Source organism: Diadema setosum, chromosome 1 (genome assembly GCF_964275005.1).
Source record: "Diadema setosum chromosome 1, eeDiaSeto1, whole genome shotgun sequence".
NCBI classification, from domain to species: Eukaryota; Metazoa; Echinodermata; class Echinoidea; order Diadematoida; family Diadematidae; genus Diadema; species Diadema setosum.
Genome location: NC_092685.1, coordinates 21,748,396 through 21,892,574, shown reverse-complemented (window position 1 = coordinate 21,892,574; position 144,179 = coordinate 21,748,396). Strand labels below are relative to the sequence as shown.

General features: G+C 40.2%; 2 protein-coding genes across 2 annotated transcripts; one reads left to right on the top strand and one right to left on the bottom strand.

Annotated features, from left to right (window-relative positions):
• Positions 1 to 9,831: 9,831 nt before the first annotated feature.
• LOC140228281 (centriole, cilia and spindle-associated protein-like) lies at positions 9,832 to 16,698 on the bottom strand. The gene is made up of 4 exons (XM_072308509.1): positions 16,630 to 16,698; positions 13,016 to 13,384; positions 12,225 to 12,409; positions 9,832 to 10,574 (listed from the first exon to the last, which is right to left on the bottom strand). Exons 2-4 carry the CDS (start codon positions 13,365 to 13,367, stop codon positions 10,374 to 10,376), a joined length of 738 nt encoding a protein of 245 aa, XP_072164610.1. The 5' UTR covers positions 13,368 to 13,384; positions 16,630 to 16,698; the 3' UTR covers positions 9,832 to 10,373.
• A 10,835-nt stretch (positions 16,699 to 27,533) lies between these two features.
• On the top strand, positions 27,534 to 135,863 carry LOC140234924 (RNA-binding protein Nova-1-like). The gene is made up of 4 exons (XM_072314967.1): positions 27,534 to 28,191; positions 52,667 to 52,807; positions 113,356 to 113,504; positions 129,067 to 135,863. The coding sequence occupies exons 1-4, from the start codon at positions 27,987 to 27,989 to the stop codon at positions 130,246 to 130,248; spliced, it is 1,677 nt and encodes a 558-aa protein (XP_072171068.1). The 5' UTR covers positions 27,534 to 27,986; the 3' UTR covers positions 130,249 to 135,863.
• Positions 135,864 to 144,179: the final 8,316 nt, after the last annotated feature.

Sequence of the window (144,179 nt, the reverse complement as noted above, 5' to 3'; positions counted from 1 at the left end):
CGGAGATATTGTAGCAGAAATGGGCAGCCATAGCAGTCAAGTCAGTAAGTATGAACTATTGCAATCATTCTTCTGAAGATATGTATTCGGTGCAGAAAACTGCATAGATATGAATCTATGATTTTACGACGATATGAAATCACACCATCGTCATTAAAGATTGTATGCAGAGGCTAAGAGTGTAGATTTCTTGTGAGAGGTACGCTACAGCATTGAAGTGATATGAACTTCAACAGAAATGATGTTTTTAAAAGACACAAAATCCAACACTCTTGCATTTACCCCAGTGATATGCATTACCTTCTCTTTAGTTCAGTATCTCGTCCTGGCCATATAATTCTCGACTGGTGGCCCCAATGTATGTGAGTGACTATGTTCGTAGACCAAGTAGTGAAGGCATATCAGAATGGTGGATATGAAAGAACGGTTGTGTCACATTAAAATGTGATAAAAACTTGCTCATTTTGCATGTGCTGTAGGTTAAGAGGCACCTCCTCGCTAAAAACTGAGAATATCTTACATGTGCAGTACTCAAACTGCAACTTACGAAGGGTGTTAATTTAACAAGGCCCTCGAGTATATGCCTTTTCTGCTTCCTCTATGACAATACATGTCATTTTTAGTGTATTAAAATGATGCTTGTCTTCTTTTAAAGAATTGTTATTCATTTGATTGGGTTGACTTGCTTATATCATTTCAATGCTGTAACGTACCTGAAATGTTCATGATTATAAAGATGAAAAATTAATTTATGTGCATGCTATTGTAAATAATATTTAGTAGATCATGTACATATATGTGTATAAACTCCATCATGCAAATATCTTTAAGTAAAATTGTAAAAGAAAAATGTGTATGTGATCAGTTGTTATGAGCTCGTATAGCAGTATGTTTTGTTAGCTTTCCAAACAAAGTTATGTGTATTATCCTTACCATAGCTGATATTATCATACATGTATGCAGTAACTAAATGCTTTTAAATAGCCAGCAGTACCTATATGTGTCATTGTCCCATTTTTTATACTTGTATTTTGAATAAATTAGTCGTAGAAATACCTGATTTGTACTAGAGTCCATGCTAGAACCAATAAGTTTGATTTACACTATTTGACCATGGCATTCAAAGAAAGACTTACAAGGTAACAATAGGAAGAACAAGCAAGAGAGAGAAAGATCATCCAGTTATTCTGATTTATATTCCACATACTTGGTATTAAGAATCTTGTTATAGGATTGGTCAAGAGCTGATCACGTGATAAAGCGTAGTTTAGCCCATCACATCACCTGAGAAGAAAAGTTTGTTACACTCTATGATGATAGTCATTTTGTTTCGCTGATCTCTTAGTCCACACAGTCCTAGCGCGTGATATAACTTACAATTTTGAGTGTGCGCAAAATAAAAGTGTGTTGCATTGTGTGGTCTATCATTTGACCTGGGTCAAGTGATAGACCACAGTGCAACGCAATTTTACTTCGGTGCCACGCGCGGGGCGCGGAGCAAATTCATTGTTTTGTCATCTACGCGCATACATCTAAAGTAAACTACGTACGTAACCTAAGCCCTGAGGATACCTAAAGACAGCTAAAACGGTTTCAGATGTGGAATAAAATGGGAATATATAGGACCCTAGATGTGGAATATAAAGCAAATAATCAACTTTTAGTTTCAGGCAACGAGACAAACTATCACTTCCTCAGCGAGGAAAGATAGCTACATCCAGATCGCCTTGGAAGTGATAGTTTGTCCCATCACCTTCACCAACGTTGATTATTTGCTTACCAACATGAGTGAAATGCCAGGTATGGGAGTGTGCATTAAGCCCATGTACTGTATATCTGAACCGACTTTAATTAAGCAGATGACAGAATCAACATCACATTGATTTCAACGAACCCTGTTCAACGTACACAAAGCCACACGCCTGTGATGAATGCAGCTCAGTGTGTTTGTACTTGAATCGTGAGTCTCTTTAAGAGTCACAAAATGGTTACATGGGCTTTAATTCTGAGATGTTTGTGAAATTTTCTAAACAGAGTTTGTCAACTTGAAAATGCTAATTTGCAATAAATCTGGTAAACTGACATACTAGAGAGAAGAATCATTTACATGTATTCAGATATGATATTTGAGTTGATGCATTTCCCCATATCTATTTCTTTCCATCTTGCAATACGTACTTCTGTTCTCTTTGTCTTTATTTCTGTGTATGGGACCATTTCTTTCAAAAGAAATTGAGCCCATTCAATCACCTAGTGTTCACGAGTACAAATACGTCGTCCCTTTCCTGGATTCCACTCATGCAATTTAGCATACGAGAGAGGTGCGTACCGAGTATTACATGTATTTAAAAAAAAAAAAAAAATGATATAAGAGTACTGACTAGAAGAACTGTCTGGTCTATGATGTAGAAAAACAAATGATTGCACTGGAATAGTACAATGCAGATGGTATTGATTTTGTCTTCCTTGAGCATATAGATCACATGAATTGTTGCCTAGGGGAGATATCTGTATTTTCTATTTCATTTTCTTCTTTAATCTCTCTTACTGCAGTCCTACAACAGTTTATTCATTTGACATTACAGCGAAATAGGTCCCCACTCCATTCACCGCCATTCATTTCGTCATAGCCGGGGACTTCTTTCAATCTCCATAGACTTTGCACATAGTGGAGACGCACACACAGAACAAGAGGGAACCGATATCATGATTTGGCCATTTATTTTCCTTTTCTCTTTTCTGATCAGATGAATATGCTGATCCCATTGTATCTTGATGAGGCGAACAAGCAAAAGTTCCTATTACAGGGCACAAAATGATTCCTGCGTCACATACACACATATACCCATATCAGCTCAATTCAAACAGACAATCTTTATTATTAGGGACATTGGTGAGTAAGACATGTATTTTTGTTTCAAAAAGTTACACAAGTCAGTATAAGGTTTGTAAAGATGTTAGTCTTCAAGGACTCTTGTCACAACCATACTGGTGAACATTCTATTGTATTTTCTTTTATGTAATCATGAAAAGAAAAGTCTAGAAAGTTATCTTGATTTTGAAGTGGTCTCCCAAACCTAATTAAGGCTTTGAACATTTGGACTAACAAGATCCTTAGTTGTGTTTTGTATAAAGAATTCTATTTTTCTATTTGCATGTAAGCCTAGGTGATTGTGATGCCTATTTCACCATTCATTTTGTCTAAAGGTTTTGTGGAGGCAGTTTGCACCTTCAAGAAGTGTCATATCCATGATGCTAGACATTGATTTTAGATGATAACCCCATACAGCTGTATTTGCCTGAGAGTTGGAATAGGGCATCCTGTTAGATCATTTATCCTTTTGACTTCTGTTCTATTTTTTTTTTTTCAAATGCTCACATTTATAGCACATGATTCATACAGCCAATCCCTCCTCTTGGAGTGTTGTAGCACAGAGTGTTCAAGCAGCAGATTAACCTATTCAGTCTGTGGGGGAATTTTGCTCCAGGAATTATTTTGTCACCACCAAAATAACATCTCTTCATTTTACTGCTGTACTTTAGAAAGACGACAGTATGTGGAACTGCTTAAATTTGTTACATCTGCCCAAAATCAAATGGAAATCTTCAAGAAATTTCCCAATATAAGATACATGTAGTAAATTAATATTATGTACAGGTAGTAACTTTAATCCTGTGAAAAGCATGGCCTATTTAAGAGTCAAGAATTAATTGATAGTTAAGATGCTTTTGAGAACTACTGTAACCATAACGAACACAAAAAACAAAGGACTCAACCTGGAAGAATGTCTTACACTACCTTTGAAGCATTATCAATGGAATAGTACAATAGTACAAAAAAACACAAAGTACCAAACTACAGAAAGTTGGTGTCTGGGCTTTGATGGGTTAAAGCACAAACACAGCAGTCTTAGGCCTAGACATCATTTCAAGAGTCTTCAGAAAAGTATCACTCTGGAGTCATTCAGTTGTGTGTAATACACAATAACGTATTTCCCCATTGCCAGTTTTGATGGATTGTGGTGTAGAGTGGTTTGCAGTATTGAATGTAAAAAAATTAATGCATTATCTTGTGCTGACTGGTGTCGCACAAAGGGGCCAATTTCTCATCAAATCCAGCCACTAGAATGTTTGTGGTCCTGGTCGCATTGGTAATGACACACAACGAGCATTCATCATCCTTGCACAACCCAATAACATTGTGTCTCGACAGTTCATTTCCATCAAGGACTGTTGGGAATGGTATATTATTATGTACTACAGGTATACATGTAAATGTCCACCCATGACCCTTTCTCTGCAAGGAGCTTTTTACAGTGTGTGCTATGGGGTTTTTTGTGCTACATGTAATTGGCACTCAATGCATATAAGAGATTTTAATGGATTGGTCCATCATACAGCACCAGTTCCTCGGCCCTAATACGTTGTACATGGTATATTACCAATGGCTGTTAAACAGTGTGAAGTCAAATTTTGGGGTAGTATGAAGCAGGGCTTTTAAACATTGTGAAAACAGGCACTGTATTCATTTTTTTTTTCTGTGGAAAATATGGAATTGGATGTGTTATTTGACATGTCGACACACAAGACTGCTTCTGATTTCTGACTGTAGTTCTTTCAAATCTTCCTGTCTCATTTAGCCTTGAATTATAGCTGTATCTCTATATTTTGTCACTTGTGTTCCCCCAAGATGATAATACATATTCATGTGTGCATGCATACAATGGAATTAACCTTACTGGCATATGATATACAAGTGTTTTTTGGTATTACAGTATATAACTTTCAGTTTGTATTGCAGCTTAAAGCAACACATGAATCGTGTGTCGTGTGTGTCATGGATTCATGCTATGCACCAAGATTTGTCTGGTTTTGTAAGTTATTGACTCAATACTTGGAGCTCACACAAGTGTCAGAATGTGTAATTGAAGCTTGGTACCTGTCCAGCAAATACGACATATGTTATGGATTTCACTGCTGTGTATAAAGTATTTCTATGTTTTGTTTCGTGGAGAAAGAGATGTGTCAAGTTGGAAACTGATGAGATTGGATGGAAATAAATATCATTTAGAGATATAAAAGATAAATGTGTGAAGATGTGCTCTTTGCATTTGAAGGATGAAAGTTCTACATTGTATCTTACATACCTTGGTAAGAACTAACATCATTATGGAAAAATACAACAAAGAAAATACATTTGACCTAAATGTACTATCACTTCGGCCCACAACATTTCGGATCAGAAGTGTACCTATCCAAATATGTGTACGGGGAAAGACCTGTTGGTAACAAGCTCTCTCAAAATGAGGCAGCACTTTTACAAGGACCCGATAAAATTGCCGGTCCTGATTTTCCATTAGAGCCATGCTGCATTTGACTGGTCTCTTTTTTTTAGTATGTTTACGATGAGATTAGGGTTATAATGAGGTAAGATTGGCATTCCTGGCAACTTCATTATAACAGGGTTTCCCTGTACATTTTATTGCCATTGCTTGGTGAAACAATTAGGCTAGCTTCTCTATTTCAATGATTGCCCAATTTAACCTTTAATCCTTGGGACGTTCATGTACATTCACTATAGATCATATACTGTATACGCCATATATTTCGCGAGTCTGAATTTTCGCGAATCGGGAAACCCCAACGATTTCGCGAGTGGTTAAATTCGCGACCGTGGAGTCCTGTACTGAACAGGGAAGTGTACACGCGTACATCACATTCACATTAGGATCAGCGTCAATATTTTCGCGCGTCTTTAATTTCGCAAATAGCACCTGACTCGTGAAATTCGCGAAAATGAAAACCTCACGAAATATTTGGCGTATACAGTAGATGTTAAACAGAAACAAAACATTGGAGAGCTAGATGGATAGATAGGACGGAAAGATGGAGAGGGAGCAGTTATGTTTTTTTATCTAATATGCATCTTATTCTTTATGTTGCCAAATTCTGCGTGTGAAGTAACAAATGTAGTTAAATGACAAGTTCGCTTTCATATACATGTGAATTGAATGAATGCAACAATATCAATAGAACACATCACTGAAAGTTTGAGAAAAATTGGACAATCCATTCAAAAGCTATGTAATTTTAAAGTTTCAGCAATCGCTATGAAAATGAGAAGACTTCTACAGCTTGTGATATCACATGTGTAGAATGATATAAAGAAATATAAAGAAAATGCAACATATTTTCACTTTCTTTCTTCTTTTTTTCATAATAAAAGAGCTCTTGACTTGCCTCTTTCAGAGGGCACAGAGAATTATATTACCCATAGCATACATCAGTGACGGTTCCATGACATTTGTTCCTGCGACAATTGCTCCCATGAAATATCTGCACGCTAAGGCAAAAATAACCCTAACCCTAGTCCTTATCCTCACACCAAACTAAACCTAAAACCCTATAACCATCCTAACCCCAAGTTAAAATGGATGAAATAAGACCAGAGCACTTGTCCCAGGAGCAAACGTTGGGTCACCATCAGTGACATATTGAGGGAATGTGTACTTTAAAAAAAAAAAATGAAATTTTGTGAAATTCTCTTTACACTTTATTTATATCGTTTCGAGCATGTGACATCATAAACTATAGGATTCTCATCCAGTAGTGACCGCATAGAAACTTTAAAACTTCACAACTTTCGAAGATTGCTTGATTTTCTTGTAACTTTTACCGATGTGTCCCACTAGTAATAATGCTGCATTCACTCAACCGCATGTACATAAGGTGAAATTGTCCTTTAACCATGTCATTCCTTCAAACTTTTAAGGGAAGTCCAATACACATGTACACAATTATAAAAGCAAAGACAAAAATCTGGACTTTGTCAAAGGAAACCCAGTCACAGATTTCACTTGCTCACTTGTCAGCTGAGGCCTGATTGACTGTAACAACAAATAAATGAATTTCTCATACAGGATATTGTTGATGGCCATAGTGATTGTATTTTAAACCAGTGGGTAGCACCATGAAATACCAGTGAATTTTTTTCTTTTCTAATACAAGAGTTGCAAAATTTGGGCAAGGGTTACCCCTTATTTTGCCTCCAAATTGATATGCAGAGTTTATATGACATGATTAGTCTTGAAGTGAAACAATTCCACACCATGCTTAATATGACAGTAATAGAGTAAAAGCCAACAAAACAAAATAATTCATCCATGTTTCACGAAAATTAGACCCAATATCACCCACAACTCTCCTCACCAACAGAAAAAAAAAATATTAGAACTAGAATCATGTTTCTAGCTGATGATTTAATGACTGCACACTCTTCTCCCTGATTTAAAGTTTGTGTGTCACTTTTGCAACCCTGAAAATTGAATGATCTAATACAAATGGTACATCTTACTCTGGATGATTTCATGTCAATGAAAGAAATTTGGTTAAGATGTGGGACACTTGTGAGGTGATGACATTATCACTTCTGCCAATTTGAGTATGTGGCTTTAACTAAGATCTTTTTTTTTGGGGGGGGGGGGACAGGAAAAAACTAAATTCCACAAATGTCTTCTTTTAGATCCAATTTGGATGAATTTTCTACAATTCCATTCGTTTTACCCTATTCATTTACGATAGGCTAATTCTGCTATTACTTGCATTTCCCATAGACACTTGCCCGAGTACGCGTATTCAGGATTAGTCTCCAATGGGTTAAAGGGAAAGTAAACCCAAAGAGCAATGTGGATTGAGTGAAAGCAGTAATATTAGTAGAACACATCAGTGAAAGTTTGAGGAAAATCGGGCAATCGATGCAAAAGTTATGAATTTTTAAAGTTTTGGTGTTGCAACTGCTGGGTAAGGAGACTACTAGAGGTTATGACGTATGAGTGGACTACAATATAAAGAAAATAAAAAGGGAATTCAATAAAAATTCATTTGTCATGAAAATTACACATTCCGTCAGCTTGATACTGACATATGTTAGGGGTAGCACTTATTCCCCCTGCTTTCTGAAAGCGGTTAGTCAAGAACTCTTTCATTTTGCTAGAAAAGTGAATTTTTGTGGAATTCCTTTTATATTTTCTTTATATTGTGGTCCTCTCATACGTCATAACCTCTAGTAGTCTCCTCATCCAGCGGTTCCAACACCAAAACTTTAAAAATTCATAACTTTTGCATCGATTGTCCGATTTTCCTCAAACTTTCACTGATGTGTTCTACTAATGTTACTGCTTTTACTCAATCCACATTGCTCTTTGGGTTTGTGTTCCCTTTAAAGCTAACTTTAAAGGTAGGGAATCCCATTTGCATGCCTTAAATGAAGAGCTGTATAAATACAGTGGTATGTTGAAGAGAGTATCATTTTAGAAACTCCAATAAAGTATTGAAAGTGGAAGGTAACATTTAGTACATTTTTATTGACCGTTAGATTTTGAATTGAATTTTTTTCGGGGCTCACCGTAAATTCCAGTACATTACTAGGCTACCTTTGCCTGACCTTTGCAGACCCATGCAGCGCATGTGTGTCCATCATGTATATTTTGTGAAGAAATTTTATCAAAACTTACAAACATTTCTATATAAATTCTTGCCACACACTCTATATGTTATTACATCAGCTCTTATACTTTTAGATTTGTGTTTATAGATTAAAAAAAATACAGAAGACTGCAACAAAAATCTTAAGTGTGGCTGACACACAGAACTACTGAATAGTTGAGTTTTGTGCATTATTCAAATTGTAGATAACTGTTGACTTCCAAATTTCTCATCAGTGGCCTAAACAAGTCCCCTGAGGTTCATATTTAATGTTTTGCTGCATTTTGGGAGGTCTGTAAAAGGTATCTCCTACCTTTAACACAGTGTCAACTGCACTTCATATGCATACTGAAGTGTGGTGATTTGATGTAAACACATTTGATAAACTCACAGTAAAGTGTAAGCAATCATTACAAATGTAACCCACTGGCCTGTGGATTCCATTGTGGCAAAAACAGAAAGCATCGTATAAATGGAAAAAAAAATCATAATCTCCAAAGTTTTACATAATACTCAAAAGACAGATTCTGAAAGTAATCCATGACCTCAGAGTTCAGCTACTGGCTTGAGGTATGTAAACAGCGTTTGGGAAATCCCAAGTGCTTGGTCTGCATGTCATAAAGACTATGTTCCAATACCGCATTTTATTCCGCATCTATTCTAAAAAAAGCTCACCAAGAGATAAGTTTCACTTTACATATTGCACATAGTGGGCATCTGAGTGAGAGTAAAGTCAAACACAGTTTTGATACTGGGTTACATGCAGGCACTCTAGAAGTATGTTCATATCAATGACCTTGCCTATTTATGTTTGCTGAAAATTTTGCAGACTGATAATGTCACTTCTCACATATTTTTTTTTTTCCAGACCAGTCAAACATAGAATTTTTCACAGAGTAACGAGAGACCCTGTTATTTAAAAAAAAAAAAAAAAAAAAAAAAAATGGTGGATACTTCAGGTTACTAAATGATGTGGATTTCAAAATTGTTATTTTTTTTTTTCTTCACATTATTAAGTGAGCATGGTGCTTTGCTGATTCAAAAGTGCTTCGTTGCATTGTATCCATCAAAGACATATCAAGAGAAAACAAACTGTATGAACACATGAATACACATTGACAGGTCACATGAGAGTCTTAACCATGCAAGAAGCATTCAGTATACACACATCACAATTTTCCATTGATTGCATTTAGAACAAATGTGATAATTCAATTCTTCTGCTATAAATGTGTAAAATATGTTATTCATGGCTGAATAACTTCAAAATAATGATCAGTCTGACATCATTTGAGACTGGGGCATGATTGTGTCTGAACAAGAAAAAACTGACATAATGCATTCAAGATTTTATGTACAAATTATTTGGCAAGTTGTGAAGCAATGACCCTCATCAACTCATCATTATGAGCATATTCATGTTGACTGTTCCAGAAAGTTTGTGAAAGTTAACAATTTTTGAATTTGTATTGATTTTTAACAGTTTCGCCGTCGTGATTGTAAAATTTTACTCTTTCTTTTCAAATTAACTTATAACTGGTCTGGAATTGTCCTTCAAGGTGCTAGGAATCTGAGGTGTTAGTCTCAAGTATGGTACAGGTGCCGTGCAAGTCATTCAGTTAGCTGTGTAAGCTCTTCACAGCAGATGTATGGTCTGCATTAAGCTATCAGCACCTGTAGTGGCAGGTCTTTTGAGTCAGAAGCCTTCTTAAATTTGTCCTTATGGCAAGAAAGAGAGAACATGGAAGCATCTAATGTCAATCTGGGTACAACAAAAATATACAACAAAGTTGATTAAAGCAAATTTTGAATGGAAGCTGCTGCAAGTGTACTGTAGGTAGTCCTTCATTCTGATTAGATCAATTTGCACAGTTGGCCTTCTGATTCCGTCATCTCGATACAGGCCGTCCTGTGTAACTCCGCTGGTATTCTGTCACCCATATGTTCCCATCCTCGCGAGGAGGCACGTTGAAGGCTGCCCTCAAACGGCGCATCTTTAGGCTCTCCCGCTTGCGCTCCTCTTCACGGAACCTGATGGCGTACTCGTTTCTCCTCATGGCGCGCAGTGCTGCTGGGAACACTTGAGTGTGCTGTTTGAAACCACAAATATATAAAGAGTGAATATACCACATGAAGTAACAAATAAATACCAACTTTTTCCATGTAGTTGTTCAGTTCATATTAAATAAAAATGTATATGTATATATATATATATTTATTACAGCCAGCACCAATTAACAGACTGACATACACTGTATCAAGCTCTTCCCTCATGACCACATTTTTTTTTTTTTACACCATAAAATTACACACTATAATATGTCCCTGACTGATACTTCACTGGGTAATTACTCTGCATGAGACAAAACTTCTTCACATACAGGTGACTGGTCCTCCAAGTAATGTTCTCTCCAAAGAACTTTTTCCCCCCTTACTAGAGGGGAAGGCATGATTACACAACATTCAGCAAGACTCAGTGGCCTGTATTCACGAAGGTGGTTGAAATGTAGTCCATGGTTTGTATGCACATTTCTTCTGCATAAATGTGCGGGACAGATCACTTAGACCCCGTTTACAGTGCGGGGCCGGGCTCGGCCGCGGCTCGGCCACGGCTGAGTCCGGCCTCAATTGCGCGGCCGAGCCTTGCAATTTTGTCCGTTTACACTGCTGGGCTCGACCGCGCTTTTGATTCAAACCTTTCAATATTTTGTCGTAGTGGAGCTCTGCTTGTAAACAAACGCAATTTGGTATTGTCTGGTTTTCAAACCCTTTGCCAAATGAATTCCGTGGCGACGAAGTCGCCGTTCGGGCAAAGGCCTTTGCCGAAGGAAAAAATCCTTTGCAGGACAAAACCACCTTAAACTATACTAGTTTTCGACGTTGAGGGGGTTAATATCCTGAATAGCGAAAGATACAGGCAGAGGGTTTGGAAGCCAGACTAGAATTGGCCGCGCATTTGGCCCAGTTTGCGTTTACACCAAGAAGAGGCAGGGCTCGGCCGCGGCCAACGAGACCACCTCCAGAGCGAGGCCAAATGCGAGGCCAATTTTGGCCTCGCATTTGGCCTTTTGCGCGTTTACACTGAAGCGGGGCTGGGCTCGGCCGCGGCTCGGCCGCGGCCGAGCCTCGCACTGTAAACAGGGTCATAGATGCCAACAGACATTCAATGATATCTTTGTGTTGATACACGTGTTTGTAATATATACCTTTTTCACACTTTTTTTTTTCTTTTTTTGGGGGGTCTATGGACTAAATTTTGACTGATGATTTTGTTTTAAACCACCTTCATGAATATGGCCTAATGGGGCTCAAACCTGAACCATTTGACTGCAAGCTAGACACGCTACTGACCGAACCACCTCACTGCTCTGGCTTATGTCAAGATGACACAGTGGTAAACAGAAGTCACATCGTGCAAATAAAGTCTGATATAAATCAAGGAAAGTAAGAACACATTCTCCTCAATGAAGTCTCATCATCTACCGTAAAAGTGGATATTTTCGCGCGATTAATTTTTTTTTTTGCGCTCAGTAGGGTAAGAAGAGTTTCGCATGTTTTTGATTCCGCAGAATCAGGACATCAAATACTGGAACACATGACAAGCAAAAATGTTCGCATGCTTTTATTTTTGCTAGGTTCTGGTTGCGCGAAATGCGCAAAAATGTCAACACCGCAAAAATTTCCACTTTTACAGTAATTAACAAGCAGACAAATGAATCATGAACTGACTGACAACTCACATCTCCATGTGCTGATGCTCTGATGTTGAATGTCTTCTTGCCACCAACATCTCGCTTGGAATCTGCCCAACCATAAGCCAGCATTGGCGGCCTCCCAATCTCTGCCTTTTGACCTCTCTCTGGTGCTGATATAGGCCTGGGTTTTTGCCTGGTTGCTACTTCAGGATGGCCGACTATGATTCTACCTACAAATACAATGAAGGACAGTGGGAATTGGTTACAACTGCACAACTGTTATCAACTTCTTAGTTTGGTTGGCATAGATCATGCATTGGAACACTTAACTTAAAACTTTAATCATGATTACAATGACGGATGGCAGATGTCACATATATGATGATATTATACAGAAACTACAGGCAAATTGAGATAAATATAAAGAACCTGAGGATTGTGTGTCATTGGACATTTACAGCAGCTCTGTTTTGCAGTGAAGTTTTTGCTGCTCAAATAGCACTACTACTATATAATACTCAGACATTCATACTGTACAGAAGAACCAGCATTTTCTTGAAATTGTTTTCAGATTTGAATGAAGGAATTAATGTCTCCGTAAGACAGTGTGTAAGAACATCTTCTGTGGTTTTTTTCCCCCTGACATACATCTTGAATTAAGTCACATCATTGTCATATATGTAACAAACATGTAACTTGGGGATGCTAAAAGATGAAATTCTGCATTGTGCTTTATCGCTTTATCCTTTCTATATCTACAATGTCAGTCATTACATATATTACAAATCTTCAACTCAACAATTCCATCAATCATCAACAGGCAGGAGATTCTTTACCTTCCCCTCCCTGGTCACTCCCTTTCCCATTCTTGGCTGTCTCCAAGTCTGGCATCTGCACTGCGCGATCGGAGAGACCCCTGGCCGCAATCGCCCTCCCTCCGACATCCTCTCTGTCGTTATCGACGGTCCTTGTCCTCTCTTTCTTTGCAGCAGCATGGCGAGACCTGGCGATGCCCGCCTGCCTGCCTTCTTCGCTTTCCGTGTCCCAATCCCACTCCACAAAGTTGTGGTGGTGCTCCAACTGCCGACGGTAGGCCCTGTATAAGACATTTTCCCTGTAGCGTTCCAGATGGTCCTCCCATAACGGCTCTTTGAAGCGGCGCCGATATTCGCTCCTACGAAATCCCATCACAAGAGTGGTTGGGCCTGCACAATTAACATCATAATCACATGAACAGACACACAAGAACTCCAACGACCAAAAAATAAAAATAAAAAAATAAAAAATAAAAAAATAAACCCCAAAACAAAAACAAAATAAGCCTAACTAGGGAGCTTTAGATTTTCGCAATGCGGACATTAAGAGGGAAAAAAAACAACAACAAAAAACCTATTCTGCAGAAGCGCAAAACTGCTTATCAAAATTGATCTTGCATCGTCTGAATTTTCCTGGTCATTCTGGGCTATTTTTGCATCTACTCAATTCACTACACAGAGAACTACTTAATGCAATGATCATATCGGGACACCATTTTACTTTGTAGAGGTTTTGTCTCCATGTTATCTAAAGCTACTTTGAAACATGACACAGGGAGAGAGGAGAACAGCCAACATGAATCACTGTCTAAATGTCTGCATTGCAAATCTAAAGCTTCCTATCATGACAAAGAGTACACACTAGAAATGCAGTGCAACTCCAAGCTTACCTCAGCCTGAGCACCCTTCTTTCTCTCTCTCAAGTGTAAGAAAAAAAATGTAGTTAATCACATTTTTGTGGAAGACAGCAGTACCCAGAATATTTAAGACTGACAATCAAGTAGGGTTTCTATTTGTCGAGTGGGAAATAAACTTCATACACAAAATTAAGACAGTAGGCCTTATAGGCCTACCGGGCTTTAGTGCATGTATTGTTGGTGAAGTTGACTAAGTATGGGTTTTTAGCTAGCCCGACCAGACGCTGTCAGACAGACGGAGCCTCGCCATCAAAGTGGGGGAAAAAAAAAAATGATGTCAAGTATCAAAACTCAAAAGCGACCGTAAAGCGATCGCTGAGCTCTCTTTGTGTTGTGGGCCGTGCCGGTACAGCCCTGTCGCTATTTATACAGCGACTGGGCTGTGTATACTGTATACGCTGAATATTTCGCGAGGTTTTTATTTTCGCGAATTTTGCGAGTCGGGTGCTATTCACGAAATTAAAAACACACGAAAATATTGACTCTAATCCCGATGTGGATGTGACATACGTGTGTACATTTCTCCGATCAGTGCAGGACTCCACGATCGCGAATTTAATCACTAGCGAAATCATTGGGAATTCCCGATTCGCGAAAATTTAGACTCGCGAAATATATGGCGAATACAGTAGTTAGTTTGTACCATTTCTTGGATTTGTTAGGATAGGCAATTAAGATGTGTTTACAGATGACTTTAGATACAAGTGTTGTACATGTACACTGTATACTCTTACTGTCACCAAAGTGGGGGGGGGGGGTGCATATTAAGGAGGGGAAGTCTTTTCCTAAACCCATGGAATATACTTCAGTAAGTTCAAACCCAGTTGGTAACAAAGGAAACATGTGCGATACGGACGGACCTACAATTACATGACACCATTTGCAGAGACTCCAACTCTCCCGTTTTCGACGGGAGATCTCCCGCCGAAAACCCATTTTTGCAAAATCTCCCGTTCTCCCGCTTGAGATTTGATTTCTCCCGCCCTGGCTCTGTGTCTCCCGTTGGAAAGGATTTCTTACTTATTGCTATTGTATGTTGAAAAAATAAGCCTTAGATAGCACCAGAGAGCATCTAGAACCCTAGGAACTTCGCGCTTCGCACGCATCAACTTAGAGTCTCCCGTTTGCTAGGGGTTTCGGGCGGGAGAATCTCCAGATCAGAAGGTGCTTGGGGTTGGAGTCTCTGCATTTGAAGTGGGGGGGGGGGGGGGTAGAGATGCAAAATGTACATCTATTTCCCCATGTATACTGCGAGCAGGTTTCAGAGTCTCCTCAATGAGTTTCGAAAGCCCGCTCTGAAAAAGCAGCCTCTCGTCTGTTTATTCTGCTCACCAAAAGCAGACCCAAGCAGGCCCTCCCCCGCAGGCCCAACTGGCTCCTTCCCTCTGCTGATACATGTCGCGGGCTTTTGCACGAAAGTGTGCAAGTTGCGTGGCTTTCTTCAGTGGGGATTGGTCATGATGGCTGGGTTGTTTATGTTTTGTTTCGACAATGACCTTCAGTGAAGCGATAACTTCCAGGTCGGCTAAAAAGCGGCTTCTCGAACCCCCTAACTGCGACCAGCCTCAAACGCTATGCTCCCACAGTATAACTGTGTACGAGGAGTGCCCCGGGTTACGAAACCCCTAGCGTTTTTACTGCAGCAGAGGCTGCTATAGCAGGCTCTGAAACTACCCCCTGGTGGTTTCAGAACCTGACCTGATCTGGGGGCATTTCATGAAGCAGTTTGGTGGTCAGATATTTTTCTGACAAACAGTATACAAGCTGCTGAAATCCTTGCATCTGATTGGCTAAGAGCAAATTTGTCCGACAACTTTGTCGGACAAAGTGCTTCATGAAATGCCCCCCCCCCCCCCCCCCCATCTGATCTGATCTCCTTTTGTCTTTTTTTTTTATAGTTTCTATACCAGTTGGTACTGAGCTGAGCTGAAAGGCTGCTCGAGGTAGACAGAAAGATCCGTCTGTCCGGAGGAGTCTTTTATTTTTTTTTTTCTCCTCCGTATATAAGGAGGGGATCCGTGAAGCCAGACGCAGTCTCCGCGGAACATTTCCCCGACGACCAGATACAGACCGATCTTTCGGTCAAGCTCGAGGCTACTATAGGAGGCTTCAGAACCCCATTTTTGCTTGGTATAAACGGGGTATTTGACTACTAAATTTGATTTAATTTACTTTTATGTATCGGGAGATGCAAATCCAGAGTGATAATCATATCCACACAGCTCAGACAGGCACAGCACGCGACAGTGATCAATGCAAAGGTGGATAGGCTTCCTCAACAGTACTGCCCTCTGTTGAGCAGTTCAAGAGAGCCATCATGCCATAGAAGCCAATTAAGCATGGCAGAGATTTTAAAAACTTGCACAAGCACAAAGCACAAATGGCATCCACTGTCTGAAGCACCACACCACAAACCCTCATCCAGTTGCTGAACAGGCTTTGATGAGAATTACGCCCCATAGAAGTAGAAGTAGAAGTAGAAGATACCGCACATACCGGTCATAAAGTACTAGTATCGCATTCGGAACGCGTTCAACAACGCACGTCACGCAGCTACAGCAGTCAGTCGCAGGTATTTGCTGTAAGCGACGCACCAGTCACACACCATAAAATATTATCCCTACGGCTACGTGTATTTCATTAGACATTACTTACTATTTCTACGGTAGTTTACAAGTTATGCCACAAACACAACCTTCTGCTGCAACCATTACTCACCACAATAACAAGAACAAAAGTTCAACTCGTAAACGCTGTGTGAACTATAGAATATAACCGTGTTGGATCGATGGGATGACCGTCTCTGTCACAACTGCAGGCTAGGCTAGGCCATAGGGTGCACGGTAACTGCACGCACGGTAGAGTGTTGTGTTGTTGCGTGTTGTGTTCGTGTTTTGAACAAAACTTGTTTATATCACGTGACACGGTTAGACGTTTATTAAGCTGGTCTTATGTTTTGCAATGCTTGGAAGAAACATCGGTAAGAAAATTAAACCTGAACATCAACGATTTTCCTATATATTTCAAACCATTAAACAATTTGAAAAACAGTATTAATTTTGCAAATTCGAAACAGATGTTGATATAATGTTATACTCCTGACAAATTACAAGAAACGACTGGGCAAAGTTTATACATAAACACAGATCACTTATCTCATGAATATTATTACTGAACGTGCTCCACATTCACAGGTTTTATACTCACTGCCTTGTCTACACTGCGCACATTTATATCACTGTATATATGTTTAGTAGGTATAGACTATTTTATATACATCATTGCAATATATCACAAACATGTATTCTTTGATATTGTAATGACCATATCTTGTATTTATGTGTTGTACTCTCATACCCCGGAATGGGGTCGGAAGAGTCAATAGAATCTAAATCTAATCAAAATATAGTACAGTATATTCGCTAGAAAAACGGCATGACATATGAATACTTGTAATCTCCTTTACACCTTCGTCCCAGTATAGCTTCATGTAAGAGCTGTTTCAAGGGATTGCTGCATCAGGGCTTCAAGGTCACTGATTTACTCCGCCAGTACGACATAGATCTGGCGAGTAGGAAGGGCTAGTGGCGGATCCAGGAGGGAGCGCAACGGGCGCGTGCCCTCCTCTACTTTATGTTAAAACAAAAGAAATATAAAGAAAAAATGGAGGGGGGACTCTTGCAACCCTTTAATTCTGTAACGGCGCTCCCCCCCCCCCCCCCCTTGAAGGAATTCCTGGATCCGCCCCTGTACTGTCATATTGCCTATTAATACATGTATTATTATTACTTATAGACCGATTCTATGAGGCGATTTGTGTATTATCGGCATGGGCAGCGCCATTACTGCGGTGTTCACGCCTACCCCCCCCCCCCACCCCCTGATGCACGCGCACGGAATGAAAAACTGATGCATGGTTGTTTTAGCCAATAGGCGTCTCGTAATGAGTGCGCAAACGCTTTGTATCTTGACAGTAACTTCACAAAAAGGCCAAATACTTTCAAAATGGAAAACTTATTTAACACAACCACCTTAGGCACACTTTTAAATCTGGCTAAATATTGCAATACCATTATGCTTCGTTTTTAATCTTGTAATTAATCAAATTCGTTAGACTAACCATCAAGTTGTTTTTTGTTTTTTTTTTACTTTGTCATGTGTATAATGTACAAAATTTTACAATTACTGTTATTTTTTGTTTTTTGTTGCTGCTGGTGCCCTGTTACGCATAACTGTTTTACTGTTAAAGTTCACCTTTAGATGTATCAATATGCCAAATTGTTTCACATTATTTCTTATCTAAGGTTATACAAATTGATCTTTAATATACATATTTTTTCCTCTGTATGTAAATATGTTTTATACTTCAGTGTAAATATGTTTCATCATACTGTGTAAATAAGTTTCATACTGGATTAAGTGTAAATATGTGTAATAGTGTAAAAGTGTTTTAAAAAATCTGCATCAAAGTGTAAATATGTTTCATGTTGATATGTTGAAATTGCGTTCTCCAATACCCTAATGAGGTGACATGAGAATAAATTACTGTCATTACTGTAACAAGTGCTCGTACTCCTGATACAAGTGCGCGATAAACATGTCTTCCCGGGGGTGGGGGGGGGGGGGGGGGTAGGCGGGGAGCGGCTGCGCCCTGTAACCGCAACTTGTCTGCTGCCCTCAACGAACCCGAATCAGTCTATAGGAATGATGCGCGTGTCACAAGCAGTTTCCGTCTCAGACTCACAGTATTCCCTATATCTCCACGTTACTGCTTTTCTTTCATGTTGGAATGATGAGCTACATCCTTGGAACTCTGTTTGCATCAGTATCTCTGCAGAAACCCCAACAACACTTTGATGCAACTAAAGTGTTATATTGCAAACGTATCTCTCTTTTTTACGTTACACATTGACAAAGAATCCTATCACAGATTGAAGTTATGGGTTTTGTATTAAACAAAGAGAAGTGGATGATGTGGAATGTATGGATTTACACAAGCGATAAACGACGAGCGAAGACTAGTCAATCAAATATACACTTGTAGGCCCTACATGTAATTTGATGGTCCTGTTAATGGAAAATTGCTGTTTCGCTTTAAAGGAAACCCAAACCCACGAGAAATGTGGATTGAGTGAAAGCAGCAACATTAGTAGAACACATCAGTGAAAGTTTGGGGAAAATCGGACAATCGATGCAAAAGTTATCAATTTTTAAAGTTTTGGTGTTCAAACCACTGGATGAGGAGACTAGTAGAGGCTATGATGTCATATGTGTGGACAACAATATAGAGAAAATATAAAGGGAATTCCACAAAATTCACTTTTCTAGCATAACGAAAGAACACTTGACTAACCGCTTTCAGAAAGCGGGGTAATAATTGCTATACCCTTAAAGGTCCTGTTTACCTTTGGGAGCAGTGATTTCTATTTTTTTTTTTTATTAAAGATATCACATTGATGCAAATGGAATTTTGAAAATTTTAAATTATGAATTTTGAAATTATGAAATTTCCATAATGCCCTATAGTAACCAATGACCATATTCACCCATTTTGCCCTACCCGTCGTTCCCATGATTTTCATTTAAGTAATCCAAAGCTTTTACTTGCTTAAAAGTCGATTAGACATCACGGTGCGGATACATGGAACACTCTTCCTGAGGAGTTGAAACAGTGTGCCTCCTTGTTTTCATTCAAAGCAAACTTAAAGAAGCGTATTTTACTGCAGTATACTTCAAATACGAGTTAAGCACGAATAATTTATATGACTCATGTTGGTCTCCCGATAGCAACATCGTATGTCGTTCCCTCTTCCAGCAAACCAATTTTATTATTCTAAATTCCAGCCTATCTGCCCCTGTGCACTTTCAAGCACCTGCACGCACATTCACCACCATCACACATCAGAGTTTATTTTCCCCTGCTATCTTCGCAGCAGAATTTGTATTGTTACGAATTTAATACGTCCCTATACCTTTTCCTCGGGCCGGCCATCTTTTCAAGCAATGCTTACAATGGCGGCCCTCTGCATTATCGCTTCTTAAATGTAATATTGTTATTGTAATCCCTGCTGCATAGACATGCATACTGTAATATTATATCATTAATTTCCTTTTATATCGTTGTTTATGCAAGTCAAACGACTCTGTTTCAAACATACTTTGTATGTTTCCCATGTTCATGATTATGTAATTTATGTATATATTGATTTGCAGAAAATAAAGTATCTATCAAACAAATGTGTGGGTCTGTTTTTTCACAAAACATCCTACCATATAAAATTTTCGCATTAAAGCCTAAAATATAAGGAGATATCAGTATTTTTCGTTAAAAAACATAACTGTAGAGGGTTTAGTCTGGAAACATTTTTATTATAACTATTGTTCACATTTTGTGTATCTAACAATAATTAACATCTATTGTACAGATTCAAATTTTTACCTTGGTTGTTTCTATCCATAACTCACACTTAAGAACTATTCTAAAGCATTAAATCTGTTTTTTGTTTCATCTGCAAATGGTAAATTATGCCCCCTTAGCATATGTCAGTATCAAGTTGATGGAATGTGTAATTTTCATGAAAAAGGATTTTTTGTGGAATTCCCCTTATATTTTCATTATATTGTTGTCCACACATAGTCATAACCTCTAGTAATCTCCTCATCCAGCGGTTTCAACGTCAAAACCTTAAAAATTCATAACTTTTGCATCAATTGTCCGATTTTCCTAAAACGTTCACTGATTTGTTCTATTAACCCATTCCATACTAAATTCTAAAATCCCCATAGACTTCATACACAGGCCACCAGGTTCCCGTATTGAACGGGTTAATGTTGCTGCTTTCACTCAATCCACATTTCTGTTTGGGTTTGGGTTTGCTCTCAAGTGATTCTTGTCAGGGGCGGTAGGGTAAGACCCATTGGCCAGGAATTCAGTAAAGGGGGGGGGGGGGGGGGGGGAGAGAGAGAGAGAGAGAGACGCAGGCCAGTTTATATTTCTGTTGCCACTTCCATAACAGGAATTTTCTCATACCACTTCCGGGTTTCATCAGCTAAAAAAAAAAAGTGGTAATCGTGTGATAAAACACACACACACACACACACACACACAAACACAAATTTAAAGCGGTGCCGCCCAGTGTTCACTTTTTTCTTTTTAGTACAATACTTCTTTTATAAAAACAAACAAACAAACAAACAAGCACCCCAATGCTTGCTAAAGGTGAAAAATGCTTGTGTGAAATACAATATGTTACCATGATTCAAACATATTCAGTTATCATTGTCCCAATAAGTTACTCTTCATTAAGTAATCATTTCTCAATAGCAATTGCCCAGTGTCAATGAAATATGTAGGCATAATCCTTTGACACGTGCTATAACTTTAGTCAGTTTGGTATGGGAATATGCATGGTGAGAAGAAAATCATACAGAATATCAGAATAGCAATATAATGGAACATTTCACATTAGTTGAACACAGTGTAAGCTAACTTAAAAATATAGGCCTACTAATTATTGTGACTAAAAAACTGTGGTCAAACTGGTGCTGTCACATTTAGCACGTAGCACTTCCGCTTTCTGCACAACAATATAGAGAAAATATAAAGGGAATTCCACAAAATTCACTTTTCTAGCATAACGAAAGAACACTTGACTAACCGCTTTCAGAAAGCGGGGTAATAATTGCTATACCCTTAAAGGTCCCGTTTACCTTTGGGAGCAGTGATTTCTATTTTTTTTTTTATTAAAGATATCACATTGATGCAAATGGAATTTTGAAAATTTTAAATTATGAATTTTGAAATTATGAAATTTCCATAATGCCCTAGTAACCAATGACCATATTCACCCATTTTGCCCTACCCGTCGTTCCCATGATTTTCATTTAAGTAATCCAAAGCTTTTACTTGCTTAAAAATCGATTAGACATCACGGTGCGGATACATGGAACACTCTTCCTGAGGAGTTGAAACAGTGTGCCTCCTTGTTTTCATTCAAAGCAAACTTAAAGAAGCGTATTTTACTGCAGTATACTTCAAATACGAGTTAAGCACGAATAATTTATATGACTCATGTTGGTCTCCCGATAGCAACATCGTATGTCGTTCCCTCTTCCAGCAAACCAATTTTATTATTCTAAATTCCAGCCTATCTGCCCCTGTGCACTTTCAAGCACCTGCACGCACATTCACCACCATCACACATCAGAGTTTATTTTCCCCTGCTATCTTCGCAGCAGAATTTGTATTGTTACGAATTTAATACGTCCCTATACCTTTTCCTCGGGCCGGCCATCTTTTCAAGCAATGCTTACAATGGCGGCCCTCTGCATTATCGCTTCTTAAATGTAATATTGTTATTGTAATCCCTGCTGCATAGACATGCATACTGTAATATTATATCATTAATTTCCTTTTATATCGTTGTTTATGCAAGTCAAACGACTCTGTTTCAAACATACTTTGTATGTTTCCCATGTTCATGATTATGTAATTTATGTATATATTGATTTGCAGAAAATAAAGTATCTATCAAACAAATGTGTGGGTCTGTTTTTTCACAAAACATCCTACCATATAAAATTTTCGCATTAAAGCCTAAAATATAAGGAGATATCAGTATTTTTCGTTAAAAAACATAACTGTAGAGGGTTTAGTCTGGAAATATTTTTATTATAACTATTGTTCACATTTTGTGTATCTAACAATAATTAACATCTATTGTACAGATTCAAATTTTTACCTTGGTTGTTTCTATCCATAACTCACACTTCAGAACTATTCTAAAGCATTAAATCTGTTTTTGTTTCATCTGCAAATGGTAAATTATGCCCCCTTAGCATATGTCAGTATCAAGTTGATGGAATGTGAAATTTTCATGAAAAAGGATTTTTTGTGGAATTCCCCTTATATTTTCATTATATTGTTGTCCACACATAGTCATAACCTCTAGTAATCTCCTCATCCAGCGGTTTCAACGTCAAAACCTTAAAAATTCATAACTTTTGCATCGATTGTCCGATTTTCCTAAAACTTTCACTGATCTGTTCTATTAACCCATTCCATACTAAATTCTAAAATCCACATAGACTTAATACACAGGCCACCAGGTTCCCGTATTGAACGGGTTAATGTTGCTGCTTTCACTCAATCCACATTTCTGTTTGGGTTTGGGTTTGCTCTCAAGTGATTCTTGTCAGGGGCGGTAGGGTAAGACCCATTGGCCAGGAATTCAGTAAAGGGGGGGGGGAGAGAGAGACGCAGGCCAGTTTATATTTCTGTTGCCACTTCCATAACAGGAATTTTCTCATACCACTTCCGGGTTTCATCAGCTAAAAAAAAATGGTAATCGTGTGATAAAACACACACACACACACACACACACACACACACACAAAAAAAAACCCACAAATTTAAAGGGGTGCCGCCCAGTGTTCACTTTTTTCTTTTTAGTACAATACTTCTTTTATAAAAACAAACAAACAAACAAACAAACACCCCAATGCTTGCTAAAGGTGAAAAATGTTTGTGTGAAATACAATATGTTACCATGATTCAAACATATTCAGTTATCATTGTCCCAATAAGTTACTCTTCATTAAGTAATCATTTCTCGATAGCAATTGCCCAGTGTCAATGAAATATGTAGGCATAATCCTTTGACACGTGCTATAACTTTAGTCAGTTTGGTATGGGAATATGCATGGTGAGAAGAAAATCATACAGAATATCAGAATAGCAATATAATGGAACATTTCACATTAGTTGAACACAGTGTAAGCTAACTTAAAAATATAGGCCTACTAATTATTGTGACTAAAAAACTGTGGTCAAACTGGTGCTGTCACATTTAGCACGTAGCACTTCCGCTTTCTGCAAGCAATTAAGCTTAATAATTATTTTTAAAAAAGGTTACAAACAAAAGTGAAAAACCGTCGATCCACTGATAATGTAATGAGCATAATGATATACAAATATACTTCGCCTTGAGAGTTTCTGGTTAAAATTATGGGCAGAGATGACTCCCGAAAAAAAAAAAAAAAAATCATTCACTCAGGGGTGCAGCCCCTCATGGAATAGTTCTTTTGGAGGCACCAGGCTTATAATTTTAACAAGAAACTCGAAATTAGGCAAAGTATATTTGTTTTATATTTTGGGTCAAAGATTTAAGCAAAAGAAGGGGGAATGGGAAATATGCGAGGCGAGACGTCATGTGTTTGATGCGATATTGTGAAGGGACCCTACTCTGACCAGCGCACGACGTCAGAGCTGCTTTAAAAAAAAAATACATTTCACAGAGTGACAGTACGAAGCACTGCGCAATGTCAGAATTGCTTTATGACGTCACAATTGAAATATTGATACATTTCACAGAGTGACGGTATACGAACAGTGCGCAATGTCAAAATTGCTTTGTGGCGTCACAATTGTTTCGTTAGAAATTGTTACATTTCACAGAGTGACGATACGGCACACTGCGCGATATCAGAATTGCTGTGTGATGTCACAATTGTTTTGTTACCTCCGCCAAGGGGGGAGATTATGTTTTCATCGGCGTTGGTTTGTCTGTGTGCAAAATAACTCAAAAAGTCGAGAGCGGATTTGGATGAAACTTGTGGGAAAGATTGTGAATGACACAAGGAATAGATGATTAAAATTTGGTAGTGATCCGGATTTCTTTAATAGATTTTATGGAGGCTTTTCGATATTCTGGCAGGTAGGGTCAACGAACTTGGGAGTTCAAGCTGCGCATTTTTTAGGTTTTCATACGCGCACCAAAGTGCGTGCTCTAGTTTCTGCTAGGGCGAAGTGCGCCGCGCAGCTGAGGGTTGATGACGTAACAAAGGCTCTATATTGGAAAGTGGGCTATTTTCAGCATGCATGTATGAGTGGAAATCACTGATCTCTTTGGAAGAACAAGATCAGTGTATAACCTGTTTGGCGGAGGTCTGCGCTCTCAGAGTGCTTTTCTAGTTTAAAAACGTTACATTTCTCAGAGTGACGGTTCAAATGCGCACAATTTCAGAATTGCTTTGTGACATCATTTTGCGAAATACGAATAGTAAACTATTTGCAAAATGTCGTCATAGAAGTGACGTCAATTTGCAAATAGTACTTCACGGAGTGTCAAACATGCCAACATTCTGACGTGGCTAAAAATACCTATAGGCCCAACCACGTGGAGCTCTTTCAACCAGTCACAAGACGGTAATTTTTTTATCCAAAATATAAACTAATTATTATACACTGAACCGTAAGTTTTAGCGACAGGCATCGTGCTAACCCACAGAACTACAGTACACGTGTATATTTCTGTGTGCAATCCACAGAAACACGAGATTTCTCTTTGCCACTACATGGAAATAGAATAGCGCCCTCTCTGCGCCGGCACGCATTCGTTCGTTTTGCATCGAACCAACGCGAATTCCTTCCGCGGTGAGTCACAAATTGGTCACAAATTGGTCAGTTTAGAAGATTAGGCAAGGTTTAGCTATTATATCTATGGTTATTTCTGCCAGTCTGAATGTGGCTTTAATAACCGAACACAAGAGTTCCTGATATCCTATTTTGTATGTTGTTGTTGTTTTTCTTCCTTTTTTTTTCCATGCAATGTTGCAGGCCCAGCCACTTTCACGTTGTAATATAGCATATTATAAGTGAGATGATGATAAACAAAACGAAATGAAAGAATCCACTAAACAATCCACGGATTTCGTTGTTGTTGTTGTTTGTTACTGTTTGCTTTTTTTTTTACACTTTGTTTTAATTTCACTAAAAGGTGCACGTGCAGTCATGCGCTTCAGGTTTGTATTCGAAAGATTTCGAAAGGAGAGAATAATAAAGTTTGGAATATATCTGCTATGATCAGTAACGCTCCATCAACGGGGGTTACAAAAACTCAGCAAGAGTAAAAAAAAAAAAAAAAAAAAAAAAAAACTAAAAAAAAAGCAACAACAACATTATTATAAGAAGCCCGCACCAGATGAGCTACTATTTTCATTTCTTTCCTTAGTGAGTAAAGTAATGTTATTTGAGTGTGTAATATATGTCGTTGGAGTGTGTGCGTATTAAAGGTCCAGTTTACCTTTGGGAGTAGTGATTTCAAAAATTGTCAAGATATCACATTTGATGCATATGTGTGGGTCTGTTGTATCACAAAACATCCTACAGTATAAAATTTTTGCAATAAAGACTAAAATATGAGGAGAAATCAGTGTTTTTCTCAATAAACCGTAACTGTAGACGGTTTGATCCTGAAACATTTTTATTATAACTATTGTTCACAATTTGTGCATTTAACAACACTTAGCATCGATTATACGGATTCAAATTTTTACAGTGGTAGTTTCTTGCCCTTACTCACATTTTAGAACTATTTTGAAGCACTAATGCTGCATTTTTGTTTTATCTGCAAATGGTAAATTATTTAAGCAAATATTCTGCTACTTTGTACAGTAATACACGTACCAGTTTAGACTACTGCCCTTAATCGTTCGAATGGACAGTGCTGATACCGACTGAAATTTATTGTTTGACAGCATGCATGCTTACCACATTCGGCACCATAATCATTATGTTTTGATTTAATCAATTTCATTTGAAATCCCAAAATGCTTTGAAAACGACGATTTCTTTACAAAGCCTTTGATTTATGACAAAACTATTATCATGATGTCGCCTTGCAAACACACGCTGCTTGGTTTTGACAGACGTTTGGAAAAGTGCATTTCCGTGGAAGAAAAGGCACTTCTATGGCTTGTGGTATGGAGCCATGCATAATGTCATTTTGAAATGACCACGCGGGGAAGATTGCCACGCAGCGCATCCTCAACAATGAGAGCTAATATACTCATCACTATAATAGGTCCTAGCACTTCGAAATTCAAATGCTGAAAGAAGGAAAATTCATATTCATGATGTCGATCATGAGCAACACAGCAAGCATCAATATTCATTAGTTGTCCAATTGATTAACCTGAAACTGCATCAAAATATGCAATAAACATGGTAAAGCGGGAATATGACAATAGTGTATAGTGATTTAAAAAAAAGAAAAACATTACCCCACTTTCACCATAATGCCTAATGGTATCATCCTCTGTTTAAAGGTATTGAACGGAGAAGTTTGCAACATACATTCTCATATTTCCTTGAAATAAGATACATGTATTATCTTTTTTTTAATGACAACAAAAATCGCTCTAACAGACAAGTGCTAGAAATAAACTGCAATATCATTACAATGTTGAATTAATTAAAAATAATTCAGCGTGTTTTACCCCCATCCCCCCCCAAAAAAAAAAAAACCAAAACAACAACAACAAGCAAACAAACAAACAAACTACAACAACAACCAAGAACAACAAACTGAGTTCATCTTTCTATCTATCATGAGAGCATTTTTGCAACTTTCAAAGCAGCATCACAACAGCTTTAATAGCATTCAAATTGTGAAACTCCTGCGTGCACAGTTGAGTGCATAATCTCGCACTGACATACTTCATGTACTACACGTTGTGCGTTTACAACACACACGCTACTTGTACTAGTATGTGAATACCACGAAAGCTTGGAAGCATGCGCACGCCTTCTTTTGGCGAAAGGAGGAGAGCTTACAGTGCTTCGGGCTACTTTGCTCGTGAAGAACCAAGCCAAAGCCGTCGGCGAAGCTCTGGCTAGCTGGCTGACGCATGTAGTAGGGAGAAACAATTTCAGGTTCAGTGGCTTTTCGGTGCTAAGTCGCGGTGGAGGCCATCAATTCATTCCAAGTTCCTGAATGGTTCGGCGCACTCCAACTTCTGTCTACCGATTGAGCTTATTTGGACTTAGTGTCGCGTTGTATACATCTGAGGACGCACGGTGTTTAGTTTCTGTTTCACAGAGTCGGGCCAAAGTCAAGGCAGCTGTTTATGTGACTGACTTCTCCACTCCTCCAACCATCTGACTACGGTGCCACGGTACTGTCCGAGCTCGAGTTTCTTCGTTTGGCGCACCACAGAAGCGGATAACTACGGGGGTTCGTGGGGAAGGTGGTTAGTACCCGTGAAATCCCTTCAGCCTGTTGGGCCTAGCAAAAATGGCGACAGCCGAATTCGTGACGGGCCCAGGAACACAACCAGCTTCTCATTCAGTAGTTCCGTCTATCCATTCTCTCACGCCAATCCTCGATATTAACGGTCTAAACGGTGACGCTTGTGACTCTAGGAAGAGACCTTTGGAAGGAGAATCCGACACAGGCATGGCGACTAAGCGAACAAATCTCGGGCCGAACTCTATCGGTGGTAAGCACGCATTCCCTTCGCTCTCTGTTCTCACCTGAGATCCCTGACCTACGTTCTTTAGAACTGTACCTTTTTTTTTTCAGTGTTTGCCTCCACGTAACTGTGCTCATGATGCCGATCCCACTTCCAAAACTCGGTTGACAGTGCAGTGTCACAATTACGAATTATCTTGTGTTGCTTCATTCAGCTCATAAGTAGAAAGCCACAAAGGTCTTAAATTAAGGTTCCCTTTTTGGTATCTGACAAAACAAAACAAGCAGTAATTTAGAAGTCGAACTTTGATGACAGGTTTTGGGACAGCAACTCAAAGTGAAAACAAAATATTATATAGAACAAGAGGTATATCTTTCTATAATATCTATAGTTACGAATACGATTAGGGTTTGCTTGTATTCATGCACAATTATTATCAGTTAGTTTGAGGCTGTCTCAAAAAGGAAATTCCACCTTGTTGAATGTAGTCAAATCATACCAAATCTATCTGGCCATCACTTCCTTTGGCCTTTATAATATGTGATGAAAACAACAAAAGAACACACAGACCAATGTCAAATAAAGATTTGTGAAATATGACACACATGGAATAAGTGATGAATGTGCAGATATTAATAATCTGATGAGTGATATGTTTTAAATGGACCACTATGAACAAATTGTGATGTTCATGTGAGTGTGAGTATGAATGCCTTGTGTAATACCACTTACCAGTCAGTTCTGTATTCTTAGGACCATCTACTAAAGTCAGTAAATAGCAGCACATAATATTACAGCTGTACATCTCTCTTTCCCTGGAAGTTTTCAGTAAGTAGATCTAGTTTGAAGCATTTACATGTAGTTTCCTTTGTAATTCTAAATTGTGACAGATGCTGTGTTTATCATACAGCGGAAAATTTGTCAGGAATCTTACGAGCTGTAGCTTCTTCTTTATAAAGAGCTATGCAAGCCTATCACAAAGATAAGGTGATCTTGTGCGGGTACAGGTAGTGTGAACCACTGTTAGCAGTAACAACATGAATGAGTGAAGTTGGCTCTTTTACGTGCATGTTAAAGGGGAAGGCTAGTAACTGATCAGTGGAAATCAGTGGAAATGCTGGGAGATGATATCGGCAATCCTTATGGGATTCATTCAAGAGTTCATTGTATATCTATTGTTGTGTGAAAATGATTTGCTTCAGAACGGTCTCATATTCAAGTAATGTGCAGATTAATGCTCCGTCACTGACCAGGGACGCTAACCTGGAAGCATTAAACTGCACATTACTTGAATATGAGACCATTCTGAAGCAAATCATTTTCACACAACAATAGATATACAATGAACTCTTGAATGAATCCCATAAGGATTGCCACAATCATCTCCCGGCATTTCCACTGATTCCCACTGATCAGTTACTAGCCTTCCCCTTTAAGTTGTGTCTAAAGTGGCTCACACTCCTGACATCCATTTAAAAATGCCCAATCTGAGGGACAGAGTGGTTGCCTCATACCCTACCAGTGATAGGGGAGGGTACAATGCATGATAACACACAATATCGAGGTACTCAGCGGGACTCGGGAAATGAACTTGAGCCATATGGATTGGGAGGCAGAGGTACTAACACCTGAGCCAAATCACCACCCTTTGTATATTTGTTATCATTTCTCCAGTATGTCCGTTTGGCCCCTGCATAGTAAACTCTGAAGAAGAAGAAGATTTTTATCTTATAATGTGTTGTACATTTATCTTGCACAACAGAAGAAATTTGGTTTCTTTTTTATATTATTCATACAAGGAGAATGATTTCGTGGTCTTAGTAGTCATGCAGGGAATAATTTTCCTGGTATCGCATCGCAATTTGCTCTGCATTTTTACACCACTGCTACACAAACTAACTGCTACACAAACTAACTTTTGTGTAGCAGTTCTCTTCCGTGAAGTGTACAGGATACCATTTGAAATATTGTTCATCAGCTGAAATTGCTAATCAAATTTGAGTTGGAAAATTATTCCCTGTCATGGCAACTGAGAATGTACAGGAAAGTTTCACAGTCATGTGACCTAGCCCACTATTTTGAGAGCTCACATGATGCTGTATTAATGGTAGAGCATTCAAAGTGTTGTAACTTCCTGCATTTTTGTAACACTTTTCTCAAACTTTCACTTATTTTTTGCATTGCTTTGATGTCTTGAATGTCAGCCAATAAATGTCATGAGGTTCAAGAGCCCTTTCATTTTCGAGAGAAGTCCAAATTCTCATAATATCACCCAGTAATACATTGATTATGTTGCAAATGGAATGTACAATTGTAGAATCATTTGCAGGATTTATGATATCAAGAGGGAGTTATAAAATTGATACTGATACAAATTACAACAGTCTCATCCTCAAAGTCTGTGTGTTTGCACATAATGTGAACACTGTACAAAATTGTAAATGTGTACTTTTGTTTTATGTTTAATTTTACAACATGCCCACAATGAATGTCTTCAAGTACACTTCTAGTTTAATGGTGTTTGACATAGACCAACTTGCAATTTAAGCATTATGACCTGGTGGTTTCTTCGTAGTGCTGACTACTTGTAGATATTGTAGTTTCGAGAGAAATTTGCTTGAAATTGATGTCCATTGATTAAATTATATTGTACGTTAGTGGTATGTTGAAGATATTAGAATACCAAATTGATGCAGATGATATTCCAGCAGACTGAATATTTTAGCACGTACAGTGTACAATGTGTATGCAATCATATGTTGAGGCTTGTTGAGGTCATTGATTCAGTAAGATATTTTGTGTGTGTATGTGTGTGTGTGTGTGTGTGTGTGTGTGTGTTCACATGTCAGGTGTTGTATATTAGACAATGATGAATAAAATTTGTTGTTTACCCAATGTGAACTCCTGGTGAATTTCCTATACAAATCTGTCCTGACATGTACAACTGTAGACTGCACTGTATACCTGCACTACACTTATGTAGTTGACCGTGATATAATTTTACCACCACTAATCTCCCAGATGGTTACAAGATAAAAGTAAAAACTGCTGTATCATGAAATGCAAGTTTCCATTTAGTGTTTGTCTTGGAGGCTTTCAACCTACACAGTTTTATACAGTACAGTAGTACAGGTACTATTTTTTTGTTTTCCCATCTGAGTGGCATCATATTATAAAGGAGAACTTTGCAATAGACAGCTGACTTTTCAACCTTGGCTGATAAGGCAGTGAAATACATGTAGTGAAATACTGATAGAATTGATACATGTTCATTGTAAATTTGAAGCAGAGCAGTTCCAGCAGTGGCCACCTCAACATGATTGTGACAAGACAGTATACAACCCTCTGTTTAATCTCAGATTGTGCAGTTCTTTGACAACAATGATATTTTACCCAGTGCGTTTATCACCTAGTGTAGAGCCAGCAATCTTTGGTGTGAAAGCAGATATCATACAACGGACAAGCAACTAATTAAAAACATGGACTTATGTGTCAGTCTAGTGTTGCATTGCAACAGGAGTTCAGATTTTATTTCCTTTGTCTCAAGCTAGTCGATAGTTATTAGCAAATCTAGCCCTTGTAGATAGCGTACAGTGTACACTACTACAATTATAGTGTTCATACAAGCTGCATGGTGCATTGTACAGGGTACCGAGTGACAGCTTTTGTGTGAGAGTAATACCCTTTAATTATTGATGAATCGTGCCATTTGATATTAATTTGGTTCTAATCCTGACAGTAGGGAAGCAAAACCAGGATGTAATGTTGTACAACCTTGTATGTATGTACTTGTATGGTGATGTTGGGGAAGGGTTAATGTGGAAGGGGGGAGAGCCTAGGATTAGGGTAAGGGATTTGGATATTTGGCTGAGATCAAAAAGTTTGGTGAAATGGATTTTTTCATGCATGATTTGTTGAATAATTAGGGATTTACTCAGTTGATGGTAATACACCTTACTCCCCCCCCCCCCCCCTTGTTTTAGTTTTGCCTCAGTGTGGAATGGTAGGGCAGCCAGTATTCTCTATGCATTTTAGTGTCCTATCAATTGTCGCCAGGGAATCCTGATACAGAACATTTTAGTCGTGAGAAATCTGTGTGGAGGCTGGGGCATTATTTGGTGTTCTGAAAGAGCAGTGTGCATTGGAAACAGATTCAAAGCAGAAAATGCCAGTGCATTCATAAAGCTAAAATTTCCTCTTTTTTTTTATTTTTCCTTCCTTTCATTTTGCTGATTACACATTACATTTCAACTTTCAGTTTGTATACATAATGTACACTTGTAATGTGGGTCCAATTGTGTCAGCATTATTGTAGGCACTGCTTCTTGTTCAGTGATAACAGTTACTGACATGTGTGGAACTTCAGTCCAAATATGCATTAGACAATCAAGGAACTTTCCGTGAGGCTATGGTGAATCATGCAGTTGTTCTCCCAGGGTATTTTGGTTCTACTATAGTATATCGTTTCATAGCCATCATCAAGCCAAACATTGGCTCGGTTAGAGTCTAGATTCCTTGTACGATTGCCCTTCCGGCGCACTGCCCTTGCATGCAGCTAGCTAACATGTACCTGCTACTGCCGAAAGGGATTTAGGGTGATATTTTCTAGCATGTGTCTTTATGTCTGTCTCTTCTGGAGAGTGACTTCGGAAGGAGATCCCACACCTTGTTTGTGTATATTACTTTTCAACCTGTGATATATCCCCCAAATCTTTGATATTTATCTGTAATAGTCGTTTTATCGACTTCCACCTTCTCCTTACTGTAGGCTGTGAAAGGCAGGCTTGCCCTCGGAGCATTGATCTACCAGCTTTGCAATTGATTGGCTTCCCTCTTAACCTCGCTCTCACCGGAAGAAATTTTTGCCAAATCAGGTTTTGCAGAAATAGAATAGATTAATTTGGGGGAAGATTAATTACGTGGCCCAAAAGATGATAACCGTCTCGATGCGGTCCATAACCCCTGTGTGACACCAGAAATGCTTCACCCAGCCATTGGCTAGCAGCAGGTTGCCACACTGTTGCTTTTCGTGGAAAGTCACCAAGCGGCATTACCCCAGTAGCATCTCTTCAAGGCAAATCAATACGAGGTAGTCGTGGTCAGCGCAACAATATTGATGTTTTCACAAAGCCTGCTTATACCCTTTGACGGTGCACAATTGGAATCCATAATCTCTGTTGTCCAGCCACAAAAGCTGTGATTATGCTCGTGCGTGACATGGCCGGAGTGGAATGTCATTTATTTTCCATTGCGTGAGGATATCACCTACAATGTACTCACAAACACACACACGTTTACGCAAATCCTTCCCATTATGGTAAAGTTACACATACTGTATAACTGTGCAATTTGTAAGTGAAGATTGAGATTGAAGCAGCTATGCAGTAGTATTGTTCACCTGACAGTGTAAAGTATGCAACCAAGTTTGATGGTTTTGAGGATAATAATAGTACAGTGTGCAAATGTTCAATGTACAGTAAGATACATTCAGTATGAGGAATTGGTGATATTTTGATGTGTTAACACAAATCTTCTGAAAAAAAAGGAGTGAACAAAAAGTAGTTAAAAACTTACTTGGGAGTCATATTTATGAAATTCATCAATCTGTAAAATGTACATGTACATGTATGTGACATGACATTTTTGAAATACAGTGTTATTTGCCATAAATACTGTATGCTGTACACATTGTACAAGAACACTTGACAGATATTTGTAGCTAGTGAGTGACCCAGGGAGAAATTCTTTCAGAATAAAATGATGAAATTGAGGATCAAAAAATCATTGAAAATATGAAAGTTACAGCCTGTATACAGTAGCCATTTGTAAGATCAGCAAGTCATAGTATTCCAACATGGGACTGTGAAAAAGCCTTCATAATCATGTGACCTTACAATGTACATTGTACAGTTGTACATCCCTGGATGCAGTGACTTTGTGTACTTTGTATGCATGACACACTAATGTCTTGTTTTCTGCACACAAACATCATTATTACTGTATAAGCTGATATTTTCACGAGGGTTTACTTTTCACGAATTTTAGGAATCACAGTTGGACCGCGAATTTAACAACACGTGAAAATGTCACCATACGCTCAGGTAATAGTGTGCTTATGAAGGTCTCTTGTCAATTCGTGAAATCATCATCTCGCAAAAATGTCTGTGACCTCCTCATTCGCGAAAATATCTGTATGCGAAAATAACAGCGTATACAGTAGGCCTATATACACAACGTAGTAATTGTGCCTCTGTACAAGGTGTATCAAGATTTGTTCGAAGAAATAATGTCCCTGCACTCATATTGATACAGAATACAGGCATTGTACACATTTTAGCAGCCACTCCTAACACAAACATACACTCGAGTTTGGAACTTCATTGTGGTGATTTTGATGTTCAAATAGTCATAACAATTTTGTGTGTGTGTATGTGTATGTTTGTGTGTGTCAGTCATCTGTGCACAAGCCAAAATTTCACTTGTAATATATGTTTTTGTCCTGTGTTTTGTTTAAATAAAAAAAAAAAAAAATCTTTTGAGTAACTCTCTGCTGTACATTGTAAGTCAGGAAATACTCAGTTACAGAGAACTTCTAGTTTGCGTTATTGCAACAAACTTCTGGTGCTTTTGACTTTCTTGTGCGTTACTTACAGTAGTACCGTGTAGGTGGCTTCAAATCTACATTGTAAAACATACATACATGTATTGTATACATGTTGTACATGGCGTACATTAGTAACTCTGTGGTACAACCATGCCCAGTGCCAGGCCTGACTGATACCACTCAATAATGTGATCAACCACCACTCCTGCCTTTTTGTCATGAGTTGCACAGGTTGCATCTGGGAAATTTGGCAGCGAATTGCATTTCACGCCATTTCTGCTGGTCGTCAGAAGGCTTCTTCAGCACACCATCACCATGCAAGTAAATGAGATGTTGCTTTTACCCTCATTTGTAATGTAGTCTATCATTGGTCAAATGGTTTACTGCCCCTTTGGTGAATGTGTGTTGAGAAAATTCAACACTTGTACAACCTACAGTAGTACAGTATGCGGGGAAATGAAATTTAGTCCAGCTGACAGGGCAGTCTTGTTTCCTGACAAATTTTGCTTAGAAGATGCTCAGCAATTCAGCAATACACTATCACAGACATACATGTATGTACAAGTGTATGTAGTTTGAGGGTTTTTTTTTTTTGTAGGTTGTGGTTTTGGTTTGGTTCCTTGTGTTTGTTATAAAACATGTTAGAACACAGCTATTTTAGAACAGATAAAATCATAAGAAAGTAGTGTACGTTCCTGTGAGACTTGGCACAGTGGGGACACGTGACTCCCATATGTAATGTGAACAATTTATAGAGCACAAGTAACAACAAAACTTGAGGAAAGATTTGTGCACATTGTGTGATAATCTACGTGTACAGTTTTGTAATGACTCTGTAGCACAAGCCACAAATTAAGGGGCATGCATATGAAAAGTCATGAGGTGTATACCCATGATATTTGATGATTTAATAAGTTTTTTTTTTTTAATTATTCATAATCATAAATGTTTTAAGCGAACCATGATTTGAACCATCTATTCCCTTCCTTTTCTCTCGATGTGGTATGGCTAATATCAAGGTCTACTTGACAATCGTGAGACCCAAGGGGTTTAACCAGCAGTGTGAATGTGATTTAGTATGGGTACAATAGTTGTACAGTACAATTTGTGGACTGTGATTTCATGTCATGACCGATACACTGCACAAATTTGAGCTAGACAGACAAGTACCACTGCAACGACGTCTACACTGTGCACAACATACATGCATGCAGAGAGCTGCAGCGCAGTTGGTCAATATGATCAGTAGGAAATGATTTTTTTTTTTTCGGGGGGGGGGGGGGGGGCGGGTGGGGAGGGGTTGGGGGACAGAAACCACAGGAAGTGCAGGAGTTTGTAAGCTGTGATGATAGGCTGAAATTTGTGCATTAAGTTCAGGTTCCTTCCTTTTCCAGAATAAATGTTGTACACAATGTACTGACTGTCTTAAAAGATACAGTGTACACTCTTTGTGAAAAGTTGGCCATGAATGCTCTCGTTCAAATCACATACAACATGTACATGCATTTTCTTGGATGTTCATACAATGTGTAGGCCTAAGGGGTGAATACTCCAAGCAGCTAAAAGTCTGAATGTTGCTTTTGCAGAATTTGCATAAGGTTGTAGATCAATTTCATAGAGATTACATTGTTTTTGTATTCCATCTTCATTTACACACTGAACATGTTGCCTAAATTGTAGGGTACATGTAGGCCTACAATGTACATTCATAGTAGATGTAGGCCTATACTTCTTGTAGTACATACACATTGTACTAGTATATTTGTACACTACACAGAGATAACAAGTTGCCTTGCAACAGGACTTCATAGTATGTACTGGTATCAAAATTGTATGTTATTATGGACTTTGTAGACATGTGGTCTGTGCTTATAAATGGAAAAGAAAAAGAAATATGGCTGCTGCTGTAATGTACACTGTATACTACCCGTACTCGCTAGAGGAGAGTATGAGGGAGGCGAAGCTACACCAGATCTACATGGCAAGGCTCACATCATGTTTGTTTGTCTTTGATCAGCACGGAGCTTCATGCAAATGAATTATTATGCTGGTACATGTAGGTCTGTGTGGGCAGCGAGAATGACGGGGTGTAATAATCGCGGTAAATTGCCCCGTCTTCCACACAGAGCCCAGGCAGAGTGCTGGGCCATGATTAGAGGTGGATGCTGGGAAAACGAGGAACTGTTGGGAGACAAACTGGCTGTTTGCTCTCCAGATAAGGCACATCAGTGTTAGGTAATAACTGTGAGGCACTAAAGCTCTGAGTAATGACCACATGTTTGTCCAAGATAATAAAAGAAAGGGGGAAATCAAACTAGGCATACTTGCAGTGTGTGTAGTGCTTTATCTGGTGTAGGAAAAACAACCTTTGAGCCCCTGTCCAACTCTAGTACACTGTTTACTGAGCACCTCATGTTCAGTTAATCATTAAACGTTAGCCTCCTATTAACTGGGAATAATGAGATAAATTTTGGATTGTGTCCCTGCTGCTTTTGATATGTGGGATAAGGTTAGCATTGTTTGCTCAGTTCTGCCATTAAAATCCTTAGAGAGGGGCGTGTTTGTGGTTACAAAGTTCTTGAGGAATTGCCATGAAGTGCTGAGTATAATGTGTGTTTGTGTGTATGTTTGTGTGTGTGTGTTAGAGTTGTACGTGTATGCTTTTGTGTCCATTATTATGTGTGCAATGTAGATTGTGCAACGTAGTACAGTATTGTACAACCAAGTTTATAAATTTTATTGCTGATATATATAGTCATGACTATACGGTGAAGCAATGGTGTACTCGATAGTTCCATATTTACGGCTGTAGGCCTACACAGATTGGACATACCCAGCACATCACATACCCTTATCCACATACATGGAGAATCAGCTATTATTGATAATAAAGTTTTTAGACAGTTTATTAATGACCTAAAGATGTGTAAGCTTGATCAAGTTTTATGTGCAGTACTATAAACTGTTCCAGGAGGAAGGGGAGGGGGGTGGGGAGTTTGCAAAGAAAATTAGATTCATTTGTTTCTGTATTACGAGTAGGATATATTTATTAACAAATTACATTGTAACGTGAAGTGAACTGAGTTTGGATCAGACAAATGTGGTCTCATTGTTTTGTTGCCGTAAGGGTAATGGGTAATGGGTACAGTATATGTGTACAGTACATTGTACAATTTGTACTGTAGTGTGTTGAGTGGGTCACTGCACATATGGTGTCATACCCACAGAAATGCGCCACAACTAGCATCATAGATAAAATCAAATAAGTCCTGCTGGTTGTATCTCATTAAGCACCATACACGTTCCTGCCCACACCATACCAATTTCATGTTGCAGATACGTTTCCACATGGTTAGTTTTAATAAAGATTTTGCCTTAACCAGTTTCAATGTCCCTAGTGTTTTTCTTGCCGTAACTATTTTTTTGTTTGTTATGAATTTCTGACTTAATACACCCAAATTTGTGCAGCATTTGTTAATTTTGAGTGATTTTCTCCCTTCTTTTTGAGAAATGGAGGAGATTGCGTCCCTTTAAAAGAAACTCAGGACTGTCTCAACTGACTAAGTACATGTAATTTCAGATTTCTCAGATTCTCAGTTGTGTGACCCGAGACGGGAAAACGCAGTGACATGGCACTTGTCTCACACATACAGACTTACAGTATGACAAAGCGTTGTAATCATCGGGAGAAATTACTGTTTTTCCCCTCAAAGTTCTGCGATAAATTGCTGCGCTCGTTTGCGGGCGGAAGTTGCTCTCTTCCTCGCAGCTAAACTGTTCATTGCTGTCGCTAGTATTTATTTTTGCGATTCAGCCTCGTCTGTGAGGCTCTGATTCAATTTTCTGTGCCTTTGATTGGTGCTGCGGGTAACCGTGGCACAAGTTCTCCTTATACTTCACAGTGGGAGGAAATAATTAGATTCCTCTTTTTTTTTTCCCCATGTAACCACCCCACCCCGGCATTCCTCCATTTTTCTCAAGTTTCTGTCTTTGCCTCTAACTGTTTGTGTCAGTTTTCATTCTAATTCGGCACTCTTGTGCAGACAGTATTTTCAAATGTCTTCAGTTGATTGTTACTGTACGAGCTGAAATTTTCGCGTACAGATATTTTCGCAAATTGCTACTTGGAGGACATTTTCGCGTGTTGTTTGTTTCACGATTGCGAGGGTCTAACTGTACTTACTTATTTGTGCGTTGTTATTTTCGCGGTTCAAAGGCGATTCGTGAAATTCGCGAAAATAAAACCACCGCGAAAATTTCAGCTCGTACAGTATATTACTGAAGAATTCTTTATAAGACATTTTAAGCTGGAGAGATTTTGCCTGCTGATCAGCTTACCAATAATATTGCTGCTTTTTTGATGTAGTATCCATTGCATATTTCAACTTGACTCATTCCCCCTCCCCCCCCCCCCCATTCGTCCCATGTACATATTTAGGCCTTTCTGCATATTTTTAGGGCCCAATGCTTTCTTAATTTATTTGGAGCTAGAAATTTGTAGTCATAAATGTACACCCTGGTCCCATACCAAGCACTGACAACTTGTGTGATTAAGAACTCCTTGCCCTTCTTTGTAACTTCAGAAGCAATCGATTTGATCTTTGCTGGCTGCATTATGCATTGCGACCAAAAGTATATTACTGTAATTGAAATGGCCACCAGCACCAATATTTTCGCTTAGCACGTCCTCATTCTTCTGCCCATTGTCGGGGTCTAATGAAGCGCAGTCGCTCAGCTCAGTCAGTGGCGAAGCGGGTGAATAACCTGCGGAAAAAAACAACGTGAATGCCACGGAGAACTTGATTGTAAACATAATTTTCTGCTGCCTGCACTGTTACAGGCAGTACTGGGTACCACGGTAACCCTGTGAATACTTTATAAAAGGCAGTTATCTTCTGGCTGCTAACTGCTTGTGCCTGTGAGTTACAATAGCAGCTGCTTTAGAATTGCAGTTTTTGTGCACATGTGTCAGTTGGAGTACATGGTATTTTTTTTCAACTTTCCTAGTTTGTTTGTTTTCCTGTCTGTAGGCAACATATTGCCAAGTTACAGGTGTGAAGTACAATGTATGTCAACTGACACTTCTATGAGATTCTTGGTGGTGATTTGGAACGAGGATTTGTTTTTACTTTTTAACATGCCAAAGTTTGGGCATTTTCTTGGCATTGTTCTGGCTGATGGAACACCTGAAAGTTATCATTAGTGCAAATTGAACTGTGAATCTGCTCAATACTGCCACTTTAAGGTTCAGCAGCTTTGACTTAGAAAAAAAGGAAAGGTTTCAACTGAAAAGTTCAAGGGGAAAAATTTCTATTGAGAAAATACATTTTTTGTGAGTACAAAGTATATGATAAAAGAGGATAGCAGACTTACCAGAGTACCAACCCAAATTCTCGTGAAGGTTTATGCCTTGGTCCTTTGTTTTCATGCATTTTACATATGCAGGTTTCCATCTTCCTTTCTTGCCTTCATTTAGATTAGATTATATTTTAATTATATATAAAATAATCTTTTAATGTCTTGTGTAGGTTTTTCTTTTTTTATTTATTTACTGAGGTGATTATAAATGTCTGTCAGGATCGCAGTACATGGTTAGACACACAGGAACTCTCTGGTTTTGTAGAATCTGCACACCATCGCCTAATATTTTCAGTGTTGATTTTTTTTTTTTTTTTTAAACACAGATGCTGAAGACCTGCTAAATATGAAGAGATATCCATTGATATCTGTTGTTACATGCAGACTGATAGAAAGAGTGGCATTTGTTATAAAGGCTTCAGTAGTGCATCCAGTCTACTGTGGTGTTCTTGGTGATGTTCACTGCTTTCATGTGCCTCTTTGAAAGAAGGAACAAAATGAAAATACATAATGCCTCTGGCACCCTTTGAAACAGAGGCATAAAAAGATATATCTCTCTTCCCTTTATAGCCGAGACTCGCATTGTCATGAATACTCATTTTTTTTTTCTCTCTAACATTGTTACTGAATTGTGAATAGAAGCAGAATTCTTTTGTAAGTCTTTGTTTTGTTTCTGTTGTTTTTATATTCTGTATATTTATGTTTTCCCACTTTTAGTTCCTTTCTGTCATCCCTTTCCCTCAGAGAATCAATCATTAGTGCTATCGTGACTATTTTATCATTCAAAATTCTTCCCGAGCGTGACCCGAGCCATATGTCTTTTCCCCCTTTCCTACAACATCGCAATACACAGTCCACTCTGCAGGAGAAGCAGAAATGTTATGATTTGGCTGTTGTGTTGTTTGCTGTTTGTGGTCTTGCTTTCTTGTTGTGGTGGTGTTGTTGTTTTTTGTCAACTCCTTGGATTTGAAGTCATGACTGTCCACCACATGCACAGCCTACATTGTAAAGTCTGGTATGGAGAAGTTCAATGCTCATGCAAGAAGGAGGAAGAAGTTACTGGGGGATCTCCCTGCAGAACTTATTATTTTGTTATCATTTACATCTAATTGGCACTGCTGAAATTCATTCTATATCTTTATATATAAGGGAAAGCTTATAGAGAATACTGAATATATGCAATATGTGTGTTCATGATATCTGCACAAAACAAGGACAAAGACTCTTCTTTTTTTTAACATTTTTGTTTTTTGTTTTTAGGGGAACTACAATGTAATGTAGAGAAGTTTTGTCCTATTGCATATTGCATTGAAAGATTGCCAGTATTCTTGGTTTTTTGTTTTTTTTTTTTTGTTGTTTTTTTTTTTTTTGCCACTAGCTTTTGTTCATGAATGCAATTATCCCTTGTAAAGCTGTAATCAGTTGGTGCATACACTGATATATGTCACTGGCAGATGTGTGTGTATGGCATTCATCAGCAAGGGCTCCAGAGCATAGCGATCCAGTCCTCCCTCCGAGTGAGGGACGCACAGTGGATCAGCAGTGAGCTGAGTCCGAAGAGTCTCTAAAGAGCTAACGATGAAGACATGCATACTCCTGCTTGTTCAATTACTGAAATGTGACATCAAGTGTTTGTCTGCGTTTGCAGTTTGAGCTGCAAGTACCGCCACGGCGCCTGAACATGTGTCCCCTCCATACGATGGAGTGGGAGCCTGGCAAGCTCATCGCATCAGACGCTCGCATTTATGCGGTGTCTTTTCTCTGCAAATCATGGCCGTGCATATTTAATTATGAAACGGGGTTGGCATCTTGACGAGGATGGGATTTGGAACGGCGCGAGTTGCAAGATGGTGATTGGGGGATCACAGCTACAGCATACACGGTAGCCTTATTCCAAAGAGAGTACCCTCCACTGGAGTCAAACTTGTGCATTGCTAAGTAAATGCACATACATGTGTGCATTGCTGTATGAATCTAGCATAATTTTCACAATTTAGTTAGAGTTCAGAACAAAGGCATCAGCCAGGGTTCTGAAAACAAGATGTGAATGTATAGATTGGCAACGTAATCATCATCTGGAAGCGAGGCTGCTAGTGACTTTGAGCAGAGTTGAGTCACAAACTGCATCCTGCGCAAGCAGCGCAGCATCTGGGGGAATGTGACGGGCCTCATGTGTGATTTCTGCAATCGCAAAATTACGTTCAAATTGCCTCTCTTTGCCTCCTCATTGCCTCTCTGTCATTACCAGCACTCGACAATACTGCACTGTCACGACTGCACATGTGGAAAGATGGGAAATTGTTCAGCGGGGACGTAATCACATCATTTGTGGTTGGGTGAGGATGGAAACAATTATGAGCTCAATCAAGCAAATTGGCAAGTGATGTGATCTCCTCATAATATGAAAACTTATATGGCTTGCAAGATCATGTCTGCATTATGGTAATTTCAAACTTTAGAAGTTACCAGTCCTAGAGCGTTTACCTTTACAATAGATCAACTTTCAATCTTATAAATGTTGTTAGATCAATCAAAAGCAAGCTAATTTCACACAAGTAGTTCTTCATGGAGGTAATTCTTAAAATATGATGGCTTTATCCGTTATAACTCATAGGTGTTTACACCTATAGTATAACCACAAATACTAGTGAATCATATACTTACACAAGTCTGCAAGATTGTTAGCAAGTTCTTAATTTTTGACCAACTTACATACAGTAGTCATTGCTAGCTTTTCAATGTCAATTATGTACTCTACGGTAGGCCTGAAGGTCAGCATCATACAGTCTCATAAACATGTCTGCACCTGATCGCGATTGAGATAAGTCATGGCAAATAAGAGTGAGCTATATGAGAAGCTACAGTATAGATGGGAAGCTAGAATATTTTCCTTTTCTGTTTTTGTTATTGTTCGAGAAGCATTCTCTGCATTGCCCTCTGTAAAGATCAAGGCACATCAGTAATCATTATCTCACCCTCAGTCTCTCTCTCTTTCCTTTCCATCTCTCCCTTTTTTTTTCTCTCATTAATCCATATAATCCTTGCCCCATGATCCTCCAGCGACTGGCCCCCAGTGCTTCCTGCCTTCATAGATTCTCCACACTCTTCTTCGCCATTTGCGAGTTGCGTGTCTCTCGGGCAAGCCGGAAGCCTGGTGTCCGCCGTGCGACCACGCTGGGAGCGTGGCAAGCCTCCCCCAGGCCACGCTTGCACCCATACTGGGGGGCAGATTCTGCCAAATTGAATAAGTGCTCTCCCACGCCCGTGCCAGTCACCTCCCTGGGAGAGGTGCTTGAGGTGTACAGTGTAGTCGTAGAGAAGGTGTAGCGAGTGAGTGGGAGGGAATGGGGTTGAAACAAGTTACAATTGCTGTCTTCCTTTATCAATTCTGTTTCTCTTTGTAATTCGTTTTATCATTATTGGCTCTTTACAAAGGTCACTGTCTGGCAAGTGGTGACAATTGCCTGTGTGGAGGGGAGAATAAGGCAGATGTGTCAGTTGTTTTTATATCTACTGCATATATCTGAAACCCCAATTGCCACTGGTGTCCTGGATTCTTGGATGATTTTTTTTTCTTCCCGGTGCGAAGAAGCACTCATTCTTCGAGAGGGTTAATGAAAAGTTGCCCCCGTGTGTGCAATTAATATCCCTTCTACCCTCTTCGCCCTTCTGTACGAGCAGCCAGTCAGGCGTAGGAGCATTAGCCAGCGGTCCTTGGCCAGGGACTGTGAGCATCTCATAAAATAAAAGTCACTTGGGGAATGCAGAGTTGTGGAGAAACGAGGGCACTGCCATAAGATGCTGGCAGAGAATCTGTGACTACAGGAGGATGGGTGGTCATGATCTTACAATACCAATGTGTGGCAGCTCTCTCTCTCTCTCTCTTTTCATGTATATCCTGTTCTGCTTGCCATGCTTGATTGCCCTTGGCCTTGCGTTATTACCCAGACCTCCACAGTGGCGGTGCTTTCAGCCATATTAATGAAAAAAAAAAGTTTCGCAAATTAATCATACGAGGGAAGCGTTGCCCATGAAGATCGCAATAATTGATGTTCATTTTCTTGAAATATTGATTATGATTTAAAGGCAGTCCCCCAGATTTCCTCAATCTGTGGCAGTGATTTTAATTAGGAATGAAAGCGGAGTTATTTATGCAGACGATTGATGAACAATGGTGTTGACTCTGGGAGACGCCAGATGAGCTCCGTGCATGACTCATGAATAAGGAATACTTCGTGTCCGTCCCAGCCAGCGATGAGCTTGTATCATGGGGAGCTCCTGTATGGACGATGGATTGGACTATATGCTGTGTAAAGAGTCTGATAACAAAGATGTGTTAGTGATGTGGTAGGATTGCCATCTTGAAGGAGGCATCATTCACTAGAAAGTTTAAATAAGAAAAAAAAAGTTGCTATCATGTTCATATTGCATCACTCATCCAAATTTTCTGAAGGATCATTCATGTTTAATGAAGCCATGCAATGCTTCAAAAGGGCTTTTTCCTGTTTTTTTTTTAAATGAATAGAACATACATTGAATTCAAGAATGTGCTTATGTATACAAAAATAATACCCCCAATATACCCATTTTCACATGAGATTTGTAATGTGCTCACATTTCATGATTTGATTAGCAGCAAAGCAGGCACCAACTGTAAAAGCCTCTTCCAGATTGATGATTGAATATGTAAGATGATGCTGAGCGACTAAAGATCTGGCAAAAAGTTTCTTTCTAACTAGCGAATAAGCTCTCGGTGGAAATTCTTTCGTGCGCTTTTCTGCAGTGGAAGTCCATGCTATAGCACATGAGTGAAACAGCCTGCCAGACATTGGTAGAGTATACTGACCTTCACTTTTCAACCAGGAGTTTTTACCTGTGATGCCTTTCACACTATAGCATCACCCAGGAGTGTCCAGAGACACTCTGGAGTTTACCCAGAGTAAAGTTAGGACTGCTTCTGTAGTATGCAACTGTCTAGTACTACATACGATGCTAAGAGAGACAGTATGAACAGATACATATTATGGGAACTACAAAAACAGATTAACAGGTTGCGCTGCAACCAATCTGAGGCAGGACGATCATGAATATTCAATGCCACAAACATGATCAGATGACATCAAACTGTATTTTGTAAGCAAAACCACTCTGGTGTATGATCATGAATACTCCCGAAGCCTTGATAGTCCAGGCATAAATTAAAGCATGTGAAATCATTATCGATTTTTTTCAAGGCCCTCGTTGCATCAATAGTACTATGAATGCAAGTGTGAAAAGGGACGAAGGATAGTCTAAGGTTAAGGATAATATGGGACAAAGGAAACCAAGTGAGTGAGAAAAGTGCTTTAAAAATGTTTTGCAAAATTTTAGTCTCATGTGTGATGTTTGCATCTCTGGGTCAAGTGTAAGTCCATTGCTCTCCAGCTTCCTGGCCCCTTCCCCTCAACTGCAGGCTGATTCTGGCTCCATCTGGCATTCTAAGATGAGAATGATTGCCAGCAAGACTTTCTCCTTAGCTCCCATCTACAACATGGCCTTTTTTCCAGTCTGAAGGCCATTTTTTCTTTATCGTTTAATCCCTTTCTCTGTGCTGTCAAATCAGAATATAATGATACATTATACTGTATATCAAGCAATTGAATGCAAATGCCTGTCAGTCTTTTGTCTCATGGGAGTCCTAAAGAGCAGCTTTTGTGTGTGCATTTGAAAATAATATTCCCGTCCGCACATTCGCCATTGTTGCCTGCATAAATCCATCATATTCTAGGGCACAACTAATGTCTGGAACTCATCAAATTTCAGAAATACCGTCATGCTTGCTGCAAAATGAACCCCTTATTGCACAAACCTGATCAGTGAATGAGCCTCAGTGGAGGTAAACCTACACAAGCCTTGAGGTTGCTATGGTTACCCTCTAGGTGATGATCCTGCCCTTAGTACTGGTACATAAAATTTTAATACATTCTTATGAACAGTATAATAGGTGTACTCATTAAGAACACATACATAGGTATCTTCTCTGTGTAGGCTTTCAACTCTTGTGGGTAAATATGCTTGTGCAGAGACTCCAACTCTCCCGCTTTCGACGGGAGATCTCCCGTCCAAAGTCCATTTTTGCAAAATCTCCCGTTCTCCTGCTAGAGATTTAATTTCTCCCACCCTGGCTGTGTGTCTCCCGCTTAAAATAATTTTTTACTTATTGCCATCGTATGTTGCTAGGGGTTTCAGACGGGAGAATCTCCAGGGGCCCGTTGCATAAAAGTTACTATATGGTAACTTTGCCATCCAGTGGTAACTACCATGGCAACAATACTCAACAGCCAATCAAAATCAAGAATTCCATGGAAGTTACCATTGGATGGCAAAGTTACCATAATAGTAACTGTTACGGAACGGGCCCCAGATCAGAAGCTGCTTGGGGTTGGAGTCTCTGCTTGTATTAAGAGGTCATGAGGATGTACAAATGTAAGTGAGAGATACAGATATCAAGATTTATGCCTGTGTGGACATATTAATTGCTCTGAATAAGAATTAATTAAAAAGAAATAGTATCAATTGCAGGGCAGTGTTTCCCCTTTTCTATTTTTTTTCTTTTTTTATGATTTTGACAAACATTCTTGATAGTTCACTTCAATATGTGCATAGAGATTTGATGCATAGGAAAATGTAATTTTTTCAGTCTTTTTCAGTTAGGACCTTTGTCATAATGATTAATGGGATGGTCAGCAATTACAGGCTGTAATTACAGTCATCTTGTAATCATGTAGTGAATAGCTGCATGGTGATTGGTTCCTTTACCTTTAGCTAGAAGCAAGTTGGTACTGAACTCTTGCCCACAATATATAGTTATAAGATTTTGTGTGTTTTTGGGAGGGATGACATAACTTCAAGCTTAAAAAAAGAATTGTTGTGCTACAAATTAGATTGTAAGATAATTATATCACCTTTAGTGTCTCTATTGAGGTATAACTTACGGATTTATTTAATGCACTGTTCAGTAGTGCTGTTGGTACCTTTTGTAGAATTGATTTTTGCACCTGCTAGAAAATATCTCAATTTATTTATATTATAAACATTTTTGTGTTGGGGTTTTTACAGAAGAGGATCTGATTTTTTTTTTTTTAATTTGAATGGACTTACTTATGTGATTTTTTTTTTTTTTTATTTGAATGGATTTACTTATGTGTTGTTTTGTTGACTTTTCATGGTTTAGAATGTAACAATAGTGGCGTGTTGTGTACTAGCTAGTGTTAAGTGTTTTCCAAACTCTTGGGTGTGAAAAAAAGAGAAAGTTGGAGCTTATCTGGTACTAGCAGTGATATAATCAATACACCATGTTGAAGACATTCTAGAAGTAGAATTCTCCCTGTCAAAGCAAATCAATGCTGAAGTCAGCAGTGAATTGAGGAGTACACCCGCCACTCTATCTCTCTCTCTCTCTCTCTCTCTCTCTCTCTCTAACCACCCCCCCCCCCCCCACCATTCCACCAATGCCTGTCACTACTAAGCTGATGCCTTTAAACCCAGATACAGGAAAATGGTGACTAAATATTACCCTTATTAATTCTAAAGTTGGTCTATCCAGAGTATAATTGGGTCAAAGGTAATTCAGTCTTGGGGCTCCTCACCAAGGATATTTCAGAGACTCCGGTGAGACATGGCCATTGACACTGCTAAGTCCCTGTTTTAGCAACACTCCTTGAATACCAGCTCCCCAATCCTCTTACGTGGGGGACTGTTCCGCTCGGTGCCCATTGTGGTACTGGCAACGCAGGCATTGCATGGCGGGACCAGAGGGGGAGGAGGTGTATTGATTTGTTGGCTCGGTCCTATTGTTCTCCCATTCCAGTGGTTTACTGGACTCTGAATGGCTTGGGTCTTTGACTTCACAAAAGGATTATCAATACCAGTTAGAGTTCTGTCCACAGTGGTGAATGGGCTATAGATGCGGGTTTTTCTTGGCAGGGTCTGTTCAAAACTGGTGTGGAGGGCTTGCAGCACAATAGGTGCACATAGGTGTGGGTGACCGCTTATGTTTGAAGAGTGCAAGGATGAATGGGTAAATAGTGGCATTATGCAATAACTGCCCAGTTCCGGCTTTGTCCTATTGGGGAATCAGTGTTTCACAACACAAGATGATCCAGGCGGCTAGATGCCAGCAACTTATAGCAGAAGATTCAAGCAACACATAGGGTTTTTCTTTGTGGTTCTTTCTGTTGGAGGAGTGTACATTGTGTAGAATAGGTTAAACAAGCACTCACATTGTGTTTCATCAACTTTTAAACCTTATAATACACAAGGGTATATAAATTGCTTCCCAGAGTTACGGTATATCTCCTTACAAGGCATGATTGACCTGCATCATACAATGTAAGAAGTCCAGTGGTTCAATAAACCAGCCTTCAGTTTACAGATAATATTGTACATATTTGTGTGCTGGCATCATTCCTGTGTTTGTGCCACTCCACACTAATCAGGGGAAAACCTTCTCTATCTTGCAGGGAGCTTGCACATGTGCACTGAGCATGAAGATACTCTGCAATACATGGCACACAAGTCTTCCCCTTCATTTCGTAAACACACCTATGCACGGATTTCAGGCACAACACTATAAGGAGTGATGAGCGGTGTAGTGAGTTGGGGGGTTTTTGGTGTTAAGTAGCGCTCAAATACCAGCGTCTGCGGACGGAGATGCCAAATTTGTCAGCACATGGCATGGATCATGTTGCAAATTTACAGCGAGCGAAGACATCTGAAGACCTACAGAGGGAGTGAAATTCAGGGGGCGTGATGTAAGGATAAATAATCAAGGGCTCCAGTTACCCATTTCCCTACCAGCTTTCTTCAGGAGTGCCCCCCCCCCCCCCCCAAAAAAAAAAAAAAGAAGAAAAAGATGCTGTAGCTCTGCCCATGGAATGATCCCATCTTGCCAAGTATAAACAGCACACTGAAATAATCAGCTGCATTCCTATTTTCAAAGGTCACTTTAAAGAGGTACAGTTTAAGAAGAAAAAGAAGATGAGAAGGGAGGGGGAGAGAAACCCCATAGCCAGAGCCTAACCGCTCCATTAGATTCAATTGATGTTAAACAAAATCGAAAAAGAAATTCATGTGAAAGTGGAATAAAACTCCTCTTCTTTGCGATCCCTCTTCAGCAACTCTCCCCTTTTTTTTTCTCCGATATTTGCAATGACCTCAGCAGTCCTGCGCACAAAGGATAACTATATAAATATGAGTGAAATTCTTCAAGAATACCAGGGCCAGAGAGCGTGTGTTCACAACAAAGGGCACATGCCAGAGTCGTTCCAGAGTTACTTACAACATACGTGGTAGCAGAGGGTTGGTGTTCTCCATTTTCATAGGGAATCTCACCCCACTATCTGTGCCTAAAAGCACAGGGGAGCGGAGAAGGGCATTGCTCAGATTCCTCATGATACCTAATCTGTAAGCTTGCAACTGCTGCAGAGATGTGTGTGGTAGGGAAGTCGACACACTCGGTAAAAAAAAAGATGATGATGATGCATTATGTTGTGCCAGTGGATAAACTTATCTCTTGTATACAGTACAAACCTGTACCTGGTATCTGGTTTTATCAATGACAAAAAAAGAAAGACATATGATATTCATAAAATATCACTCCTGCTCACTACTATTATTACCTTGTTTTCAATAACATTTTCTGTACTAAATTATTGTTGTTGTTGCTGTCATTATTATTTGTAGTGCAAGTATATTGTATTATTGTTTTATCATTTTGATGATATCATATTAGCAAATTGGTTTTAAATGTTGGTAATAACTTTTCTCATCATTGTTAATCTCAGTATCTTTGTCCAAATTTGTTGACTATTTAAAGTCCAGCCAGTATTTTGTAATGAGGACTTAAAATAGAAATCATGTTGACATGAGACTGTTAAGATATGTAAACTGAATAAACTTCGTAAGGATAAGACCTAAGAAACCAGACATATTAAGAGAAGAAAACAAAGTTACCTTGTATCAAAATTCTGAGCATTTTTTTTTTTTGTTTTGGTCTGTGACCTCACCTTCTAGCTTCACACCAGTCAAATGATGTTCATATTTATTAACATTTTGCACCAAAATATTTTTTAGTATTGTTAGGGACAATGAATATTCAGACATGTGCAGTAGCCTACATAGTAATTGTGAGAGAAGATAAGAAATCAAGGTAAAGGTTGAAGGCTAGGATGTGCTCTGTTACTTTGCTAATTGTTGTTGTTTCATCCACTACAGTATGCAGTATTCCTTAAAGGCAAAACATAGTTCTCAGCAGGGCTCAAAATTCATCTTCTACAGTAGGCGTTTTCACTTCAGCCCGATGTTTCGAAAAAGCGCGCTATTTTCTGACTTGGGAAATTGTAACCCAATCACGAAATAGTGCGCTATTTGATAATGTGAAAACAAATTAGTGCGCTAATTGATCGAGAAAATTTTAATTGATCAAGAAAATTTCTCGAGTCCAACTCGGGAAATTTCTGAAATAGCAGGATAATTAATGTGAACTAGCGCGCTATTTGATAATGTTCGGGCTGATGTGAATAGGAATGAAATAGCGTGCTAATTTGCGATCATGAAAAATATCTTGAGCCTGGACTTTTATCGAGCTGATGTGAAAACGCCTAATTTGGGAATTCGCTTGCCATTCATCCAAAGGGTCTACCAAGAAACTAGGATCATGCCTGACACAAGTTGTCAGGATAATGAATTATTTTATAATATTTTGAGATGAAAAATGTAAAATGATTTAGATTTGCATACAGGTCTGACTTTTTATTATGGAAGAGCCCTCCCCCTTGAGTAGTGGGTAGGTAAATGGTAGTGTACGTGATGATCAGTCATGCCCTTGCAATCATATTTCCCAACAAGCTGCAAGCGATTTACTTTGGTACGGAAGATTGATGGATACTGCTATGGCCCAATTTGCTGATTATCATTAATCAATTATGAAACATCACACAGCAACCATGATCGGATATATTCTCAGACTGCAATACTGTCAGTGTACTATTTTTAACCAATATTTCACATTTTTGTCTTAACCCAACTGAAATCTCGTTAAATCACAGCACTATTTCACTCGTTTCTCATGCATACAATGCATGCGTCCATTTCAGAGTAAAAATTGACAGTTTCTGCAGGCATATGGGAACTAGATGTTTTACCTTAATTAGGCTTAAAATAGTAGAGACACGTGCTACCTTTTTGCTGCATTTTGAGAGTACCTGCTTTCAAAACTTTGTATCAGCCAAGCAGTTGTATCTACGCAGATAATTAGTTCTGACATTAAATCAACAGTTACATGTACTGGATATAATACTAGCCAGACTACCACACTGGCATTTCTTGTGCACAGAGCAATATACAGTACATTGTAAGCATAGACACCTCTGACATTCCGTAATGCTCAGAAAAGGCTTCCATGTAAATGGATGTCCAAGTGCTAGGTAAATGTAACTGCATTTTAGTATGATGCAAATGGACCAAGTGTATAAAAATAACGCCATTAGGGGTTGAAGTCAGCGAGAGTATCATGTGACACGTACTCTGCATTTTACAATAAGGCATCCGTCTTTTCAGTGCAACCCAGAGCAGTACAGTCACATGCTAGTAATACTGGCCACAACAGTTGCATTCACACACACCCAAAATTAGCGCTTTTAAAAGAGTTGATTTTGCAATGCAAGGCAAAAACCATTAATATGTAACATTGATTATACTGATTAACATTTTTACATCAGTTGTTTCTATCCCTAACTCACCTTTTAGAACTATTTTGAAGCACTAAAGCTAGGTTTTTGTTTCATCTGCAAATGGTAAATAATACCTTGAACCAAATTGTGCATGCCTGAAATCTGACAAAATCTCCCTTGTGTTTCTTGATGTTGTGATGTGTGTTTTGAATAATACGGGGTAGAAAATACTGAGATTATTTGCTCTACTGCTCAGACACCAGCAGTTCATATGATCTCCTTATTTTTCAAATAATTCTAAAATGGTTGCAAGCTTTTCTGCAATTTTGAGTGTGATTGAGCTGGCCACGCTTTTTACACTAGTGAGATTTTTGTGTCCACACTGGCAAAAATCTGAAGATATGGATCGCGACACAAATCTCATAAGTGTGAATGGCACTACCGTTCTCTCTCCTGCATTTTGTCCCTCCCCCATTCCCATGTTGGTGATGTTGATGATGCTAGCAACTGACAAGTTGTCTCCCAGGCAAGCGCAAAAATATCATAATATGATAACATGTTTACTTTATGAGTGTCAAGCCCTCCAACTCTCCCAGTGTTTGATGGAGCTGTCATGTTTTCTCTTCCTTCTCTCTGTCCATTCTTTCTTTCTGTCATTCATTTGTATTTAATGGATGTATGAGGCGGGGGGGGGGGGGACAACAAAGAGACTCCTCATGACAATTGTCTCAATTTTTGTTTTCCATCATTTTGTCTTTCTACTTTGATATTCAATAACATGCTCTCTATTACCTCTTCTCTTGTCTTCCAATCGATTCTTGTCTGGCAGAGGAAAAATACATCCTGAAGATGCTAGTTCCCAGCACAGCAGCAGGTTCCATTATCGGCAAAGGTGGTCAGACCATTGCCCAGTTGCAGCGAGACACAGGCACGAACGTGAAACTCTCAAAGGCCAACGACTTCTACCCAGGTTTGTCTCTTTTTTTTTTTCTTCATATTTTTCCCCCTTTTTTTACCTTCTTAAAGGGAAACAAAATGAAACTCCAGTACTCATTTTCCAACAACTTAGCTTCTAAATCTGAGTAGACCTACTAAAAAGAAGGAAAAACATCAGCCAAGACATAAGGATGGTGGTTGGACTGTGGTGTAATCTAACCTGTGATCCGTCATCAACAATGTGCCGAGGCAGGGAGGATATGTTTTGAACTGTTTCTGTTCAAATCAACTTCGGATGATGGAATTGCAGAGAGAACGAGGAAGATGATGGGGGGGGGGGGGGCAGTGGGAGCTGGTATGGAAGAGAATCTTGTCTTTCCTTCTATCCCCTGAAATGAGGCAGAAGAGGAAAGGGGTAGGATTTTTATGGATGCCCTGAGTGAAAGATTGTTTGTATTCGTCCCAAACAAAAACGGAGATAATTCATGAAAGTGTTTATCTTGTCAGTGCATTAGACTGCGCAGCATCAGCAGTCTAGATTCGCTCTCCTGCCCTCTTGTCTCCTTACTGCAACCTGGCAACTGGGGCTCTCACAGGCCGAGGAGGGAAGGGTGGCAGGGTGGCGCATCAGGCAAATGTAGAGCAGCGGAGCAGATCTTCCCTTTCAAAGTGGCTTGATTTCTCCGAGGGAGATGGGGCTCCCCAGTAACTTGGGGGAGGGGGAGGGAGTACAATATCTGAGTTTCTCTCAAGAGGAGTTTGAGTTGCCATGGAAACAGGATGGGAAGGTATCATAAATCATGGCCGAGCTGCTTTATTTCTGGAGTATCTAGTCATGGATGTGGGCTTTTTTTTTCAGGGGGGGGGGGGAGATATGAGGGGTACATGAGTGGGGATGTGTGTGCACTTACTGTCCAAAGGAACTGCGTGCTGCATCTGATACCTTATGCAGGGTTGTCTTTGGCAGTCTCTGTCAATGAATAATCTGTTTGCGTTTAAATTCCTGGTAGTTCTCTGCAATGTGAGAGCATTGTCATGCATCTCTGTAAATTGTCCCAGGCAAATATTGCATTCCTCATAACTGAAATTTTGCTTGCACACTGAGTGACAGTAATGGATACCTTAATAGAGGAACTCGTACAAGTGTTTTTCCGGTAATATTTTGTGCACTAGATAGTCATATTTTCTGTTTATGGCAGTATATTCAGGGCCTACCCACTATCTGCCACAAATAAAAGTGCCAGTGATGATCATTTACAATCACGACATGGATTTATCTGAAACAAAAAACATTGAGGGAGAGGGGGTAGACTGGCAGAAATCAACCCCAAACAGGTGAACTTTCATGCCGTCAGGATAAGTTTTAAAAGTATACACAAAAGGAATAGGCCTTTGATAATTGAGAATTTTCAGTCATGGATGGTGTTATTGGTATGCTGATGATTCATTTTGTTTTGTAGGTACATAGCTCCTTTTTTTTTTTTTGTTCTGCTGGTCTGTCCATACAAATGTCCACTTCAATTCAGTTTGTCTCCATTTAGTCTTTTCAGTGGAAATAAAAACCAAACAAACCCAAAACAAAACGAAACAAAACAGTACACAAAATGACCAGTTGAAATGAAAGAGTGGGTTGGGGCCATGTTAAAAGAATAAATTAGTTATAAATTTAACCAAATTAAAATTTGCAGTAGCCACAGGCTCGTGTTTGTCGTCAAGTTATTTCATTTGTGTTGTTGTTATTGCTGTTGAATGCTCATCACGATGAAAGTTATTGTCACCGCCCCTCCCTTCACCCTCCCCCCATCACTCGGAGTGACTGACAGGCCTGGCATAATCTCATTTCCAGCAGAACTCTCGCAACCTGGCTTGTCGTACGTCCCTATCAAACAGCACCCTGCCACTAGAACATGGGAGTATGTCATCAGTTACTCAGACCGTAACTAACGCAGCATCGGCAGACGTTAATATGGAGCTTCTCTGCGAGCTCACTGTGCTTTGAACCGCTTTTTCATGAGCTCTCGTACGCACCATCACACTCAAATGGATCATTTGTTAATAATGTCATCCCCAACATGTCAATTGAAAGTGCAGCTCTTTGCCATTCAAACTCATGATCAACAGCACGCACCCGTTGAAAATCACGAGCAACATGCATTAAGTTTGCCAAATTGAAAAGCAGGATGTTATAAATGTTGATGATGTCCTGACTTAACTTTTACCTGTGTTTCCATGTTAATCGTCCCAAAGCTCCAAACCATTTGCTTCTGAGGCATTTACATGTTTCTTTGGCTAAGTGCGCCTCCTTAAGAATCCGACTTGCCTATGGTATTCTAATAATTTCAACAGTATGTCAACCGAAATTTTTGATGTGGGTACCTCAGTAACATCATCTATGGGATGACACAACCTCATATGTTAATTTGCATTTCAAAAATCATCCTGACTCAAGTTTGGAAATCAAAAATACTGATTTGAATTCTAAGATATGATAATTATCAATGTAACCCAAACAATATTTCTGCATTATGTGACATCTACATTGATGTCGTTATGCAAACTGTTGTGAAAATGGCAAAAGTCTTTTTGCTCCCCTGAAGTTTAATGATTGTGAGATATAAGGTCTTGTCACCCAAGAGACAATAATATGTACAGTCAAACCTGCCTTAGCGGCCACCTCTCTATAGCGGCCACCTGTCTATAGCGGCCACTGAAAAATCCCCCCGAGAGAAAAGCAATGTTAAAGACCCTGTGTATAGCGGCCACCTGTCTAACGCGGCCAGCGGCCACAAATTTTGTTTCCCGTGGTAGATTTTAACCTGTCTATAGCGGCCATCAACCCGGTGGAGCCGTAGCCGAGCCGATAATTCAGCGTGTTTTTCTGCTTGTTAGCCGTGCCAGTCATTCCTGGGCAACGTTCAGTGATCGCCACCGTTGCATTCATCACTTATTCAGTCACAATGATGCACTAGTGTTAAGCTTTCTTCATGACTGTGCACATGCTACATGTACTGTGCAACAATTTCATGAACACCGGCATTGTTCTACACATGATACACACATGTGCATACGTACACACATACCCGTAAGTATATATAGATGTATACAACGACGATACATGTTACCTGCCTATAGCGGCCACCTGTCTATAACGGCCACTTTTCCTGTATCCCTTGGGTGGCCGCTATAGACAGGTTTGACTGTACTTTTGTTTGCTAGTACAACAACAGACTGCACACCTGAGTTAACCGTGATATGTCAGAGCTATGCAAAAGATAGATACCTCAGTTGGTAACACGTACGCTTTTCAGAGCCCTTGAGATGCTCAGGGAATTAGCTCTGTTCATACAAGATTGGAGATACAGGTTTCCGCCTCGAACCCGTAATGGCATTTAGCATAGTTTGCAAGCTTGAATAGCAATCAAGGCATCCGAGGATGCAACTCATTTAGAAACCCAGTCAGTTCCTGAATAGCCTTGTGCTTGTTGTGTGATTGACCTTTCTCACCATGCCTGTGTAGTGTGCTTAGGCAGAGGCAATGCTTTAAAGGGGAAGGAAATCCCCAAGCACACATTGTGTATTCAGCGAATGCAGCTCACTATTAGTAGAACACATCAGCAAAGTTTGACGGAAATCAGACGATCAGTTCAAAAGTTATAAATTTTGAAAATTTTGAAAATTGATGCAGCCATCACTGATGAGCAGACTACTACGGTTTGTGACATCACATATAGAAAACAAAATAGAGAAATAATTAAGAGACTTTTGCAAGATTTAATTTTTTATGAAACTGTACATTTCCTTGACTTGTTACTGACTTAGGGGTAATGTTATTCCCCTTGTCTTCTGAAAGAGGAAAGTCGAGTGCTCCTCCAGTTTTCTGTAAAAGTGAAAATATGTTGATTTTTAAAAAATATTTTCCCTGTATCATACATACACGATATCACAAAATGTGGTGATCTCATGCAATAATAGCGGCACCTAAATGTTAAGTATTCTTTCCTTTTGTCGTATTGTCGAACTGATCTTCCTCAGATTTTGCCGATGTGTTCTGCATTGTACTAATATTGCTGCATTTCCTCAGTCCTCGTGTATTTATATAAATGGGTTTCATTCTCCTTTAACTCTGTGCCACAGTGAACTCTTGGCCGTCCTCTCTCCTGGCTGGCCAAACCTCATGCAGAGCCTGATGCAAAGCCTGATGCAAATTCTCTTGTTTGCATTCATTGTTTAAACGGCAATTAGAATCAGAATGGTGATCTGCATGGAGATTACCTTTTATTAAGATGAGAGGAGCATAGATCTGCATATTGTTGAGGCCCCCCTGAGCAGAAACAAAGGAGGAAGGGAGAAGGGGGGGGGGAGGGGGGGGGGGAGGGGGGGGTAGATTGAGGTTTGCTGCATCAGGTAAAGGAAGAATATCTCTGTTGCTCTGGATGTGGGCCTGCAAATCATGGCTGGATGTGTACTTTGTACACACCTCGCCAGAGATGGCTTTTGTCATTTTCATTATGCCTCCCTGCTATTTGCTCAGTTAGGCAAACTGGTCAGCTCTGCTTATTAGATGGGGGAGTGTGTGCTAATGTCTTGGGATTGCAGGAGAAGGGGGGAAGGGGGGAAGGGGGAGTTGAATAGAAAAAAAAAAGAAGAGTTTTACACATGTGCGCTAACTGACGCACACAAACACATACACATACTACTATATGTGCATGCCCATATGATTTACATATAAACACAAGTATTTAGATTTATATAATGACCCTTTTTTGCAATTTGTCCGAGTCAGTAACTATAACCCCTGTCACTTCCTTTGTGTGTAGTGTGAGAAAGTTCTGTTCACTGCAATTGAAGCTATAAAGACATGTTGATATGAAAATGAAGGGTTTGTTGGATGAAGTTACACAGCTTTTTGAGAAGAGACACAGGGCAGTTACTAATATTGGTACAGATATCAGTGGCAGGATGACTGATAGTTATCTATCTATCTAGCTAGCTAGCATTACCCAAGGGGAGACAACAGCTGTTGTCCCAGTAGATCATATGAGCCTGAGTTCCCATGAGTGCCCACTCTCTAACAGTAATGTGGGGGTGGGGAACACTCCAGATTTGTAGAAATACCCCCCTCCCTTTACCCCGCGTTCACATTGGTTCCCGCGACGCGGGGAAAGTCCCGAGCTGTGGGACTTTCTCCTCAAAAACCATAATGTGAACGCTCGCTGGGACTTGTCCCCTCGTCCCCGCGAATCAAGTCGGGTACGGGGACAAGATTTGGAGGGGAGAGTGACCTTGGGGCGCAATTGATAGCGTCCAGCTGTGGTCATCAAATGTGCGCATGCGCTATGCCTGGATTCAAGTGGCAGAGCTCGCTCCAAGCCCCAAAATGCCCCCACAGCTCGGGGACAGATGAGATACCAATGTGAACGGTCAGTCATAAAAAAGATAAGATCTCTTGTGGCTGTCCCCGCGACGCGGGGACCAATGTGAACGCGCTGTTAGTCAGACATGACCCATTAGAACATATGCACACTTGACCATTATGATTGCCATTACTAGTGCCATTCACAGAGACAAAATAGCGGGATGTCGATTGCGATCCAATTTAGTACTGAGATTTTTTGCGCCCGTTCAGACGGAAGGAGATATCCCACTAATTGCTGATCGTGACAAGTCGTCCACCACACTACGCATGCACGAAATCTGCTGAAATGGTGACCCTTGCCCTTGTGTTCATGTGCTGTTGTAATGCGTGTGTTGAATGATGGGATTAAAAAATCTCAATAATAGTTCCTCCAGCATTACTATTGTGGTATTTTTCAAATAACCATGATCATTCTGAAATGATCTCAAGATTTCTGGGGATTTTGATCGTGATGCCGATCGCACTATTCAGTGACAGTTGTATTTCCACACTGGCAAAAATCTTAAGATTTGGATCGCGATCAAATCTGGAGATTTGTATCCTGCTAATTTGCATGTCTTAATACCACTAATGTTCACTTTATGTTATTTGTTATTTGGAAACTATTGGATTATTGACAGTGTTTGTTTCGTCATGTTTGGATATTAGCCATGTGTTTAGGAGTCTCCTAAACAGTGAGAAATTGTGAGAGGAGCAAGTATTAATCGGAATTTAGTATCAAAATTAGTGGGACTTGATGGTGCACATATTTGAGGCATATTAAAAATAGAATAACAAAAATAAGATAGAAAAAGCCCTGTGCTACTCTGCTCACTCTGATTGCATCACAGAGGCTTTCTACAGGAGGTGCACCTGCTGACAAGGACGTCTGACATGCCAGTTTAGTTGCGAATTTTGATTGCACTGCAGCAGCGGCTGATAGAGATCCGTAGAGTCGCTTTGTTAACGTTTGATAATCGCCTCTCCTTCCTGCAAGCAATATATCCCGAATATGAAAATCAGAATCCAGCATGTTGCCTCTTCTCTCTTTCTCTCTCTCTCTCTGTCTCTCCCTCTCTCACAGACACAAAGACAAACATCCACACAGAAATACGTACACACATGCACACATAGGAAACTTCCTGAAATACGCGAGTCCGTCTTTCATAAACCACAAACTGCAAGCAATGATGTGCCACAAATATGAAAAGGATTAGTTTTAATAGGACTTCATGAGCACATTTTGTTTTGTTTCGTGCATGCTGACACCACTCAGTCAGAACAAATAGCACTAGTTTTCCACTCCAGGGTGAGGGCCCCAGAGAACGAAGTAGAATTTTTCACGAGAGATGATGGAAAATGCATTACTTCAATGACTCCTGTTAGAATGAGGAACTGAGGCCTAAAAAAATCATGAGAGGTGTACTTCTACAATCGCTGTTGCTACATTGTGCAGCCATTAAACATGAAGTTGGCACGGAGTTCGGTTGATGAATGATGTCGCAGAACATGCTTAGAGTGCATTTTCAGTGTGATAAAAACAACAACAACAACCTATTCCGACTAGGAAGAGGGATAATGGCTCACTGGTTATCTTCAAAAACTCACATGTGCTCTGTCAGGGTGCTACAAAACCACAAATCAGCTTGCCCCAGGCAAGTAAAACTCTGTTTTGGGCAAGTGAATTGACTGTGCTTGTGCATGCCTACGCATATTAAATGCAGAAGAAAGTTGTCCACATTACCTGTACCCATCAGACCAAGTAGGGGAAAGTGTCTCTTGTTTGAATATGCACAGTCTGCTGTTCTCCCATGGCGTCAATTCACTACTACAAGAGCTCACTATGGGTGGAAAAAAAAATGAAACAAAATTCTGTGGTCATCAAATTCAATTTGTTGTCCATCACTTTGTGTCATTCTTTGTGTCAGCAATCACAAGATGTGATGTGTTGTAGTCTGCTGCATGAATTAAGATTCAAAATTAATTTGCATCAGGAGGTTAATAGACTATCATCACGTAACAATGAATGAGATCAACCCGAGAATAGCTTGTATTATGTTTAGAGCAGGTAGCCTTCAATGTGGTGCGGGAGACGCACATCCTGGCCTCACGACCTCTGTTTGTTAGCTGCAAAAGGAGGCTCTTTCGACCATGGTTCCTCTCAGGAGGAGGAGGAGAAGGGTTAAGCGATCACTTCTGAGAATTGACTGGTTTCTATACAGCGAGAGATGAGACACAATATCTAACCCTCACATCATCACAGGACACCCTGTCTTACCCCCACCTCCCCCACCCCTACTGCATATCCTGTCCTGGGGGAAGGTGTGACATTTGAGTTGTCTCCTAGATGCGATGCACTTTCCTAGACAACGCTGATCTGACCTGATGACGGAATCAGAGAGGGCTTGGGACCCTGCATAATTTGTGGGAGAATTGGACGTAGAATTTGGTAAGGGCACTGCCCCTCCCCACCCCCCTACCCTTTTTCCTTCCAAGCTCTTTGGAGGTGTTCTGAAACCATGCATTTTTGAAGATGCGTCCTGATTATTCTCTTCTGGTGCCTGTGTGCCACACTGATGGGTATTTTGTCAGGCAGATTTATGTGCTAGAGTCAGAGGAATTGCATGAATTAATGGGAGGGGACATACAAGTCATTTGGTCTTTGGGGTATGAAAAAATGAGGAAATACATTGTTTGTTTGTATCTTTACTATGAGACTTCGGAGAGAATTTTGTGGGCATCTAGCTTTAGATTCATGTCAGATCATAAATAATGATAGCCAGGGAAGGGGGTAGAGACTTGATATCAAGCGTTATAGTTGAAAGGCATAGAAACTGAGATAAAGAACTGGGGTGGGGGTGTGGGCAGGAGGGGGTCTTCAATGTAGATAGAATCGCCAACCGACAAACAACATAAGTGTTGCAGTGGAGATCTCCAGGAGATGACACCTTTTCTCAACCGATACCCATCATTATGCCCACCTCTTAGGCAGTTAGTAGAGCTGGTGTGCGTACCTTTCAATATGACTCTAAACTGCTTTCCAAAAGATGCGTTTGTCTGGACTCTTCATGCGGACATAAATTGCCCGTCATTAATTTATTGTCCCTTTGTTGGTAAGAAAGTGGCATTTATCACCTTCTGATTCGATATCCCAATTTATTTGAGAAAAGTGGGAAGACATCTGGCCAATTCATCACAGTTGTTCTGGGAGACACACTTTCACAACACTTCGTTGACTGTCTTATATTCTCTTACGAACGTTCGTGCAGGATGTGAGAGTAGAAAGTGCGTATCTGGATGTGCAGTCAAAAGAGTTAGACAGACGTGAAGCGAAAAGAAAGAAAAAACAGATAGTGAAGTAGGTAGGAACATGACAAATTGGAAGCTAAATCTGTGGGTAGGTGAATGGGTGAATGGTTGGATATGGACTGGGGCTACATCTTCACAGTCCAGAGCTGGTGCAAGAGTAATACTGTAATACTGTGTTTCTCTCTAGAGCTTTCATAATAGGAAAATGATCCCCAAAAAGAAAATATCCAACTGCCTCCTTTGGTGAAAAATTTGTCGTCATGTCGTTTGCTTGTAGACAGACGTGTGACACCTTAAAATCATCCAGAGCCTGTTTGCAAAATTGTGTGCTTATTTACATTATTGGGCTCTAGTCGTACCTCTTGTGTCTGTATCATACTTTCATTAGTGGTGCGTTGGACGTGGGTTTGCATCAGATGGAGCGGTGTAGTCTGTAGCTTGTCTTTGAATTATTTGTAGCTCATAGCTAATGGAGACAAAATTTGCATACATCGAGATTTATCTCTATACAACCTTCTTCTCAGCCTAGTGACATGCTGTGCCTTTCCATCTGGTGAGCACAAATATGTCCAGCTTGTCAGGAGAAAATGTTATACCATGAGATACATATACGCCATCTATTTAGCGAGTGTAATTTTTCGCAAATCGGGACTTCCCAACAAATTCTTGAGTGGTTAAATTCGCGATTGTGGTGTACTGTAATGAACAGAGAATTGTATGCCTGCACATCACATTCATGTGGGGATTAGAGTTCATAATTTTATACATTTTTAATATTCGGAAGTAGCACCTAACTCGCAAAATTTGTGAAATATTTGGCGTATACAGTATTCAAAGAGTGGTGCGTTGTATGAGGGGCTGTAGTGCAGTGAAAATGCATCCCTAAATGAAAAGAATTAAGTTATTAAGTGCCTATGGGCTGGAAGGGGGTGGGGAGATACAAGATGCAGGAGGATCCATGATTTTGCCAGTCTCGCTTACATGGTGTGTCACTGACAACGACAACGACCCTCGCGTGTTTCCTTCGCCCATAATCATGTGGGTGGTTGAATAAGAGGCGATGTACTTAAGCTGCCACGAATTGTTTCCTGCTGCTCTATTAGCAGAGCAAATTAATAACCCGTGTAGTCATCACCTGCGATTCTCGCGACGAGATAAGTCCCGCTCACACGAGATCATCACCTGTGAGGGCAATGTCACTGTCACATCAAGAGAGATGGGGGGGGGGGGGGGAGAGCCCCGGCGAGACATAGAAGACAGCTTCACGCTCATGCCAGCAAGCGAGCAGCAACAAGGTAGGTTTGCTGTACTAGTAGCAGCAGCGGTTTAGGAAACTCTTTGTTAGTACAGTGCAGATCATTTGTGTGTTGGGGGGGGGGGCGTTGACTGCCTGTGAATGTGCCCAAAGGAAAGATGCTCGTGACACAAACTTCAGAATGAAATTTGGAGCACGTCATCATATTAACAAATTTAGACAGGTGTTTCACAAAAGGGAGGTTATCAGGACCATTTGAATGTCAAGGAAAGTCGTCTACACGTAGATCTAGGTTTGCACAGAGTGTATGTGCCTTGAAAAAGGACTCTGAATGACTTGAAAATAATCCTCCAAAGATAAGAGTGTACACAATTTTGATTTCCCTGAAGTATGGAGGTATATTACCTTTTCTGTTCAATTGTGTATGATACTTTAAAAGAGGATATCACATTTTGGCTCTTGTGTGAACAAAGCAAAAGAGACCTCTCAGGAAAGAAAGTCTGATAACAATTAATATTGGAAATAAATCCAGTTCTAGCTCTCAGAGTTCACAAAGGATTTATGCCAATGAACTTTCTCTCATGCCCTCTCTCTCTCTCTTTCTCTATCTGAGTGTCTCTGTCTGTCTGTCTGTCTGTCTCTCTCTCTTTCCATCTCTGAGTTGAACATTGTGCAGCTGTGGTACTTCATCTCAGTATGACAGGAGTGTGCTAGATCAAAGCAGACCCACAAATGCTCGCGATCATGCTCGATTACTGGGCGGATGCGAAAAACCTGCGAGCCACCGAGTGGGTTCACAGGATGCCCGTGTCTGCCTCAGTATGTGAGTTTAGCGGGAGCATGTTTGCTTGTCTACGTGTTGGCTTGTGCTTGTACGTGGGAGCGGCTGCATACACGGTGAAGTGCAGTAGTAGGCTCCATCTCCTGATCCAGCTTTTGGCCCCGCTTCCATTTTGGCGGCTCGAGAGTACTCCAAGCAGGCAGGAACAGCTGTTGGCTTGCTGGCATGAAAGACCAGTGATTCTGTATACCGCCAGCCAGCCACCGTTGCTGAAACACTTTTCTCCTGCCTCCATATGTGATCATCATTTTTTCCATTGTTCTCTCCAAAAGTGTATGAGCTGGTATGAGCGTAGAGCTTGGAAGGAAATTCCTCTTGCTTTTGATTGATTTTTTTTTTTTTTTTTGCCATTTTGCTTAGATTGTCGGGGAATCACTCACATGTTACAGTGACATAATTTATATCCCAGGCGAAGTAGAACTTTCTGTGACTAATTATATCAATGACGATGTCACTGATGATGAAAAAAATGGCAGTATTGCCAATCGCTTTTGCATAGCCAGTGATGCCATATTTTGTCATATCTGAGTACGTAGAGGCTTTGATGTTACCCCAGCTTTTATTATTAGTCCAAAGATTGGATTCAGAAAAAGAAAATCATAATGACATTGGGAATGTGAGAAAATCTTTTCATTGGCATAATTCACGAATGAGATTTTCCATCAAATTCATTTTTTTCATAGTATATATTTTAAATGTCTGATTTTCCTTTGAAGCATGTAATCATAGTTTTTATTTAAATCCATCTTATTTCTTCAGCCAATAAAACATGAAATGGGGCATAAATATCAACATTTTCCAACACTTGACTTCAGTGACATTCATTCAAGGAGGCTGTAACATTGCATTGAATGTAATTACACAGAGGGAACAGATAAGTCAAAATTTTGGGAAAGTCTGACAAATCACAGAAATGAAGCAATTATCTGCTTTTGAAGTCTTTGGAATGTTGTATGATGTGCAGTAGGCACATTTAATGGATTTTCATATATGGTCACATGACCAAGGTAGCTTTCATGTGATCATATTCATCACAACCAGACAATCTCGGCATTCAATTCAGAAGAAAAAAACAAGGGGCCATATTTTATATGAATGACCTATTGATATCCAAGAATATGTTTTTTTGTTTTGTTTTGTTGTTTTTTTTTTTTTAGCTATGGTGTGGTTTTACACAAGCCCTCCATGATCTCATGCTTTGAATTAATCATAATTTTCCAAGAGCTTCCTCAGAAACACGTTTGCCCCATAACATCCAGTCTATTTGTGTTGACATTCTAGTCAGCATAATCCAGTTTGCCAGAACATCACAGATAGAACCCTGTTGTTGTTTTTTGTGTGTGCTGAGTAGCAGGGCACGCGCTGCAGGTGCATGACAACATGATGTGCAGATTATCACATTGGTAGCATTTTTTTTCCCCGGGCGAGATGGGTCGATAATGAGTAAAGCGCTCGCCCTGGACTTGTAATGAGAGTGTTGATCACACAGAGGGAGTTCACCGTGACAAAGCCCACAGCCCCGAAAATCAATACCATAGCACTTATTAGATCCGCTGGATGCATAGACTTGTGACTTGGCATGATTGCATGTATCTCATCTCCTTCTTATATCTGCATTTTTTTTTTTTTTTGGGGGGGGGGGGATGGGGAGAGATGATGTGGAAAGGATTGGGGTTATACCTGAGCTTGGGTTTTGTGGAAGACATATTCGACGGGGAGTCAGCTGCCATGTGCGGAGGTAACAAATGTGAGCCAGCGATTCAGATATTGTTTCTCGGCACCAGTGATGAATTAGTGCAGGCATGCCCCGGATGTTTCGGATGCCCGCAGAGTAGCCCCCCATTCTTGTGTTGATCCCACGTGTGAGTTGGGACTAGTTGAGGACATGTTAAGGGGTGGGGGATATTCATGTAACCTACTTGTGCAATTTGATGAAAGCTTATTTTTATACCTCGTAGTTGACTATGCAAGCAGCAGGAGTAGTGAGGTTGAATACCATCTGGGCAATTCCACGGTAACTGACGTTACACGTAAGGATTTTCATGAAATTGTTTACCTTGTAGTTTTGTGAATGAAAGCACCTTGGGCTTGCAATTAGCATTGATGAATAAGTTCATGAGAATGAAGAAATAGGTGGAAAGTTTTTCTCTCAAACTGCATTTCTTATCACATAGCAAGTGAAAATGTGTCGGTAACTGACGTTACGGAAAAAGGACATGGGAAATTATGGTGTCGATGAAAATGGAAATATCTCATGTCCCTGACTTTTAGCCTTTATGTGTTTAATATGGCAATACACCTAGGTTCTTAGGAACAGGTGTGCAAAATAATGTGCACTTTAGATACTTCCTTTTAGCACCACGCCAATTTCAGTGAAGGCATGACGGTAACTGACGTTACGTAACTGACGTTACGCTTACATTTGCCATAGGGTTTACACATGCAAAATCATGATTGGGAATAGCTATGTGATATTTCATAATTCTGACCATTCAGAATGATTTGGTTGATATGGAGTCATACCTTGGTTTATCAGTCATAAATACACAATGAAATGAAACAGTAGTCCATTTTCTTTGTGTTCTATGAAAACTTAAAGGTAAACATGTCAGTAACTGACGTTACACATACTTTGCTGTGGGGTTTACAGAGAACTAATTTATTTAACAGGTTTTTATATGCTGCAATGTACCAGTGACAATCCCAGGCAACTACAGCAACAAATTAAAACAAAATCTAAAGACACAAATAATATTGGGTGGGCCCTTAGGGGGCACCCCCCCCCCCCCCCCCATGCCATAGCACAGTTGGGCAAAAATAATGTAATATGCACAAGAGGATATTTCTTGACATTTGTCTGAAGATTTAATTTTTATTCAACATTGGTGATTACACAGAGCCATTAATAGATCAAGCAGTTCCAAGTATAAATATATTGACGTGGCTAAGGGCTTTTTTGTTTGTTTGTTTGTTTGTTTTTTAATGAACAGGAAAGTTTTTATCTACAAATTGTACATAGAGTGCTCCACCCATAATACCTTGTAGTACTACACAAAACATGAATATTTTTGTGCTTGAAAAAAATGTCAAAATATCTTCTAGGTCATGGGGAAAAAAACATGTATCAACTCATAAATATGCATAAATATGTATGAAATCTATTGTGATATATTTCTCCTTCTTTTCTTTATTTTACTCCTGATGATCTCCATCATCAATTGATTTAAATGAAAAGTGTTGCACTTTTAATATTTCTCTGTGAAGAAGAAAAATCAATGCTTTTTTGGTCAAAAGAGCATTATTGTTTTATTCCTAGCTTGAAGTAATTCACCTGTTTTTCTTTTCCTTTTCACTGATATATCACGGCTTGCAAATACATTCGAGATACCAAGAAATCGGACTTTGCAACGAAAGAATACTAAAATCAATATAAAAGACTCTTCCTGTTCATAATTATCATGTGTTGTATTACAAAATGTCCCTGCATGAATAGAATAAAGTAATCAACAAATACACACTGTATGAACAATATTTTTTAAACCCTATAGAATCCTCTCTCACTTTGAGCAACATTAGTGTTAAGTTTCAAACAATAATGAGTACATGCCTTATGTACGATAATACAAGATGAGCCATGTTAACTACACCACACATTTAAGTGCAAGAGAAGAAATATCTGTTTGTGCATTTGCCTTGAGGTAGAAACTTGACTAAGCTTCTTGAAAAAAAAGAAGAAAAATGCCAGCAAAAGCAAACATTGGTGAAGATTGTTAAATTGTTGGTATACAGCTGTGCAGAAGTTTGTTTGTTTTTATTTTGTAGAAAATGTGGTTAACATGCAATCATGTCACTGATTAGGCCTACAAACTTTGGTAGCTTTATCATCCTGTAGGACTGGGAATGTACTAATTTGAGTGCATATACTGCATGTGGCAAACTAAACTTCCAGATGATTTAACCTTAAACTTGTGCTGAATCAAAAATCGCAAGCTCAAGCCCCCCCCCCCCCCAAAAAAAAAGATAATCATGGTAAATGAATGAATAAATGAATTTAGAAATAAAATAACATTTTAAAAAAATATCCATGGACATACCATGGTAATGACATCATTTCCTATGAAAGGGATTGCTGCTCTTTGTTGTAAGTTGACTTCCCAGATGTATTGGAATGGCCAAAAGTCAAAAAATTTGCCTCAGTTATAATTACTGTCATGGTAACTGACGTTACATACTCGTGTATGACGTTTCGGTAACTGACGTTACACATTTTGTAGTGTTCATTTTGACTCTCCAGTATGCCAAGTATCCTTATTTCTGGTATTAAAATAAAGGCATATGGGCATACATTAGAAATCCCAAGTTACATCATACAGCTCACTTCCTTTGATGAATGAACTTAAAAATTCCTTGTTTTTGGTAACTGACGTTACATCCATCATTATCAAAGTAATTAACAGTTTTTATCAAATTCTTTAAAGCTACCATTTTTTTTTTCTATCGTGTGGTAAAAGACTTCTCTGGTAACTGCATACATATGAAAGATTGTTGTTTAGAGTACTAATAAAGTGGATATACAGAGAGTAAGTTATGCGACAATACACTCTTTTCACCATTGAGTTATAGGCATATTTTGGCAGCCATTTTGAAAATCAAAATGGCCGCTTTTATTGAAAAACATAATGATTCTTAAAACTTCAACTCAAGTACTGTCTGAAAATGTATGGTGTTTGAAACAAATATCATTTTGAATTTTTGGCACCTGTGTCCTAGTTACCGTGGAATTGCCCATCTTATGATATTCCTTATATTGTTTCTTTTTGTGTGGATGTGTTAATGATATACAATATAGGGCAGGTCACCCATTTTGAATGGATAGCTCTCTACCAGTGAGTATGAATGAAACTGTTGAGAAGGGTCTTTAATGTTGGCAACTAGGGCCCTGCTGCATTTGATCGTATCAGGATGAGGATGTGCATTTTACGCCCTGTCCTTGGCTTGGGTTTGCCAGTGTGGCAGGCGCCACACACACATATACACATACACGGGACTAAGCCTAATGTCCAGAGACATGATGGGCCATTAAATGCATCGGTGGATGATGTGGGCAGAGCAGGGAATGTGGAGCGATTCGCGTTGAATAAATACACACGCTTAGCCCTCCGCTAGTGATGAATGAGAGATTATGTTAGACATGGAATGAAGATGGCAGAAATGAGTGGGGGAGGTGAAGTGCAGGGAGATAGTAAGAGAGGAGAGCAATAAAGGAGGGAGCAAAAAAAAAAGGAGAAAGAGTAGTGAATAGATTGAAGAGCGAGCATGTTATAAGGGAACCTCATTATAACAAGCTGCTTGGGACTGCTGAAATTTCCTCGTTATATCAAATATCTTGTTATGTCAGTGACAAAGACAAAAAATACCAGAGGATTAGGACTTGCAAAATTACCTCATTATAATTATATCCAAAGGCATCTTGCAATATCTGACCTCGTTGTAAAGAGGTTCATCTGTACTTTATGATAATGAATATTGTTAGAAATGAAACATAATCTTGTAATAGAGGGAACAAGAGTGATGTTGATGGCAATACTTCCCCCTTTTTTTTTAAAGAACTGATTCACCTTCCACCTTGAAATTATTAATCGGCTCACTTGCTGCCTCTGCTATCATCATCATTGCAAGTGTAGCAGCAGCCAGGTAATCATGGGGTGGCCGTTAAAAAGAAAAAAAAATGCACACAATTTTGATAATGAAATGCTGTGCAAGGTAATCGTCACTCCAAAGAGGTGGTTCTGCTGCGTGCTACAGTAGCCTTGGCATCTCACTCCCATGGTTCATCAGGTCTGGAGAGTTGGTGGGGGGGGGGGGGGGGGGTGAACCTTGTTCCAGCCCACCGAATCGATGATTACCTCGTAAATTGTCTCATGCTTTAATTCGCAACTAATGCTTCAGTAAAACAAATTATATTGATTGGATCAGCGGCTGTTTTCCTGGAGCTTTGGAGCATTATGAGGGGGGGGGGGGCTGGTGGTGGGGGGGGGGGGGGGGAAATGGCTAAAAGAAGCCTGTTGCTGAGTGGAGATATTTTTCTTTGCGCTTTGGGAACATGTCTAATTGTCAGTTTTTTTGGCAGATCAAAATGAATCACAAAGTATGCCGCCAACAGGTACAATGAAGGTCCAGCAAGACCTTGACTCTGAGCCTGGCAGTGCATCCATTTAATCCCCCCCTCTCTCCTCCCTCACATGAGTGTGTGTGCATGCACACACACACACACACACACACACTTTGCAGAATGTGAATAGCTGTGTGTGTGTGTTTGTGAGTCTGCTATGTGTATGCATTATTGTGCTTCTGTTATTGCAGTGGAACAAGTGACGGTGTGATATCCATGCAAGGACTGCCTGCTTCAAATTATTCATGTCCGTTTTCCACTCAGTGAACCGTTTCTCCATGTAAAAGAATTAAATTTTTATACGGGAAGGGATTGCCAGAATTTTGTTTCCCACTTTTTATAATCGTATAAATCATTCGGATAGCTGATTAGAAAAATTCAGTTAAAAGAACCTTGGAATATAGGATTAGCATGCAAATATTGTAGGACATGTTAAATGTGTGTGGAGGCAAGTTTCCTCCTTTGGCACTCATATCTATTTTTTTTTTTTATGGTATTGTCTTGATAGAAAAAGCCAAAATTCTGGAAAATTCATGTCTTGAGTTTCCCTCAAAATTTTGCTCAGGCATTGAATGAGTGATATCAAACAAATCTCCTTGGTATGAACTGTGAATATTGCCTCACAAAGTGTCCCGTGTATTTTCCTCTCAGGGTGCGGGTTTATTGCCGAACAGAGGCTTCATGTGTAATGTGCGGAGATTACACCTCAAGCGTGATCATCGATTTTAATTGAAATTGAACTGAACAGAAACCGACAGGATTTTCTTTCCTTTGTGTTTACCTCTGTCGCCCAATACCTCCACCATATTTCGTTTCACTGGTTAGATTTTATTCAAGAAAAAAAAAATTGAAGGTGACCGGCTGTGTTTTCCACATATTCGATGCATAGAGTTAACCTCATTTTGGGGGGTTATATTTTTCAAAGCATCTTGTGCAGGTATGATATATCAGTTTCACTTCTTCATAGCTGTAAAGCATTTAGAGACACGACCCAGAGAGAGAGAGAGAAATGTGACCACATCAATGTGTGAAATCTTCTTAAGTGTTATTGACCCAGAAACAAGCAAAAGGTTTATACACACACACACACACACACACACACACTGATACAAACACACAAACGCACAACTAAAATGGGCATATCCTGAGGATATGGTTCAAGCCACCTTGATAGTATGATGTTGCAACTAAGAAAGACAACTTTTATTCTATGTTTAATCAATCAAAATGCGACCCCGTACAGATTCAGTTACAAAAGTTGCCATTCAGTTACTGCCCTAGAAACAGATCACATGTCTGTTCAATGTAAACACCTTTAAGTATTGTATGCAGTGTGATATAATACTTCATTGTCTTTTTATTTGTAGGAAATTTGTGAGTCAGCTGATGTTTGCGACATTAATAACTTAAAAATATTGTCCCCCATGCTGCCAATGTATTTTGCATTGTGTGAAATAACCCTTATTTTTCTCCAGAAAATGGATAGTACTGTAATGAAAAACAAAAATATTTGTAACATGTGTGTGTGTGTGTGTGTGTGTGTGTGTGTGTAACCTATTCTGCAGCAAGGAAATTTTGCAAATTTGCCACTGATATTCATTGCATAGTGTAGACAAGAACTTTCATGTGCATTTTGATTTTTCGAATCTTGGCTTCTCTTGAAATTCATGAAAATTTCATACGCACAAAAATTTCAGGTGTTACAGTGCTTATTTCTCATTCCAATTCCATCACTATGTGTTGTTATCAATCACGAATTCAACACTCTCAGAATTGCTATACCTATCCAAATTTGTTAAGCATTGTACCTGTGAAGAAAATGGTGTGTACACTGTTTAGAAGTATGAAGGGGGTTCAAAATGAAATGCTGCATGTGGAGATGTTGAACTTAGCGCTTGTAAATGTGGTACAACTATCACAGCATGTTCATGTCGACAATCTCTTGCAAAGTAGGCATCAAGTGTTGTGCCATTTTATCCGTTTAATAGCCTTGTTTTGCTAGACACATTCACGAAAAGCAAATAAAGATGCCATGAATATGTGGAGCTTTTTAGCTTCTATACCACGTACGGTTGCCTCACATAATATGCCATATATAATGTGGTATTTGTATTTGGATACACTTATCAATACTATCAACAAGATCATTGGATTCTGAAAGATGCTATGTATCTGTCAGATATTCGAAGGTTCAGGTTGGATTTTGTTTTTGCAGAGATCCGCTGTGCCACCTTTCAGTTCCTCTGTGATAGGTGTCGCTGAGGGTAGGAGAGTTCATACATCGTACTTTGTTTTCGGGGTGTCACAAGAACAATAGCTCCAAACAATGGTTTAATAAATTGCTGTTCTCTCCTCCTAGCCCCCCCCCCCCCCCCTCTTTTTTTTCCCCTTTTCTTTCGATAGTGATCATGACTGGTAAATTGATTATCTGGTTGGAATAAATCCTGTCTCTGTGTCAGAAGTACATTTTGTGTGTGAAGGACAGTAAAAGCATAATGAGAATGAGCGAAAGGATAAATCACTGTCAAGGCCCAGTGGTAAAATGTTTAGTTTTGTTAGTTCACCAAAGGTGCTCACTGGGTTCAGTGGCTGTATTTGTTTGTGATGTTATGGGCCATATAGGAAAGAAAGACAAGTGATGTGGTTGGACTGTAGGTAAACTAGAAGTGATGTATTGTATCGTGGTATAAATGTCTTGTTTTCTTGTCTCATTGTCATAATTATCCATAATATGTGCATGCCTGAATGTGCGGCTCTATTAAAGTTTGGGAGACTTAACAAACAAGTTTCCAGCCAAGATTCGGGAGAGCTGTTCGTTTTTTTGTTTTTTTGTTTTTTTTTCTTGTCCACCCACTGCTTTTCCAATGCAATCATTTTCCATGGTCGTATATGATATTTCAACGTGGCAACCTTTTGCTCTATTGATACTGCAGCGAAGGTTATTCTGGTAGTGGAGACATATCTGCTGATAGGCCCGCAAAACAGGAATAACCACAGGACAAACATAGCGGCCTCCAACTTCCCTCAGCAAATGTAGCTGGCTGGTTAGATAAGAAGGCCATTAGTGTAGGTATGTTTACATTATGATATGCACTATGTGTACTACCAGCATTGTTTCCCAGCATATACCATTTTTATGGGGGTGGGATGGGGTAAGTGGAAAGAGAGCAATATCAGCTGAAATTGAAAATACATTTTGTATTTGCTATTCTATTCGTTTGAAAAAATATGCAGCTTTCTGCTGTTAAGTTTCACACTTGTGTTTTGCACACTCGGCAGAAACAGAACTCCAGAAATACTCTCACAGTGATTATGTCAAAAGCAAGAACAGAACAGGTTTTTAGTGTTGTAAAAGATGTTTAAACATAGTTAAACAACAAAGAAGCACACACTGTGAATTAATGATGGTAGACAAGTACAGTGTCACAGAGTTTTTTAACGGTTTATATTTCCAAGAAGTATGGTTAGTTATTTTCAGGCAAGCAGGAAACCTGTATATACCAGTTTTCAAACATAATGAGCCAGACTGTGCTCTCTGGGTATTAATGCTTAACATTTTAGGGTCATGATTAGGCTTTCGAAACATGTTTAGTTCAAAACACTGTTGCACCACGACTCATTGTGATATAAAACGGCATTTCAAAACACACAAATAGGCGCATTTATGATCAGTTATTCTCTTTAATCGCATAAAATAGGGAGGCATACACACAAATCATGTTTACAATCAGGTGATTCTCCCTAAGTGCATTTTATGGGAGCATAAATGCAAAATTACGTATGAAGATGTTTATTCTGACGTCATCTCAACAGAATTGCAGTTCACTTGAAGTAGACGTGTATGCTGAATAGCTTGTTACAAGAGGGGTTTACAATGCTTTAACAATTTGCAGTGCATGTTGGCGAAATCAGCTCTTTCTGGAGCTCGAAATTTTTTTTAGCATTAACAGTACCCAAATGAATAGTTTTTTGGATCAGCATTTCAAAATGCTAAATTCTGTCTTTGCAAATTGAGCATAAATGCGCCCCCAGTCTGTTTTTAATGTGCAGTGAAGGCTCAACTTTGAGTTCAGGTTCAGACTCCAGGGAAGGTGACGGTGGTCTGGAATGTGACAGAAGGTGTGCAGTGCCACCGCTTTGATTTACGTTTCCGCTGTACAAGCTGGCAAATGAAAAATGGGGGCTGTCGCCGCTGGGTGTGCCCACAATCACGCGGCTCTCGGAACAGCATCAATCACGATGGAGACATTGTCACTAATCAAAGTGACAAGAATGAAGAAGTATCCATCTTCATTATGTGGATGGATGATACCACAGAAAATGATGCGCTCCTTTTTCTTTCCCCTCTCCATCATCTTACTCTCCCCCTTCCCCTTCTTCTCTTTCTCTCTCTCTCTCTCTCCTCTCTGTCTCTTCAAAATGAAGCATCTGTGAAAAAGATATGACATCGATGAAGCACTCAACAGCGACAAGAGTTGGATGTTGACTCTATGGGAGTTCTGCCAGATTCATTTACATAGATGATGGAAAAGGAATGATATATGAGGTGGAGTGAAGCATTTGTGCAGACCTCTTTTCTCTTCCCCCTCCCCCCCCCCCTTTCTCTCTCTCTCTCTCTCTCTCTGTGTCTTTCTCACACACTCCCTTTTGGTTTTTTCACACTTTAATTAGCAAGCAGGGCTTCGACATTAAAGGCATAGTTTACCATTTGCAGATGAAATAAAAACCCAGCATTAGTGCTTTAAACTAGTTCTAAAATGCGAGTTAGGGATAGAAACAACCACTGTAAAAAAAATGAATCTGTATAATCGATGTGAAGTATTGTTAAATACACAAATTGTGAACAATAGTTATAATAAGAATACTTCCAGATTAAACCGTCTACAGTTACGGTTTTTGAGAAAAATACTGATATTTCCTTATATTTTAGGCTTTATTGCCAAAATCTTATATGGTAGGTTGTTTTGTGATACAACAGACCTACACATATGCATCAAATGTGATATCTTGAACATTTTTAAAATCACTGTCCCCAAAGGTAAACTGGACCTTTAACCCATTGAGGACGAGTCCCGAGTATACTCGGGCAGGTGTCTATGGGAAATGCGTGTTGCAGCAAAATGAGCCCTCAACGTGTTGACAGTAGCCCAGTGGCCCAGGACCACTAAAAATTTGTGTGCGCCACCAAATTTATATTTTGGTGGCCCGATGGGGCAACAAAGATTTAAAAATGGATCATGACTTTTGCTTGTATTTCGGGCCACCTACATATCACTGTTGGCCCACCAAAATTTCACATTTTAAGATTTAAGGGCTTTTTACACTTGCGTTTCTTAACCCCAGACTTTCTCTGACCCAGGACTATCGTTAGTCCCGTACCAATTTTTTCAGCTTTTTACACTCGCCTAATAGTCCCGTACTATCTCTTGTCCGGGGCTAAGGAGAAAACTGACCTTTTTACACTCGTATTTCTTAGCCCGGACTTTCCAAACCACATGAATATCATAATTACGCTGTGTACTGACACGTACACCCACGCACCGGCAGCACTTGATTACCTCGTTCTGATTGGTCAGTGAGGGTCGGACGTCGTCTCCGTCGCTTAGCCCAGATATTTTTTCGTTCGTTTACACTCACTTGCTTGGCACCGCAATTGCGGTGCTAACCCCTGCTATTTTGCAGGGCCAGATAGTACCGTACTATCGGTGGGGCTAGCCCACTTTGGGCAAAAACGAGTGTAAACAGAAAGTGGGCTAAGGATAGTCCCGTACCAACGGTGGGGCTAAGGCCCCCCTTAGCCCCACCGTTGGTCCGGGGCTAAGCAAAAATTTACAAGTGTAAAAAGCCCTTTAGTGGCTCGAAGGGCCACCAGGCAAAGAATGTTGGTGTGCACCCTAGCAAGAACGCCCCTCCCCTCCCTTACATTTATTTCTGTCATGCCCTTTCTCTGAGAATAATCACTTATATGCCAAACCTTGAGACAATAGCAAGAGAATTGAACAAGCCACTCACACATTCTAGATAGTGTAAAGGGTCAGATATGTACCTATTTTCAAGGCATTGCCCCCCCCCCTCTTTAAAGAAACGAAAATGACTTTTTGAGTGATGATTGTGACAATGGTGAGTCCATCCCTTCAGATCTGTAAGGAGAATGAGAGAGAGGAGGGGGGAGTCAAAGAAAAAAATATATGTATCCTGGAGGAGGGGAGAACTTGAATGGGTTATTCATTTGTGGGTAATTTGATATAAAGTAGTGCATTATTACACACATTAGGGCATACTTGGCTGGACAAGTACAGTTGATTGATTGTGAATGGGACCGGGTTGATGGGGGAAATTGTATGGAAGTGCCTTGAAATTGATGTGGCATCATGGTATGGTCTGTTTGACGTACATTTGATTATTGGCCAGGGAAGGCACAGATAAATTTTCCTCAACATGCACTTTGACAGCTTGTCGTATAAGACCACACCGTTCGCGATTAGGCATTGTGACTCCCCCACAAGGTTTTACTTGTGTAATATTCAGGAAAACAAAATAACGGTAACTTGCGTTTAGCACCATCATCTAACGGCATCATGATGACGTGATGACATCTCCCTATTTTAAATTAATGAACAAACAAACATACAAGAACAAAGATATTTTTCAATTAGTAGGGATTATTACAGAATATTCAAGTTAGTCATTTAAACTCATTGAAGACGAGTCCCTAGAATATTTGGGCAGGTGTGTATGAGAAATGAGTGTTGTAGCAAAATCAGTCTGTCCTCAGCAGGTTAAGCTGCTATAAACAGCACTTTCCTTGAGGGCAGCAACTATTATCGTCGTCGCCAAATGGTGGCACACAAAGTCAGACAGATTTTGATGGATGCATATCTTCAATATAATGCTTACAGTGGTTGTGTTGTTATCACGAAGTGATTGCCGTTCTCTCATATCTGAACAAGTAGGGGCAACCACACACACACAAAAAGAGTGAAATTGTGAGAAAAACAGCTCTGGAGCTGGAGTCCATGTACTTGACCTTCTGTGATTGCTGCTAGGAAGCTTACTATATATCCCCTGTGAGATGAGGATGGGGGGGGGGGGGGGGAAGGGGTACCCCCTGATAGTGGACACTTGTAGCGTGCTCCACAACTGGAAAACAAGTGAAAATGAACTTTGAACCCCCAAATCATATGATTAGCAATTGTTTACACGATTGGAAATGCTGTGGATTGCCATGCTTGCGTGGGCAGGAATGCGTGGATGAGCCTAAAGCAAACTGTGCATGATGCCCATGCACGAGTTCCTGTGTGGCTCATTTTTGCAGTACATTCGGTGCATGAGCGTAGTGAGCATGCTGTGTGCAAATATCACCCATTCGTGTGTTCACAAGGTATTGTAGTGATGGAATGTCTTGTTGTGCGCACAATACAGTGCTTATAAATGGAATTTACTGACTCTGTTGATAGACACTAATGACAATTTTCCCCTTTGGTTGATTGTATCAAGAAAAAGCAATTGATCGGCAACAACAAATTGATGCACATTCTTCCAAAAATAAAAGAACAAAACAACCCAACAACAACAGATTAAGCTACAGCAGAGCAAAGAGTTTCTGGTACAGAGATTGGATACAAAGGAAACCCTGTTGTACCATGTGTGCATGTACCAGCATGCTCACCATTAACCTTATGCCTTCCTGCGTTTAATTAGATCAGTGTGCATTAAAAACAGACATGCAACTAATTGACAAAGTTTCGCACCAGGAATTGCATAAATGTTCTGTCGTTATTGCCCATTGCCTCAGTTTGCCAATCTTTCTACCGTTTTGAGAAGTCAATTATTGCTTCAAGTATGTGTAATAAAAAAACATTTGGAGGACACTTTTGAATATACAAACAACCACCACCCCAACCCCCCCCCCGGAGAAAAAAATGTAATATGATATATATTTTACTCTACTATAAACCAAAAATTAGATAGTTCCTATACTATAGGTGTAGTGAGCATGACAGTATGTTGCATTAGGGCATGAATTGCAAGGGTACATAAATTATCTTCTTCTGTATTAAAAGCTCAACACAGCGAAGCCGAACGAACAATGAAAGGAGATGGCATCACCATTTTATGCTAATGTAAAGTGGCAGGGACTGGAGAGGTGTGAATGTTCTTGGCTGTGTGGCATAAAGAATTCCCGATCCCCCTTCTTCAACCCCTCATTTGATTTCACATCCGGGGACAAGGGAATTAAGCCCCCCCTAAATCTGACACCTCCGTGAGTCAGGTCCGGCATTGAAAATCATTGTTCTCTCCGACGGACGCTGCTGCAAATGCGTGTGTGTAGTACGTACGGCATTTCGGCCTTCGGACAGTGTGTGGACGCGCACCTTGTGTGGCATGGCTAGCTGCAGCGGTAGTTATGGAAGGCGACAAATGACGTTCGGTGTCCGTACATTCCCCTCAGCTTTGTCAGGGCAGTCTGTTTGCTCTGCATGCAACTCCATGCCCTGAACTGTGGCTATCTTGCTTTTGCGAGGGTGAGGCGTAGGGATTTGGATGGTGCCTTGGGAATTACGCCATCCTCGCCGGTTTGTTTATTTGTTTGCATCAGGACGGGAGAGAAGAGAATGAGTTAGAAATTTAGAGGTTGTTTTCATGGAAAAAAAAACCAACAAACATGCAGAACAACTGATGAACAAATTGTTAATTCTCATCTTCATGAAAGAACACCATGTTCATAATGACTTCAGTGCATACAGTAAAGTAGTGCAGTCAAACAATAGGCAGAATCATCAGAACTTGATTAGAAAAAGATGAAAGTTGTGAGATCTTAAAATTTCACTTATGTTTTGTGCTACAGCAAACTGGTCCCCAATCACATACATAGAATTAGATGATAGAATGATGTATGCCTGAAATATTGTTATCTAATGATTAATACTCTAATTTGGAAAGTAATGACATGAACTCATTGCTGTAAGCAGACATCTAAATTCGTGGGAGTACACAGTGCACAAGTTTAGTCACAAGGTCTTACAATCAATACCGGCACAGAAATTTAATCTTATGTGTCTTTTGTTCTATATCATTCCTAATTTGGTTTTGATTTTTAGATTTTAGGTTTTTGTTTTGTTTTTGTCTTGCAAAATGATATAGTGGTGTATTTAACACCCTCCTCCCAGCATTCTTTGAATCATTACTTGTATGATCATAATCTTTTAGAGTGATTAGTATTGTTATTGTCCCTGTAATTTGTCACAATGTCAGAGTATTTAGATTCATATATCTACCATTGTTACATTTATCCTGCTATTTTTTTTTCTTGCAAGGGTAAGTGCATTGAGTGAACGGAATGAAAGTCCGAATGAATGAAATAATGAATGAATAATTGAGCGACTGAACAAGCCTGTTGCTGTTGAATAAGGGGTTGGGGTAAGGATGGTTGTAGGAGGTTTCTCCAAGCTGATGAATAACCTTGGCAGGAATACCTCATCATCTCTTAATGGCAGGCAAATGAAGGTAGTGTCATTTCGATTTGCAACGCATTCACAGGAAAACAACCTCTTCATTAATCAAGGGGGGAAAAAGCTGCAAGGAGAGAAAGTCATCACCGCAACATTTTCCTTTTTTTTTCTTTTAGTTGTGGCTGTAGAGTGGCATTTCCATTTCCATGATACTGTAAAACATGATATATTCACGGCATGAAAATTTCACGAATTGGAGCCGACAGCCTTTCTCGCAGCATAAGATTTTCGCGACTTGCCACTGGCATCCAATGCATATTGTGTAGGCAAGAACTTGCGCGTGCATTTTAATTTGGCGAATGTTGCCGCGCGCAAAATTCGCGAAATTAGAATGCACGCGAACATTCCTCGTTTTACAGTAGATAATTTATTTCACCAAACAAATGATGTCATACAAAAGAAGCATGGAAGGGCATTGCTTTTTTCTTTCTTTCTTTCTTTCTTTTTTTCGTATCCGGGTTGCGCAAGGATCGAAAGGCACATGTCATTTCAAGAAGTTGTATTGCTCCAACGGGAGTCATGAAGAAATTTCAAGACTTTATTTTCCCAGAAATTTCAAGACTAATTTCAATATTAATTATAAAGTGTACCTGTTGACTCACCTAAATGGGACAATTTGTAGTAGTGTGCAAGATCATCATTTTGTGTGACTTTTGTGTAGCATGAAGCTTAAAGGTCCAGTTTACCTTTGGGAGCAGTGATTTCAAAAATGTTCAAGATATCACATTTGATGCATATGTGTGGGTCTGTTGTATCATAAAACATCCTACCATATGAAATATTTGCAATAAAACCTAAAATATAAGGAGATATCAGGGTTTTTCTCAATAAACCGTAACTGTATACGGTTTAGTCTGGAAACATTTTTATTATAACTATTGTTCACATTTTGTGTATTTAACAACACTTCACATCGATTATACGAATTAAAATTTTGACAGTGGTTGTTTCTATCCCTAACTCACATTTTAGAACTATTTTAACGCACTAATGCTGGGTTTTTGTTTCGTCTGCAAATGGTAAATTATGCCTTTAAACAAAAAGGTTATATGATAAATAGTATATCAGTAGACATACAAAAGGTGCAAATAGGTATGCAATAGTATATCCATTTTCTTCCTAAATATGAAGAAATGTTGAAAATATGCTTGTCATGAATAATAGTCATTTTGGCAGCGTCTTGCCTTCATATTACTCTGCCTGTGACATTTTATGTTTTCTTCATTGCGATGAAGGTAGAAATGAAAGTATGAAATTTGTGCAGTGTTCTTATTTTTCTGTGGTTTGCCCCCAAATTATACCCAGGCTTGCCTTTGAATAAAGCATGCTGGAGTATCACTCATGAATTTTCTCTCGGAAACAGTGGACTGAAAGAGATAAGAATAAACTGAGAGATATGGATACAGCTACTGGTATTGATTATTGCATTTCTGTCTGCACGGGTTATCATTATTCTCACTGACATTATTATTGTTTTTTGTCTTTGGTTTACATTTTTTTTTCTGGGTTTCATCCATTAAACATGTATTACTTGTGACAGGCATGTACGTGCAATGGGCTAATTAATCACCTGCGATACTCGTAGACCTAAATCAGGGCGAGCGAACGTGGCTCCTCAAACACGGCAGGGACGTTTCTGGAGCTCTGGCCATTTAACGTTTTCCCCATCATCATGCATATCTGCAAAGTCTGGACTGTAGCGTATGTGCGGCCAAGGTTTTATGCTTTCTTCCCCCAATCTAAGCAGGGGTAGGAGTTACATGTCAACTGAGAAGTTCATGCATGGGAGGGCAACGGTGTGTGGAGGAAGATCATAGCCAAAATCCGTCCCCTGCTGGGTGAGGACACGAAGCGTGGTTTTCTCATCAAGGAGGACACTTTCAGTCATAATTTCTGCATCAGTCACGCAGGGAATCAGCCAATGGATTTGAGAAAGGGAGAGGAGGGGGGGAGAAAAATGATTTGGGCCACTGAAGCGGAGACATGATCTATGAAATCTGGTGCTCTCACGTGGGTCTTTCATGTTTTAAATGCTCTTCTTTTTTTTTTTTTTTTTTTTTTTACCCATGCTTGTTCACAGACAGTGTTCCTTTCCTCTCCTTCCCGCTACACTGTGATCATGTGATGTGCATAGAGGGGAATGCAACCACAACAAACCCCCTCCCCTCCCCCCCCCCCCTCCCCTCCTCCTCCTTACCCTCCTCCTTCTTCTCCCCTCCCCCATCAAGTCCAATGCTGTCTGCAGCAGACATGTCTCTTGTGTTTGACTGCCTTTGTCCGGAGCCAGTTGCAGAAGACAACAGCCCGCACTCCTGCTTATGATTTGTCCCGCTGGAATTTGGAGGGGACAATTTCTGGTCTCCCACAGTGACCTTTGGTAGTAGTTTGTATTAAAGGTTGCCTTGTTTCGGGTGAGAGGAGATCTCTACATTTAAAGGATCTGCCTCCAGGAGACCAACAGGCAAATAAGATTCCAAAAATTAAGGCATTTAAGAATGATGAAGTCAGATATTTGATATTTGTGAGATGTCATGTTCATTTCCATGTATGCATCACATCAAAGATCTCAGAGAATTCTAGGTAAATGATTTGGATGAATTATTCATGACGCTGTCATGCACAGGAGATGTTCAAAGAGTCACAGTTGTACAAAAATTATACTGATCTCAAGGCAATACTTACACAAGATGATGAATATGCTAATGCCTGAAAGTTTGCGAGTATTTTTGGCAGGGAGATTAAAATTAGTAATTTTTTGTGTACAGGCAACCCAAATGTACGGATACCTTTCTTGTGCGAAGTAGCATCGTTATCATACTCGGGCTTTATGATAACTAGCTCCATGTTCGCACTGGGTCCCTGCATCGCAGGAACAGTCATGAGAGATCTTATCTTTATTACGACTGACCACCCACGCTACTATTTCGACTGTCCCTTGGCTTAGGGGGAAATCAGGGTTCAGGGGAACCCCTCCCATTTGACACCAGGGTTCATGCGTACACACATTTGATGAATATAGCTGGGTGCTATTTCGAGCCCAAGGAAGTCCCGGTGATTGTCCACTGTATGGTTTTGGAAGAGATCGTCCTGCATTGCAGGTCTCTTCCCCACAATGCGAGACCCAGTGCAAAAGTGGGGACAGTTTTCATTTTTTTGAGAATTTGCACGTCAGCTGATCCTTGTGAAAATAACAAAACTATGGATGTATAATCCTGATGAAATACAAATACCTGAATTCAATGACTTGCCCAATCATCTAACTGTTCCCAATTTGCGAAATACATGGTGTATACTGTCTCTCAAGCCTGCAGTCACCTACAATTGTAGATTCATTGTGATCTTACATAAAGCTGTAACTTTCTTATTTCATGTGTAATTCCCAAAACATTGGCCAAGTACTGGGAAATAATTGCTTTGATGTTATGCGTCTAGGGAAGGGAAGACGAGTCTATCTATGAGTTTTTCGTAGCAGCACGAACAACAACACTGATTATCGGCTGATCTGTTAATTTTGAACAATCTGGGGGGGGGTGCTTTGGGTGATCATGTTGCATACAGAGCCTTGCCATGCTCCTGGACGATTACAGCGTTTCCTGTCGACTTGAGGGTCGGCGATTGCTTAGACCAATATCAGATTGACAAAGTACGTTGAGGGTAATAGAAGAACGGCACAGCGTCTAGTTTTGTGAGATCCCTATCTGTTTCCTTCCTCTCCCCCCCCCCAAAAAAAAAAAGAAAAGAAAAGAAAATAAATAAAATCTTTGTTTTGTTTATGTGGCTGCTGTTTGTAAGAGGCAGTTGGGTACAGTGGCTTCTGTCATTGCGCTCGAGGGTAGTATAAAACTTTGCCTGATAGTTCATGTCACAGAGTTCTGTAGCAAAACAAGTGCACACACAAACACATACAGACACGCACACACATGCACACACAGAAGCTCTCATGCTCATACATGTAGGCTTATACGTAAACATGCACAAATATAATCACATCACATAAAAGTCCCACAGATATTTCATTCAAAGATATTTCTCCTGTCTTTTTTTTCTTTATAAGAGAAGTACATTACTGAAGTTTGAGTGATGACCTTTGCAAAAAAAAGTAAATGATGTAAAAAAAAAAAAAAAAGAAAAACTGATAAGTAATACTTCACATAAAAATTTGGGTATTTGCTTCCTCATACCACACACAGTGATTCAAATAATGCCCTGTGAAGGCCGGTTATGACAGTGGGCTCGATGATTGATCACATAATATCCATTGTGCATTGTCAACAACTGGCAGATTGGTGAGTTAAGTAGGCACGTGTATGAGTTATCAACTTCCTCCTGGCTGTACAATAGATTAGAAGGCCATATTTCACAGGCTAAATGCAAGGTGTGTGTGAAAATCAACCACTCTCCCCCCCCCCCCCCTCGATAACGAGTTTGGTTTGAAACGCTCTATCTATCAGGGAATCTTCATAGACTTAGCTGTTGCATGGTCACAGCTTGTTATACAATCCTAATTTACCAGGTTGAATATGATTTTCATGACTTGGAGAAAACCAGTGACATGCAGAGCGATTGTGAGGTCATGATGCAAAAATGCGGATGCTCTTTTTTGAGTGTCTTTGATTCACAAACAATGTATTATAGAACCCAGAAATACATGCATGCAGCAAGCAGCCCCTGATACAAAGGTTTGTGTTACAGCTTAGCAGGTTTGCATGAAATGAGAATAATGTCAGAAATATATTGACAAGCCATCATGCTTCCTGTTAAGTTGCAGCCCAGAATGATGACAAACTCTTTTTTTCTTTTTTTCAACGCTTTTAAGTATCATGCAGTGTAGTTACGTGAGTGATGTGGCACACTTGTATGCTATTTCTGTTTTGCAGCAAGCCATTCGTTTGTTCCTTCATGTAGCGTCATTGTTTGGGCACACGTGAACAGTAGCAGTGTGGAGAGGAGAGGAAAAAACAAACCCAAGGAAGTATGGATTGGAAAACATAACATACTCTGACCGCTCATGTGAAAAAAAAAAAAAACAGACTGAAACAATACTTGCCCAGAAAATGTCTGGCAAAATCCGCAGAAGTGTTCCATCTTGTGATTTATGTGACTTCTTGCTTCACAGAACTTTTCTGTGGTTTTTATTTGCATATAGCTCTGGCGGTAACAAGTGGGTGTTTCCACTCCACTGCAAAGGTTGTGATTGTGCATATCATTAGCAGTCTGATTTACCTGCACTCATGTGGAGGGTTCATGAATAGAACTAACCAGAGTTGTGTTTCCCCTTTTACATTTTAGTTATAAACTTTATCAACCGTGAGTGATACCTCACCCCCTCCCCCCTCCCCACACACACACAAACACTCACAGACATGCCCTCTGCCAGATACAATAGGGAGCTTTAGATTTTAGACGCGCGGACGTTCAAAGGGAAAAAAACATGGTCTGAGCGTGCGCAGTAACTTGACGTGCGCTACTGCGCACGCTCAGTTCATGTTTTTTTCTCTTTGAACGTCCGCGCGTCTAAAATCTAAAGCTCCCTAATGTATGCTTCAGTGAAAAGGGACAATTTTGAACGCAGAAGGCAAAGTTGCTGGGATTCTAATTTCTAGAGGCATGGACTGCTAATAGGTCTCGACAAGTCCTTGGACGTTGCTAGTGAAGGTGAGGGGATTTGGATGATGACCCCTTTGTACATCAGTTGTCTGGGGGGGGGGGGGGGGGTTAACTGACCACTTAGTAATCCTGTATCATCCGAGTCACCTGTATCACCTATGGAAATATCTGAATCACTTGTGACAGCACTTGTGTCAATTCTGTGCCTTCTTATTTTCTGTAGAAAGGTGTAAAGACTCTGAAATTCTCTCCCTTTTTTTTTTTTTTGGAGGGGGGGGGGGGCTGATCCCCCTAAAAAAAATACAGGAAGAGAAATGGGTATTGCTATCACTTGCATTAGAGAAATACTAATGTCCCCGAATCAACTTAAATGCAAGATCGTTTGCGGCTCAAATAGACAGGTAAACACCTCCAGCCATTTGTGCAGTGACACATGAAATGGGCTGCCAGTGTGATGAGGCAGTTAGGATATAAAATGAGCGAAATTGATGAGCTCCTTCTCTCACGAGGCATGTTTTTGGAAGCAAGGTCACTTCCATCCCGCCAGAGCTATGCTAGCATGAACATGAAATCGCCATTAAGCGGCCAGGTAATCAGATTAAGCGGCCCGTAGCGGGCGAACTTCAGAAGTCCCATAGCGTGCCGCGCTGACCAATCGAGTCTCCACCAGAAAAAACGGAAAGAGTGATAAAAGGTCCTGTGCCATCTATGAGTAGTGCAGTACCTTTGCCATAGTCCCACGAAAGTGATACATTAGACCAGTTGTGTATGAACTATCCTTTGACTGCCCCTTTCCTCTGTCAGCTTTTGTGGTTGCTTCTTTCCCTTGCTCTTTCATTATTTTCACTCTTGCCTCCTTCTTTCATTCACTTTCAGACAAGTGAAAGTGCGTAGAAAGAGGCAGTGATGAAGTAGGCAAGTGCTGCCATTGTCCAGCTGGTCATGTCTGTCAATCGGTCCAGTTGGTCGCTTGAGCAGGGCACCCGGCAATGCGTCCACACGCTGGCATGCACATGCATGCGCGTGCACTCACACACACACACACACACACACACACACATAAACACACACGTGGGCTACCGAACACTTAGCCGGCTGGAAGCATACGTGTCAATTAAGAGTACCGCAGGAGATTGGTGTCCGTCCGAGTTCTGAATGCCTGGAAATTAACGAGCCGCTGTGATGGACGCTCCATCTGTGTTAGAGCTAGAGTCATCTCTCTCCTGCAGTGGTGTGTACCTGCTGCCCGCATCCCTGCCTTCCGCAGCCTGAGAATCTGCTTCCGGAATCTGTGGCAGATTTGTCTTCATTTGTGCCCCTTATTTCATTTGCGCCGAAGTCAATAACCTAAAAGCGAGACTGCATGAGCCGTGTGTCCCTCCCAACCACACATGCCTCTCGGCCGTCTCTTCCTGAGTGAAGAGCCAAATTTACGAGAAATGATGAGCGACAGGCAAATGTGTGAAGAAACCAAAGTGAAAGGGACATTGCAAGTGAGTACCAGCTATGGGCTGAAGACGGATGTGAAGAACTGAGATAATGGCTTCTTGATGTTTGAGAAAAAAAGAAAAGGATAGAAAGAAGAGGCAGCATAGAAATCATTATTGAATGATATTTGCATATTAGGAAGTAGTTTGAAGAGAATTCTGTACCACTGCATATGTGGTTTGAACTCTGACCCCTATTCTAGCAGTAGCTAATGAGGAAACCAGGACATTATACTCCTCGGCATGTCTCTTGTGGTCATGTTTTCATTCCCACAGCAAAGTTTGTTTTTGATCCTCACTTCAAGTTATTTTGTGCATGATTTTAAAGGTACACTCACAGCTTAAACAGTGGTTATATACAGCTATTTGTAGACTGTTTTTACCTAAATGGTGGGCCATTTCTTTTCCAAGGCAAAGTGTCTTGAAACAAGAAGCAAGCACTGACAAGGGGCAGAAATGTCATCTTCACGATGAATGATTTGCTACTGCACTGTGGTTAAATTCACTGAAATGCAGACCATCAAAAGATGAACCACTTCACAACTCCAGTTGTGATTGCAATTTCTGCCATACACATGAATGGGGGGGGGGGGTGGCAGGAACCTCAGCGCGGAGTACAGTTAAGGGTACCACTAAGAAACCATTGATGTTGAGCATCTGTGCTCTGCTGTATATGCCATTTAGCGAGTCTAAATTTTCTGGAATCATGACTTCCCAACAGTTTTATGAGTGCTTAAATTTCCAAGTGTGGAGTAAAGTAACGAACAGAGAAATATACACATAATACATGCACGTCCTCACATTAATGTGGGGATCAGAGTACATATTTTTGCATGTTGCTAAATTCGCAAATAGCACCCAATTGACTAACTTCGCAAAAATAAAAATCTTTCAAAATGTATGGCACAAACAGTATGTCATGTAATAGTGATATTTTTGCTTGGATGGGTTTTATAATACTGTTTCTTTAAAAGAAGAACAAATATTTATAGTTCCTGTGAAATCATATCCTCAGTACAGAACACAAACATACCCTCAAAAACAGAATGCAAACAAATCCTAAAAAGCAGAATCTTTACAAACATTCTTGTTTCAAGAAACCTTCGAGATGGGACAGTTGGTGAATGACTTGACAACCCATCTCCAGGGTAGGATGCCTTCCCCCTTGGCAAGGATCATCCTAGCCAGGGTCTTCTCACCACCCACCAAGCTGACAGGGCGTTCTGACGCAAAAAAAAAAAATAAAATAAAAATTGTACTAAAACGGCATTGCTATACCAAAACAGTATGCCCTGTAACTATATTAATGAATTTGTACGTCTGAACGCTGACTAACGAAATGAGGTATAACGAAACGACAAATTACGGAACGACGGTCAGAGCATCGTTTCAAACTAAAACTCGATAACAAATCAGCATTCCATCGTGTCCATTGTGTGTCTGAACGTATGGCGACAGTAAAACGGTATAAATGGGCGGGGCTTAACGTGAGGTGACCCTATTCCTCTCACTAGTGGGCACGTCATGACCAACAACAACATGCGCAGTTTATGCGCAGTGGTAAACTGCGCATCTATACGATGTTTTCCAGAATGGTCGCGATAAGCCTCTGTACCACGTCTAAACAGTCTGTCGGCTATACGATGATTCTTTATATGTCGTTTCTTTGTTGAGTTTTGGTATCTGGCTTGTGTATGAAGGGGGGGGGGGTGGGAAATAGTCTCCTGTTCTTCCCTTGTCCATCCCTCCAGACCCAACCATCTTCTTCAGATTTGACCTCGATTGCAATTAGGGAAACACGGGAGGCCATTTTGACCTGGATGGAGCCAAATCACCAGTGACTAGGAAATGGAGTGGTGTGAAGACGTAATTGATTTCTGAACTGAAAGCCCCAAGGCAGTGCCCTAGCCCAAGTATCCGTGAGGGAAATATGAATCCATTTGAGTCATTTTAGTAACAGTGGTCAAGTGCAATGAAACTAATTCAAATGCAATTTAATGAAGAGTATGCCATTATGCATTGTACATACAATGTATGCATTTGCATGTATGTATATCAATGTGTGGGTATAGATGTGGGTATGTATGATATGCAGGCATGTATATACACACAATGGGAATACATACATCCATAACAGAAAATGTATGAAGAAAAATTCATATTTGCACACATTACTTCTCTGTGTTTACATAAATATTTATACATACTAACATTTATGGAACATACACCAAACTGAAAAGCTTAGAACTGGCGCAGAATTTTATTTCTTTGGGACCCATTGTCATGATGTGTTGCAGTGAGTGATATATGTAGCACCATTCTTTCTGAGCATGGTGAGGCACTTGAAAGCAGTTGCCATTTCACATTGGTTGCCATGTGTTTTGATTGTATTTGCCAATGCTGTCATTTTATCCAACAAAAAATAAGTAAAGAAAGAGAAAGAAAAGAAAGAATGGAAGTATGCTACAAAATTGAAATATTTGTTGCATATTTCAGTTTTCATGAAGTGTGTGGAGCTAATATTTGCGCACAAATCGGTGCGCTTTTGAAGGCAGACCCTTAACTGCAAATATGGCATCTCAAAAAGAGGTTCTGATTCCAAATCGACATGGCATATCACGTTACAAGACTCCATTTGTACAAACCAAATGACAGACGTGTGTGTGTGTGTGTGTGTGTATATCCTTCCATGCCGATTTCCATTCCGACCCCCTTACATTCACTCCACCCATCCCACTCCCTACCCCCCCCCCCCCCCAAAAAAAGAGTAGATTAATTTTCAGCCGTGACATTTCTCATATGCACATCAATCATGACTTGACTGTTCAGCCTAAGTACAAACATACATCATATCTTGACTGAAACAATATGGTAGAGCTTCATTGGTAATCTCCATAGAAACAATCTAAAAGAATTGATGCTATTTTTGTCAGGGAGATACACGAACAAAAACAAAAACAAAAACAAAAATCCTGGCATTTTTCATGGTATGGAATACTGGTTGTACCCAAATGTTGGTATGGAATATACCCAAACGTTCTGGTATTTTTTCGACCCAAGATTTAAAAAAAAAAGAGAGAACAAAAAAAAAAAACAACAACAACAAAAAACTAAAGGCTGGGGGGGGGGAAGAAAATGTAACAGTTTGCTATTATTCCTAAAAGCACAGGTAACCCTGTTTGACCTGCACACATGTATGACATTCTAACCCTACATGCGTGTCAAGTTTAACACAGCGGCAGTGGTGGGACAAAGGGGGCTGACACATGCGAACACATTTCTGTCGCAGTGCGACAAGGAACATACGTGCAAGAGATACTCTCACACAAAATGTTCCATGCAGCATGCTGTGCACAGTCTAATTCTGTTCTCATGGTAATCTAAATGAAAAAAGGGAGAAAGTTAAAGATCTGTAACCCTCAAATATCATCCATCCATAAATTTGATGAATGTTACTTCTATTGAGGATATAAAAAAATACCCAGTTTGGACCACATGCTTGATATAGTGCAGGATATTCAAAGTCCAAATGTACAGCACTGCAGGGCATTTGAGTTTGCCATTTGTTGGCTGGATGATATATGAAGAAGTGATTAATAAATGTTTTATACGTTTTCTGATACTGACAACTGATGAGAACAGATATGACAGGGTAGACCTAGTCGTTAAAAAGATTGTATGTGGCACAGACATTTCATGTGGAACATTAACTCTATCATAGCCCTTTCCATCATGTGTATATAGAATATCAAAGGATTTTCTAGATGATGGTTTTTGTAAGGGTTAACACGGAAGTGTTTCAATTTTAAGTCTATTCACATCCTCACTGATGTCTCAGCGAGCGCCAGCATTTTTTTGGTACATATTGTATTCCATGCACGGAGTGCGGGGTCTTGTTAGCGTCATGCTTGCACAAATATCCTGCTCCTATTGGTAGACACAACAGAGCAATGATCATTATTTTAGTACGCACATGGGGAGGCATGTCGTACTATCAAAAAATGCAGTCAATGAAGCGTGGACGGATGCACTCTTTTTCCAAATGTATTGAATGAGGTAGTGCTTGTTTGTGCTTCAATTCCTGTGTTGCATGAACATGGCCAAAAGAAATGGGGAAAACAGGGGGGGGGGGGGCTGGGAGAAGGGACGAAGCTATTAAAAAGAGGTGGACACCGCCGTAATAATATTTCTAAGCATGGGGTTCTTGGTGCTATCTAAAACCTGGGAAGTCATTGAAAAAAAAAAATCACTAAAATCGTGCATCCAAAATCTTGAAAGATGAGTGTAAGGAAGACTTGCACATTTGTAACTCCTGCAAGTATTTCTGACTTCACCATTATTATGATGTTACAGTGTTGAGATGGTATTGATGCCAAATTCCAAAGTTGACATGATGTTGCTACAGAAGGGTCGTGAAATTCTCGAGTTTCCTCCATTAAAAAGTCATTGAGATGTCATGGAAAGTCCTGAAATTCTTGTTTGTAGCAGGTGCAGGTACTGTAAAACAAGGAATGTTCGAATGCATTTTAATTTCGCAAATTTTCAAAGATTAAAAACTACTGAAATTTTTCACTTCTTTTATAGTGTGCAAAATGGAGACCAGCAGTGAGAGATTCAAAGTACTATACTTCCTGGTTTCAAGCAAACCCAATTTGTTTTTTATTAATTACCAATCTTTCTCAGAAATAGTTAATGTGTACATAGCACATGTTTCAATTCATCATTTAAGATTATGGTTTCACTGGCTGTGTCACTTTTACGTTCAGCATATGTTACTGTTTGACAAATTGTTTTTCCTGTTTTTTATTTTCTTAACTATCTCACTATATATTTTTCAGCCTTTTCTTTTGCCCATTATTGGTCAGTCTGCCACATTCAGTTACTGCACCAGAGTTGACGAGGTAACTTTGGTTTCTGTCAAAACTCAGATGTCACCAAGTGGGAATCAGTGTGAAGATGATAAAAGTGATCCATTACACCACATTGTTTGCCAGCAGGTACATTTGTACCATGCTTCTTTTTTCCCCTTTGCTATGAAACTTGTTAATGATGATGTTTGTATGATTTAATGCCATGCAGTGAAAGCGACAGATGTGTTCCATTTTCCCCTTCTACTTCATGAAAAGGGCAGTTTCTGAGTCCATCCTCCACACTATCTTTCCCCAAGCTAACTTCTGTCATGACCATGTCTCTCTGAATTCATGATGTGAAAAAAACAAGATAAGGACAGCTGATTAAGATTTAGAATAAGAAATAGCATTGAACCTGTGCAGAAACACATCAATTGATGTTTAGATGATACTTAATTTTTCCCCTTATCTATCTGTTTGTGTATCCATATGTGACTTTGTACCATACTGAGGAAAAGGGAAGTCTATTGGCCTGATACCATGTTGAAGAAAATTGAGCAGTTTTTCATACACGTTACAAGCCAAACAAGTTGATGCAAAATGGACACGATTGTTCTAGAGTTGGCGCTAGTTGATTTCTTTCCCTTACTAAAAATATATTCACTGGGAGATCTAGTGGGGAAGTGGAGAGGGGTTCATATGCAGCATGAACACATGGAAAAGAACAACAACTTTACAAAACTACAGCCAACGGTGGCTGCTGAGATGACGACAATGCACAAATGGTGGCTCCATTCAGCAAATTACGCTATGCGTGAATCCACAATATATCTCCGCATCACAATGAATTTGGCCGCTCAATTTCACCTGGCCCTTGTGTGGTACTGCTGTGCACGGCATTGAAAAAAAAAAAATGAAGGCTCAATTACGAACCAATGTTGCATGCACTATCAATCCGTTTGACTCACTCACGGGAATGCTTTTCACCATGGTCACTCATCCTTGTCACTATTGTTTGATTATCACAAGTGCTTGTTGCCATTTGCCCTGGCTCCATGGCTAACAAACAGTCCTTGTTTTGACAGATTTGTGTGGCCGAACCATTGTGCATGCCTCAATTTTGTCACCGAATCCTCCCCTCTCCAAGTCACTTTGAGGATCTTTGGGCAAAGGAGAAGAATGTGGTGACTGTTGTGCCACTTTAAATGGATTCATAGAACTTGGTTTTTTATGACCAAGTTTCTTTTCCCTTTAGACTTTGCTGAGACAGACTCATTCAAAAGTCATTCTCTAGTTTCTGGAAGACATGCCCCCTCCTTCTCTGCCATTAACCCAATGCCTTTTAGAGAACTTGGTTGATCCTGTATAGCAGTTCTGTGGGATTTTAGAAGCATTGTGGAGAGAGACCTGTTATGATGGATTCGTTGTAGCATTGAATATCAACTTTCGCTTATTTATTAGGTCCTCTTTTACCTTTTTACCTACCATATACAATTCTCACAATAAAGCCTAAAATATAAGGAGATATCAGGGTATTTCTCAATAAACCGTAACTGTAGACAGTTTAGTTTGGAAACATTCTTGGTATAACTATTGTTCACATTTTGTGTATTTAACAACACTTAAATTAACATCGATTATACAGAATCAAATTTTAACAGTGGTTGTTTCTATCCCTGACTTACATTTTAGAACTATTTTAAAGCACTAATGCTGAGTTTTTGTTTCATCTGAAAATGGTAAAATATGCCTTTAAGCTTATTAACTTTTTAATTTATTTATGACACACCAGTCACATGACTATGCAGTAAGTATAGCAAAGGCAAGTACCATATATGGCACGAAATGGGGGGGGGGGGAGAAAATAAAATTTAGCTGGCTGTTGCATAGAGCTGAGTGTGTAATAAATGAGCGCTCATTACACTTTGTTTACTCCTGTGGGACTAAGGAAAGGGAAGTGGCAACATCCTGGTGCACTGAAGGGGGGAAGTGGTGAGGCAGCAGTGTGCCAGGATAGCTCGAGGTTAGATTAGGCTGGAGCGGAATTGAAAGGCTCTCCGGCCAGAATCTTGCTGATAATTCCCCATCGCGCCTGTCACATTCATTGCGAAAATAACGAGATCCGAAGCACTCTGCAGATTGTTTGAAACAGCCTATTTGCAGTGTACATTGGCAATGTACAGCCTAAAATTTGTTACATCTACAAATTACACAGGGAAAGCTGTACACTTAAGATATTTAATATTGGGTTGTTGTTGTTGTTTTTTTCCAGCCACATTGCTTTTAGTCATTGTAATATTTCTGACTGTCTTGTATTTGTTATGAGAACTTATGTACTTCACATACTTGGAAAATTTCATGTGAAAGATTAGTAATAGTTTTGTTTTAGGTTCACAAGACTGGGAATGTGAAGTAACATGTCTTGAAGAATGGGGTTTGTGAGGAAATCACTCTGAGACCTTGTGTTTGACCGCTGAATGATGACATTATTACTTTTTTTAAAAGAAAAGATGAAGAGTAAGTCCTCTATACCAGTGTTGGTGTTGGTACGTCATGGATTCAATGGGACCACCCATGTTTCTCGATGCTACTGGGTCTTTTTTATCAGAGAGCAAGAGCTGTTATGCTTTCCACTCAAGTTGATTCAATTGATACTCTTTCATATATGGGGGATTATCCAAAATTATTGTTCAAAGGAATAAAGGAATTTGTTCAGTCTTTAGTAGTGATATTGTTGGTTATGATAACATTTTGATGATTGATTGAACAGTTCAACATCACCAGGTTTATTACTGTTTTATCATTTTTTGATTTTTTCCTTTTAGTATTATTTTTTTTTTTCTGCAATACGCCAAAATAAAGCTCATGTGCTGCGAAATTCATCATCTCCTGGCTTCTGGGACTGGGGGTGATGAGAAGCTGATATCTTCCGTTTCTATCGTGCATCTCTTTCGTACCTTTTAATCAGACTGAGTCAGATCAGACGAGGATGATTCACGGCTGAAGACGTAAGCACCAGCCACCAGCTTTCCCAGAACATGGGAGGAAGAAAGAGGCAGTGCTGAAGTTATGCTCGGCTAGGCATAGAGAGGTTGAAAGTGATATTTGAGGGGTGGATGCATCTTCTGCTGCCCTGGGTCATTGTGACGTACTAACGAGTAACGTCGATTGACTGCTTACACTCTTTGTGGATCTCTTTGCTTCTGTGTTTGCGTCACAAGATGTGTTCATATTTATGGTACATTATGGCGGTTGCGGTAATTCGTGTTGGGAATGCATATTCACCGTGAAGTAAGTGGGCATTCAGGGTGGTCATTAAAACTTTGCACAAAGAGATTTGAGTGTGAATTGTGTCATGAAATGCCAGCGATCGTACAGCAGTGTATTTCTCACGTGATGTGACACACATCCTGTCTTCTTCCCATAGGAGATATGTACCTCAGAGAGGTGTACTTTAGGCAAGAAATACCATGGTATTTTGTGAATGAAAAGGGTACCGAGTGAATTACCATGGTATTTCGCTGATGAAGATGTTGCCAACCAGTGTGAATGCACTCAGTGTATATTCCCTAAATGGTAATCAGGGATACACCTATTTTTATAAGAGGAGATGAAGAAATTACTATCGGCCCTATTCAGATCCCATCAGGAAAAGTTCTGCCAACATTGTTGTGCCTGTGTAGGTCTTGTGTGGATGCAGTGGTCTGCATTTTAGCAATGTGCATGTGTGGTACTCAGTAATATATTCAAGCGTTCGGCATGCTGCCATAACAGAGGGTGCCCATAGCAACCTCAAAGATTGCTTGGTGGTTTTTGTGAGGTTTCTCCCAGTCGACCTAAGTCATGATTATGTATGCAGTCTGCGCTGTACAGTTAGAGATGCAATCGTAGGTAGCAAGTTCTAACTTCAGTTTCTGATTTCTGGGGCAGAATGCATCTGATAGGAATAGTACAGCAAAGGGTTGGTTGGTTGGTTGGTTGGTTGAAATGTATGCAAGTCCATGGATATTTTGTTTTTCCTCTGAGAACCTTGTAACAAGTTATTTAATCCACTTTACATCCTCAGTATTCATGCATTGGTTGCTGCATGTTGAGCAAGTTCTCAGGAATAACCTTTCTTTTTTGAGGTATGTGAATAATCTGAATGTTTTGTAAAATGGCCGATTAGAAGTACTGGTTCCATGTGCTAGAGTGTGGATGATTTTAACACCGTAACATGCTGAGTGTGATCTTGTTTTCTACTGCTAACATTTGTGATAGCAACATATCGTGGAAATTTCATCCCAGAATGGGCAGATACGTGTAATGTAGCATGGGCCAAGTTAGCGAGAGCAGTGTAGAGGAAGGAGGGGGCGTCGATTTATTGCTCCCGTCTCCTTCCCTAGCATCGTGCCATCCGAATGCTTTTTGCATCTCGTTGGTTGAGATTGAGTGGTACACGGAGTGGGCAGTCATCTGAGAGTCAGTGAGTGAATGGGGAAGCGGAATGGAGATGGTCGGTGCCTTTGCGTGGCATCCCGCTCAGTGACTGACTGCAGTTACACCGACGTCAAACTAGTTCATGCACTCAATCTCACTCGCTTGGCCTGCCACGCATCCAGAGAGTAAAGGGACATTTTCACTTGTCTAAGATGGAGATGTTCTCTCTCTGTCTCCCTCCCTCTCTTCTTCTCTCAGTCGATCTCTGCTACTGCCCTCATTGTTCATTGCTTTTAGCCTTTGGTAACTCCCAGACTCGAGGCGCACTGGCAGTAAATAAATCCCTGCTTTTCGTATAAGGAGGAGTGGGGCATTGGAGATAGTTCTTCTAGAGCGATTTGCGATCATGTCCCTATACTGTCAGACAAATGACACCCATGATGAGAAGAAGGGGGGGGGGGGAGGAGGAGGAGAGAGGTGGGGGGGGGGAGGGGCTATAGCTGTCTTGTCAGATTTTTAGTTAAAATATTTATAACAGTGCCCTGGAACTCGTAAAAGGCATTGTTTCACAGTTTTTCCAGGTCAAAAATGCCTTGAGGTGCTAGTCTTACACCAATGTCTCATCTTTTGTACAGGAAAAATGCATGAAAAAACAAACAAACATGAAGTATGATTGAAAATTATAATAAACTTGCTTCAAAATATGAACATCAGTGAGAGATTATGTTCTAGATTTATCAGCAAGGTATTAATTCCCCTCCCCTTACCTGGCTGGAAGTATTGCATAAACCATATCACTTATCAGACTGGTTTGTGAGCAGAGAGAGAATCACAGATGTTGTAGTAGTGACTGCACATAAATTGCCAATGAGCCACCACAATGTGAAACAATATCTTGAAATACTGTAAAAGTGGATATTTTCGCGCGACTAATTTTTCGCGCTAGGCCGGGTCAGAAGAGTTTCGCGTGTTTTTAATTCCGCGGAATCAAGACATCACGCACAGGAACGTATGGCAAGCAAAAATATTCGCGTGTTTTTATTTTCGCGCTAGTTTCTGGTTGCGCGAAATGCGCGAAAATTTCAACACCGCGAAAATTTCCACTTTTACAGTAAATGGACATGGAAAGCGACACATTGGAAAGGACTGACTCATGCCTTGTGTAATTAGATAAGATAAATCAGTGGGCAACATATGTATAGAATGTCTGCCCCCACCCACGAAAGAGCTTCCTATAGCTATAATTCTCTTGCCTTTTTACATTGCACACTGGCACGAGTAGTGTAATCAGGCTGTATTTTATGTGTCCCTGGGCTTTAATATTTGAGATGAACATATTGATATTTGTTCACAGGGTAGGTCTAAATGTCAGTCCAAAAAGTCAGAATAAGATAGTAAGGAAAACAGAAGGAATTCACTTTAGCACTGACGATACCTATCTCTTCAGACACAGCGTCAACAGCTAAATTTAGAATGAATTTCTAATGAGTAGTGGTGGTCAGACCTCAATGAGGCACAGGTACGGCTTGCATAATTACATTTAAATTCATGGCTGTAACCTTTTGCTGTTCATCACCCTTCGCGAGTGGTACACTAGCGTCTCTTCGATTGATCTTGAAAATGATTTCTGGCTCCCCACCTTTGCAGTAGCGATGCTACTATTGTTCAGTTGACATCTGTGCACAGACCTGGATGACAGGGGGAGCCACTGAGTGCTTCTAAACAAAATGGATCCCACTGGAGGTAAACGTAGACCTCCCCCATATTTCCTCAATCATTTGCCGGAAATGGCAAGTTGATTTCCTTTGTGTTTAGAAGCATTTTAGTGCATCCAAGTGCATTTCTGCACAGTTTGCATTAGCCAATTGATGTGACTCCTGGCTTTTGTTTTATTTCAATGTGTAGGAGAGCACAGAGTAATATCCTGAAGTGGTCTTCTTTGTAATTGAGGCCTGTTGACCTCAAACAAATTAAGCTGTCATTTCATGTTCCTTCCATGCATGTGCCTTGGCCACTTCTATTTCAGAACATTTAAAACAGAACACACTAAACGCAGTCCGCGGCATGTGCAAAATGCAGTCTGTGCCACCACTGGTAGTCATGACGATCGGTTGGACCGACTGCTGCAATAAGCTGCGACTGTAGACTCTGGTTACTCCGAGGACATGTTCTTGAGATGCAATTTCATTCTGACTCTTTTTTTCTTCTTCTTCTTCACCAAGCAGTGCTGTACAGGCAGGTATAGGGGGGATTATGGAATTGGGTTTCCATACATCAATTTGGTAGCCTTAATTGGGTCAGCTGATTGGGGAATTGTGGAGTCTCACTAAAATGTGCTCCTGCATAGATCAAGTGCCTACAATCAATTGCTTCCGTGGTGCACATTGCTGTGCAATGGAGTGGTGCGCAATTACACAGGAGATAGCTTGCATCCTACCATTCAGAGTAATGACAACATAATCATTTTTTTTTTCTGGGGGGAGGGGAATGAGGTGTCCAGAAGTATATCATAGTTCATCAGAGTACATTCACTGTATTCTTTTTTTTTTTTCAATTTCCATGTAATGCATGTCAGCTAGTTTAAAAGCTTTCGTTTTTCCTTTATTCAAGTTTATTTTAGAAATAATGACATCTATCAAATAGTTTTGTAATGATTCATCATTTTTGTACTCAAGCAGAAATATTCTTAGTCCTTTTGTGTATTATTTTCTTCAAGACTTTCCAATGGGTGTGAAGGTGAGAAAGGGGATGATCTGATAAATTCTAAAATAGAGATGAACACTGAACCATCTCATTGTGTTTTATTCTTCTTGGATTATTTTTGGCCCTTCTTCCACACCCAGGGGTCTGTGTATTTGTTTGGAAGAGACGATCCTGAGCGCCACTTGGATTGAAAAATCTTTCGTGGTCCTGTTGAGGCAGCTGGTGCATACACGGGAGCATCCTACATTTGTTGTGGATACGTATTTGACTTCGTTTGGGTGGTATCTGTGAAAGAAAAAAAAGCTGCGTACATGTGTGCCAGCGATGAGTGGGATTGGCTGGTGGCCAGGAGGGGTGGTAAATTGGATCTGTGAATTACAGCAATTATAGGGGTGGATACGCAAGGCCAAGGGGGTAGGGTGCATTGTCGCTCAGAACTGACTCTGAAGGGAGATAGGAAAGCCTGGTAATGCACTTATGTACACACTACCTCAAAAAAGTACACACCACGCTGAAAGTGAACTCTCTATAATGTTGAAGGTAGTAAATGACATGGTGCTAACTGTGCACCATTTGAGTTCAGAAAAATATTGGAAAAAATGCAGAGACTCCAACTCTCCCGTTTTCGACGGGAGATCTCCCGCCGAAAACCCATTTTTGCAAAATCTCCCGTTCTCCCGTTTGAGATTTAATTTCTCCCGCCCTGGCTCAATGTCTCCTGTTGGAAAGGATTTCTTACTTATTGCTATCGTATGTTGCAAAAATAAGCCTTAGATAGCACCAGAGAGCATCTATAACCCTAGGAACTTCGCGCTTCGCACACATAAACTTGGAGTCTCCCGTTTGCTAGGGGTTTCTGGCGGGAGAATCTCCAGATCAGAAGGTGCTTGGGGTTGGAGTCTCTGAAAATGTATGCAACTGGACTAGAGAGATTTTTGTGTGTAATTCTCCGTGTACTTATAACTTTTGATAATTCGTGAAACTTGATAGCAAAAGAGCGTAGATATATGAGTTGTCATTTTGTGTTGTTTGTTGTTGTTGGGGTTTTTTTTCCCACTTTTTATCTAGCAAAGCATTGTGCAATGCAGTAATGAGCAATCTTAAGTTTTATTGACTCTAATTTACCAGTGAAAAGAAGTGCCTTTGCTCTGATGTTGAGATGGGTGCAATTTCTGAATTCGGGTTTTAATTGTGCCTGCATACACTGCATACTCCTAGTCCTACAGGCAAGCACAGAAGTGAATTTTTGTGTTTTGTCACTTCCCAACTGAGTCATGGCTTCCACAGAATTGTTGGAGTTTTTCTGTCTCTCAAATTGCCATTGATATATGATGAGAAGTTACCAGATTACCCAGAGATTTGAGAAACTGCAGAATTACCCCCTGACAGATTTACCCCCGGCTTGATCGGTATAGTCATGGTATAGTGGTGTCAAATGACAATTTCTCCGTCAGTGGCTTGTTGAGGTTGGGGCATGGAGGGGATGCGGAAGAGAGGGGCAGGGGTGGGGAAGTAGAGATCCATGCAGCAAGCTGACATTTGGGGAATATGGTTGATCTTGTTGTAATCTGGTATGATCGATGTGTCAGGAGCAAAACCAAACAAAACAAAAAAAAAAAATGAAAGGGGAAGATGATCCCTTAAACATGAGGGCAGCCAGAGTTCAAACAATGTTTTGATGCCTGTAGCTTCTTGGTTGGGTTTTCTATCATCAGCACTAAATAATATGCATAAATGCTATAGCATTTACATATGTGCCTTCATGATTTTGTTTGAGTAAAAGTAAGTCTTCAGTCATTCTCTTCTACCTAGTGATGGAAATTATGCCAACATATGTTTCAGTAATCGTTACGAATATGATATAGCAAATGGTATTGAAATTATATATGAAAAAAAAAAATAGGAATAGATAACTGCTGTGAGCAAGGTCAGTAAGTGCCCTCAGAGGTCTAATTTCAAAGAAATATGAGACTGGCCCTAGAACAATCCACCCCCTTTGCAGGCAGTCAGCTGTATGAGATGCAATGGATAGTCCCCCAAACTACCAGCATCTCATTGCGGGGATCTACAAAAGGCCCGTTCACACAGAAGAGTTACAGTTTTCTTGGAGAAAGCTCCAAAACTCAAATTTCATTTGCTAGTGTCCACATATGGCCGAAAAAGGTTCATCTTCCTGCAAGAAAAGCACTGTAAAGGGCACGGTTCACACACTGCACAAGGAAAATGCGAGGACTCAAAAGAAAAAATCAGAGTTGAATGATTTTTGCATCACGATGCAGATCATAATAGTCAACAATTTTTTCCCCCCTGTCCACACACAAGACTTGACAGTTTTTGCATCATGCTGCAAAAATCAATGTTTGAAAACCATTTATTTTGGATGGGTGGGATCAGGGCTCTCATCACTGCCCTGCCCTTTCTTTTCTCCCACCCCCTCCTTTCCCTCTTCTCCCCCTCCTGCTACTTTATACATGTTCTCTTCCTTCATGCCTTGTGCAAGGTAACAACCATGATCTGTTTTCCATTCTTCTTCACTCCTAACAGATGCTCATACTGTAAAACGAGGAATGTTGGCGTGCATTTTAATTTCGCGAATTTCGCGAGCGCCAAGATTCGCGAAATTTAGATGCACGCGAAAGTTTTTGTCTACACTATGTGCATTGAATGCCAGTGGCAGTTCGCGGAAATTTCATGCCGCAAAAAAGGCTGTCGGCTCCAATTCTCGAAAAATTCATGCCGCAAATATATCATGTTTTACAGTAGCGGGAGAGATTATAACTTTTTAATGTAACACATGTAGCCATTAACAAAAGAGTGAGAATTCTCATGACATGATTAATGCAACCATTATTGCTCAAAGTTTTCATTCCGCAAATGAATGTGCTGACTTGTCAAGAATATCACAATCACTTTCCACGGACAGAAAGCACTTTTGGGTAGCGCAAGAGAGAAAACACATTCCATAAAAGCCGATTAAAGTGCGTAGGGATGACTATTTACCTTGCTTTAGTACAATTTCCCCGGATCAAGGTAGTAATGTACTAATGACCTTTCTCGATGATTAATTATTCAATTAATTAGCTGCCAGTTTAGGCTGGAGGGATAATTTGGCATCATTAACTTCTGAAGCATTTTCAGGGGTGTTTTTTTTTATGTTTGTCTTCAAGCATCATAGCACTTTCAACTGGCCTTATCATTTTGCAGATTGCCCCTAAATTGATATTTCACTTCTATGGCCAATTGATTGTGACAACTTGCTCTCGCTCAAAGCTCGCTGATTGTAATGCAAGTTTGTTGCATTTGCTTTCTATAGGCATGCAACACAGTATTTTGTTACCAAGATTTAGAAGGGGTATCATAACAGAGGCAAGCAGCCAAAGAAAACAACCATTTAATTCCTTTGTTATTTTTTTGTTTTTAGTACTAGCCATTTTCCTGTCTTTATGAGCCTCTTTCGTGTTTCATTGTTCTTTTTTCCTCTTGCAGTGCATCCTTCCCATTCTCTACCTCTATACTCCCCCCAATTTTGTGAGGGAAAGGTGACTTTGCCCCCCCCCCCCCACCCATTCTGTGAGGGAAGGTGCATGGCTTCTACCCTCTTTCTGCTCTATCATAGCTTTTCTAGCTGGCTGTGTTCAAGAGCAAGGGACATAGGCTGCGTTTATCTAAAATTTTTAAGAGGCAGAATCACGATCCTAAATGTGTTTGAGGCATTTTCAGAGGTTAGATAAACGCAACCGTGTTTTCAAACGCGTTTAGGAACGCCGTTTTAAAACGCCTTTCTAAGGGCGTTTTGAAACATGTTTGAGACCACGATCGCCGTTCTGTGAGTAGATAAATGCAATGCCGTTTTGAAACGCGTTTATATCTCAAGGTCAAATCCCAGCTGTTTCCGCTTGTGCTCTCTGCCCATTATTTTGTGTGTGACTGATGAGGCATGTTTGGTGGTATGCAGTTGACCTTTACTTCCCAGGTCAAATGGCACAAAGTAGCTACCCTGAGACACCACTCGAATCGCGATTGTAGGATGGTAAGATAAATGCGGCACCCCAAGAATCGCGTTTCAAACCATGTTTGCAAACACCGTTCCAAACGCGTTGGAAACGTGATTCTCTCTCTCGAGTTAGATAAACGCAGCCATAATCAGCCAAATATGAAGCACTATCATACTGTTTAGCCCGCAAGCGGCAACTTGCTTGCATACAAACTCAGTGCCATTTTGACATGGTGGGGCTGAAAGAGTTAATTTAAACCCATGCTGAATCATCACAGGAATCTCTCTTTTTGCTCTTGAATAATAACAAAAAAATAGTAATAATGATTTTCCTCACTTTGATATTTGGGCTTGTATGGCCCCAGCTAGCCCCGTATTATGGTATGTCCTCACCGCAATGCAAATAATAGCAGCAAGTTCTGGTCGTTCTATTTTGCTCATTTCGTGAGTAGAACTGAGCTCAGCTGCTCCGATTACAGGCGTTCACATACTGTATGTCAACAATTGTGTGAAATTTATTTCTATTTAATCATTGAGTGGCCAAGAGTATTTGCGGTAAGGCCATACGGGTATGTGCTTATTGTCAAACATTCCTCAGGAAGGGCCTACTTTCTTCCTCTAAGTCTTATGTACTAGCTCCCCTTTTGTGTGTGTGTGTGTGTGTGTGTGTGTGTGTGTGTGTGTGTGTGTGTGTATGTATGTGTCGCATTTGTGTATAGGTGTATGTTTGTGTGTGTGTCTGTGTATACATGCTAGTTTGATGCAGACGTTGGTGATTCAATTTCCCCTCCAAACATGTACGCACCCTCCATGGTATCGGGACAAGAAGCAAACGAGGTCCCAATTAGCGGGGAGGATGAGGGTTCAGTGCGGTCAGGAAGCCCCCTGTCAGATGCCATTTGAGTGTCGGCAGATAGAGGCGACAGATAGAGGGGGGCCCTCGGCCGCGTAGCCTGCTCTGCCCTTCGCACGGAGTCTCTTTAAAAATGGTGGCGTGTGTCTCTTGAAGCTCGCATCGATCTGACACGTTAATTGCAATCCTGAAAGAGATAGGGGTTGGGGCAAGTGCATCAGCAGGTATTAAGTCGGATCAATCTAAAAACCGCTCTACATCCTGCTTACCCTCCCCCCCCCCCTCTCAACTGCGCAAGTGTTGATCTTGGCAATCCTGTCAGTTTGCTTGTTAATTGATATTAGAGGCATGAGAAGTTGTAAAAACCAACAGCAGACTCTGCCCCATCATGACAATGCTGTAGAGGTCCTGTGACTGGGAGGCCGAGAAGATACTGCCTAAGGAGCTGGAGTTTTTCTCCACAAACACACAAGGACAATACCAGTTGTCATCTTCCAGGAAATTATGTATGCTATATCATAATCATTGCCTTCCATCACCATTAATCTTGGTCTTGATGCCTTACAAGATTTGTGTTAAATCGGACAAAGAGTTTTACTTGACTTTCAACCAATCAGAACTCAGTACTTCTTATTTTCGGGGAGGGGGGGGGGTTTGTGTGTGATTTGATTTCAAACATACCAGTTTGTGAAGTGAGATGCTGCCATCCTCCAAAAGCTGTGAAACGTGAGCTCCACTTCTGAGGTTGAGGAGAGTAGGTCTGTGAGATGACTGGATGGGGTCTTTGCATCCCAATATTACTTGGCTGATGACGTAAAAGTAGGGTGTACGCAAATGAATCATTAAATAGCTCTCATCATCGATGGGGAAACGGAGGGTCGCCAAACAAAAGATTTACTCTTGGTAAATCACCATCAAAGACTTGTGACCTGTTGGGATGCCCACACATCTTATTACAACCCGAAGGCACTACAGGCCTTCAGTGCCTTCAATGCCATTTTTTCAACCTTGTGACCAAAGTGTATGTCTCTCCTATGCAGTTAATATCTCAAACCATGTGCACATCATCGAAATCAGCTGCATTGATTTTATGGTTCTGTCGATTTTTGAGCAGGAGTCTAGATAGAAAATGAAAAATATTTCAGAGTCGATGTTATTGTCTGGTGTAAGGTCTTTGCTGATATATTTAGCTCCCCCTCCCAACCAACAATTTGTGCTGCGTTTGGTAGGAAATCTTAAGGGCTTTTTACACTTGTAAATTTTTGCTTAGTCCCGTACCAACGGTGGGGCTAGGGGGGGGGGGGCCTTAGCCCCACCGTTGGTACGGGACTATCCTTAGCCCACTTTCTGTTTACACTCGTTTTTGCCAAAGTGGGCTAGCCCCACCGATAATACAGTACTATCTGGCCCTGCAAAATAGCAGGGTTAGCACCGCAATTGCGGTGCCAAGCAAGTGAGTGTAAACAGAACGAAAAAATTATCCGGGGCTAAGCGACAGAGACGAAGTCCGACCCCCACTGACCAATCAGAAACGAGGTAATCAAGTGCTGCCGGTGCGTGCGTGTACGTGTACAGTGCACAGCGTAATCATGAATATTCATGTGGTTTGGAAAGTCCGGGGCTAAGAAATACGAGTGTAAAAAGGTCAGTTTTCTCCTTAGCCCCGGACAAGGGATAGTACGGACTAATTGGCCAGTGTAAAAAGCTGAAAAAATTGGTATGGGACTAACGATAGTCCTGGGTCAGAGAAAGTCCAGGGTTAAGAAACACAAGTGTAAAAAGGGCTTTACAGGTCATGTGCTCACTGATACCCTTTGTACAGTACGAATAGAAGGCCTTTCCTGCTGGACTTCTTAGAAGCGTGCTGGCAGTGTAATATGGAGGTTTGTAATCCTATGCCACCTGGCTTTAGGAGACTAGGACGGGGCTTGGCAAGTGTGCCATTGCACACTCACCCTGACTGACAGAGTTGTGTGTGTGGGGTGGGGGAGGATGGGACTTGGCAAATTCAGTGGTCATGAAGAAGGCTGGTCAATTTCCTCTCCAAAGGCCACGGTGTGTTCCTGTGGTCATCCACCGATGCTGGCCGTGAAAGTTGGCGAGTAAAATGGTTAATCGTTCTCCCTGACGGTGACATCCACTTTGTAAACTTGCCTAGGTCATGTTTGGTAAAGAAGAAGACTTTATTCATAAGGAGCTGTTTGTAGAGTGACCTGCCACCAAAGTTGATATTTGCCACTTTTGCCTTCAACACATTTCCATTTTTCTGGCATCATGATAGAGTAGTTGATTTATAACTCATTCAACCACAGTAACGAAGGGAAGGGTTGTGCATTTTTTTTAAAATCCCAAATAAGGAGACTTTGTGGAGTTGTCTTTCTGTGTTTTATGTAACCATTGTCCGACTGTGACATCACAGATGTTGAAGTATTCTTAACCAGCAATTACAGCAAATAGACTTACCCAAAACTGTAAAGATTCATAACTTTTGATCAAATTTGTCAAATTTCCTCATAACTTCACTAAAGCACTCAAATATTTCTGCATTTACTGAAGCCATCTATGTGTATTTGAGGTACAGTAAACATCCCATAAATACAGATTATGTGTATGTGGGAATGAGTTGACTGGTTTCCGTATCACAGCAGCATGCCCCTGTTGCCTGTGGTAATCTCTTACATCTCCTCATGTTTTGATGGACAGCATGTATTTTACAAATGATAGTTTGTGTACATTACTCAGCTGTGCCCAGAAACTGAAAGGTTGCATTCACAACCTTGTGTCTTGTGTCAGTATCTTTCAATTTTGTTTCAGGTACATTCCCATGATACTGATTTCATTTGTTTTGATTGATTGGTAAGATATTGTCATTCATTGCAATGGATACTGGTTCAGGCATGATGAATGCTTTTGCAGTGATGACATGGCCGCTGATTCACAGGTCTGCAAAATCACAGGATGCACAAACTGTGCAGATTTTATTTTCTTTTCCTTTATTCTTTCGTTGGATTTTTCTTTCTTTCTTTCTATCCTTCACTTTTTCCTTTATTCTCTATTTTCATGGTGTTTTGACTGGTAGATGGACAGTTAATATGACTTCAAATATGAAGAAGAATTATGCTGAACAGAGTGGGGAGATGATAATGCTCAAGATATTAGAGATGACAGAGGAGGCAAAGATTGGGGAAGATACTGCTGATCCTCACCTTAAGCTCAAAGAGTGCAAGCCTGATAGTGTTTTGTGAATAATTCAGTGGAGATGCCTTTAAACCAAAGACGGAAACCCCATACTCACAGTGTTTCCACTGTGGAAGCCGGTGAGCGGCGGTGGAAACAGATGCTGAGATCATGCATTCTTTATCGCGTCCCTTCCAATTTCGGGACCGTGATGGTAGCCTGCTAAAGTCGCATCCTCTCTTGACGCCTCACATGGTCAGTTTGATTTTGTTGTGAGATGTGTTCATTTATTACAGATTTGTTGACTTCAGCTAGGAGCCTCTCTTAACTTTAATTTCATGTACTTGTACTAGTTCTAAAGGCAAGCAAGGTATTAAGTATGATTTTTTTTATATATATCATAAAATTGTTTGTCAATATTGTGAATTTGGATCTGAATGGTTCGTTTTTGTTTGTTGGAGATGTGAGAGTAAACAAGCAATTTTGCAGTGTCCTGACCGGTTTAACAAGTGAACCTATGTAGAGTACCAAAGTGTGAAGTCATAGCCATTCATCGCCATGGAAACTAGTTTTGAAATAACCTCACCTGGCCAGAGTGGTGCGCGTACTGGGTGCCAACCATAAGCTATAACAAAAGACTGTGACATCATCACTTCAGTATTGTATTTTCTGACAGAGGAAAGATCAGTATTGCATTCTTTTGAATGTCCCTTTCATGCATTGCATTGATCACCCATATCGCATATCATATTTAGTTGGCTATCATTTTTCTATCATTTTCATACTAGATACACATAGACTTCTTAGTTTTGTTTTATATCATTCTCTTTAGGGATATATATATATATATATATGTATATTTTTTTTTTGGGGGGGGGGGGGGGTTGGGGGGAGGTTATGAACCTGGAATGGATTTACAGCTTCTCTAGAATGCCTGTAACTAGAACGGGAATAGACTAAAAATAGTTGAATGTGTATACATGCAATCAGTGCAAAGAATCTTTGGAGACCAGTGATGTGAGTGAGATAACACCACTTGCTGCTGACCTTTATTCCCAGACTGGATTGGATGAATTATTCATAATTTGTCGCGATATTCGGACTCGATAGTAATCCCGCGGCGTGACATTGCTGAATTGCCAGCGACAGCGCTCCCTCTCTCCTCTAACACTTAAACAGTGCAGGGGTCGTTGTTTCTTGCACGCACATTTGCTATCTCTGCGCTGACATCTCGTCACGAACGTTCTGTATTTGCATGATTTGTATTTGATGATCTCTCCTTGGCCTGTGTAGACAGTCACACCTGACCGAGGGAAGTCACATGATGTATCTTCTGGTTTAGCCAGATTTGTGATCATGAACAGTTGAGTGACTGTTTGTTTAACCTTTTCAGACCTCTATCTTTGGATGTCATTGACATTTAATACAAGCAGATCAGCTGACAATGTCATCTAAGTTAGATCAGAACAACCCTCAAGTGCATCAGAAACAATTTGTAAAGATCATGTTAAAAGAGAATTAACAATTCATTCTGCAAGTATTGGTTCTTGAGCAGAATAGAATTGGCTTATAACATAGATGGAGATAAGGGGTGAACGAGAAAACGGGATTTTGTAGTGTCCACAGCTCCATATTTAAAATTGTAACTCATGACAAGGGCATAGCAGTTCAGACAAGTACGTGCCTGGCTATTATGAGATAGAAAGGCAATTAAAATATTGAAAGTTTGTAGCATATATTGTTATAATTGTATTGGTCATATAATCAACTTGGATGCAAAAAAAAAAAAATGTCTAACGGCTTTGGGTTCAGTTGCAGTTGTGTCTAAGCTGGTGTTTGTAAATCTCAGTGCTGAGAATTATAGTGGAAATCCATGTACCAGTAGTCCATTTCGGAGGGCATCTCCATCTCTAGTCTGAAAGAATGTTTAATTGCCCAAGACTTAGTGGGGGGAAAAAGCCATTTATAGAGTTTGAACAGCTTCTATTGCAGATGGACTGACCGCCCACAAAAACCATTCTTTGTGTGCGCCCTTATCATCCATTGTGACTGCATGGATTCATTTCAGTATTTAGCAGCCATCAAGACCTGTTTTTCCAAATCTGGAAAGTCATTTTATACTCCAGGGAGAAAACAAGGCGCAGAGTGAAATGGAGGGAGACTTTCTCGTCCCCTTTCTGATCGTTCAATAGAGCGTGACGAGACCCTCGACTCCATCCCATTCTGCCGCAGCAGAGCTGTCGAAAAATTTCCCGACGTTTCATCCAATTTTGCAGCATACTGGCTGCCTGGTGCCACTTACTCAAATGGGGAGAGTAGGCATGGATGGAGGATTTAAATAGCATTGTATTTTATTTTGCGAGTGGAATTGGTGAGGGAATGTGTGAGCAGTAGAGACAGTTCTAGACTGTTTGTCTCTGTAAATTTCCACAAAGAGACGCTGTCAGTTTGAGGCAAGGAATGTCTGTGATATGAGATCATGGATCTATTATGACCTCATATAGCCGAGCTCACATGGTTCGTTGAAGTAATGGGAGTCTCAGTCAATCATGATGATATGCGAACCTGGGCATTTTCAAAAGATTCCATTGCTGCTGGAAATGAGTGTTGTCGAACGTCGGCCTCGTCTGCGATCAGCAGTTTGTATTGTGTGATTTCGGTGTGCGTGTTTCTTTATTCTGTGTAAATAATTTTTTGTTGAAGGAAAATTGGAAGAAATTGGTTTCTCAGTGTTTCCTTGTTGTGTTCATTTGTCTTCAGGGAGGGAAGTTTCCGGATACTCAATTATTCAATCTCAAAAATACTTCTCTTTTACGTAAAGCGGTATGCACAATGTCTGACTTACAGAAATACCAAGTTTTGATCATACGATTATGCACCTCAAGTTATTTTTAAGCATGATCACTCACTTGTGAACGTTTATAAAACATTTATTGCCTTTAAAAAAAAATGAGAAGTCCTATCCTATCTTCGCATTCCCTTGTAGGCAATTTAAGGGAAGTCGCCTTGTGCAGAAAAGAAAGAAATGTTACGCCACCATTCACGCTGCTGCATTCAATATTACGTTACAGCCCTCTGAGGCATAAATAGGATTAGATTCTGGGAGCGTGGCGAGAAGACTCTTCACGAGTCATTCTACCCAGACGATCTTTATTCATCACGTCCATTAGAGCAGTTTCTCATTCTTGTCTGTGCATGATGTATGCAGAAGAGGCATGACAGTGCTGTTGCCAATTTGAGTAGCTGATTTGGAACGGGACGGCATGCCAATGCAATGTAGGGTGAGCCCACTCCTGGCGTCCAGTGTGTTTACACGCACACACTGGCACAGAATTGACTGAAAATCCTGAGAGACATGTAAAGTTTCTTGCATTTTGAAAAGAAAAAAAAAATCAGGAAACAATTCTGAAGTGAATCCAAGAAATTAATGCAGGCTCAAGTTGATTTATAAGATGGGGTCTACTGTAGTGAATGTTTGCTTTCTTTACATAATACATGTATGCGGTACTCCTACTGGAATACAACATTTTGAGGAGTTTAAAGATTTAGATCATTTACATCTTGGAAACATGGATTGGATCAGTAATATCTTTCCCCTTGCTCTTATTGTAAGTTTGTTTACGAATGTAGGCCTACTGGTAATTATGCGATTGCATTTTTTCTTTTTCTTTTTTTTTTTTGAAAAAAGAATGTGCACAAAAGATGAGAGAACGCATGCATTTGCGCCCACACCAAACAAGTGAGGGAGAAAAAACAACGAGGAGAGTAGAAACTGAGAGAGATTGATAATCAGGATGTGATGAGAGACAGTCCCTAATTAAGATGCTGGATGTATGCTCAGCACATTGCAGCCCCAAGGGATGGAAGATGAAATGGTAGTTTGCTGCTGCTGCTGCTGCTGCTGCTGCTGCTGCTGCTGCTGCTGCTACTGGTTGTAGTGGTGATGGAGGATGGGGGGGGGGGGGGAGGAGGATAGGGTAGGGGAATAGGAAAACATCCTTTCTTGGAGGAAACAGCGGAGACCTGGAGAAAGACAGTCCTCTGTCTATGGCCGGTGTGTCACTGTCAGTCATTATCTTACCAATGAAGCATCTCAATCACCGATCACCGCCAAATCATCTCATCTCAGACATTCATTACATTGGACCCGCCATCAAACCTCACGTCAGATCTCATTGTTACTTCTTCCAAATTTTGTCGAATGTTCATTCGTCGTCTCTTCTGCATGCTGTCCAACTCTGATTTTTTTTTTTTTTTAATGAACAACAAGCTCTGGCTTGCAGGCAAATGGCCGAAGAGAACAGGCACACAAACATAGCGAATAGTCTGGCATGGTTTGTGCCGAAGCCAATTGTCTGCCAGGCCGTTATGAGCGCTGCGTATATGGAAGATTGAAGAATGAGCATAATAATAATAGTAATAGTACTTGGGACATCAGGCATATTAGCTCTGTAGTCTCTCCTCCTGAATGTCAACCTCTTGCCCTGTTAGCAACAAGGTAAACCTTTGGAAAAGAGAGAGACATAAATGATTATAATGATGATGATGATAGGGATGATGATAATGATAATGGTGATAAGATTATTCTTATTACTAATACTAATATTAATACAGATAATGACTGATGATGATGATGATGATGATGATGATGATGATGATGATGATGATGATGATGATGATGATGATGATGATAGTGATTGTGATGTAAAAATGAATGCAGGAGCTACATTGTGTTAGATTATTATGTAGTGCTGCATCTGGAAGTGAGTATTCTCGTCAGAGATAGTAATATTCGTTGGAATAGATGCATGAGACTATCTTTGCAGGTCAGATATATATCTACATTTATACATATGAAACCATCATATAAAAGAAAGATCAATGTTCGTATCACAGGAGACTGGTAGTGATTTAAATCCTGATGCAAGATTGTAAAGGACTCACCGTTGCTTGAGTTTTCATCTTATGTGAAAGGGGTCATAATAAAATGAAGCTAATGATATAGGGAGCATATTCCCATGTAGTCTCGTTGTGCTCATATGTTTATGGAGTGAGGCATCAGAAGCTTATAATGTCTTTGGGACAATCTCTTTTATGTAACTAAGTAAGTGGAATAAACTAATGCTAATTTCTCTGCATTAGTCCAATGTTTCTGAAAGAAGCAAAGATTGGTGAATGATAGGGCAAATATGCCCTAATGATGTGAAAGTATTAAAAGATGTAACAGCCTCCATTTGTAGCTTATTCTCTGTTACTGCGAGCAAATTGGGTTTGGGCATGTGACTGTAGTATCGCTCGCGAGTTACCTTTGAATGACTAACTAATTTGATTTGTTAGGATTATTTTCCCCCATCAATCTTCTGGAAAATGGATTCCACATCATCTGCCTGTTATGTGGTGCTGTCGCAGTGGAATAAGGTTCACGTGTGTGCCGGTGACCGGACTGAACGCTGCATTGTTTCGCAGCTGTAAATTGATTAAGTTCTTTGCGATAATACTAATGCATCTTGCCCGGAGTGTAGGTTAAATGTAAAGTACCGTCTAGAGAGTTTGGGGGGGGGGGAAGGGGGCATGATATAGAAGGAAGAGGAAGCATTTAGTGGCTTATACCCTGTAGGTAATGCGCCAGATGGGCTCATGTTCAGGCATTTAGGGGGGAAATATATGGGGGGGGGGGGTTGTTGGATAGAAGGTCGGGTGCAATGTCTTGAGTGCTAGTGTGGGTAATGTGCGGAGAGCGCACAAAAGGGGGGAACTCTCGGAGATGGGAAGGCGATGTTTTATTCACCGTTTCTGGCCGAGTCGTCTGTGATTATCGGCACGTGCCCTCACACACAGACTCAATGCACATTACATGCCTGAACACTCTCAAAGCTCTGATTGCTCGCAGTGGCTTCGTCTCATCTATGTGTGCGTGTGTGTTTTATTTCTCTCTTTTTTTTGGGGGGGGGGCGATCAAAGAAAGAGAGAATGTTTACCTTTCTCGCCATGAATTACACTCAAATTCAAAGGGAGGCTAGTGATGTATCAATGAATCTAAATGATTGGGCTCCACTCTGCTATATAGATCTAGGCATTGTCTGCCTCATGCCTACAGTCACTGAATTCTGGCAGTCAGTATGGTGCGTGGCCAGTTTTAATGCCTGCACTCAAGTGGTTTCTTTAGCCCGTTTGGCTCTCACCTTGGTTTCTTTAGCCCGTTTGGCTCTCACCTTGGTTTTGGTTTTCAATGAGAATGTCAGGCTGGGGATATAGTACATAATGAAAATGCAGATCTTGCATATATAATTTTGGATTCATGCACTTTTTCCTCAGATGCTCAACAGTTGTGAGAGAATGCCTATGCCAGCCCCTTACCTGCCGAAATTTCCTGTTTTCTTTTATGTATCCATAAACTTACATATGATGTGTGTGTGTGTGTGTGTTTGTGTGTATGCATGACATTGATATATAACTGAGATTTTGCCCTACAATGGAACTGACCCATTTTTCCACCATTTTTTCACCATTTTTTTTTTAAAGATACACTGAATTTTATTGAAGGGATATCCATTTGTTTGTATCAAGGTCTTTGGATTTAACCCCTGTCTCTATCTTTTTTTCTTTTTTCTTTTTTTTTTTTTGGGGGGGGGGGGAATTTGCGGAGCTTTAGCAACTCCAAAAATAGAAAACAAGTCACAGCAACAATAGGACGGAGTATGACAGCACCCAGCTTCTGCCAACTTTTGACCTCGTGCATTGAGTTTGGGGTTTGATTTGCATGAACCATGAATATGAATGCAGATGAGTGGCATATGGCAGAGACAATAGGTGTGACTACAAGCAACAGTGTGTACAGGGTCACTTACCATTTTCAAATGTTCTCTTGTATACTGTTTCCCAATGTGCATATCACAAATGTCTTTATTTCAGAATAAGTTTTTTGGGGGGTCTTTTGGTGAGATATTCATGTGTTTCTGTCAATGCGCAATTTCAAATTTGCCTTTCTCATTTTCTTCCGCTGTGCAGGTACACAAGAGAGAATAGCACTGATTACTGGTTCCGTCGAAGCACTGAACCTGGTGGCGGACTTTATCATCGAGAAGATCAAAGAATCCCCCCAGCTCACGCCTAAGGCTGGGATAGAGAACCTCACCTCACCGGAGAGGGCAAGACAGGTGAGGCCGTCCTTCAAATCAAAACGTGATGGTGTAGCCTTGCGAAAGAGCCTTGTCATTCTGCATGCTCATTTCCGGATAAGGTTTCCGCAAGATGGTGGAGGGAAGACATATCTCACCTACATGTGTAGCCTACCTGGTTTCGGCCAGGTCTGTCGCTTTTCGCTGCGGAATTCATGAATCCCTACAGACAGTCCTTTGTTGGTAGGGGTAGGGGAAGGGGATGGGGGGATAGGGAGGGGGGCCTTGACGGGATATGAAGTCATTTTTCAAATGATATTTGAGAAGCCAAACCAGCCTTTGGACAGATAACGAATAAGACTGAATAGTCTTGCTTCCAGGTGTTTACTTGCCCTTGATGAAGATGTGAAAATCGTTTTAGAATTTTAATAGCATATCCTCACAATCGCATAACTTCCCGCACTTTTATCCTATATATATTGATCCATTATTGTGCCTAGAAAACACTACCCTTTCTTTTCAGACTGACCTTTACAACTGGTCTGGGACTGCCCTTTAAGACACTTTAAGACACTGACTTTTAATGCACACGAACTTACAGTATTTTGCATCTTTATTGGTACCGCTGGGTGGGAAATGGGAGAGAGAGAGAGGGAGGTTTTAGCTGTGTTTGTCAACTTACGATGTTTGAAACACATTTTAAAAGCCACTATCAAAATGTTTAAAACTTGCAAATGCCTTTCAGAGTGCCCTACTCAAGTTGTTGCGTTTATCTACTCTGTGGTGAGTTGATGGGAGGCCTTGTCACTGCGCAGCTCCATTTCCCTGTTTGACCCCAGGAGTGGAGATGTGTAGCTGGCAGTGGTTGGCGTGGGCAGTTCCGAGCTATAAACGCCTTTCAGAACGACTTTGCATTAATCAACCCGCCAGAAACACGCTTCTGGCTCAAACGTGTTTGCAATCGCCCTTTTTTCGGTGATTCAGAAACTTATTTCTTGGCCCCATAATCAAAACAGCTTTGCATACATCAACTGCCCCAAATCTCCCTGAAATGTGTTTAGAAACCTTAATTCTGCGCCAGAAGTGAGTTGATAAACGCTACCTTTTGTTTAGCCAAACTCTTCACCCTTTATCCAGGCTGGAATTATGACCTTCCCCATTTATCGTCCACACCTGGACCATTGTGATATTACAAGTGTCACTTGAGGGCGAGAGAGATGGAGGGAGAGATGGAGAAAGATAAATTGATGAAGATTCTGCCTGACCAGGTGCAGTTCTGGGGCTGGTTTGGTGCGAGTGAATATTTCAGCGTATGTTAAGAAAGTTTGGATTTTCGTCTCCCTGCCCCAGTGCCCTGTTTTGTCCAAGATGCGGCTGCCGCGTGTGAAATCCTAGCAACCCTGAAATGCAGAGAGCAGATGGGTAGAATAGGAGAAGATTTTTAGTTCCAGTGATTGACAAGAGTGTTTCCCTTTATTCAAGCCTCTAGTTTGAATTGCCACAATGTAAGACAAAAATAAAAAGAAAGTAAGACAAACAAGGCGCAGTGTTTAATTTCCCAAGTATTTGTTTGTTATACTGAAAAGTCTGGAATGTTGTTTGAAGACTTGATAATAATAAGTTACATTTATATAACACATAATCTACGAGATTCTCTGTGTACATTTAGACTACTTCCATCTTTAAACAAAAGGATGTTTTTCAAGATTTTACAAATTGATCACTGATTTTACAAATAACCTTGATTCAATATCAAAGCAGCAGATGTCAATTTTTGTTGTTCAAACAGCCAATGGTTCAGAGTGAAACGAAGATATTTGCTTAATTAGTCGTATATTGCCATTGACTACTCTCAAGCTTTCATGCAATTGCTGCAGGATGGATAGGCCCACCTTCTGAAACAAAGGATGCTCTTTCAAATGTACTGACTGTTATGCATTGTTTACAGTGTGAGCTTATGCTGTCCTTTCATGCTTCCGTGAACCCTTTGTCCGTTCAATTTAGTGTGAACTCTTCACCTTGTTAGATAGGTATTATTTGCTGTTACGCGATCTTCTGCATATTGAGACTGAGTCTGCTTTGTTCTGTTTTATTTTTCAGACCCACCAATAAATCACATTTATAAATAATCATATTGGATATTGTAGAAATAACAGTTTTTGTGTGACATTAAACTAGCAAAAAAATAATGAATCACTTTTTTTTTGTTGTTGCATGTTTTATGTAGGGCCTAATACTACTTCATATTTTGAATGGCAGAATTATAAAGAAGTGAAATTGACCTTACCAGGATGAGTACGAAAAATTATTTGCGTGAAAATTTCCGCTCTTACAATAGTATAGGAAAGAAATGTAATGATATCTGTTATACTAGTGCTTTAACAAGTTTGGTTAGGATTACACTGCATGTAGTCAAACTAATGACAAGCACATATGGAGATAAAAGAGAATCATACACCATCAGTCAATTTGCATTTCATTAGCTCGTACACTTAACAGTGTAGTATGTGATTGTGAGCGATTCTGAATGTACACCATGCCACTTGTTCACCCTCATTTATAACGCATATCAGAACAGAGTAGCGTGTCTGCATGTTTTAGTACTGAGTGTAGCGTGGCCAAGAGTCCTCACGAAGTGGCAAGGACTCCCCCTAACCTCCCCCCCCCCCTTTTCTTTTACTCTCTCCCTCCATATGGCCGCAAGCAGGCAATGGAAAGCTCGTCTGTCTGTTAGCGTATCCCTTCGGAGCCCCGTTTGTGATAATGTGCAGGTACTGCTCCATTGCATGCAAACTAATGGAGTAATGTGAGGTGCATATTTTTTCCTATCCCTCCCCTCCCCCCTTTCTTTTCGTCGTCGTTGTTATGCTTGCCTAAATCATTGAACTGGGCAGTAAGTAGAATTGCCATGGCATCGCATTTCGGCCGAGCCGAAAATCCCTAAATATCCCTGTCCATGCACGCATGTGCATACCCCTTTCTACTTCCATTCCAAACCCCCCCCCCCCCACCCTTTCAGTCATATCAGTCTTGATAGCCTACTGGATCAGCATTTTGATAGAAGAGATATGTGGCTGAGAGAGGATTTTCAGGCAGTGGCCCTGCAGCCTTCGTTATTAGCAGGATTGAGTGCGCTGCAAATCAATTCTCCAGCATTCGCGGGGATCAGCTCAGGGGGATGAAGATCGACAGGTACACACCCCAGGTCTCAAGTAATACCGCGTCGAGACTGACCCCGCAGCCTCTATTGTTCTCTGCAAGAGGCACCAGAATGTTCAGATTATATACACAGTATTTGTACGTGTTCCAGCATCCCTCCCCCTCCCCAGCTCCTCTTGTTTTACCTGTGACTTCAAGAGATACGACTGATTGTGAATTGCCTTTCCATCGGAGTAGAGTGCATGTTTCCCCATTTCTCTACCCCTCTTCCTCCCCCCCCCCCCCCATCCCCCTCTCTCTCTTCCTCTATATATGTGTGATGAGTGAGATGAAGAGAATAGTCATCCTCGACCGGACTGAACCGATACGACGGGAATTGACCGGGTGTATCAGAGCGTTTCCCCAAAACTTCATTGTTCGTCACCAGCCATATAATATTTGCTGGTTATCCGTGCCATTGTACTGGGGCCATCGTTACTGGGGCGACGGACAGCCCACTGATCTCACTCGTTGTACCCGTTTTATTGAAATGAACATGGAATGGCATTTTCCCCTCAAGGGACAGTTCATATATGATAAGCATATCAATATGCGCAGTTCGTAATGAAAATCCAATACTTCACGATAAGAATGAGGAAACTAGGGCACCGGACTCTTTCAGTATGTGTAACAACACCCTTGGCATATATTTTATGCAGAGTTATGAAGAGAAGAATTTTTTTATGTTAGCTGCAAATATATTTCTAAATCAGTGATGTCTCACGCACTGGTAAATGTAAAATTAGGGGGCATGATTCTCTCATATTATGCAAATAATTATGTAGGCCTACACACACATACACACATGCACACATTCACCTACATGTGTGTAGGTCTAATATCTAGTGTCTGCATACATGTCCAAAGTAATTCCCAACGACTTTTACTTTACTGTCAGAGTAGCAGCAGAGTTGTAGTCAAAAGGATAGTTCAAGAGCCGTGATTTACGCTTGACCAACTGTACGACTGTGTGACATTGTGGTTGGTGATGAATGATTGTTTCAATGCTATGTAGAACCAAGAAATACTTTATCGTGTCAAGACCAGTGTCAGTTTCTGTGACATATGTGAAGTCCTCTATGAAAGTGAAATCGCCTCAGTTGAAGCTTTAAAATTGGGAGCTGTCAAAATCTTCTTATCTTGATATTGACTGTAGGACATAAGTTATGATGATGCTCATGTGCAAACTAATTTTATGAGCAGATTTAAAAGATGATGGATCTGTGGATGCATGGGGACGGGCTTAAACCGCGAAGGAGCGAAAGAGAAATGAGAAATTACAGATCCACTCATGTGTCCATGATAAGAAACAAAGTGCCAGGGTCGTGCAGATAGCATATTAAAATGCACGCAGTGCCCCTGAGGCTGCAATATCGCCTCGTGCACTCAAGACTCTCGACGCATTGCGTGACCTCCCTTCTCTTTCCATAGTGCAACTGGAGAGGGAGGTTTATCGTACGACAGATGTCTGCCCAATTCTGCTGTGTTAGGGTCCATGTATGTGGGGTTAGCGAAGAAACCTGGACATATATCTGTTTAATAGATAGGAACCCCTCCTGAAATTCTTGTTCTAGCATATTTGGCTGAGAATTTGAAAGATTTGTAAAACTCGGAGAGCAGTTCAGAGGTCGCTTGCACGGGCGGGGTCAGTAGCAGCAGCCCTCTCCCAATGTAATCGCACATCGCTACTGCACTCAAACCAGGCCCCTTTTGCTTGTCGTTGTCAGAGAGCAAGTTCATCGGGAGGTGCAGAATAAACACGAGATTACTGTTTGTGTTTACCTACACGGGTCAATGTGTGTAGATAGCTCCCTCTGGGCGCAGGACTTGGTGTCTAGCCCTTGGTCGTGGGGAAATAGAATCCAGAGAGTCATTTTCCTTAAAAGGAAACTCAACCCGCCTGCCTTTGTGCAGGGAGGAAGGTTAACTGAAATGTTACCTGGCCAACACTTCACTCCTTGCCACTGTGTGGGAGATTTCATGTATCAGTCCGCTATCCAATCTGCCATCCCCCCCCCCCCACCATTCTGTTGCATTGTTAGCATACAAGACATGCTTTTTAGCAGCTTTCTTTTTCCTGCCTGAAAAGAACACAAGTTGTATTCATTCTCTCCCTCCATCCTTTTTTTTTTCTTTTCTTTTGTCTCGTGACACAGAGAAGGCCTGTCTGGAGTCCCATTCTGAGTTTTTATTGGAACTGAAATAGGCCTAAACAAGGCCAATCATCATAGGATAATAAATAAAAGAAAAGTTTATCCCCCTCTTTGTTGGCTTGTTGGCTTGTGGGCTTAGAATATCATTACTCGGCCACTACAATGCCCGACAGACACTCATTGTCCAGTTTAATGCTGTAGACTTGACCTACGGGGGAAACTGTATAATCTATGCCTATGTAAGATTGCAAGTGTACCCAATATGTAGAGAGTTTACAAGATTTATAGGTATCATTTGATATGTTCTCTAAACTGATACTGATTTATAAACTTAAAAGTGATTTATTTCCATTGATATCCCCATATAAATTCTGTTCACTTCAAACAATTTATCAAATTCCCTACCACCTTCTGTATGCATATTTATATCTCACAGTGGTTCTGATATTCACAATCATCAGAATATGCCAAAATATTGCCTCCTATGATACAAATGCAGTGAATAGTGGGTCTCCCAGATGAGAAGTCACTAACTGTGCATCTTGTGAAGATATAATAAATCATTCTTCAATTATGAATGTATAACTGCATGCAAAAGTTTCTGACAAATTGTGATTCATAAAATATTATGCTCACGGAACAATTGTTAAATTGATGAAATTGCACAAACTTCATGAAATGTGCAGTGCACATTCATTTTGCAGTAGCCAGTGGCACCTCTGACAAATGCTTGCCTATCCCAGAGTAGATACTGAATTGATTTTTCTCAGATTTATTTTTTTTTTTAAAGGGGGGAAAGGAAAAGCAGGAAGGTGAAGAAAAGAAAATTTGAAGTTGAAGAAGTGGCCCAGATAATTGAGCAGTAGTGCCTTGGCAGCCCCGTCGCCGCCTGTGCTGGGCCTGAGCAAATATGCACAGGGCACTGCGCTCAGGGTTTTGGGGGGTAGAGCCCTGTTGGTGCACTGGACGATGGGTAGAATCACTTTTGTTTGACCAGGCCCCTCGTCACTGGCTACCATCATTGCATCTTGTCTGTCAAGTGACTCTGTATCCACTCCCCCCCCCCCCTCCTCCTCCTCCTCCTCCCAAGGTAGTATCATCTTTCTCCCCTTGGATCAACCTTTTCTTCTCCCCCCCCCCCCTCCACCCTCCTTCCTTCCCTTTCTCCTTCTGTCCCTCCTTCTTTCCTCCTATTAACCCATTAGAGGACGAGTCCCAAGTTTACTCGGGCAGGCGTCTATGGGAAATGTGTATTGTAGCAAAACCAAGCTGTCCTCAATGGGTTATGGCACGGTGTAGCTCCTGTAGAGACAGCAGTCCCATTCTTACACACACCCAAAAGATTTTTGAAAATTGATTTTATTTTAATGCAGTGTTAAACCATTCATTCTTTGCTGACCAAAAAAAAAAAGATAAAAAAATAAAAAATAAATAAATGGCAGCTCACAGGATACGCATCTCACTGTGTGAAAATTGGTCCGGCTTTAATAGTTTATGTGTAAGCTTAAGGCCCGGTCCCACTGCACTTACGGATGCAAAGAGGATGTAAAGCGTACAAAAAATCTTGCCATCCGTTGGAAAACGCTACGAATCCGCTGTGTACCCATTGTATACGTGTTTCATCCGCTCTATCCATCGAGCATCCGTCGACTGTGATTTCATCCGCGCAAAAAGTTTTAAGCTGCTTAAAACTTTAAGAACGGATGAACTTTCCGCTGTGTACGATGTAAATCCGCGACATACGAGCAACAAACGTTGTATGTCCGTGCGGCATCCCTTAAACGTCCGCTGCATCCTCTCTGCATCCTCTGGACATCCTCGCAACTCACATCCGCTGCAGCTAAAAACGGAAAGAGGGAGGAAAGATATGGTACGTGGAACGTCTTTACATCGTTAATAGCACGTTAATAGAAAGGATGTAAGCGTATGCATCTCGTATATAAAGCATTTCGAAAGCATCCCCTCTACATCCGCTCTGCATCCACTTTGCATCCGCTTTTTCTGCTATGCGTCCGTTTCGCAATTATCTCCGGTAACCCCTTTGGAGCTGTCATCCCCTTCCATTCGCTTTCATCCGCTAGGCTTCCGATGAACATCCGTTTAACATCCCCGCTACATACTACCCACGTCCGTTCTATTTCCGTTCTGTTACCGCCAATTTTCGCCAATTTTGTCAATTTCTGGAGCGGATGAAAGCGGATGAAGCCATCCCCGAAATTTTGCTCGTCCGCTGTGTCCTTTCTGCATACGCTTTGTGTCCGTCGGCCAGTGGGACCGGGCCTTTAATTGTGTGTCCTTGCACAAGAATTAGCACTTTTTACATCACGTTGCAAATATTGACTTTAAAAAAATAACAGTAATACTTTCAAGTGTGTGTACGATGGCCTTTTTGTTACTATTTCACTTAATTTAAACGCAGAATGTATGGGACATGGTAATCTTAGGTCTTACAACTGGAAGCATTTTTATGGGATGATAAACTATACTTCATAGTAACTAAACACATTTCTTATAGTGCCATTGTTTTTCTACCATGCCAGATGAAATTATAACCAAGTGAGAACACAGAGCAGTTTAACAGATTTTGCATAAATCTCTTTTTAAAGGTGCAAATCTTGTCCATTTTCATTTCCTTTACATTTTTGTATTCATATTTCATAATTCATTTACAGGGTATGTCACCTCATTCCACTATAAAGTGTCCGACAAAGCATTTCTTGGATATATCAGAACATATTTCTTTTAGCATATTTTATAATCAACAGGAATGTTTGATTTCATTCCTTGTAAATCTAAATGAAGCATTTCTGGTTGTTCCATGGAAGAAACAGGAGACAAAGTTTGACATTTAAAACTTAGAATCCTCCTGGCAGAAGGTTGAAAGCGATATCATTTGAGAATTGTATGATTCCTAAACCCAAGTAATCTCATGGCTGTCAGAACTAGAGGGGGAAAAAAAAAACCCTGGCTGCGATTCAATAGTCATCACAATGAACCCTGCCCGATGTAGTAGTAACTTGTAAGATTCATGTTTATGATGACTATACCTGTCCTGAGCTTTTGCAGTTTATATCAGAGCAAGTACTCTTAATCAAGTACCATTTCAAGCATTAAACAATAATTTTGCCAGGTGTTGGTTCTTGCACAGCTGGAGAAAAATGAAAGCTGTCGCAAAATTATGAAGCAAAAAATTGAGAAATGTTTTTGCTAGTGTAGATCCTGACAGGAATAATAAATGGAAGGGCCATGATATAGTGGCATACATCCTTGTCAGATTCAGTGGTCTGTTGCAAAACAGCTTTACAGGTAGTTTCACTCAATAGACAAGTTTCCTCACCTGAAGTTCTGTTCTCTGGCTTCTTAACAAAATGGCCAGAAGCATACGTACCATGAGCAAGTAAGAATTTGAGGCAGCGTATTTGAATTGGAATAGTGTGCGCAATTTGGTTCCAGACTCATTTAGGTGGGTTGGGGAGGGACGGTGGGGGGAGGTACCGAGACACACGTGCTTTATAAGGTTCATCAACACCTACGAAGTGAAAGAAGTCCTCGTTTAATCAGTAGATGAGTGGTATGTTTGCTGGGGCCTGGTAGCCTGGAAATTCGCTCAGCTTATGCACACATCACCGCACATCAGATCCCGAAGATGAAGGTGTAATTTGATTTAGGGGGCAGGGAGGATTTTTACGTGGCTGTTTAGCCGCCAGGAAACCATGGGCTCTTCACGCCGATTTGCCCACAAAGAAAACTGGTTTCCACTCCATGAGCATGACCTTTTCTCCCGATTTTACTCCTTTAAAAAAGTGAGGATGAGGGGTGTTACAGTGTGTATGTGGCTTTGGCCCACATCTTATGCATGTTAATCATGTGATGTCTCATGATGCTGCTTTTGTATACACTGTAATGTTGTTATAGAGCTTCCACACACAGCATGTTTTGTAAACAAATATGCTGTTTTGCTTTTCTTTTTTTTCTTTTTTTTTTTTTCTTTTTTTTGCCTAAGAATTAGCCAGGATAGTGATGTGAAAGAGCTCACCTCAAAGATTGTGTTCAAACTCTTCTTTCCAAAGACAGAACTTGCTTTCTCGAGACTGGAAATTAGTGATGCAATGATTTATGATGCCCAGAAAATTAGTGTTCTTCACCATATGGAGATTTATGAATGATGAATCCCTTTTATTACGGATCACTCTGATGAAAGTTTCTACTGCTTCTCGCAAAATTATGTTCTGATTATCATAACTCTTCTGAGCCTTCAGCTTGGTTTTTTTTTTTTTTTTTGAGGGGGGTGTGGGACAAAACAGGAAATTTTTGCCAATGCGAACTCTGTGATGCAGATACTGTATGATGGTACAATCAAATTTCATCTAATGCATGAACATAAAATTGTGTTTATGCGAACAATATGCAGATAGTTTTTTTGTGTTCAGGTACGTTGCAGCTACAAGGATAATGAAAGGGGGGGGGCCCCAAGACAAATTCATCTTTGCTAGATTTCAAGTTGACAACAGTATGGTGCAAACCTTCCTGTTCACATCAAACTAACTTGATTTTTAAATCATTGTCTTTTTATCTTCAACGAGTAAGAGAGAGCTGTATAATTTGCTGAGTGGGAACCTTGCAAGATTAGAATTGAAAATGGTGTGAATGACTGAGGACTTGCGATACTGTGTAACTTTGTTGTAACATTTTCTCCCTGTCCTCTCCTTTTCTTTGTATGCAAGTACTTATATGTCAACTTTTTTTTTTTTCATTTTTATGTTTCTGGTCTGGTTAGTCCGTTGTCAAGTTGTTGATTAATTAGTTTTAATTGCAAGGTTTATTGCATGTATATAAACTGAATGTAATGACAATCTGTAGGTGGTTCGTTTGAGACAAGTAAACATTGTAATTTGTGCATAATATCAGCAAAAACTGGAGATGTACCCATTCTCGTGGGATGGAGGCGAATGGGTAGCATTGGTTCTTGCGCCGTATGCGAGCAGATGGTGGTAACGTGACCCAGACTTTTTGGCAGCACCCTTCAAACAATCCTCCTTGATTTATGAGCAATTTTCCGCGAAAGCTCTCGCAGCCCTTTTCCGTGTAATCAACTCCAGGATGAAAGAAAGAAGAAGAAAAAAACAAAGATTTTTCAGGCATTAAACTGGCAAGGATGACTCTCGAATAATAATGGTCTCAGTGCCGCTCCACAATCACCCCCTACCCCTCCCCCTTTGCTGGTCATGCTCGCGTAAACAGGAGATAATGAATCCGTGCTGCGCACTTGGGAGTGTTTCTGAGATTTAATGTTTCATCCATCACTCAGATCCAGATTTATTGCGGTCCTTCTCTCATGTGTCCCTCTTGGATACACACACTCATTACCTTCGCCAATTTACGGGAAGGTGGGGCTTCTCGATTTATATAATCACATGCAGCTCCCCTTCAACATGTGCAGAAACTACAACGGGACGAAGTGGTTCATATGATATCCTGCACGCTGTTCACCTGAATGTGTCCCACATCGTAGATATCACCGTGAATTAAGCGAAATTGTGCCTTCCTAGACCTCTGTTAGAAATATTTTCCCACTTATCTGAATGAGTAATTAGCCGTCGTATTGCTAGCCCAACTGAACATAATTGTCCTGGCATTGGCAAATCAAATTTGCTGAGCGTTGCAGGAACCTCCTCCCAGTCAACCCCATAACCCCTGTCACTACAGGGCAACTTTACAGCACTTATCCTGAATAGAGTTATGTGAGCACAATTGTCTTTCAGAAAGACGAGAAAACATCAACATGTACAAAGTGAAAGGGGAGTACCACCAGTATGATTATCAGCAACATCACAACCTTCTTTCCTAGATTTCTCCTCTTGGGGGATACTGTACCAAGAAAGATGGACTTTTTGATGTAAAACAAAAACAAAAACAAAAACAAAACAAAGCAAGATATTCACACCACTTTCTTTTATCTGCTGTCACTCAAGCTTCTACCCATTTTTGATGCTTGTGTTTTTGTTTTGCTTTTTCTAGCAGTGATTATCTCTCTGTCTTGTTATTTTTGTAATGGGGGGGGGGGGTGTGGTTGTATGCGTATACTTTATGCCCTCCATTTGTCATCAAAAACTGCAATTTTAGAGCCATGTGTTTGATGGGCTCCAAAGAGACTTGGTGATGATAATAATGATGATGATGGTAGTGGGGGGGGGGGGGGTGGGAGATGATGGGGATATGTAATAGTTTTATTCTGATCTGATATCTAATGCTTGTACATCAGGGTCTCATGACCTGGAAGTTTATCAATGTCATCCAGAGCAGAAAAGCTGAAACGCTGAGCTGGCTACTTGAGATGTTAAGCATCTGAGGGTCTAGTGTATAACTCTTGAGTCAGACAAGCAGGGCTATCTAGGGTAGTACAAATGTAGCTTGCCTGAAAAAAAAAAAAACTGAATTACACTGTATTTGCCCTGTTGCAATTTAAGCGTCATACCAAAAGTACACTCTCCTTTCATTTTAGTACTGTCAGCGTAAACACACTAGGGGTGGGAGGCATATTTTTGGAGTATAATAGGAACTCTCACATACTCCAAATTCATTAGATCCACTTGACGAGCAGTGTATACACTTAACAGCAAATGTAAGATGCCTTGTCCACTCAGCGGCAAGTATGAATTCTGAGACTTGCCATAAAAAGACTATCATTCCCCTTGTATTCTCAGAAATACATTTTTGTTAAATTATTTTGTTAAAGCTCCTATTTCATTGCGGCAAGTGTCTATTGGTGATTAACTTTCTCTGTCACATGTTTTTGTTGATGTTTTTGTACTGTGTTTTGTGATGTACACAGCTCCATTGTTTTTTCCCAGCTCCATTTCCTTTCTGCCATCAGTCATGTAGGGCGGGAGTGCACCCTTCCATTTAGTTTCCCACATTGGCCAAACCGCGAGTTGTGCTGGCGCAAAGTGCATTGCCATCAGACACCCAGATTCCATTCCAAAATTAGTCAAATGCTGTGCCAAATGACCACGTTTCCACGGACAACACAAGGTGTTCTGCTTCCACACAAGTCATAATGGCTTCCGCTCTCTCTCCCTCTCTCACGCTCTCTCTCCCTCTTCTTCCTGCATGTAAGGCCAAATACTGCTAATCATCATCATTTTGTTTTTCGTTTTGTCTTTATGGCAGTGACGTTAATGATCATTCCAGATTAAATGAGTGACGTCCATAATGGATTCATTATGCAGTGCCACAGGGTACCTGTGGGATGGCAACTGCAAATTATACTTGATTGTCAGCAGCACAAAAGGGGTGATTCCTTTGACGTGAGGGAGAGAGAGAGGGATTTAAATGTTTCTGCTGCTTGTACCATAGTGGTCGTCATGTAGCAGAAAGTCTGTAGCCACTAAGGGGAAACGCATAGTACTGCACAGGGCATGCTATCTGTTTTTGCTAATGAATGTATATCTGTTTGATGACTTATTCGATTTGTAGTGCGGAATTATCCTTTCTGTCACCGACATCTTTTCTTCATGGGGCCTTCAGTGAAATGAATTCTTTATGGCTGTCACTTAATGAAATTGAGAAATTGAAAACAGAAAGAATTATCGTAGCTCTCTCATCTGAATGAAAGTTGGATGTTTTTTTATGTTTCCCTTCCACATGCATACTTCATGATTGATGCACAAAGCTGAAATGTATATATGTATATTAAATCAGTATCAAACACAATCATGATCAAATAAAAGAAGCAAGAAATTGGATCTTCATAGGTGAACTTCTGTATCATAATCAATCATGGTGTCATCGTGGTATTTCATCAGTTTTATCAATATTCAGTGAATTTAGTATCTAATTGTCGTGAGAATGATAAAAGAGCAGATAAATAATCAGCATTTTGAAAGGCAGTGAGCCACTTCAGTGTCCTGTTTCTCTTTCAATGCCAGTTGGGCACCTAATGACTCTCTGGGTGGAATCAGTTTGCGGACCCCTTTTGTGTAGCGGCTGAGTTCTTAATCCATCAATAGCAATATGATTTATTTCTCTGACAAATTGAGTTACAGCCCCTCAGTTTCATTGGGGGGCTATGAGATATACTTTCTGTATTTTCTTTATATGTGTATGTGTGTGTGTATGTGTTAAGTATTTTTTTTTAATGTAACCCTGGAAGACACTTTGTCCTAGATATAAAATTCTCTATCTTGACACCCACCCATCCCCAACCCCCCCCCCCTCCCCCATCAAGAACGAGGGAATCGTCAGACTGGTGCAAGTGAAAAATCAATAAAACACCACCATGACATGGCCAAGATCGGCAAGGAGAATGTACAGTTTCCACAGTCAAAGATATGTAGCAGATTAGTTGGGTTTGGGTTTGTTTGTTTGTTTGTTCTTTATTTTACTTTTTAATTTTTTTTTTTTGGGGGGGGGAGGGTTGCTCTGAAGCACTGCATGTATCAGCTCTTTGAAATTCTGCCTTTGGTATTCACTTTGGTTGTGACCACATCATTTCATTTTATATTTTCATCAGTATTCTATATTTCAACATCGTTCCTTTAGCCATGTTGGACAGAAGTAATTTTTGGATGTTGCGGTCAATTTCAAGCAGGGTTCAAAGTGAAAGCATTTATGTTAGCCCTCTAGCCAAGAACTGGAAGAAGAACTGAAGACTTATGTTTCATAATTTTATCTCAAGAGATAAGCTGCAGTTGATGTGTTACTGGTGCCAACTGAGCAATTTAGAACAAAGAAAATGTATCTTCCCGTGCATTGCTTCGTAGAAAATATGATTAACAAGGTGGTTTGTATGACCTTTTCATAGAATTAGGAACACTCGTAAATATGAAATTCCTTAACTTTCTATTCGTTTATTTCTAAGTGAAACTTTGGCGTTTCCTTATTTGATTTTATAGTATTGCAGCCAACTCGATTGTGGACTGAAATTTCCCTTCAGCAAAACTTGAATGAAATCCAGGGCCTCTTATTGATGACATGTCTCCATGCTTACTAGTGATCTTACTAGTGATCTGTAATTTAATACATGTACTGATTGTTACTGACTGCCAGTTTCAATCACCATTTGCTGGGGGGAAAATGGGGTGGGGGGAATCACCTGCAAAGGAAAGTCTTTGCCTTTCCATTTACTGTTAGTAGATATGTACGCGTGAGTATTTTTTAGCGCTCGGCCATGTAAGATGAATTTCGTGTGTTATGAATTTCGCAAAATCAAGACATTCATTAGTGGAACATAGGACATGCAAAAAAAAATAATTGACATCTTTTTATTTTTGTGCTGGTTTCTGGTCATGCAAAAATGTCCACTCTTGCAATATGCATTTTTGTTTGGCTGTTTGTGTTGCTGTTTGTGTGTGTGTTTATGTGTGTATAACTGCTTGAATATGGAAATCTGGAGGTAAAACGAGGTAAAACAAGAATTGTATTGGCATGCAAGCCAAATCGATTGAAGGTGCCATGTGGCAAGTTGATGAGACAAAGCCTTTTCTTTCTTCTTCTTCTTCTTTTCCTTCTCCTTCCCTCTATTTTTGTCTCTCTTCCCCTCTCACTGTCTGTCTGTCTGTCTCTTTTTTCTCTTTAATTTGGAAGCCATGAGCATTGCTGTTAAGCCAATTTTCCCCGCGACAAGAGGCGTGTAGGAATGTAATCAGAGAATCTACAAACACCGGATTCACGGTGGGGCAAAGTATGGGATTAGGTCACCAAAAGTACATGGGCGCAATCCTTGGAAGTCCAGTAGGCCCACGTAGTCATCGTCGAGGCAGAGATAGACAAAGATGGAGCCACAGATTGCATAGAGAGAGAGAGAGAGAGAGAGAGTGTGTGTGTGTGTGTGTGTGTAAATGTGATCAAAGAAGGAGAAGAATTATCCCAAGATATGGAAAAGAGAGAGGGAGGGAGGACATGGTGGAAAGAATATGCCTTATAGAAATGTATAGTCCTACATACACATGTCACCATCTTTAGGGTGCGTAGTCATCATTTTTCCTCCTTTTTTTTTTTTTTTTTTTTTGGAAGGGGGAGGGAAGGGCGTTGATGCATCGAGAGATGGTTTATGGCTGTTGATTGTATCAGTATTAACTTTTAAATGTGAGTTTGTCTAACAACATAGGTATTCATTTGGAGAAAGAAATGGTAATTCCGAGCAAATTTTGTGCAGTTTTAATGAGAAAGGCCTACTGCTCACCAAGATCAGCTGACTGCTGCTGTATACCTCATCGCAATGTTCCCTCTTTCTGCTTTCTCATCTGCAGGTGAAGGTGGTGGTGCCCAACAGCACAGCTGGTCTCATCATAGGTAAGGGTGGAACCATGATCAAGTCGATCATGGAGCAGAGTGGTTCCAGAGTCCAGATATCACAGAAGTCGGACGGCATCACTCTGTCGGAACGAGTCATCACGATATCCGGGGAGGGGGACAACAACAAGAAGGCAACGTCTTTCATCATCACCAAGATCCAGGAGGATCCACAGAGTGGTAGTTGTAATAACCTCAGCTATGCTACCATCACAGGTCCAGTGGCCAATGCCAATCCCACAGGTTCTCCTTTCGCTGAGGGAGTGTCCCCGGCAGTCGCTTCCAATCTGGCGGCCGCTGCCGCGGCGGCGGCGGCCATGGGCAAACCACAGGTGGCTACAACTGGCCAGGGACTGCCAACAGCAACAGCGCTCCAGCATCCCATGGTCGGGGGTGGACTCACCATACCTTCCATGATGGTGAGTCCCCGCGTCCCCACCAGCATATCTGCCCCCACGCACAGCACGGCCGATACCTCAGTAATTAACACTGCCATGACCAACCTGGCGGCATATGGCTATCAGGGCCTCTCCTCTATAGGCAGTCTCCCTGGCAGTCTTGGGGCCACGAGCCCGCTGCTCGGTGCAACAGCTCCAATCCAATCTGCTCCTCAAATGTTTTCCTCAGGGCTGCTCGGATCTTACCAAGTCGGCGGCACCACCATCAGTCCTTCCAGCAAAACAACTCTGTCCAGTCCCTCACCAACCAGTACCGCCGAGACGCCCTTCTCTACCAACGGAAGCTCTGCGGTGGGCACCCTCGCCATCCCCGGTGCTGCTCAAGAAGCCATTGTGCCTGGATTACCCATGATGCCACTCGGCGCCACCATCGCCGGCTTCCCCTCGATGGGCGGCTTTGCCATGACCGCTGACCCACAGAAGGAGTCCATCCTCGAGAGCGAGGTGCCGGAAACGCTAGTGGGGGCCATCCTAGGGAAGGGAGGCAAGACGCTGGTAGAATTCCAAAATTTAACAGGGGCCAAAATTCAGATCTCCAAAAAGAATGAGTACGTTCCGGGCACAAGGAACCGACGGGTAACGATAACAGGTCCGGTGACGGCAGCCCAGAATGCACACTTTCTCATCATGCAGCGAGTGGCCCAGGAGGAGCAGAATCGAGCCTTGAAAGGCACCACTTAAAGGAGGAGAAAGGAGAAGGACGAGTTGTGCCTCACTCATCATCACTCTAAATCTTTCTATTTCACCAAAGCATCTTGGGATTATCAAGATTTACAATTAAACAAAAAAAAGATAATGATTGTATGACAAGGAAGTGTGCCTTGTGAAGAGACATTTACATTTATCTTAGATAGGCATGTTTTTAGTCCATGATATCACAGTTGTTGTGACAGGGGAAAAAATAGGGGGAAAAAATGAGGTCTTTCTTTTAATTGTTCAAAGGTGATCAGCGAGGATTTGACTCTTTCGGACAAGGACAGAGACTCGCCGCTTTACGTGAGACCAAGAGGAACGAAAAATGATTACAAGAAATTCTCTCAGTCCCACATGTTTTGTTGCCTGTGTCTTGATTCCCTCTTTCCTCGTCAGACATTATGCACTGTGATTATATTTGTAATTATTTGAATACTTGTGCTGCTCGAAGATCCCGCCCAGAAGTATATTTTGGACGTGCAGTTGACTTGTGATGGGAAGAGTGCATAGACACAGTAGTAGTGTAAGTATTCACATGTTGTACATGTCACTTGTGTTTGATTGATGCTTCCTTCGACTATTGAGAGAAACAGATTATGATGTGATATTTGTACCTTTTGTTGATTCTTTCTCGATCAGAAATTCTTCCCAGAAATGTATTTGATTTTCTGTCTTGGTGGTGACATTTGATATGATGTTCTGAGGTCATCCACAGCTGGGACTGCGCAATATGGTGCTTTACTTTGATTATTGTAGTGATTAGTGACTAGGATGGGAAGGAACATATTGAAGATCCAAATCTATCACAAATTTTATGACACAGGTGTTGTCATCTGCCAATTAATTTATTGAAATTTTTTCATCACTCTTCATTGTAGAAATATATTATTATGGTACAACTCTTTCATGTAGCGGTAGATAACTTCAGCAGATAGATTTGATGCTTCTTAGAAGCGCAACGGTTGCCTCCGAGGTCCCCATCAGAGTGAGTTTGGACTCGAGATCCATGGTGAGGTTTGCTGTAATTAGCAGAAGACATGCAGGGGATAAAAGTAGGGAAGGCATGCAGGCAGCAGTGGATCCATACACCACACTTCGCTCACTGTCGCTCATTGGCTGTCAAAAACTCTGAGAGTCAACCACGGGTTGTATTAACATTGCATGCTGGCATCCCCTAACTGGACAGATATTCCCCCCAAACTCCACATCTGTGTCTTCACACTCCCACATATCCCCTCACAAGCCGCCGCAACAACTCGCAAATAACAAAACACACCCCAAAATGTAAAAAAAAAAAGAAAGGGGACCGCGTCTTCCTCCTCGATCTCACTCAGACATGCTTACCGACATTTCAGACATTATTTTATTCTCCGAGCACTTAATTTTTGTTCTCAGACCTATTCACGTATGTTTTGTTTTGTCCTCCCAAAAGGAGAGGTTTCATCCACACCCAACTTGAGGGGGCTCATTGTACCTTCTACACCACCTTCCAAGCTCTTTGTTCTTATTCAAATCATGTCGCTTCCTGAACTCAATGCAAGAATCTCTATTATTGTGTCCCCAAGTGCCAAGAAAAGCGGAATAGACACACCCTACTTTTTACCTGTATGTCTTCGCTGTGCTTGACAAATTGAACCCAGTATGGACAGTCAAGATACATGCTATCAATTTGGTTTTCGATTTTGATTTTTGTGTTTTTTTTTCACCCAGCTTTCATTACTGTCATGTGATTTTGATTAATCTGCATTTGTCTCTGTGTGTTAACAGCTCAGTATGCATATGCTGCATAAAGTGTAATCATCCAAGCCTATGTAGTACTACTACTTGGAACATTTTTTTCCCCACTGGGCTCATCAATGGTACATGTAATCTCGTCAGGGGCAACTGATTATTTAGCTTGTATTGTTTAGGTTAATACATTATATTCTTAACAGTCTGTCATACTTCCTATAAATGCTTTTTTTTTCATTGCTTTTTTTCTCTCCTTTCTCAATATGTCACTATTTCAGTATTTTCATAAATATCAAAGCATTTATTATACCATCAGGAGGCATTTATGACCAACAGAGAATTATATTGCATTTTGTTGCTCTGGGTTTTTTTCTCTCTCTCTCATGTATAGCGAGTATTTCTATGAATAAATTTTAGATGAAATGACAAAAACAATACATGCATGTTGTTGACTCTGTATATTCACTTTTGTTTTTATCATTAGATCATGATTTCCTCGTATAAGTGTTCTGGCTCACAGAAACAAAGCAGTTTCTTCTCTTTTTTTTCCCCCTCAGACATCTTGTGTTCCATTAGTATTTTATTTGTATGTCAGTCAGTTCTTTCTTTTGAATATCCTTCCAAACAGCATCAATGTAAGCTACATTAACTGTATACAGTCTTTCCCCTCACGTTTTTCACAAGTCATTGTCCTGCCTAACGAATTCTTCAGTACATTGATACGGTATATTATAGCACCTTGTAGTTGTCCATGATATGCACACACCTCTGCTTGATGACGGAAAACGCTGTTGTTATCCGGTGTCAAGAGAATGATCTACTGCTTGTGGCAATGGTACGCGTATGTGTTCATGCTTAATGCTTATTTCACGGTGCATGTACATGTCAATGTGTTGGATGCAAAGAGTTAACCACTGAGGATATACCTTGAGATAGATGCTCATGAAAAAACAAACGAACATGCCTGAAATGCCTCATTGAGTCTCATCTGTGTTTTGGCAAATTTGAGATTCGAATGAACCAAAAATGGAATGAAAAACAAGAAAGAAATACAGGAAAGGGAATCAGTGCAATTTCATCAAACATTACAGCCTCCAAGAATTGTTGCTATCTGTTCAGAGTTTTAAACAAGCATTATGCTTTGTTCTTCATCTTTCTTCACATATTTTAACATTTTCTCTAAATGTTGGCACAAGGCAGCATTTATGAGACTGTGATCACTTCACCAGTGAACTGTAGGTACCTGGTAAATCTCATGACCAGTCTATGAGGAGCTCAGAAACTGACAGAGAAGGGGTTAAAAGCTATCTCATCCAGCCCCCGTTCCCCTCCCCTCTAAAGCTTCAGTGTGTGTCCCGCGACAGAGTGGAATTCTTTGCATCCTTCACCGCCCAACTCTAGTTGCCGTATAGCGAGGATAGGCGGTTGATTTCCACGCACTTCATAAAGGATAATCGGTTACGTGGGCTTAATGAAAAAACCTGTAAATGATCCACAGGGAGTGTGGGGTGAATCATTGACAGGCATTTTTGCTGAGTGTTGATGCTGTCCAGACCTGGGGTGTGTTTTTTTTCCCCCATGCTTCATCCTCCACCTTCAGTTTGTCTGACGTTATTATGACCCTTTTATGATGTGTTATCATATTGTCTTGTGTGTCATGCACTTCCTTTACTTCTATTCTTCTTTTTTTTTTTTTTTGGATGCTTCCACATTACTAACCCATTTTCCCTTTCAATCTCATGTTGTATTGCTACGTTCTGCAAGAAAAAAAAAATTAGAACAGAACAAGAGGGAGAGGTCAAAAATCCTGCACCACCATGTATCGACTAATGAGAACACCTTTGATTTTTTGTTTGTACCACACGTATACCAAAGTGAACATTTTTCGAGATGTTGGCAATCTTCCAAGAGTTATTGTATGTCTAAAGAGAACCGTAGTCGTGAAAAACTTATAAGTATCTTCCAGGTGCCATCTTGTTTATTCTTTTGTGTGTTTTTTTGTTCCATAGATAAAAGTGACGGCAGGCAGTGTCATGTGCTTAGAGCAATTTGTTACCTGGCTGTAGTGTCGTAGATTGTACTTGAAATACGATAGACACTAACATCAGATTGTTGCTTTTTTTTTCCTCTCGACATGCTCCTTATCCAGTATGCTTAGGAAAACTACTCAGAGATGCAAAATCAAAGACGAGCATTTGTCAGTTACGGGAGAGAAAAAGGAACATTGTGTTTTCTAGGAATTTAGAATGCTGACGGGGCAAAGTTATCACATGTGTCCGGCAAGAATTGAATATGGACCAGATATGGAGCTGTTAATTACGTGCGAACAATGTAGAGAGTTAAAGGTACTAATATATGTCAGTGACGTGTTGAATCATTTCATATTGTCATGAATGGAGATGTGATTGGTGCATGATCATGATAATAACACTTCCTGAGGTTTCCATTCAGTTACACTGCCTCCTGATATGTTAAAAAAAAGAAATAGGGAGAAAAAAGGGGAGAAAAGGATACTAAATCAAGACTTGAAGGCGAGTGTAATATTTGATTCACACCTTGTTTTCAAAGAAAATGAATTTCTTTGCTTTTTCTTTTCATTTTATGAGCCATAAAGATACTGCAATTGTTTTGTTTTACAGCAGTGTAATTCAAGGGAGATCCGGTGTTGGGATTGTCGTGCTCTCTAAAATTATGCATCTTCATGTGTGCAACAGAATATCCGAGTAAGTTTTTGACTTTGTATCAAGTGGAACAAGAGAAGAGAAAGCCAAGTGCCTATTTATTTTTTCTTTTCAAAATGTACTAGAAGTTTTAGAAGAGTATGCCGAGTGAAAGCATGCACAGGCGTTTCACTTGTCAAACGATCCTGAATCAGTGTACTTGGGGTAAAATGACTTTTGTTAACCTCATGAACTTTTTTTTTTCATTTACTGTTTGATGTGTGGTAGTAGGTACTTTTTGATCATGAGTGTAAAATGGTGCAAGTGAGGTAAATTCTTTTACCCAATCATGGAAAAACAATCCACCGATTTTGTCTCGAGGAGAGCTTATGAATTCACCTTTAATTTGTATCGTATAAATGACTGAGAAAGCATTTTTATAACTAGCCAGAGATGAAGTTTTGTAATTTATACTTGTATGATGGTAACTTTGTGATTAAGATTATATCGTTTGTATCTTTGATGATAAGAGTAGGAAATATATTACGTCCAGGGGAGGTAATAAACAGCTTTCTTCAAGAAACTCATAAAAAATGGAAAAAAAGATGGGTGCTATGACATTAAGAAAATTGAAGATAAATGGGATATTTTGTGACAAATTTTCAGAGTCGATTATTGTGTGTATACATGTATTAGAATTCTATCTTTAGTGGGATTGTCTTATAAAACATTGTATTTTGAAGTAAGATAGTAGTATCAAGATATTGAAAAAAAAAAGAGTAAGTGGTTTATTATATATGTTATGTTTTAGTGTGTCAGCCATTTGCACATGGATATTGTATGAAGGTGATTATTTAGGTCTTTCTGTTAAGTCTCTCCATGTTATTTTTTTCCTTCTTTCAGTTACTTGTGAATTTAGATGAGCCCATTGGAGCTCCATTTTCAGAGACTAGTTATGTTTGTTATAAAGTGAGGAAATGCAGTTCAGGAACGTTTGCTTTCATGCTTGGATTTACTACCAATTTCCATGTAGCTAGCACCGTTTCTAGCATTCAACTGCTAGCCAATCACCCATTGTTTAATTTTCCTTTTTGTTCTCTTGATTTTTTTTTTTCTGAGCACTTGTACATGAGCCATTTACCCATCATCTACATATGTTCTTTAAACCACATTGCATTTATAAAACATCGTTGCTCTCTTTTTTTCCTCAAATCCATCTTCATGTGTCTGTGTGTGTCATTTGACCTCTTCTCGCCGAGTTGTGTACATTTCTAGGCATTGCATGATAATTACACACAGGGTTGACTGTCCTGTTTTGACTCACATCTTACCACATTATTAAAATACACAAGTTCAATGCTGTGACTAAAACCTGATAAAAAGATACCCAATGGACTCAAAAGGAAAGGGTCTTTGTCAATGCAAGCCATCATGTTAATATAGTTTTTTTTTTTCTTCCATCAGCTTGAAAATCATTTTTTACCTCCAGATCTAATACCTGGTGAAGGTGTATTCCATAGTGGAAAGCAAATGTTTAACCACATGGTCTCTCTAGTTCAAGATCCATGAATAATTATTCCATGGAGTCATAAGTGTTGTACTCTGCCCCCTCCTCCAATTACCAGGCACTAATACCATCATGGTTTCCAACCAACCCCTTCACCTTTCAGCTGCTTGAACTGCACACTGTCATGTATGGCCCCGCCTGTCCCCCCACCCCCACCACCACCACCACCACTCTCAGTTATCTCATTTCATTGTCTAAAGACCAGTGCTTGTGCTTTATGCCCCCTCTCTCTTTGCCGGTGTTTCCTCTCACCTGGAACATTTACCCCTGTGGGATGAGCGGATGAGGGCATGAAGTAGCTGGGCGTGTACTAATTCAGTCCTGTCTTTCGGTGGCCCAGGAAAGAGAGGTAGGAAGAAGAGGTGAAGACGGGCAGGGGGCAGCAGTGGAGCCAACACTGAATAACTGGGTGGTATCCATTCCCTCAAAAAACAAAACAAAACAAAACAAAACAAAACAAACCAAACCAGAAGGCAAGTGATGTGTTTCAAACACATCATGTTTTCTTCTCATCCTCCCATCCACATTTTGTTGTGTTTGTTTGTTTGTTTGTTTGTTTTTTTCTTCTTTCTTTATTTGGAGAGTAGGGATGGGGAGAAGGGAGCGACATATGTCTGGCTATGAAACCGTCAGGCGCTCAGATTTGGGAATTCTCAATTCATCACACATACGTCTTTGTAATCAGTACTCATCCCCGGCCTCCACTGATAAAACAAGGGGGGAGAGGATTCCTGGACTACCAGAAGTAAGGGGATACTGACCAGTTCAACAGAGCTGGAGTGATGCTGCATTTGAAATGTAGTTTTGAATGCCCAAGAATGGAGTAAAAGGAGAAGGGGAGGGGGTGCGTGCTCAGAAGCGCAGATGGACTTTCCTCATCTGCTTAGCTAATTAAAAGAAGAGTGTTCAATCTTGTACGTGCACGCTCAGTGCTTGCTTAACCGGCATACCACATACCTTGCCCTGAATAAGCCTGAAAGGATGGTGAGGTAATGAATGCAGAGGACAAATTATGTTGATGTTGATTTGGCGGGGAGAGGGGTGGGCCAGGATGAAGGGGGCGTAGAAGGAGGAGGAGGATTCAGGTAACAGGTTAAACCTCTCGGTATCAACATCCAAAAATCTTATTGACTCTGTTGGTGTGGCATGTTGCTGATGGAACTGAGAGGTTTAAACGGGAATGGCATCTGAGGATACCCCTGCAGGTTCAGATTACCACCAGCTTCCCTACTCCCCTCACCCTCCTCCTACCAAAAGTCCAATTCTTACAAGCTGAGAACCAGTTCATCTCCTCAATGATGCCAGAGGGGGTGCAAGGGGGTGGGGGTAAATCTACCCATGACATTAAAGTGTGCAGTGGTAGGCCTGTCCCCCTGTGTGATCCACCCATACATGTTTCATACTAAGTGAGCCCAGAAGTTCTATCTTGTATCTGTTGAATCGAGTTTCTTCCGCATGACAACATATCACTCTAAATGTCAACAAAAAAAGAAATGCACATAATAGTGTACATGTCTGTCAATGGCCTAAATAACAACATGGCAGCTTTTTTCCCCATGTTTTCTTTACTCCTGCTTTTTCATTAGACGTACTAGATATTCCAGCATTTCAGTCAAAATCAACAACTAATAATTCAATGGAAGATGACCATGATACTGTTGTGAGCAATAACTGTTTATGTGTTGGACTAGCAGTGAACACGCTGCACCTCTGCCATGCTTTTTGTGTATTTTTTTTTCATCATTCTTTTTTTTTAATGTATATATTCTTTTCAGTTTGATTCCTCTCAATTTTCAGTTGCCTGCTCCACACACGTCTGTCACACAGAACATATCGAAACATGGTGTACTCATGTGAAACTAAACACACACACACACAAAGAGAAGAAAAGAATGGGGAAACATCCATGATTTGTTGGCCTGGTATCTTTCACATGACATGGTTGGTTATCATTGCTCTTAGCCCAAAAACACAACATCACACCAGCACAAAACATTTCCTCTATTTTTAGCTTCTTTTTTTTTTTCATATTATTCATGTCTTCATCCGGGAATTGAGATGACGCACATGGAACCATACAACTATCATATTCAGATGGTTTGAAAGTTTGTGGAAATGGAAACCTGAACACTGAGATTTTAGAAAAAAAAAACAAAACAGAAAAACAGCCAATGTGTTTCTCATCTGATATTCCCAAACTTTGGCCTAACATGGTGTTGGTTCCAGCTTTTTTTTTTTTTCGGCAACTTCCTTCTTTATCAGTGATGTTGCATTTCTCCTATGTAGTTTTGAACATCAGAATTAACCAAAGTTGATCCGCTTGTCATCGTCTCGTGCCTAACCCAAGCTGTACTATCACCATTACTGCATGCTGGAATGACTGGTCAAGCGTCGTCGCTCACTCGCAGTGTCAACTCTCGGAAAAAAAAAAAAGAACATACACATACACATCCTTTGTTTTTGTTTTTTTCCCCTCTCCCATCTCCCTTTCAAAAGAAAAAAAAGACAATGTGAGAGAGAAAGAGAGAGAAAAAAAAAGGGAAAATCCCATCCTTAATTAGAACTGCATTCACCTCCAGATATGCACTTTTTGCCATTCTAGTTGAGACTTGACACAAGACTACACATCCCACTGTTCATTGTTTTTGTTTTTGTTGTTGTCCCCAGTGTAGAAGGGGCCAGCAAGAGAGGAAGAGAGAGAGCGACAGAGAGAGAGGGGGGGAGGGGGACGGGATGTGAGAAAGAATCCACATAGGACATCAGCCCTGCTTCAAATTCCAGAACATGGTTTTTTCTTTTTCTTTTTTATATAGTTAAATCTACCTCAAGCACCAAATGTTGAAGCCAAAATGCATGGTGTGACATTGTAGAGCTCACTCACTGTAATTAGTTCATTTGCTTCTTTGTGTGCTTGTATTTATATATATTTACACAATTCTATGATTTTTTTTTTTTAAAGATAACTCCGTCATATCCCTTCTTCGTCAGTTCCAGCCTTCTTTTTTTTTTTTCTCCGATAGAAAGACAGGGCCAAGTCATGTCCAAAATACACATGTAGTGTGCTCCATTTTCTGTATACTGCTTCTATGTCATTTGTGGAAGGGTGGAATATGGGGCCTCATTAATTTTGAAATATCAGCACTACACACTGCTACCTTTACACTGTTATATGTTCCTCTGTTTTTCCCCCTTTAAAGGTTAGTCTCTGCAATCTGTCATACTAAGACATTCCTAATTCTAATCCATTTTCCACACCAAGAACAACACCCGCTATGAAATCAAACCTCCAGTCATTTTTTTTTTATTATATATATATTTTTTGCCTCTGTGTCGTTTTACATTCGCGACTTCCTACATCTCTTTGTACGCACTGATGGATATTAATGCATGGTTCTTTGGACAATGAATTACCTTTATATCGGGAGCTGAAGTCCATCGCCCAAGTCTCAAAAGTCATTTAGTTCAATCACTGTCCATTTATTATGCATGAATTTCTTCACCCAAACAACTGCTGCCTCCGTGGCTTATTACTGTTATTATTATTATTATTTCCTCTTTTTTTTTCCTACCAGTTTTATCCCACCATGATGTCCTCACCATTTCAATCAATGTTCCTATCAATTGGTTATGGAGGGAATCCCCTGCAGTAGCAATAAGAACAAAACGTTTCGTCCCATTTTATGTACTGATCTCTTTATGCAACTAGACTTGAGTCTGCTGCCGTTATTACTCGAATGAGAAGCCTCTTAATGTGTGTGTTAATGTGCGATGTCAGTATTTAAAGATATCTATATATTTTTTTATTTAAAAAAAAAAGAAAAGGACATATCTAGTTCCTTGGAGCTGGATGAAGCAACAGTGAAAATGTGCAATAAAGTATTTATTTTTGATATAAAACTGATACCAAAGAGAGGCTCTTTTTAGCCAGAGTGGATTGTATATGTGTGGAAAGTCTTCTTGCCTCTTTATTGCGTTTTCATCCTACTTATTACACAATACCATGTTTGTACACTTTTTTAATAGCTATGTAAATTTTTTGATTGTGTCCTAAGTGAACCCCGTACTTATCATACATGCCAGGATGGTGGTGTTTTTATGCCTCCGCCACAAAGTGTCACCAGAGGTATTGTGTTTTTGGGTTGTCTATCCGTCCGTTCATCCGTCCTTCCGTCCATCCCTAATCAATTTTGTTGACAGCATAACTTAGCACCGTTTGAGGTATGATGTATGAAACTTGCCGTATGCATGTATGAGTTGACGAAGCTGGGCCTATCAATTTAAGGGCACACATGCTCAAGGTCATACGTCAATGTGAAATACTGATATTTCCCTAACTCCCCCCCCCCCCCCCCCCATATCTCTAAAATGCCTGAAGTTGTTTTCATGAAACTTGGATGATATCTATTAACAGGTAAAGATTCTCTAGAGAAAGTTTTATGCCATGGGGTCAAAGGTCAAGTAAATTGCTAAAATTTCACTTTTTTCTTCATATCTAGGAAATGGCTTGAGGTGTCTTCATGAAACTCGGTATATATACATGTACTTCTTGACAGTGATACTCCTAAGAAGTTTGGGGTCATTATGAGGTCACGGTCAGGTCTAAGTGGAAAATTACACTACTTCATGGTGAAATTATACTATTTTCTCCATACAGAGATGAACCTTAGAAATGACTTTATGTGTTCACTCGATGAAACTTGAAGAGTGACAGGTGCAATGATTCAGTAGGGAAAGGTTAAGGTCAGTGGGTCTAAGGTCAAGAGAAAATGCTAAAATTTTAATATTTTTGTTCATACTTTGAAATGGCTCAAAGTATTGTTATGAAAATTGTGTATACAGATAGCGATTATTTGCCAATCAGTTGTCTCACATCGCAAGATGGTCTGTAGACCTGTTGGGAGAATACTGCGAAATAGCGGAGGCATACCCATTGCCACAGCAACATTTCTAGTGTGGTTTTATGTCTGTAGGCATAGAAGATGAAGGGGATAACAGACAGTGTGAGTAAGAGAGCATAATGGCAACGTGTAGAGGAGCAATACAATGTCATAGATCGAGACTGTTGGCGAACACATTATCTTATTTGCTGGTCCCACGGAAGACATCGGTATCCAAGGTAGATCAAGTTAGGTGTGACTTGATTCCCCTCGAAACCCAGTTGAGTTCATCCTCATCTGCCCTGCACCGAGAATGTCAGATATGAAAGGAGGGACTATTGTTGGTGGCATTCGCAACAGACGACCCGAGAGGAAAATTATAAATACAAATTTCAGTGGCACTGAATGCTACTCTGCTTCATATACTTGCAAGATGTACATACAATGACGTAACTTCATTACTGGTGATGGCAGAATCGTATGATTTGCTGTGGGTTTTCTTTTTTAATACAGTGCCATTCCCAATTGTTTAAAAGTAATGTTTGTATTGACACCAACTTGAAATCAACAACAACAAAAAAAAAAAAGGTCTCTGACAGACTGAAACAGCATCTGATTAGTTCATCCAATCATAATAATTTTGTCAGTGTAAAGGGGGCTGGAAAATAAGAGAGTATGAAGAGTTATTGTGCATTCTTGTCACTCGTTCAGAGCTAGATGAGCACTAAGCACTATTTAGATGTCTTTGGAGTTACAGCCTTATTCTTCTAAAAACTGATGAAAGAATCTGGTCAGATTCTTCCCTCCATGCACCAGTCACTTTAGGGGAAAAAAGGGAAAAACAATGTTTAGAGCATTTCCAATTAGTGCTACAAAAAAAAAAAGAGGAAAATACATATACCATTTGTTTTGGAGTCACGCTCTCATCTGACTAATGTGTGTATAAATTTCCCACTTCAGCGTGGAAATTGAGATGCTCTTCCATTACCAGTTAAGGACAGTTTTTGCATTAGCCCAATACACAGCCTCTCGTTACCAGAATAGCTCGAGCAAGACAAGGCCTCCAACAAGTGGATGCGTGCAACTTTTCATCATGGAACACATAAATGGACGTTTGAATCCTGCCCAACTCCGACATCCTTGGACAAGATGTTGTTTCCTCGAACAGTACTTCACTCCAGTCAACCTGGATGTAGGAAGTGCATATGGCATGCCAAGCTATGCTGGGGTAACAAGAATGAGTGGGCCTTCTGCAGAGTAATAGCACTAACAAGGATATCCCAGGATAATGAGAGGCTTTTATCATAATTGTTGATGATAACAATGATGGTGGTAGTAGTAGTAGTAGTAGTGGTAGTAGTAGTAGTAGTAGTAGTAGTAGTAGTGGTAGCGGTAGTAGTAGTAGTAGTACTAGTAGTAGTAGTAGTAGTAGTGGTAGCGGTAGTAGTAGTAGTAGTAGTAGTAGTAGTAGTAGTAGTAGTAGTAGTAGTAGTAGTAGCGGTAGTAGTAGTAGTAGTAGTAGTAGTAGTAGTAGTAGTAGTAGTAATAAATAATAATGAAAGTAATAAAAATGATAATGAAAATAAAAATAATACTAATGATAGTGGTGTAGTTATAATTAGTAGTATTACTTTGGTTATTATTTTCTGTGACATTAGTAGCAAAAGTACCAAAGTATGTAATCACCTTCCTCACAGGAATGTTGTTGATTGTCAATATGCTTAGAGTATTTTTCCTAAGACAGCTACATTAACTCTCGCAAAAATTATGTCGGATCTGTTGGGACTGGAAGAAAAACTTGATGAGAGTTTACTTTAGCATATGCAAAACTTTAATAAATTGGAAGAAAATTTTACTCACAGCTGATTGCATTCAGCCACTAGCATGCGGTAGTGACCAGGTGCTGTGCCGAAGTTAAGATAATATGAAAGTTCAGAGTTACAGGGAACCCAAACCCAAAGAGCAATGTGGATTGAGTGGAAGTGGTAACATTAGTAGAACACATCAGTGAAAGTTTGAAGAAAATCAAACAATCAATGTGAAGGTTATGAATTTTTAAAGTTTTGGTGTTGGAACCGCTGGATGAGGAGACTACTAGAGGTTATGACGTATATGTGGACAACAATATAAAGAAAATATAAAGAAAATTCCCCAAATATTCACTTTTCTAGCATTCTGGAAGAGCACTTGACTAACCGCTTTCAGAAAGCAAGGGGAATAATTGCTACCCTTAATATATGTCAGTATCAAGTTGATGGAATATGTAATTTTTGTGAAAAATGAATTTTTGTGGAAATTACCAAAGGGAAGATGGAAGAATTGATACAGCAATATGCAAGAAAGGCATGCTTTGTAATGGGTATGTAGCTTTCATATTTCATAACCATTTCAAGTCCAAAGAAAATTACTGTTAATACCGTGAATGCAGTTTAGAATTGCGGCTTCTTTTTACCACATATTAAAATTCAAGAGATGTCTATAATCAATTTTGACAGACTGAGTATTGGTCTGTTGTTATTTTGTGGATTTGCACATTGAGGTTGTAAGTTGAATACCTTGTAGTTCCTTTCAGTTTTCATTTGTTTGTTTGTTTGGGTTTTTTTTTTTTGGGGGGGGGGGGTGGGGTTGTTTTGGCCTGTTATTGATACAACAGTAGAAGCAAGAAGTTAATGAATTATTGATAAAAGCAATTTTTTTTTTTCTATCCGCTCATCAGGGGATATCACAGATATAACACTGCAATAACAGTACTGGTACAAAACTATCATGTGCAATATATCCAATCCAGACATATCATAGTTGTGGGAAATTCAAACTCAAATTTAATCACATGTTAGTATGCTACTATTGGATATGCCATAGTTCTTTTTTCAGTATGGAGAAGTGGTAATATCACTGACAAATCTTAAAATGATGGTTTTAAACTAGTTATTTTGCACCTGATTACATTATTATTATTATCCTTTTCACTTATGGGATGATAAAATAGACTGGTGTTTTCCAAAGTAAGTGCGAATGCAATCAACTCAATATTATTATTCCCCTTTTTAGTTCTATTTTTTTTTTTTTGTTATATCCTGGGTA

Coding starts and splice junctions, on each gene's coding strand:
- LOC140234924 (XM_072314967.1), top strand. CDS start 27,987: ATGGCGACAGCCGAATTCGTGACGGGCCCAGGAACACAACCAGCTTCT. Junction 52,808..113,355: donor GGCCAACGACTTCTACCCAG/GTTTGTCTCTTT, acceptor TCCGCTGTGCAG/GTACACAAGAGAGAATAGCA. Junction 113,505..129,066: donor CACCGGAGAGGGCAAGACAG/GTGAGGCCGTCC, acceptor TCTCATCTGCAG/GTGAAGGTGGTGGTGCCCAA.
- LOC140228281 (XM_072308509.1), bottom strand. CDS start 13,367: ATGGGATTTCGTAGGAGCGAATATCGGCGCCGCTTCAAAGAGCCGTTA. Junction 12,410..13,015: donor GAGTGACCAGGGAGGGGAAG/GTAAAGAATCTC, acceptor TTGTATTTGTAG/GTAGAATCATAGTCGGCCAT. Junction 10,575..12,224: donor GAGCATCAGCACATGGAGAT/GTGAGTTGTCAG, acceptor GGTTTCAAACAG/CACACTCAAGTGTTCCCAGC.